This window comes from Pinus tabuliformis, chromosome 1_1 (assembly GCF_031772625.1).
Source record: "Pinus tabuliformis cultivar Carrire ecotype Pingquan chromosome 1_1, CPIR1, whole genome shotgun sequence".
Classification (NCBI taxonomy): domain Eukaryota; kingdom Viridiplantae; phylum Streptophyta; class Pinopsida; order Pinales; family Pinaceae; genus Pinus; species Pinus tabuliformis.
In genome coordinates this window covers 584,915,926-585,060,104 of record NC_142297.1, presented here as the reverse complement: position 1 = coordinate 585,060,104, position 144,179 = coordinate 584,915,926, and the positions used below count along the sequence as shown (strand labels likewise).

General features: G+C 36.9%; 1 protein-coding gene and 2 pseudogenes across 2 annotated transcripts; 2 read left to right on the top strand and 1 right to left on the bottom strand.

Moving 5' to 3' along the window:
* Positions 1-14,336: 14,336 nt before the first annotated feature.
* LOC149214599 (serine/threonine-protein kinase PEPKR2-like) lies at positions 14,337-16,531 on the top strand (annotated as a pseudogene). Its single transcript, XR_016250402.1, has 3 exons — positions 14,337-15,175; positions 15,335-15,632; positions 15,754-16,531. The product of XR_016250402.1 is annotated as a serine/threonine-protein kinase PEPKR2-like (transcript).
* Positions 16,532-26,850: 10,319 nt separating this feature from the next.
* Positions 26,851-123,134, bottom strand: LOC149214598 (serine/threonine-protein kinase PEPKR2-like; annotated as a pseudogene).
* Positions 123,135-125,911: 2,777 nt separating this feature from the next.
* Positions 125,912-130,421, top strand: LOC149214597 (beta-phenylalanine coenzyme A ligase-like). The gene is made up of 6 exons (XM_089392347.1): positions 125,912-127,237; positions 128,346-128,535; positions 128,944-129,089; positions 129,256-129,323; positions 129,893-129,995; positions 130,173-130,421. Exons 1-6 carry the CDS (start codon positions 126,203-126,205, stop codon positions 130,284-130,286), a joined length of 1,656 nt encoding a protein of 551 aa, XP_089248473.1. The 5' UTR covers positions 125,912-126,202; the 3' UTR covers positions 130,287-130,421.
* Positions 130,422-144,179: the final 13,758 nt, after the last annotated feature.

Here is a 144,179-nt window from a genome sequence, read left to right as displayed (position 1 = left end):
TAAAGCAATTTTTATAATTTTTGGTTTATTAAAAGTAATATTTTATTCTTCTTAATTACGAAAGGGTAATTATTGTTATGATTAAGTAGACAACAAAATATTTTATTTAAAATTATTTAATTATTTTAATTTTATAAAATAATTTATATATATATATTTAGAGGTAAATATTCAAAATCAATTAACACTGCAAAATAATAAAAAAAATTAATAAGAGAAAAACCTATAATAATGATTTTTTTTCATTTAAACATTTAACTTTTTATAACATGCAAAAATATATACAAATTATATTGAAGTTGAAACAATATTATATTGAAGATGATAACATCATTAATATTAAACATCTTAAAGTATTTGAATTCAAGCTTTTGTGATCTATATTATGAATGTTGAGAGATTTTTCCGTAAAAATCACATAAATAAACTTTTAATTGTTTATTAATTAATGATAACTCTTTAGCCAAAACTAATTTAATTAATAAACAATTTTTTTATTAAAAAAAAATATTTATTAATTAATGATAACTCTTTAGTAAAACTAGTTGTTATATTCTAACAGCTAGAAAACATATTTCTTCATCTATTTAATCTAATACCATGATTTGATTCTTCATCTTGTCCTAAAGATGGACCAGTACATAGATGGTTCGTTTATGTGATTTTTAGGAAAGATCTTTCAACATCTTAAAGTATGCTAATAAAAAAAATCTCTATTTACATAAATATTGATGACACAAATATTAAATTTTCTTTTCATAATTTATCTTCAAAATAAATTGATTTTTTATAATTTTCTTCTTTCTCATTGTTCTTAATTTTCATGCTCACACTCTCTTTTATATCCAATATCAATTCCTTGTTTAACTTTCTTTCAATTCCATAAATAATACAATATCAATGTGATTTTTATGATCATTGTCTTTTTTATTTTCTATATTTTTTCTTTCAGATGAAAAAAACTCTTGTTTATATAATGTACTAGTACATATTCCAAAATGTAAACCATAAAACATGCCATCTATATGCCTTTGTACATAGTGGATTCATACCATTTGGATCTACAAAGATGGTATACCATAGTAAATTTCAAAAAACATCCAAAAAAATATTTTATCACAACAAATATGCATCATCATGAAAGTTCTACCAACATTGAGAAAGCCAAAAAAAGCTAGATACTAAGGCAGTTTAATGTGACCTTCCTCTTTGATTTGATTATCTTCCATATATATGTAATACATGTTACCTGAAGCATCTGATAGTCCCTTCTTTGATAGAGCATTCACAACAGTATTGGCTTCCCTAAAAATGTGTTGGAAGGTGATTTGACGGAATGTCTGTCTGAGATCGTTGATATGAGAAATCTAGCCACTTAAAAAAGGAGGCATGAATGAGGTGTTGGCTACAATCCTATCAATAAGTGATTTTGAATCTCCATATATATGTATGTTAGCAATGGTCATTCTTCTTGAGAACCAAAGTAACCCCCAAAGAGCCAATACATATGTCTGCGTATTCATGCCAGCACCTGCATACCATGAAATTTTATAATGTAATATGTGACCCATCCTTAGCTATGCTCTGCAACTGCAATGTCCTTGTTGTGTCGGTCCATCAAAGTAGCCTGCAGGAAAAATAATCGGAGGAGGAGTGTTTTGGATTGAAAGATCCTTAACTCTCAATGTGCCAACTCCAAGTGTGTCTAGCCATGTACCAACCTTGTAAATAATTTTGAAGATATCAATCTCATAATTCTAAAAAATAAGACCATTCATGGCCTTCCATATTTCCCAGAAGATGAAAAGTGGTGTGGCTTGTAGTCAGCCACCTCGTTCCATCCACCAAATGAGGTGTTTTTCTATGGAGTTGAAGATTCCGAACGGCATATTTTGTTGTAACATAGTGAACCTCCAAACCTGCAAATAAATGGGGCATTCCAAAAGGAGGTGTGTGTTTGTCTCCAGTGAAGATTTACACAGTGCACATCTACCAGGATCGTGCATGCCTCATTTCCGAAGGTTTTGCCATGTCAAAGCTTTATTATGCCAAACCAACCAAGTGTACAAAATAATTTTGAAGGGAACATTATACTTCCAAGTTTTAAAAAACCAGCAAGTCTGTGTGAAAGAGTGTATGGAAGTCATGATGAACCTAATTTTTCATTTTCTATATATGCACTCGCTCTTTCTTTTCCTATTTTCTCTCTCCTTTATATCCAATATCTAAAGTAATTCTTTATTTTAAAATTGTTTTTATATTTTATTCAAATAATGAAATATAACTTTTCTATGATACTTTCCAAATAATGTAATAGAAAATTTCTACAAAGACTTTCTAAACAGGTTGATGCAATAACCAAATTTTAAATGTCATTCTTGATCTAAGGGATTAAAATATGCTCAAAAATCAAAATTCTCAAAATCTCCTAAAATCAGTGCCAAATCATAGATCTCGTCATTCTGATTCTAACGACGCTTGAATCGCGTCAATCTGACACCTTATGTGAAAGTTATCGCATTATGAAGTTTTTGGCAAACAAATAAAAAGTCAAGTTGCAGGGTTGACTGGGCTATTTAAGCAAGATGTACAAGTGACGTGGTGCTAATGTCAGCAGGTGACTATGTAGATACAGTGTGTAGCACAAGCCAATCCCATGATGCCACATGGCAATGACATATAGGTTGAGGTGTCAAGTTTTTATTGGTTGGTTTTGTTGATGTGGGCCAATGATGAGGCATCATGTGGCCCAATGGGAGGGCATCACGTGGCTCTCAATTTACGTGCCAAAAATTTGTTTGGTCACTTGATCAACCTAGCAAGGTTCGACCCCACGACCTTCATTTAATTTACTATCAGTCCTATTGTTATGCAATTCCATTGAAACTTAATTGTATGGGGTTGTTGGTCATATTATCGTGAGAGCGATTTGGGGGATGGGAAGGGAATGTGGCCCCAACCCGTGATCAAATGGTCGACGCATAACCAATGTCAACGGCAAAGTGGGGCAGGGCGGTTAATCCCTGGCCTCGGGTTTCATTATAGTCCACACAACCACAACGAAGGTGAAGTTAGTGGGGGCGGGTGGTTAGCCAAGCCCCCAGTCCCATGCAGCCATGTGACCAAGGATGGAGGCAAAGGTGGAGATGACCATATGGCCATAATGTGACCGAGAACAAGGTTGAAACTTCAACGCTTAAGGGTCATTAGTGCGTTTAAAGAGGCGGAAATTTTCACCTTTTTTGGCAGGATTTCCTCCATTCCTATGTCAATTTTTCGCTCGATGGTCTTCCAAAAGGCGCGATTCATTGCTTAGTTAGCCACTTTTTCCATTTTGTAGGATAGATAGTAGTGAAATATTCCAGTGTGCCTAACTTGGTCAATTTTCAGTCTTTTTGGGCCCAAGAAGAGCCTACACAAGAGTTTTTGGGTGTTCTAAACTCAATGAAAGTATTATTTTTGTGATTTGAGCATCGTATATTAGAAAATTTGTAGAGCTAAGTCTTTTTGTATTGTAGACAGTGACTATTTTAAGGTTATTTCGCGACCTTTTTTGGCATGAGAGAACCTAAACAAGGGTTTTCAAGTCTTCTGAATGCAACTGTAGCATCTGTTTCTTCATTAGAGTAGCCATTTTCAGTCTATTCTCAGTATGATTGTGGGAAAATACCATTTAAACACTTCATTATAAAGCAATTGAATTTGTGTTTTTTTTTATCTCAAAATGAGTACAAGGCCCTGTTTCCACATCTAGTGAGGGAGTTTTTGGGTGTTCTGAACTCAATGAAAGTATTATTTTTGTGATTTGAGCACTATATATTAGACAATTTACAGAGCCAAGTCTTCTTGTGTTGTACACAGTGATTGTTTTAAGGTCATTTGGAGACCTTTTTAGGCATGGAGAGAGCCTAAACAAGGGTTTTCAAGCATTTCGGACACAACTGCAGCATCTGTTTCTTCATTAGAGCATTAATTTTAAGTATATTCTCAATATGATTGTGGGAAAAGACCATTTGAACACTTCATTATAAAGTAGTTGAATTTGTGCCTTTTTATCTCAGAATTAGTACAGGGACATGTTGCCACATTCAATGAGAGTGCCCTTTTTCTTTTGACACCATCATTTTCTATGTTGTTGAGTCAACTTGAAGTGAGATTTATTTGAAGGAGAATGTTTTTTGGTAGGAGAAACAAGTGTCGCTCTAGAAGGAGGTTTACTCTATGAGATAAAGATTTGTAATGTACTCTTTTTGTTGTTGAGATCAATAAAGTGGCCTAACCATTGGAGCAGGGCCTCGGAGATGTAGCCCGGGAGGGGTGAACTTTGTTATCACGTGGTTGTCCTCTTCTTGATTTTTACCATTTTGGACTGCATATGCTTTTGTTTCATCATTAAGTTCGTTTGAAAAAAACCATTTGTGGTTAAACAAATTATGAACTAAGTTAAGTTTTGAAGACCCAAATTTATCAAAACTTGCAAAGTGTCAGAGGACGATCCATTTTTAGATTATTGGTATCAGAGTAGGTTCTAACCAGATTTCATTCATAGGCGAAAGTTTGCAGCATGCAAGACTTCTATAACTAGAAGAAATGAATTCTTCTCTCCAAGTGGAGAACATGGAATTAAGAAGATTTCTCGAAGCAACAGAGGATGAAAATAAGAAGTTGTGCCTGATGTTGTAAAATGTCATTGAAGAGAAAATTGGGGAATGTTCAGCTAACGAAGCTTTCCCCAAGACTCGACAAGTTTGTGGTCATCGGATGACTAATTTTTGTACCCTTCATCAAATGAAGAACACTTCTTATATATTACATCACAAGATTGGTTTTCTTGAATCTTCATCTACCACTTCATCTACAAAAGAGATGAAGGAGGAGATGGCTAAACTTTAGGAAGAGGACCAAGAGTCACAAGAATATGGCTATACTAATTACCTTACCTTGTTGTGCCAAGCAAATTGCCTTGTAACTAAAAATGTACATATATCATCTCTTAAGGGACTCCAATTCCCTTGACGAATCCAACTATAACTAGACACCAATTGTTATAAATTTCAAATACATGTCCATGAATATAGCACATATCCACCTAATCTCAAAAGAAATCAAGGTTAGGAAGACTTCCTGTATTCATGCAAAGCGCTCGTTCATTTGGAATTAAGATTTCCAAAAATAGCAAAAGGAATTCTCACCCAATTCCTTTCTACCTTTTACATTTTGCCTTTGTACAATTGAGCCTTACTATGTAATGTTACATCACCCATCTATTAGTTATATAAACAAATCAATTGTTAACTTGTCTACCACTTCATCTACAAAAGAGATGAAGGAGGAGATGGCTAAACTTTAGGAAGAGGACCAAGAGTCACAAGAAGATGGCTATAATAATTACCTTACCTTGTTGTGCCAAGCAAGTTGCCTTGTAACTAAAAATGTACATATATCATCTCTTAAGGGACTCCAATTCCCTTAACGAATCCAACTATAACTAGACACCAATTGCTATAAATGTCAAATACATGTCCATGAATATAGCACATATCCACATAATGTCAAAAGAAATCAAGGTTAGGAAGACTTCCTGTATTCATGCAAAGCGCTCGTTTATTTGGAATTAAGATTTCCAAAAATAGCCAAAGGAATTCTCACCCAATTCCTTTCTTTTACCTTTTACATTTTACCTTTGTACAATTGAGCCTTACTATGTAATGTCACATCACCCATCTATTAGTTATATAAACAAATCAATTGTTAACTTGTCACACGAGTACCAAACATGTTTCCCTGCAACTATTCAAACACGTAAGTCACACGTTCCTGAGATCAAGACATTATATTTATTAATTTTAAATCAACCTTTACCAAGACTAACAACCATTTCATAACGAACAGTCAGCTCACAGTCATTAATCACAATACTGCAACTAGCACCCACTTACACTCATTGAGTACATATCAATTATCTCAGCATATATTGTGTTAGTACAACCATCTTAAAACAAAATTATTCCTTCATGCAATATTACAGAAACATACTCATATCATGCAATTAATCAAACATTCAGACAACAGATAGATGACATAATAAACACCAAACACTCAGACACCTAATAGACGACATGATCAAACATTCAAGCATTAAGTAGACGACATAAGCATACTCATACCTTAATGTAACTTAGGGGGCTATCTTATCTGCACAATCAATCTAGATTAACACTATATACCTTCACAACATATCGATTCAAACATAAATAAGGTCACGGTATCCATAACAGTAACTAGCTACATGTTCACATCACAAACTCATAAACAATTGTCATTCATGAATAACAATCACATATGCACAGTCAGTCTAAATAATTATGACATAATATCACAATATATTAACTCATACATGAATGTCAAAACCATAATCATCTGCATATGTCAATTTAAATTAGCACAAAACATAATAACATCAAAACCTCGGCTGCAATGACCATATTTTATATTTATATTTATTTATATTCAATTTTTATTTTTATGTAACTTTATCAAGTGAAAATGTTTTAATTATTAATTATATTAAATTTTATTTTATTTTTATGTTATTCAACTGAGTCAAAATGTTTATAAAACAAAATAAGAGAACATTTCTTTTATATTAGATTGGGGAGAGCCTTTATACACCATAAAAATTAATATATTTTCAAGCAATTATATCATGTAATTACATAATTTTCTAAAAAATATTTTTTGTTTCATGGAAAAAAAATAATAATAATAATCATTAAGAAAGCACAATTTCAGGGGACTTTTTGCACCCTGAGATACTTAACTTAGCATTTTAAATTTGAATAAGTAATGTTTTAATTTTTTTAATTATGAAAGGATGATTAGTGTTATGATTAAGTACACAAAAACATTTTATTTAAAATTATTTAATTATCTAAATTTTATAAAATAATTATTATTTATATATTAATTATTATTTAAATATCTTAATTTTATAAAATAATTTTTATTTATATATTATTTTGTTTATAGGTAAATATTCAAAATAAATTAACAATGTAAAATAATTTTAAAAAATTAAAAAGGAAAACCTATAATATTGATTTTTTTTCATTTAAATATTTAAATTTTTATAACATGCAAAAACATATACATATTATAATGAAGTTGAAACAACATTATATTGAAGATGATAATATCATTAATATGGAACATCTTAAAGTATCTGAATTTAGATTTTTGTGATTCGTATTATGAATGTTGAAGAATATAAGAACTAGTTTTGACTAAAGAGTTACCATTAATTCATAAATAATTTTTTTTATTAATAAAAAAATTGTTTATTAATTAAGCTAGTTTTGACTAAAGAGTTCTCAATAATTAAGAAACAAATTTTTTTATTAATAAAAAATTGTTTATTAATTAATGATAACTCTTTAGTCAAAACTAGTTGTTATATTCTAATGGCTAGAAAATATGTCTCTTCATTTATTTAATCTAATTCCATGATCTGTTCTTCATCATCATGTCGTGAAGATGAACCACACTAGATTGTTCAAAACGCCTAGACCAAAAGTTTATTAATGTGATTTTTACCGAAAGATATTTCAACATCTTAAAGTATATTAACAAAAAAAACTCTATTTACATGAATATTGATGTAACAAATATTAAATTTTGTTTTCATAATTTATCGTCAAATAAATTGATTTTTATAATTTTCTTCTTTCTCATTGTTCTTACTTTCATGCTCACACTCTCTTTTATATCCAATGTCAAATCCTTTTTTAACTATCTTCCAATTCCTTGTTTAACTTTCTTTCAATTCCATAAATAATACAATATCAATGTGATTTTTATGATCATTGTCTTTTTCATTTTCTATATTTTATTTTAGATGAAAAAATTTGGTTTATATAATGTACCAATACATATTCCAAATTTTAAACCATAAAACATGTCATCTATATGCCTTTGTACATAATGGATTCATACCATTTGGATCTACAAAGACTGTATGCCCCAACAAAGTTCAAAAAACATCCAAAATAATAATTTATCGCAACAAATATGCATAATCATGAAAGTTCTACTAACGCTGAAAAAGCCAAAAAAAACCTATATAATAAGGCAATTTAATGTGACCTTCTTCTCTGATTTGGTTATCTTCTATATATACGTAAAACATGTTACCTGAAGCATTTGATAATCCCTTCTTCGATAAAGCATCCACAATAGTATTGACTTCCCTAAAAATGTGTTGAAAGGTGATATGACAGAAGGCTTGTCTGAAATCGTTGATATGAGCAATCCAACCACTTAGATAAGGAGGCGTGAATCAGGTGTTGGCTATTATCCCATCAATAAGTGATTTTGAATCTCCATATATATGTATGCTATCAATGGTTATTCTTCTAGAGAACCAAAGTAGCCCCCAAAGAGCCAATACCTTTGCCCGCATATTTGTGCGAGCACCAGCATACCATGAAATTTTATAATGTAATATGTTATCCATCCTTAGCCATGCTCTACGACCACAACATCCTCATTGTGTTGCTCCATCAAAGTAACCTACAGGAAAAATAATCAGAGGAGGAGGGTTTCAAATTAAAAGATCCTTAACTCTCAGTGTGTCAGCTCCAAGTGTGTCCAACCATGTACCAACCTTGTAAATAATTTTGAAGATTTTAGTCTCATAATTCTCAAAAATAAGACCATTCACGACCTTCCATATTTCCCAAAATATGAAAAGTGACGTGACTTGTAGCTGGCCACCCCTTCCATCCATAAAATGAGCAATTGTTTTATGGATTCGAAGAGTCTGAATGGCATATTTCGTTGTAGCATAGTGAATCTCCAAACCTGCAAAGAAATGGGGCATTCCAAAAGGAAGTGTGTGTTTGTCTTCAGTGAAGATTTACATAGTACACAACTAATAGGACCATGCATGCCTTTTTTTCGAAGGTTCTCCCATATCAAAGTTTTATTATGCCAAACCAACCAAGTGTACATGATAATTTTGAAAGGAACATTATACTTCCAAGTTTTAAAAAACCAACAAGTATGTGTGGAAGAGTGTATGGAAGTCACGATGAACCTAGTTTTTCATTTTCTATATATGCACTCACTCTTTGTTTTCCTATTTTACTCTCTCCTTTATATCCAATATCTAATGTAATTCTTTATTTTAAAATTGTTTTTAAATTTTATAGATAATGAAATATAACTTTTCTATGATACTTTCCAAATAAGGTAAAAACAAAATTCCTCGTAAGACTTTCTAAACACGCTGATGCACTAACCAAATTTCAATCCTCATTATTGATCCAAGGGATCAAGATATGCTAACAAATCAAAATACTCGGAATCACCTGAAACTAGTACCAAATTGTAGATATTGTTGTTCAGATTCCAGTGATGCTTGAATTGCCTCAATCTGACACTGTATGTGAAAGTTATTGCATTATAAATTTTTTGGCAAACAAATAAAAAGTCAACATGTAGGGTTGATTGGGCTACTGACTGGGTAGGCTATGCAAGTGACATGGTGCTAACGTCAGCAGGTGATTGTGTAGATATAGTGTGCATTATAAGCCAATCCTGTGATTCCACATGGCAACGCCATATAGGTTGAGGTGTCAGGTTTTTATTGGTTGGTTGTGTTTATGTGGGCCAATGATGAGGCACCATGTAGCCCAATGCGAGGGAACCACATGGCTCTCTATTTGCGTGCCAAAAAATTATTTGGTCAGTCGACTGACCCGGCAAGGTTTGACTTCATGACCTTCGTGTAATTAACTATCGATCATGCTGTTATGTAATGCCATTGAAACTTATCTGTATGGGGTGTCGGTCATATTTAACATTGGCCATTAGAGTGATTTGGGGGAGGGGAAGGGCACGTGGCCCCAACCCCTAATCACATGGCAGACGCATAACAAATGATGAAGGCAAAGTAGGGCGGGGAATTTAAACCCTAGCCTCAGGTTTCATTATAGTGCACACGACAACAGCGAAGGCAAAGCCTAACCGCTCACCCCTAGTCCCGTGTAGCCACGTGGCCAGGGACGAAGGCAAAGGCAAAGACGACCATATGGCCATAATATGATCAAGAACAGGGCTGAAAATTCAATGCTTAAGGGTCATTAACGCATTTAAGATGCGACAATTTGAACCTTTTTCAACAGGATTTCCTCCATTCCTTTGTCAATTTATTGCTCAATGGTCTGCTAAAAGGTGTGATTCATTGCTCAATTATCCAGTTTTTCCATTTTGCAGGACAGATAAAAGTGAAATGTTCCAGGATGCCTAACATTGTCATTTTTCAGTTTGTTTGAGCCCAAGAAGAGCCTATACAAGGGTTTTTGGGTGTTATGAACTCAATGGAAGTATTATTGTTTTGATTTTAGTATTGTATATTAGACAATTTGTAGGGCCAAGTCTTTTTGTGTTGTAGACAAAGATTGTTTTAAGGTCATTTGGAGACCTTTTTGGTCATGGAGAGAGCCTAAACAAGGGTTTTCAAGCCTTCTGGACGCAGCTACAACATCTGCTACTTCATTAGAGCAGCGATTTTTAGTCTATTCTTAGTATGATTGTGGGAAAAGGCCATTTCAACACTTCATTATAAAGCGTTTGAATTTGTGCTTTTTGATCTCAGAATGAGTACAAGGACATGTTGCCACACTCAGTGAGAGAGTCCTTTTTCTTTTGACACCATCAATTTCTTTTTTGTTAAGTCAACTTGTGAGTGAGACTTCTCTAAAAGAGAACATTTTTTTGTAGCAGAAACAAGTGTCACTTTAAAAGGAGGTTTACTCTATGAGTTAAAGATTTGTAATGTACTATTTTTGTTGTTGATACCAATAAAGCGGCCTAGCCATTGGAGCAGGGCCTAGAGACATAGCCCAAGAGGGGTGAACTTCATTATCATATGGTTGTTCTCTTCTTCATTTTTACCATGTTGGATTGCATATGCTTTTGTTTCATCTTTAAGTTCGTTTGAAAATAACCATTCGTGATTGAACAAGTTATGAACTAAGCTAACTTTTGAAGACCCAAATTTATCAAAACTTGTAATGTCAGAGGACGATCCATTTTCAGATCATTGGTATGAGAGAAGGTTCTGACCAGATCGCATGCATGGGCGAAATTTTACAGCATACAAGACTCCTATAACTGGAAGAAATGAATTCTTCTCTCCAGGTGGAGAACATGGATTTAAGAGGATTGCTTGAAGCAGCAGAGGATGAAAATAAGATGTTGCACCTAATGTTGTAGAATGGCATTGAAGAGAAAATTGGGGAATGTTCATCTAACGAAGCTTCCCCCAAGACTCGACAAGTTTGTGGTCATGGGATGACTAATGTTTGTACATGGGATGACCTTAGAATAGTCCCTCAAGGCGGAGGCGTAACAACATAAAATAAAATTTAGAAAACAACTGAAATCAACCAATTCTGCGATCACGCACTGTTATTCTTAAAAAAAATAAAAATGTATAAATAGCATAAAATTATAATTACTCCACAGATCTTGACTTCAAATACAACCTATTACCTTGATGAGAGATCTCGTTCTACCCTTATTAATCATACGAGTTACTATTAACAACATTGCTTATGAATTGCAAGGAAAAAGAAGTGGTGTTCATTAATAAGCTAATTGTAAAGATGCGGAAAGGAAATAACTCCATTTTCAATAACAAAAATTGCACATCTTTGGATATTTTCTCTAAGGTTGTATCGATTTATGAAAGCCTCCCTATGAAGGCGCCCAAGTCTAAAAGAGTCGATTTTCCTGTAAGTCCTCAAGTGAGTCCAACTTTCCCATGCGCTTTTTTCGATGGAGCTGAACAGAGAGGCATCTGTGGCTGTGGGGTTTATATTCTTATAAGTGAATCCAGTCATTTCAATATCCATTGGAATGGCGGAAAGGGATCAAACTCAAAAGCTGAAGTGATGGCCCTTGCTGGTCTGTTATATTTTTGCTCTTTTCTAAACATTCGGCCCGTATCGATTTTTGGAGACTCTAAGGTAATGGTGGACTTTGTGAAAAAGAAAATCAACATTTCAAAGCCTCACCTCGTTGGTTGGCTGAACAGGATCAGGTCTTTTTGGGATGATATGGATGATTCTTCTATAAATCACATTTGCAGGGCACAAAATCAGAAGGCAGACTCTTTATCAAAAAAGGGTCTCTTTTCATCTCCAGGTTTTTGGTTTGTGTAGGTTTTTGCTGAGGAGGAAATTTTCACTATACAGGAATTTTCTCCCCCAGTATTCTAATTTTGTTTAGCAGTTCCTCAGATATGTTTTGATCTTCTCTTCATATCAAGTTGTTCTCCAAGCGTCTTTATCTTTACTGTTGGTAGCGATTTTGTGGATCTTGTATCTATAGATAGGTGGCTTTATTAGTGCAATCTTTTCTATGCCAAGGACATGGACAACATAAATCTTGATGTTAGTTTATATGTGATGTTTTCTCTCTCTGGACAGACTTATATGGTCATATCTCAGAATCATATGAATATGTACTTTTTTGGGACCCATTATATTCCTTATATAATACAATATAGCGTTTTTTGCTCTGAAAAAAAAATGCAGAAAGGAAATAATGTCCTTAATAATGAAATAGACAATCTTAACTGCAGAAGAATTATGGATGCATATATAATGCCTACCTATAGAAGAAAATGGGTGGTCTGGAAACTCTGCTCCGTGACTTGGAGTATCAAGAAAACCCATTAAAAATTCATGTGACCAAGGCAGTCCTCAATCCATGGAAGATCAAAAAAAATATGGAAAATAACAGTGTTACCTTCCATGAGAAAGGACGGACCTTGCCATCCGAGAGACGACACGAAGGAAAACTCCAAATCAAAACCCTTTCCACAAGTCTGCAAAATCCTGGATAAAATATCCAGCACTGTAAGCTATGACTTAACCATAAAGAATAGGAAAATTGTGGCAAGATTGTAACTAAAAGTAAGAAGATAAATAAAGCTTATCATTTCCACCTTGAAGAAAAAGGCGAGTGGGTTCGGCCTAGTTTCTCTCCAAAATGGTTTCTAGACACCATGGTTTGCAAGGATCCAAACCCTAAGGTCTCAAACATTATTGTCAAATGTGACGACACCAAAACCAAAAGGGAAAAATGATGTCGGGATGTGAGGGGTTAAGCCAAGTTAAGAGTAGTCTACCCGGAGGAATGGCCCGGTTTCTGGCGCCCAGAAAATCGTCCAGCTCTGGCTGCCGGCAATCCCTCCGCCACCTTCCCCTAGCTCCGCCACCCTCCCCTGGCAATCCTAACATTCCCAGAAAATCCGATCGCCCCTGGAAATTCTGACATCCCCTGACAGATCGGATCTGATCTAGAATTACAGCCGTGGAAGTGTTATTGCCATTTTGAATTCGAATTGAGGAATGGCGACCAGAGTAATTCTCACTCACCTTCCTCCACAACTCGGCGCCTCCCGCTCTGCAATTCCTCTACTCTGCAGCGCGCCACCTAGGTACAATCCTCCGACTCTGTTAACGACTGATTGAGACATGCACCAGACTGTTTGCCTGTTGCTTCAACACGATGCATTTCCTTGGACTGAGAAACATATGCTACCTAAGTTTGTGATCCAATGTTTGCGTAAAACCCGCGAAATCGAAATTCCCTGTAATGTAAAATCGTCAAGTTCACGGAGCAACTAATACTAACAATATTTCAGATTTTTGCGGGGTGTTCGGCGACGGAATTGGCAATGCTATTTGGAGCCGAGCCGAATGAGTATTTCTATTGCGAATTTGGTGGTCTGAAAGTGGCTCGTCAAACATCAAGGGTTATCAAATTGTATCGGTCATTGTAGTTCTGCGACTCCGAATTATGCACTTGTCGGATGCGAAATTGAGGTTTTCTCACGGATATTCTAGCGGGAGTTGAGGTGATCAGCAAAGAATGCCAGAGGTATGTAACGATCCCTAAATTTTGGGGCTCAGGGTTTTCTTTTTCTCGCGTCTCTGTGTGGAAAGGAGGGTTGGGGCATATATGCGGTAGTAGGATGTATAATTTTGGGGATGGGATTTGAAAAGAGGGCGCTATAATTGTTTTGGATTAATTTTGGTGGAATATTGAGAAGGGTATTTGATGTATTTCGTGAATTAGAAAATAGGGTATTCGTTAGTGTAGAAATGACTACGCATTATGAAGAAAATGGAAGGGTATCATGAGCTTGTCATATATTAACACAGCTTAGGCAGTTTTGATTCTTTGTTTTGAAGGAGCATTTCAGATCATATGAGTGGTTGTTCTTGTTTTATTTATTGGTTTTTTCTTGTGTCCGCAGATCGATTTGTTTTCCCTAGCTCCTATTTGACAAATAGTCATTCTTCGCGTCCTCGTGTTCGAGAAACCCCAGAGACCTTGGCTATGGATTCATTAAGAAGGAAGCGAAAAGGAGCAGCAATAGATCTTGCCATTTTGGAACAAAGAGCTCGTCTATATTATGATGGTGCATCTTCCACATCATTGGCCACACACCTTTCTTTCCAACAGCAGAGGAAGGGGAGGAAAGAAAAGATGAGGGACGAAGAATTGGGTTCCCAGCATCTGCATCCTACAGCAGCTGTTATTGCTCCTCCTCCAAGAACGGGTTGTTTACCTAATTCACCAGGACGAGGGTTAAAGAGAAAGGTTGGTTGCATTGATCATGCTACTCGGACTGGCAGGAAGCGGAAGCTTGAAACTGATTATTCTTTAGCCCTAGAATTGGGACGAGGCAAATTTGGTCTGGTAAGAATATGCAAGAGCAAGGCTACTGGAGAAGAGCTGGCCTGCAAGACTCTGCCCAAAAAGACTGAAGAAAACGTTCATAAGGAAGTTGAGATTATGCAGCATCCTTCAGGCCATCCCAGTGTTGTCACACTCCAAGCCGTGTATGAAGATGTAGAATCTTTGCATCTTGTGATGGAATTATGCTTTGGTGGACGCCTGATCGATGAGATGTCTAGGAATGGATGCTACTCTGAGCACCAGGATGCTAAATTGATCAAAGAAGTAATAATGGTCATTAAGTACTGCCATGAGATGGATGTCATCCATCGAGATATAAAGCCTGAGAATATTCTTCGAACTAGTACAGGACAACTTAAGCTAGCTGATTTTGGCTTGTCCATGCGGGTTGCAAAAGGTATTTATTTCTAAGCTTCATTGTAATCAATCCTGTCTCTCATTTTAGTAAACAAATAATTTTATGACATCCAAACAAGAGCATTATTATCATTATTAAATAACCATGGATTTATGTTGACTTATAGTTCATTAACATCACTTGTATTTATTCTAACAGGACAAAACTTATCAGGTGTTGTGGGAAGCCCTGCGTATGTGGTTCTTGAAATTTTGGCAGGGACCTATTCAGAAAAGGTTGATGTGTGGGCTGCTGGTGTCCTCCTGCATGCACTGTTGATAGGTGTATTACCATTTCGTGGGGAATCTGTTGAAGCCATATTTGAGGCAATAAAACAAGTCCAATTGGATTTTCATTCTGAAAAATGGCAGTCTATCTCAGGACTAGCAAAGGATTTGTTATCAAGGATGCTTTCCAGGGGATGCTGGAAAGAGACTTTCTCCAGAAGAAGTTTTGAGTAAGCAAAACTATTGTACTACCAAGAATTACATATTTTGTATGCGATGTCTTGTATTTTTTGCTAAGATGAAATTATGCACATATGAATTTTATGATCATATCCTTTGTTGCTGCTACAGGCCACCCTTGGATCATGTTTTACACATAATCTAATATAAAGGTGCGATCAAGCAGTTCAAAAGGGAAAAAACACACCTATCCTGTCAAGGATGAATGGTCAGAATCCCTTCCTTCACTATCTCCACGTACAAGGGAGAGGAGAGCACAGTTCATAAATTCAATTCTGACAGAGCATGGAGAAGATGAATCTTTGTCTGGGGATTTTCTCTCGCGTCCAAAGCAACCAGAGTATGATATCCAGGCAGCAGGGAAATATGACCTTGTAGATGCTCTTGCATCTGCTATCTCTAGGATAAGATTATCAGAACCCAAAAGGAGCAGATTTTGTACCACCACATATCCTATTCCACAGCAGTGTTCATCTAATCTAAAAAGCAGCTTCTGTACAGCATTTTGAAAAACATGCTGACTGTTACTGACCGGCAGTGCTCATTAATTACTGATTTTACGGCCCAAAATACTTTGACATTTCAAGAGTAACTGATAACATGAGTCATGCCATACACTGACTGAAGTAAGCGTTGCGGCAGCTGCATTTTGAAGATTAAAATTGATCTGAACATGAAATGACTCCATTGTTTGTGCCAACCTAATTTGCAACTTCCTATGGTGATCAGCAATTCTAATATCATTTTATGTACAGCTTCTAAAAGATTAGTTTGACTATCTGTATATATTGGGCTTCCCAATGAAGATGGAAAATGCAAGATATTAGAATTGCATTTTGTATAAAGCATAACAATATCTTCTATAACAATTTTTGGTGAAATACTGTTATTTCAAACGAAATTTCTCTTGTTTGTGTTTTAAGTCCTCATTTGAGGTAAACGATAGTACACTCTATGATGTGCATTGAGAATTTTAGAAAATTTGGAGGAAAAAAGAATTGCTTAGGACCAGATAATTAATAGAATCAAATTCATTAATGAGACATCTATCAATTTTCATGATACATCTAAGCTTTTGACATTTCTGTGTTGCCTTGCAATTGGAAATCATTGCAAAGTTCAAACAGTTTAATATCTTATCCCTTGCATCTACAATTACTTGTTTACAATGAACAACCATGCTTTGGATTTAAATCCTTTGAACAAATGTTCCTTTTTTTTATAATAACTATAGTTTGCTAGGCCTCGTTGAAAATTTGAACTAGGGGCTCCATTTGTAAATGAGATAGCAACACTCATAATTAACGCTGAGTGAAACACCATCCCTGACCTAATTAACGCTGATTGAAACACCATCCCTGACCAAATTGTTTGTTTGAGTTCATGTCCAGTGAACAAGTGTTTGTCGCATTTGTTGTCAATTCATTGCTCACTAAGGGAATGTTTTTTTCACATCAAATGCCTACCTATGGAAAGAAAATTGTCCATGAGTAGCATTTCGGAATGTTCAACATTCATGCAAAAGGTGAGTGTTATCTGGGGATTTTCTCTCACGTCCAAAGCAACCAGAGTATGATATCCAAGCAGCAGGGAAATATGACCTTGTAGATGCTCTTGCATCTGCTATCTCCAGGATAAGATTATCGGAACCCAAAAGGAGCAGCGTTAGATGATCCAAAAATACTTTAGTATCATAGGTTATAAAATTGAAATAAAATAATTATTAATTTAAGAAATTAAATTAATAATTATTCTAGAATGATTAATTATTTTAGAGACAATTAGAATTATTATATTGTTGTAACAAGATATGACTCTCCAAATGTGTCGTATCTTAGGCTCTATTATAGGAGATTAGTTAGCTAGTTGGTTTGAATAGCATTTATTGTAAATGGACACTTGTTATTTAATAAGTGCTCCATAATTAGAGGTAGTTAGGACATGGAGCTTATAAATAGCTCATTGCAAGAGTGTTTGGTTGTTCGGGTGTAAGCTCTTGCAAATCAATTATGTAATTGTTTTTTCTGATTAATAAAATTACGTGTCTGAGGACACTTCTGCCATTATTGTGGTATCAGAGCTCCATTAATGCTGCAGTTGATTTGAGGAGGAGATTCCAACTCTATCAGATAGTGGGAAACTCAACTCTATTGAAGTGCTCAGCAAAAGATTGGTATGAAATTTGCAAATTTTTTTATTGATTTTAGATCTGCAAATTCTAAAATCATTTTTTTTAAAAGCAGCAAATGCAAATCTATGTGACTTTTTCAAATTGGTTGAGTGAATAAAAAAAAAAAAAAAAAAGGACAGCGCTGTATATTTGAATTGTTTTTAAAATCTTTTCCAAACATTCAATCGATTCTGCAAATCAATTCTGCATTTTTTATGAGAATGGTTGACATCTATTTATGCTCAAATACCCTGCGTTGAGCATTCCGGCATCAATTCAGCGTTGTGGTCTGGCATTTGAACCAGCGATGAGACTCGGCATTTTATTCCTGCGTTTTTATTGGTATTCACTTATGAATTTTGTTGAAGCATTTCTCCCGCATTAATTAATGGCCCAGCACTAGACCCAGAAATAGGATCCAGCGATAATTTTGTGAGACCCTGCATAGTCCAGTCGGTGGCAAACACCGCCCATGGGGCGTAATCAGAAATGTTCAAGTCTGAATAGAATGTGATGCCATTGAAAGAGACGTTGAAAATTCGAGGTCGTGTTGGCACGGCATGGTCGATGTCGTTAAAATACAGAGAAATGTAGTAAGTAGAATTCTCCAGACTTTGCGCCTGTGGCCACTGGATCTCCATTGACTCCACCCCTGAATTGCCAATCCGATCCAGATTACCAAAGTTCTGAGTATCAATTCAATTCGAAGCGAAATGATCAAAGGATTTCTGGCAGTAGATTCTTTTTGCAAGTGAAATAGACAGTAAATAAAGAAATGAAGTGCTGATGTTTGTTTCCAGATCAGAGACGCTTGATTTCTTACCTGGAGGCCGATCGCCGGATCGCAGGAAGACGTTGCTTAAATTGCCCGGAGGCTGCGGTAGTTGCTGCTGTTGCGTGCCTGAGAATTTGACTTAAAATTCAAGAACGTTACTCACTTCTGCCGTTATTGATCATAGTTGCAGGTAATGAAAATGCGAGTGTAGTGGCCGCATTTTTCAAACTGGTCGCAGGCACTACCATGAGAACATAAAAGTGTCACTTTTACATAAATACAAGTTTTAAAAATTGTTAACGCTGGTTAAATTACTTTTATAAAGTAATTTAATAAAAAAATATATATTTTGTTTTCATGGGGAGTATGTAAAAGTGATTATAAAGGTTTTTTAATGGAGCGATAAGGTGGGAAGAAATTGGGGAGTATGTAAGGTGTGGAGAAATAAGGGGAGCTTTATAAAAGTGTTTTTTAAAAGCTTTGTAATAGAGTGATAAGTGAGGTTTTTAAAAGTATTTTTTTAAAGTCATGTCATGGAGTAATAAGGATGGTGTTTTGAAATTTATGATTTTTGGAGTAATAAGGAGTTTTATTTGTAACTTGGAGAGATAAGGTGTGTTTGATAATTTGAAGCTATTTTTTAATTGGGATCATCATATTTGTAACTCAAAGTAATTTTCCTTTGAGGGGGGGTAAATCTTTTTTTACCAGATTGTGCAAAAGCACCCTTGTAAAAATCAAATTTTGAAAGTTGCCTTGTAAATATTTGAGAAATTGATTAGAGCCAAGTGCAAAGCTCGGTCAATATTCTCCTGTTTTGACGACTATTCGAGGGTCAAGGCCAAGCCCCGATAGATCGTGTTTTTTTTGCGTGGTGTATTGTGTTGACTATCTTGTCCTTTCTGTTTTGCTTCTTGGTGCGTCTCTTCATTGCTAAAAATGTCTAAGTTGATTAACTTATTTTTTGATTCCGACAAACTTGAGGGCACCAAATCTTATAAAACGTGGCATCGTCTTATTGAAATCACACTCATTTACAATGAATTATGGCAAGGAATATGTGATGGAGATATTAAGCCTAATAAACCCACAGATGCAGATCCACTGGCAAAATGGGAAATCAAGAATGCTAAACCCTTAGCTCTTATTAAATCGTCTGTGAATGATGAAATGTATGTACATATAGAGAATGCCACAGATTCATGGACTGCCTTGAAAACTTTTAAAGATCTCTTTGATACTCAGCCAGAATCAAAGAAGGTTGATCTACAGTTAAAATTGTTGCAACAAAAATTAACTGAAGATGGTGATATTCTTGAATATCTCTCCAGACTTAAGAATATTAAGCAGGAAATTATTAATGCTGGTTTTCCCGCAATTGATGATAGCTTTATGGGTCACAATTGTAATTGCTGGGCTTCCTTCTTCCTATACGCATTTTTTAGAAACTTTGCAAGTAACTGGGAAATTAGAAAAACTAAAGTTTGATGAAATTTGTGAAATGTTAAGTCAGCATGATAAAACTTTTGGGAAGAAGAAGAAAGTTGGTGAAGATGTTTTTCTCACAGAAGCCAGCACAAGTAAGTCTTCAGCAGATATTTCTCGAGGAAGAGGCCGATGCAATCAGAATCAAGCAACACATAATCGAGGTCGAAGCCAAAGTAGAGGCAACAATTTTAACAGAGGAGGAAGAAATAATTTTCAAGGTAGAGGAAACAACCAAGGAAGAGGCAATTTTCAAGGACAAGGATATAATAGTCAAGGTAGAGGACAATCTCCAAATAGAGGTCAAAGCAGAGGCAGAGGACAATCTTCAGGACGAGGAAGAGACTTTAGTCAAATTGTGTGTCGAAGATGCAACAAAGTTGGCCATTATGCTGAAGATTATCGAACTTCACTTAATAAAATTCCCAAGTTTCAGCAGCATTCAGCACAATTTGCAAATGATCAAGATGAAGATAGCTCAGAATATGTTTTTACTTCCTCACGAGCATCCAAAATTTCATCTCATCTTCGAAGTGACTATGAAGATGCCTGGATCTTGGATTCCGGGGCAACTCAGCACATGACTTGTCGACATGATTTTTTCTGGAAGTTTCAAGAATGCCAACTTAATTCAATTTTTCTTGCTGATGATACAAAACATACTCCTTATGGAAAAGGAGTAGTAAAAGTTTTTCTCCCTGACATTGGAGAAAAATTGATTTCCAATGTATGGTATGTACCTAGTTTCAAGAAAAATTTGCTCTCTTTAGTCACGATTCGACAAGCAAGACATCAGGTGATTATGGAAGATGGTTTAGTGAAGATTAATTCAGTGAAACAGAACTTGAAAACAGTTATGACAGGTTATGAAGATGGAAAACTGTTACGGATGAAAGGGACAGTTATTCCAAGGCATTCTGATTTTGCAGGGGCAGTGACTACAGGTATTTCACCTATCAGACTATGGCATGTAAGATATGGACATTTGAATTTTGAGAGTCTTTCACAATCGTAGAAACAAGGAATGGTTAAAGGACTTCCCACATTCAAAAGGGAAAATGCAAAATGTGAAGCTTGCATTTATGGAAAACAAAACCGAGAAAGTTTTCCAGCAAGGTCATGGCGAGCAAACAGGCGGCTACAACTAGTTCACAGTGATGTTTGTGGTCCACTACAAACCTCATTTGGTGGTTGCAAGTATTTCTTACTATTCGTTGATGATTTTAGCAGAATGACTTGGGTTTACTTCTTGAAGAACAAGTCAGAAGCATTTGATAAGTTTAAACTTTTTCGCCAACTTGTTGAAAATGAAGTCAAAGAAAAGATAGGTACTCTCAGGACGGATAATGGGGGAGAATTCACGTCAAATGAATTCAAAACTTATTGCAGTGAAAATGGCATAAGACGACATCTCACTAATGTTTACACTCCACAACAAAATGGAGTAGTCGAAAGAATGAACCGCACTTTGTTAGGAATGGCGAGATCCATGTTAACCTTCAAGAGGTTAAGTCCAACATATTGGGCAGAAGCAATACATACAGCTATCTACTTAAAAAATAGATCTCCAACTGCTTCTTTAGACGGAATCACACCTTATGAAGCATGGTTTGGTTTCAAACCTCGAGTTAAACATCTTAGAGTTTTTGGGTCAGTGTGTTATGCCTTAGTTCCGATAGAAAAATGAACTAAGCTTGACTCAAGAAGTTTAAAATGCACAATGATTGGCTATTCTGATGAGAAGAAAGGGTATCGTCTTTTGACCAATGGAAAATTCATTGTGAGTAGGGATGTCATTTTTGATGAAACAGAGAGTAAGAGTGCTGAAGAAATTGAAAATCTTCTTCACAAATTAGAAACTAAGGGAAGTAAAAGAAATGGAAAAATGCAAAGTCAACCAACTTCACCAAATTGGTATGAACTTGATTTTCCTTCCTCTGAAGATGAGTCATCCAATCCATCTACATCAACAACATCATCTGGGTCTTCTAGCAGTTCATCCGCATCTCCAAGCAGCAGCAGTTCTTCAGACAGTGAGTCTCCACATTCTTCACCTGAATGACGAACATCAGTTTATATTAATCCTCTTTACAATGATGGGGACTTTACAGAAGCCCAAACAAGTCAGCAACAACTTCCGAAATGGGCAGTTCAACTTTTGAAAGATGTAAAGCCTGATGAACAAAATAAAACTGGCACCAGAAGGACACATAGAAGTGAAGGCAATTTTGCCTTGATCGCAAATGAATTTACTGAACCTTCCACATACAAAGAGGCAGTAAAACATAAAGAATGGCAACAGGCTATGGTTGAAGAATATCAAGCAGTAACTGATAACAACACTTGGAAACTTGTTGATTGTCCAGCAAATGTTAAACCCATAGGATGCAAATGGGTTTATAGAATCAAGTATAATCAGAAGGGTGAACTTGATAAGTATAAAGCACGACTTGTCGCAAAGGGTTTTGCGCAGCAGGAAGGCATTGATTATGAAGAAACTTTTGCTCCAACAGCTAAATGGAACACCATCCGATTAACACTTGCATTGGTCGCTCAAAAAGGATGGAAAGTTCATCAAATGGATGTGAAAAGTGCTTTTCTCAACGGGGATTTACAGGAGGACGTGTATATGACCCAACCACCAGGTTTTGAAGTGGAAGGACAAGAATATAAAGTCTGCAAATTGATCAAGGCTTTATATGGGTTAAACCAAGCTCTCCAAGCCTGGTATGCCAAGATGGATGATTACCTTAAGAAAGTTGGTTTTCAACGACGTGAATCTGATGATACTTTGTATGTGCGCCAACAGGGCAAATATTTGGTCATTCTTGTTATGTATGTCGATGTTTTGATCATCACTGGCAATCATGATGATCATATTGCACAGGTCAAAAAGGAGTTACATGCAGGTTTTAAGATGACAGATTTGGGATTACTTCACTACTATCTTGGAGTTGAAGTCTTCCAACGTCCACATCATATTTTCATTTCTCAGAGTAAGTATGCCGCAGAGGTTCTTCAGCGATTTGGCATGCAAGATTGCAAGCCCGTTCTCACCCCCATGGAGCAAAACTTGAAACTTTCAAAATTTGAAGGGGGGGAAAAGGTGGACAGTACAACTTACAGACAGTTGATTGGCAGCTTGATTTATTTGACAAATACTCGTCCTGATCTATCTTATGCAGTCAGTATTCTTTCACGTTTTATGCAGGAACCACGAGACAGCCACTGGAATGCAGCCAAAAGAGTTCTTCGATATATCCAAGGAACAAAAGATTTTGGTCTTCTTTACACAAAGACTAAAAATTTTGTACTTGGTGGATATTCTGATGCCGACTTTGCTGGGAGTATTGATGATCGAGCATCAACATCAGGTTATTTAATGAATATGGGGTCAACAGCAGTATCTTGGAGTTGTAAAAAACAAGCTACAGTGGCCACTTCTTCAGCAGAAGCAGAGTACATTTCAGCATGGGAAGCAGCATGTGAAATTGTTTGGTTGCGCCGAATTTGGCAGGACTTGGGCATTTCTCAGGGAGAAGCTACATCATTGTTCATTGACAGCCAGTCAGCCATCAAATTTGCCAAGAACCCAGTTTTTCATTCAAAGACAAAGCATGTGGACACCAAGTATCATCATATCAGGTCGCTCATTGCCAAAGATGTCCTCAAACCAGTTTATTGTCCTTCCGAAGATTAGATCTCCGACATTTTCACAAAACCGCTTGGCAGAATAAAATTTACTAAGTTCAGGGATGAACTTGGTATCTGTTGTAATGTATCTTTGGATCATAGGGGGGAATGTTAGATGATCCAAAAATACTTTATTATCATAGGTTATAAAATTGAAATAAAATAATTATTAATTTAAGAAATTAAATTAATAATTATTCTAGAATGATTAATTATTTTAGAGACAATTAGAATTAGTATATTGTTGTAACAAGATATGACTCTCCAAATGTGTCGTATCTTAGGCTCTATTATAGGAGATTAGTTAGCTAGTTGGTTTGAATAGCATTTATTGTAAATGGACACTTGTTATTTAATAAGTGCTCCATAATTCGAGGTAGTTAGGACATGGAGCTTATAAATAGCTCATTGCAAGAGTGTTTGGTTGTTCGGGTGTAAGCTCTTGCAAATCAATTATGTAATTGTTTTTTCTGATTAATAAAATTACGTGTCTGGGGACACTTCTGCCATTAAGCAGATTGTGTACCACTACATATCCTGTTCCACAGCAGTGTTCATCTAATCTAAAAAGCAGCTTGTGTACAACATTTTGAAAAACATGCCGACTGTTACTGACCGGCAGTGCTCATTAATTACTGATTTTACGGCCCAAAATACTTTGACATTTCAAGAGTGACTGATAACATGAGTCATGCCATACACCGACTGAAGTAAGCGTTGTGGCAGCTGCATTTTGAAGATTAAAATTGATCTGAACATGAAATGACTCCATTGTTTGTGCCAGCCTAATTTGCAACTTCCTATGGTGATCAGCAATTCTAATATCATTTTATGTACAGCTTCTAAAAGATTAGTTTGACTATCTGTATATATTGGGCTTCCCAATGAAGATGGAAAATGCAAGATATTAGAATTGCATTTTGTATAAAGCATAACAATATCTTCTATAACAATTTTTGGTGAAACACTGTTGTTTCAAACTAAATTGCTCTTGTTTGTGTTTTAAGTCCTCGTTTGAGGCAGACGATAGTACACTCTATGACGTGCATTGAGCATCCTAGAAAATTTGGAGGAAAAAAGAATTGCTCAGGACCAGATAATTAATAGAATCAAAGTCATTAATGAGACATTTGTCAATTTTCATGATACATCTAAGCTTTTGACATTTCTGTGTTGCCTTGCAATTGGAAATCATTGCAAATTTCAAACAGTTTAATATCTTATCCCTTGCATCTACAATTACTTGTTTACAATGAACAACCATTCTTTGGATTTAAAACCTTTGAAAAAATGTTCCTTTTTTTTATATAATAACTACAGTTTGCTAGGCCTCGTTGAAAATTTGAACTAGGGGCTCCATTTGTAAATGAGATAGCAACACTCATAATTAACGCTGAGTGAAACACCATCCCTGACAAAATTGTTTCTTTGAGATTATGTCCAGTGAACAAGTGTTTGTCGCATTTGTTCTCAAATTGTTTTTTGTCATTGGTTTGTAGCATAAATTAGAAAGCCACTAATGCCCTAAACTCTACATATACAATGCTTGTATCCTGCAAGTCTACACCCCGAAATTGGTAATTAAGTGTATAGGATTTAAACCAATAAATTGACCAACATTTGTGTTCCTTGTTGTTTAACTTGGTTAATTCATGTCTTACATTATTACCAAATTTGTGATATCTCTACAAGAAAGTAAACTAGCGAGTCAATTTAATCAATGTCAATTCATTGCTCACTAAGGGAATGTTTTTTTCACATCAAATGCCTACCTATGGAAAGAAAATTGCCCATGAGTAGCATTTCAGAATGTTCAACATTCATGCAAAAGATGAGTGTTATCTTCCATTTAAGGTCTGGTCTTAATGCAATCCCTAAATAATCATGATTATAAAGTTTTTATGATATAAATCTACATATATGTGGGTCAAAATATTAGACACATTGGTAATTAATAACATGGAATGCTATCATCAATTTCAATGTTGAACAGGGGTTTGTCGAATCTTATAAATTTTTGCATTAAGATGAATCACATCAGTTCCTCATTTTCCAAAGAAGTTAGATAAAAATGTCATAGTGCGCAATGAAGCAGTGTCAAGTTAGTGGTTCAAGTCATTAATTGACAAGAGGATGGATCATCTACAGCACAAAACACAAGAGGAAGGCATCAAAAGCATGGACAGCACCATGATTTCTTATGTAAAGGAGACAGAATGTGTTGGTTGGTATGGATATATTTTTTATTTGTGTACTTTATAAAACTACAAACTTGTATTTATGTAAGCATTGAAGGTTATAGAGTATGGACAGGATGCATAATGTATTGGTTGGTATGGATGTAAGGGTTTATTTGTGTACAAGGAGAAAAAAGAAACTATAGCCTCTAGAAGTGATTCATTATGTCCATCTAAACAAAGATATGATATGCAGATCCATGATGGAAAGATAATAAATTCACACAAGCATCCAATGTATCAAACATTGACACTTGAATATGCAATACCAAGCTTTCAAGTGGTATCAGACCTGGGCATGGGCAAGTTTGTAATCTTCTTCAAAAATACCAAATCAGGCTTCAATTCCAAATAAGGGGTTCAATTTGTGTCTTGTTTGCTTCATGTTTTTAGAACTCATGGAAAAGTTGGTTGTGCAGTTGGTAACAGAGTTCATAATTGAAGCATTAGAATAACTAAGAATGCACGTTTCAGGTTGACTTGGTTCAAAAGCAACAGGTTCAGAAAACTGCACGTCAAGATGTTATGAACCCAAGAGCTTCTTTCTTAAATATGAACACCGTAAATAATATTAGATTTGTTTTTATCATATAACAGATCTAACATTTGAGAATATATTTGAAGAACAATTTAGATTGATGTCCAAAACACTAATTCATTCCCAAATTGTGGTGTGTATACAGCATTGTTACAGCTTAGTCTGCATTATTAGACCAATTACGTGAGAAAATACAGAAACATTGCAGTAAAAAGAACCAACAATTCAATTTGTTGAACAATTACAGAGCCATGTGAATTAACTCGACATTCCATGTCAAAGTTCATATCTGTATATCCCAGTAACTCTGTTTGCTTTGGACGTGAGAGCAAATCCCCAGACAAAGATTCATCTTCTCCATGCTGTGTCAGAATTGAATTTATGAACTATGCTCTCCTATCCCTTGTACGTCGAGATAGTGAAGGCAGGGATTCTGACCATTCATCCTTGACAGGATAGGTATGTTTTTTCCTTTTTTTAATTGCTTGATCGCACCTTTATATTAGATTGTGTGTAAAACATGATCCAAGGGTGGCCTGCAGCAGCAACAAAAGATATGATCATAAAATTCATATGTGCATAATTGCATCTTAGCAAAAAATACAAGACACCGCATACAAAATATGTAATTCTTGGTAGTACAATAGTTTTACTTACTCAAAACTTCTTCTGGAGAAAGACTCTTTCCAGCATCCCTGGAAAGCATCCTTGATAAAAATTCCTTTGCTAGTCCTGAGATAGACTGCCATTTTTCAGAATAAAAATCCAATTGGACTTGTTTTATTGCCTCAAATATGGCTTCAACAGATTCCCCACGAAATGGTAATACACCTATCAACAGTGCATGTAGGAGGACACCAGCAGCCCACACATCAACCTTTTCTGAATAGGTCCCTGCCAAAACTTCAGGAACCACATACGCAGGGCTTCCCACAACACCTGATAAGTTTTGTCCTGTTAGAATAAATACAAGTGATGTTAATGAACTATAAGTCAACATAAATCCATGGTTATTTAATAATGATAATAATGCCCTTGTCTGGATGTCATAAAATTATGTGTTTACTAAAATGAGAGACAGGGTTGATTATAATGAAGCTCAGAAATAAATACATTTTGCAACCCACATGGACAAGCCAAAATCAGCTAGCTTCAGTTGTCCTGTACTAGTTTGAAGAATATTCTCAGGCTTTATATCTTGATGGATAATGCCCATCTCATGGCAGTACTTAATGACCATTATTAATTCTTTGATCAATTTAGCAGCCTGGTGCTTAGAGTAGCATCCATTCCTAGACATCTCATCGATCAGGCATCCACCAGAGCATAATTCCATCACAAGATGCAAAGATTCTGCATCTTCATACGCGGCTTGGAGTGTGACAACACTGGGATGGCCTGAAAGATGCTGCATAATCTCAACTTCCTTATGCACGTTTTCTTAAGTCTTTTTGGGCAGAGTCTTGTAGGCCAGCTTTTCTCCAGTAGCCTTGCTCTTGCATATTCTTACCAGACCAAATTTGCCTCGTCCCAATTCTAGGCCTAAAGAATAATCAGTTTCAAGCTTCCGCTTCCTGCCAGACCGAGTAGCATGATCAATGCAGCCAACCTTTCTCTTTAACCCTCGTCCTCGTGAATTAGGTAAACAACCCCTTCTTGGAGGAGGAGCAGTAGCAACTGCTGTAGGATGCAGATCCCAAGAACCCAATTCTTCATCCCTCACCTTTTCTTTCCTCCGCTTCCTCTCCTATTGGAAAGAAAAGTGTGTGGCCAATGATGTGGAAGATGCACCATCATCACATAGACGAGCTCTCTGTTCCAAAATGGCAAGATCTATTGCTGCTCCTTTTCGCTTCCTTCTTAATGAATCCATAGCCAAGGTCTCTAGGGTTTCTCGACCACAGAGGACGCGAAGAATGACTATTTGTCAAATAGGAGCTAGGGAAAACAAATCGATCTGCGGACACAAGAAAAAACCAATAAATAAAACAAGAACTACCACTCATACGATCTGAAATGCTCCTTCAAAACAAAAAGCACGAGAAAACAGAGAATCAAAACTACCTACGCTGTGTCAATATATGACAAGGTCATGATACCCTCCCGTTTTCTTCATAATGCGTAGTCATTTCTACACTAACGAATACCCTATTTTCTAATTCACAAAATACATCAAATACCCTTCTCAATATTCCACCGAAATTAATCCCAATATTCCACCGAAATTAATCCAGAAGAATTATAGCGCCCTCTTTTCAAATCCCATCCCCAACATTATACATCCTACTACTGCAAATATGCCCCAACCCTCCTTTCCACACAGAGACGCGAGAAAAAGAAAACCCTGAGCCCCAAAATTTAGGATTCGTTACATACCTCTGGCATTCTCTGTTGATCGCCTCAACTCCCGCTAGAATATCTGTGAGAAAACCTCAATTTCGCATCCGGTAAGTGCATAATTTTGGGTTGCAGAACTACAATGACCGATACAATTTGATAACCCTCGATGTTTGATGAGCCACTTTCGGACCATCAAATTCGCAATAGAAATAGTCGTTCGGCTCGGCTCCAAATAGCATTGCCAATGCTGTCGCCGAACACCCTGCAAAAATCTGAAATATTGTTAACATTAGTTGCTCCGTGAACCTGACGATTTTACATTACAGGGAATTTCGATTTCGCGGGTTTTACGCAAGCATTGGATCACAAACTGAGCTAGCATATGTTTCTCAGTCCAAGGTGATGCATCGTGTTGAAGCAACAGGGAAACAGTCGGGTGCATGTCTCAATCAGTTGTTAACAAAGTCAGAGGATTGTACCTGGGTGGCGCGCTACAGAGCGGAAGAATTGCAGAGCGGGAGGCGCCGAGTTCTAGAGGAAGGTGAGTGAGCATTACTCCGATCGCCATTCCTCAATTCGAATTTGAAATGGAAATAACATTTCCACGGCTGTAATTCCAGATCGGATCAGATCTGTCATGGGATGTCAGAATTTCCAGCTGCGATCGGATTTTCTGTAGGGGAATGTCAGGTTTCCCAAGGGAGGGGAGGGGAGGGTGGCGGATGATTTTCGGGGCAGCCGCCTGAAACCGAACCATTCCTCCACTCAGGTAGACTACTCCGTTAGTTTTTCGTTAGACTACTCCGTTAGTTTTTCGTTCACCTGCGCTGCTAACTCCTAGCCATTCGATCAGATGATCAGTTGTGAGCTATTGAAGGAATGCAGATCCCAAGCTTTGGTTGTCAAGTGGACAGAGCTAGCGCGGCTTCCAAATGCCTCCAATGAGTTAGGGTTTACAATGACCTGCTGTGGTGGCGGTTAGAGGGGCGGATTCCCCTTTTCCATGGTTGGTTATGCTCTTGGTGTTATAGTGGCAGCTATGAGGTTTGATCCTGGGTCTCCCATAGATTAGGCCTGGCACTTACCGATTCACCATGTAGTTAAAAATAAATAAATGAGTCAAGGTGTAATCAACCAACACCCTGATGGTCAAAATACTAAGTTTTTGATTGTTAGTTGTATTAATAACCTAGATTTGTAATATGGAAATGTTGTAAGTTATGTATTCGGGAAAGAATATTAAATGAAATAGCATGGTTGAACTTGTATGAGAAAGATAATAACCATCCCTCCTGCCCAAAATAACCTCAAATGATAATAACACGTCTAGCTATATATGTGTGTGTGAGATTTTTAAATTTTAAACTCACAAAAAAATTAAACATAAACCTATGTGTAAAAGTTCTACTTCTAATAATATATCCCTATATTGAACAAATCCAACTTACATTCAATTTTACCTATAAACAAGTGCTACATAGTAGCTAATCCTTGCCGCCTAATTTAAATGTAGCTAAATTAAAGTAAAAATAAGAAGTAATATAGCTAAATTAAAGTAAAAATAAGAAGTAAATTGAGTTTGTTCGAGGTTAAAGAGCAATTTGTTGTAGACAATATGTATTTTTTAATAAATATATATTTGGTGAATTAATTTGATTGAATAAGTTTATGATTTACAAAGAGATTAAATTATTTTTTTAATTATTTTATAAAATTCACAATTTTTCTGCATTCCATCAAATATACTCTTGTATGCTACAATAAGAAACACATATTTTTATGCACTCCATCAACAATATTCTTGTCAAAAATAATGTTGTAAATCATTGCTCTTGTATTAAATTGAACTTGGTATAAGATTGATTATATATTTTTCGTAAAATTTTAATTTACATGAATGTTACTCATTTAATTTTAAATAAATATATATGAGATGGAACTAGTAACTTTAAATAAAATATAAAATAAATTATGATAAAATAAAAATTTAAAAAGAAAAAGTTTATGTATTAAAAAAAATTATAATATCAAAATTATTAAAAGAAAATAATTTCTAAAAAACAATTATCTACTTTATCATTATAAATATTTTAAAATATTTAATTCATATATATAAATAAATAAATAAATAAAAATCACAATAAATTTTCAAAATAACTATATTATATAATTTCAAAATTATATTTTTGTTGTTATTGCGATAGACCAATTTGGTCTCAGTGGACGTTAAACATCATCATTATATAATACATTAATAATTAAATTAATTCAAAGCCAACCATTCGGTGCTTCCCTTCACGATAATTAAGTAAATTCAAAGCCAACAACTTGGTGCTTCCCTTCACGCAAACATATAAACTATTCTTTAAATTGGTCTGATAGGAATTGTTTAAATGGAGGTAAGTATGAGAATTGATTATTGTACATATTAAAAGTAAACAAGTTAGATATATATGAGAGGATTCATCTACAAAGGTTGAGGCGGAAGAATTGTTTGTATGGTCAAAAGTGGCTAGAATTTGGGTAAAAAAAATTCAAAAAATTTGATAGAGACAGTGTTTGAGTCATGTTCTTTTATGGTGGAAATGGATTCAGCACCATCAAAAACATTTAAGACACCTAAAATTATGAAATTTGACAACTTTTACTTGGATTTACAAAAATCTCTGCCATATTTTTTCAAAATGTAGCTAGAATTTCCATAACTTTAGACTACAGCTATATGAGATGGTAGTATTGGGCGACATGGTAGTAGCATAATCGTTGGACTATGGCTATGTGAGATGGTAGTATTGGGCGACATGGTGATATGAACTCCTATGACTCTGTGATACTACAAAGGGTGTGTCAATCGAGATATGAACCTATGAGCTCTTATTGATGCACAAGGTGTGTCAAATGAGGCATTTGCCAATAAAATGAACAAACAATTGTATGATAAAAAATTCAAATAAAATAATTAGCAAAAAATAAAAATTTAATTGGTTAAAGTTATACTTTGATTCATTGAAAAATATTTGATAATTTGACTAAATTAATATACAATGAACCTCATACCAATTGCCTAATACCTATCTAACAAAAATAAATAAATAATAAATATTATAACAACTTCCATACCATTATATTATTATATATAATGATTCTAACTTTCATACTAAATTATCCTTTTATATATTTCTATACTCACCATTTAATACAATCATACTAACTTAATCATTTTAATTCAAGTATTGAACAAATCCAACTTACTAGTGAAAAATATATATTTTTTATTTTACTAGTTAGACAAGGACCTAATTCATTTTTTCCACATCTATATATATATATATATATATATATATATATCTACTTTACTTGCTATACAATGATACAATTTCATGCACATCAAAAGATTAAAAAAAAAACAAAAATAATTGTTTCTCAACAAATTATTATAATAATCTATATTTATTTTAATTTGGATCTATTATTCATACAAAGATTAAAAAAAAAAAGACATAAATAATTGTTTTCAACAAATTATTATAAAAAAGGACAAATAATTATTTTTAACAAATTATTATAATAATATACATCTATTTTAATTTTGGATTTATTAAGGGTGGAAAAATATCAAATTTGAGATGCATGAAAAATACATCTAAGTTTAATTATTAATTATAATTAATTATATTATAATTATAATTATTAAATTTATTAAATTTTATTTTATTTTTATCTTATTTAATTAAGTCAAAATGTTTATAGAACAAGATATGGCAACATCTCTCTCATATTAAATTGGAGAAAGCCTTTATACATAATGAAAATTAATATATGTGTAAACCATTATACCATATAATTTATATAATTTTCTACGAAATTATTTTTTGCATGGAAAAAATAAAAAAATATTGAGAATATATAAAATTAAAATTAAAATATTAAAAAGGCACAATTTCATGGGATTTTTTGCAACAGGAGATACTTATCTTAGCATTTTAAATGTGAAGGTCTTTAATAATTATGAGTTTGATGGCCAACAAGAATTTTTATATTTTTGGTTTATTCTAAGTAATTTTTTATTTTTCTTTAATTATGAAAAGATGATTAGTGTTATGATTAAGTAGAAAAAATATATTTTTTATTTAAAGTTATTAATTATTTTAATTTTATAAAATAATTTGTATTTAGATTTTTTTTATAAGTAAATATTCAAAATCAAATAACAATGCAAAAAAAAAAATACCTATAATATTGATTCTTTTCATTTAAATATTTAATTTTTTATAACATGTAAAAATATATATATATGATAATGAAGTTGAAACAATATTATATTGAAGATGATAATATCATGAATATCAAACATCTTAAAATATCTGAATTCAAGCTTTTGTGATCTATATATTATGAATGTTAAGAGATCTTTTGTAAAAATTACATAAATAAATTTTTAGTCTACGTGTTTGGAACCATCTAGTATGGTTCATCATTAGGATAAGATGAAGAACCAAATCATGGCATTATATTAAATAGATGAAAAGAGATGTTTTCTAGCCATTAGAATATAACAACTAGTTTTGCTAATATTGTAGTCTTGAAAGCTGACAAAGGTGGAGTGACTGTCATAATGAACACTGATGATTATAATGAGAAAATGTTGGATCACCTGACCTATAGTGGTTGTTACATTAAATTAAAAAAGAATCCCATAAGAAAGATCTCTAGGATTGTAAATAACTTGATAAAATCTAGCAAAGAGCACAACAATAAAACCTAATTGAAACCAACCCCTACACACCTAGATTTATGGAGCCCCTAAAATTCACAAAGAAGGCATCCCAATAAGACCCATTGTCAACACCATTGGCGGTCCTACTTACCATCTCGTGAAACATCTAACTAAAAAGGTCAAACCCGTGGCAGGGAACACTAGTTCCTTTGTCAAAGATTCCAATCACTTCATCAATGAGATCAAACAAATAAAGCTAGACCAGCATGACATCTTAGTTAGCTTTGATGTAAAATCTCTATATACTAACATTCCCATAGATGAAGCCATGGAAGTCGTCCATAAAATCATTGACCCTGACACAGCTAAATTTGTAAAAATCTGTCTGAAATCTATCTTTTTCAGTTTTAAAGATGACATATATCAACATACTTGTGCTGTAGCTATGGGATCACCTTTATCTCTCATCATTGTCAATTTGTTCATGGAAGACTTTGAAGCCAAAGCCATTGAATCCTGCCCATTAAAAACTAACTTTGGAAAAGATTTGTTGATGATACTTATATTATTTGGCCTCATGGAAAAGAAAATTTAGATAATTTCCTGAAGCACCTCAACAATCAAGGATAATTTTAGGGGCGAATGTTCGCCCTTTCGCGAAATTAAGGGGTTTTAAATTTTTAGTGGGCGAATATTTTATATCATAGTACATTTTTAGAAATCACCTCAAATAGCCCACCTTATTTTAAGGGAGAGGCTAAAAAAGGTAAATTTAGCCCTTGAAATTAGGACTTACAACCTTCCATTGGCCCATTTTCAAGAATAGGTTTTATTTAAGTGAATCCATTAGCCCATTTTCAAGAATAGGTTTTATTTAAGTGAATCCTATGGGCCAAATACCATATTTATAAAAGAGGTATGGTAAATTAATAAAAATATAAATAAATGAGTGGTATGGTAAATAAATAAAACATTTTTTATATTTACTCCATAAGTCACCTTATATACATGTAACGGTGTAAACAAATAAAAATATAAGTAAAGTGGAGGTATGGTAAATAAATAAAACATATTTTTATACTTACTCAAAAGGTATGGTAAATAAATAAAAATATAAGTAAACTAGACGTATCGTAAATAAATAAAACCTTTTTTTATATTTAGTCCATAACCCTCGTTCTATTTATGAAGCCTCAAGAAAGAGGTTTTATTTAAGTGAATCCTATGGGCCAAATACCATATTTGTAAAAGAGGTATGGTAAATTAATAAAAATATAAATAAACTAGAGGTATGGTAAACAAATAAAACATTTTTTTATATTTACTCCATAAGTCACCTTATATTTAAGAACACTCAAAAAATGGGTTATATTTAGGTGAAACCTATGGCCAAAATACTATGGGACAAATACCATGGACTAGAATCTAGATTGTTATTAATATCATGCAAAAAACCATTATTAACCCTAATATTAGAATTAATAAAAATAAAAATGGCACATGGTATTGACCCATGGTATTCACCAAAATGGCACATGGTATTGACCCATGGTATTCACCTGGAATGCAGCCTATTTAAATGGGGGAATTAAACCAGCATGTAGCCTATGCTAAGATTTACTAGGACTTTACAAAGTTTTATTATTTAGTGAAAGACTCGCGAAGATCTTACAAGATTTTATAATTGAGTAAAATATTCGCCATTCCTGGTGAGAGATTCGCCAAAAAATTATATATACATATTATATTATTGATAAAATGGCCTTCCATTTTTCCTATATACCATGGAGATTCGCCCATTTATTATATTTATAGATTTAGGGGGGGTTCTTAAAATTTTCCCTGTCAACAATCAATCACATTCTATCAAGTTTACAATGAAAGTGGAAGAGAATGGAAGCCTTCCCTTTCTTGACATCCTTATCAAGAGAAACCAAGATGGCTCCATATCAACCAGGTCTATCGTAAGAAGGCCCACACGGAACATCCTTCATGCCCGTTCTCACCATCATCCTTCAAAAACTTGGGGTTCTCAACACGCTAGCAACCAGGGTTGTTCGCATTTTAGATGATGATCATTTTGAACAAGAGAAGGAACATCTCATGAGTATTTTAAAAAATAATGGATATAGACAACATCAAAGGATCAAAGCTTTCAAGAAGGCAGAGAATCATAAAAACAAACAACCAAGGGATGATTATGCGGGTAAAGTCCACCTCCCCTACATATTGGGCACCACTGATAAAATTACGAACATTCTAAAGAAAAATAATAAAAAAGCCACCTTCAAGCGTATGAACACCATTAGTCGCTTCCTAAAATCAATAAAAGATCTTATTGATCCTAAATGCCATAAAGGGGTTTATTTGGTTCCCTATTCTTGTGGCAAAACCTACATTGGTAAGACAGGTCAATCAATCTTAACTAGGATTCAAGAGCATGTCGTTGACTTTAAATATAATCGGTCTAAGACCTCAGCTTTAGCTGAGCACTCCAGCAAAACCAACATCATATTTATATTGAGAACTCCTATGTGGTGGCCAAGATTGATCATTGTCACCATAGAAAATTTAGAGAAGTTATCAAAATAGGAAAACATCCTAACAACCTTAATCGTGATGAAGGTTGGAAAATTAGTGATAATTGGATTCCCTCTCTAACCTCGTGATTCCACCTTCTCCTAACTGCTACCTACCCTCTTATCGATGAATTTGACCTTTCTAGATTTTCCTCATAATTCACCATCCCTAAAAATTATTAAAAATATTTTTACTAAACAAAATCATTAATATTATTAAAAAACAAAAACAAATACCAAAAATTAAAATTAATTCATTTTAATTTTAAAATTGGAGCTATAACTTTAATTCAATTTAAATCTCAATTCTAAAATTAATAATATTAATAATGAAATAATTTAAAGTTTATAAACATTAATACTTTATAAACTTTAGAAAATTTTCAAATTAAAATTAATTTAATTTAATTTTAAATTGGAACTAAAAGCTTTAATCCAATTTAATCTCAATTCCAAAATTAATAATTAAATAATAATATTTAATAATGAATTAAATAAAGTCTATATAACATTAATAATTTGAGAAAGAAAGAGGAAAAAATCAAACATTAAATTTAGTTTCCATCTCATAATTAAATTAATTTATTTACAAATAGATTAGTTCAATTTATAATGATTAATAAATATTAGGTATTATTATCATTCATTAAATTAATAGATTCAAACATCCTACTAAATATAAGTGACATTAAATAAAATCAGTAACAATTAATTTATGAATTAACTATAAATAATTTTTAATTATTAACAATCCTATAAAAGAAGAAAAGACTAGATACAAATTAAAATTATAACTATAACCATTAATAAAAATTAAAACTAAAACTAAACCTGAATCAAGTATCACTTGTCGAATCATTTTCCTTAAAAAAATTGGTCGGTTGCCATTCATTTCCATCTGAACCTTCACCTTTATTTATTTACACTATTGAGTCCTGACTTCTTCACTCATGGATCTATCCTCATGATGAGCCACGGAGGATGGTTTGAAACGTCGATTCCAAAAAATTGTATGCAATGACTCCGGAAGAAGACAACACTGCACATAATATAGATCGCAGAAGCCTCAAATCAATAGTTATCATTAATTAAGAAATAATTTTTTAAAAATAAAAAGTGTTTATTAATTAAGCTAGTTTTGATTAAAGAGTTATCATTAATTAATAAACAATTTTTTTATTAAAAAAAAATGTTTATTAATTAATGATAACTCTTTACTGGATGAACAATTTTATACCCAAGGAGGTTTGGAGGAGCTCTGCAACGTGTGCGAGGTTTGACGTTGGCGATAGAGTTTTGTAGTAGGGTTCCATGGTGGGACGCGTAGGGGGGAGCATTGCTCCCTCCTACAGTGAAGCAATCACAGAGGGAGGCAAGGAAGCAGGAGGAAAGCATTTCAAAAAATTGTTGGAAAAAACTTCAAAAGCAAGAGGCAAGGAGACAGTTGGAAGAAACGAATTCCAGGATCAAGAATGGAATAAATAGAACACAAGTAAAGAAAAGGAGAAGGGAGGCGGTAGCAAGAAAACGACTCCTACGAAAACTACAGAAGTCTGCAAACCCAAATCGAGCATCATTCACTGGGTCATATTAAGTGATCCAGCAATTCAAGCACACAGGGACCATATGAAAGAACATGCAATCATTTGCAAGTTCATGGGGTTATTACCAACAGAGAGGGCATTACATATCTGGATTAGGAGCCATTGGAAGCCAAAGGGAGAAATACATTTACATCTGGGTTCCAAGGGCTTTTCCACGGTGGTGTTCGTGAGCCTAGAGGACAAAGATAGAGTGTTTGAAGGGGGGCCTTACTTCTATGCTACGGCAGGACTCTATATGTGGCCATGGATGATGAATTTTGTTCTGGAACGTGAAACATTTACATCCATACCAGTTTGTAATAGACTATACTCATTACCTCTAGATTATTGGCAACCAGAATCTTTGAAAACCATAGGCAACAAACTGGGGCATTTTTTGAAGATATCAGAGGCAAAGCTAAAAGGTAAATATACCTCCTTTGCCCGAATATGTGTGGAAATGAATCTATCTGGAGCTCTTCCGGAAGCAACAATTTTAGAGGTATATGATGAAGAATGGGTGCAAATGGTGGACTATGAGCACATACCATTTAGATGCCGCAAATGTCATGAACATGGCCATCTCTTCAGAGACTGCCCAACAAACAATATGGAAGGCAATGGGAAAACCTCTTTGGATAGAGATCACGAGGGTTTCACCAAGGTTGGGGGCAAAGGGAAAGGGGGCAAACGGTCACACAAAAAGAAGAGTGAAGACAAACAAACAAGACGCAATAGTTTCAATATCCTAGAGGAAGTAGAGGAGGGCGTGGAGACAATCCAGGACAGGGAGAATGCATTTAAGGAGTAGGATATGGAAGCTGAAATGGAGGACATCCTAGTAAACAACCAGCAAGAGGAGAAGCTACAAAGCTGCATGGAGATCAGCAAGGACCATGAGATGACTCCAAGTGAGGCAAGAACAGAGGACCATGAACTACAAGAGATTCTAGACAGGGAAATCTAGATCTAGAACTATTTCTGGAACAAAGAAAGAACAAAGGAGTGGACTCCTTGCCAAAACAAGATTATGATCAAGTTCAACAACTCTTCTTATGGAGGGCACAATCGAAAGGAACTGGTGTCAAAAGAAACCATGAAAGCCAAGAGCAAAGTGGGATCAAAATGGTGGAGAACTCACAGGCACAATCTCCAAAGAACTCAAGAAGGAAAAGAGGAAGGAAAAGACAGAATGAACTGCTAAATGAATGTTGAAAACTACTGATTAACTCAAGTAAGATGAAAGATCTTACCAACTATTCCTTTACTAACCTTTCTTAATGAAGCTCAAAACCTGGAATATTAAAGGTATAGATAGTAGAAGGAAACAAAGGAATCTAAGTAACAGAATAAAAGAAGAAAAACCAAACATGGTCTTTATTTAGGAAACCAAATATTCAATGGAGAAAATAAGAGAAATTCATAATAAATGGTTAATCAAGTATGAGTATTTAGAGGTTAAGGAAAATAACTCGGCAGGTGGGATTCTTACACTGTGGGATCCACAAAAATTTGGAATCATATATGCCTCAGCATCGAGGAACTATCTATCTTTGGTGTGTAGTCATGTAGGTGATAAGGAGACATACATGATAACAAATGTTTATGGCCCTCAAAAGCAAGCAGATAAATTCAAGCTTCTTAGCTCCCTAAAAGGTCTAAGAGCATGACAACCCAATTTGCATTGGATAGTTGCAAGTGATTTCAATATGATAAGATCTCTTTCAGAAAAAAAAAAAGAAAAAAGGAGGCACTAGACAGCTAGGTAGAGACTCCAAGGCCTTCCAAAATTTCATCATGAACATGGGACTAGTGGACACCGAGACAATAAATGGAACCTTAACTTGGAACAAAAAAAGGGGAGGGGCTTCTCAAGTCGCTTCAAAACTTGATAGATTTATCATGGATCTCCTCCTCACAGGACCAACCATTACAGCATCTATTCTGCCTTTTGGAGGTTCGGATCATTGGCCAGTTCAGCTAGAAGCTACCTTTATGGGCACTCCCAGAAATAGGTCATTCAAATTCGAAAATGCTTGGCTCACACACCCCAAATTCACCAGTAACATCGACAAATGGTGGAAAGAGGATTTGAATATTCAGGGTACTAAAATGTATGTGCTCCAACAGAGACTGAAACATATTAAATCCAAACTTAAAGCTTGGAACGAAAGGAATTTGGCGATATAATCAAGGCTAGAATTGATACTGAGCAAAAACTCCAGGAAATCAATCAGATTAATATCACAGAGGGCTTCAATGAAGAGTGGCAAAAAGTAACTAACTCTTTGCAGGGAGAATGGGAGGATCGATGCTTACAAGAGGAAACATTCTGGAGACAGAAATCCATAATTCAATGGATCAAAGAGGGAGAAAGAAACACTAAGTTCTTCCACAAATCCACTATGGCTCACAGGGCACATAATAGAATCACAAAGATTAAGGATTCTCAGGGTATTGAGCTTGTCTCTCACAAGGACATGGAATCGAATCTAGTACAACACTTCTTTAATATTGCAAAGGAGCCAATGGAGGATAGATCTAGGTTCATTAATCAATTCACCTAGTATATTCCCAAGTTGGTCACCAGAGAGGATAACCACAATCTCAACAGGCCAGTCTTGGAAGAGGAGGTCAGTGAGGTGATCAAGGAAATGCAAAGTGGAAAAGCACTAGGCCCAGATGGATTCAATGTTGATTTCTTCAAAGCCTGCTAGGATACAGTCAAACAGGACATCCTTGAGGTTTTGGAAGATTTAAGAAAATACAAAAAGGTTCTGAAAGCACTGAATGCTTCCTCATAGCTTTAATCCCCAAAAAGGAAAATGCTATGACTCTGGATGGATTTAGACCCATAGCCTTATGTAATGTGGTGTATAAAATCATCTCCAAAGTGATAGCCAATAGACTCAAGCCCCTGCTACCTTCCCTAATCTCGGAAGAGCAAACAGGCTATGTGGAAGGAAGACAAATTCTCAACAACATCATCCAAGCACATGAGGTGGTACACTCTCTCAAAAGAAACAAGCAAGCAGGTATGATCATTTAATTGGACCTTGTGAAAGCCTATGACAAACTCAGCTGGTCTTATATCATAGATATTCTAAAAGCCTATGGATTTGACCAAAACTGGATAAAATGGGTTATGGCACTAGTCACCACAACCAGTTTTTCCATTTTTCTCAATGGAGCACCTTCAAATACCTTCACACCTTCCAGAGGGCTCAGACAAGGCGATCCACTCTCACCTTTCCTCTTTGTACTCATGATGGAAGGGCTAGGCCGGGCAATCAAAATGGCAAATATTGAAGGTCGAATTCGTGGGATCAAGCTCACCCCAGATGGAGAGGCTAACACTCATCAACAATTTGTGGATGATATTATGCTATAGGGCATACCCACAGTTAGGGAAGCAAGGGCAATCAAAGATATCATAAACGACTTTGCTATGGTAGTAGGTACAAAGGTAAGTCAAAACAAGTCCAAAGTTTTTTTCTTTAACACTAATATTGCTATACAGAGAAAAATTACCAGGATTCTTGGTTTTCAAAGGGAACAGTTTCCTTCCAAATATATTGGCATTCCTCTTACTGATAAACCTCTAAGCAAGAAAATATGGGAACCAATTTTAAATAAACTTCAGGACAAAATCAAAAAATGGACTTGCAGATCTTTAAACTTAACAGGGCGACTCGGGCCCACACAGGCGGTCTTGCAGGCTATCCCCATTTTCATGTTTGCAACTATCCCTACTCCTCAAGGTATTAAGAAACAAATAAGGAGCATTCAAAGGGACTTTCTATAACATAGAGGGGAAGAGAAGAAAAAGTGGGCTTTAGTTGCCTGGGACAAGCTCTGTAAGCCCAAAAGCCGTGGTGGCTTGGGGCTGCATGATTCAGAGACTCTCAGTAAAGTTTCGGGAGCTAAGCTTTGGTGGAAATGGATCAAGGAGTCGAGGGCCAAGCTTTGGAAACAAACGTATGCCAAGCATTGGTAGGAAAAGGATCATATTAGAATGTCAGGACAAATCAAAGGCTCACACATTTGGAACCTTGCTTGGGAAAACAAAAACATTGTTCAACAACACTGTTTTTGGGAAATCTGACCAGGGGACCGTGCTTGATTCTAGGATGACAGATGGCAATAGGAACCCATCCTGAACAGGATTGACCTGGCATCTCTCAAGAGAGACACATATAGCAAAGGTCTATTGTTGGTTAAAGATTTTTGGGACCAAGGAAGGAATAATGAAAAATGGAGGAAATGGAAGGGTCTAAGTTATAGTGTTGAGAGTCCTTTGAAGGCCATGGTTGATGCTCTTACCATGGACTTAGAGCATAGACTGATTCTGGTTTCCTCCTCACCTGACCAATTAAGATGGGGGAAGAATAATGAAGGTAAATTTAACCTCAAAGAGGCAAAACAGGAAATCACAGGATTTAACTTTGTAAACACTAATAAAGTTTGGAAGGATCTTTGGCAAGCTCCTCATTGGATGGAAATAAAGTTAGTCATTTGGCTTATGCATCAAAGAAAGATCCTAACTTTGGAAAATCTCCTAAAGAAAGGCTTCATTGGCCCTTCCAAATGTCAACTCTGTGGCTCACATGAGGAAACGATTGAACACCTTCTCAACCTCTGCCATTTTTCTGCTACAGTGTGGAACTGGGTGGCCTCAAGCTTTGGACAAACAGACAAGGACAGTCTAAGCATATCCAACACTTTGAAAAACTAGAGGAAGAACTTCTCAGAGAATGAGATCATGAACAAAGTGTGGGTGCTAGTACCAGGCTTTGTCATTTGTAATGTTTGGAAAGAACGTAATAGGCAGATCTTCAAAAATAAAGCTAGCGAGCCTCAACACATAATCAATCAAATTCTAAAACGGCTTAAAGAAACAATTAAATGCCTTTTGAGGTCCATGCCCACGGATCCTCCTCTACCTACGAGGAGATTCTTATTCTTAATTTGGGTCTACAATCCATCAATCCTCAAGGAATAAGGAAGGAAGTGAGAACAATAAACACAGGGGCCAGTAGCTGGCAACCCCCTCCATAGGGCTTCTTCAAAGTAAACATTGATGGAGCTTCTAAGGGCAATCCGGGGGAAGCTGGCTTTGGGGGTGCCATAAGAGATCCTTAGGGGCATACAAAATACATCTTCCATGATCACTTGGAAAAGGGTACCAATAATATGGCTGAACTTCTCGCATTAGATCAATGCTTGGAGATTCTAGTGGAGGAAAATTTACAGAATGTTATCATTGAAGTAGATTCGAAATTGATTATTAGAGTAGCCAAGAAGATTCACAATGGAACTTCGCCAGATAAAGTGTCGAAGCACTGGAAGCTGCTGCAGGTTTTTCACCGTATCCACTCTCACTTGAAGACCCTTAAAATGATCATATTTGTTCATGTTAGTGTAGGTTTTAACCCTATACAAAAATTACCTGCATACGAATTCTTAAACAAAGAAAATAAACAATGCGAGAGCATAACACATAAAACACATATGCACAGAGATTTTCCCCTGGATCCCAAAACCGGGACTACCAGCTTGATTTTTCATTATGTTCCTTTCAATCTTACAATACATATTTATACATGCCGAAGCATCCAATACCATGGACCGAAATCCATCGCGTCCAATACCATGGACCGAAAACCATCACGTCCAATACCATGGACAGAAAACCATCGCGTCCAAAACATGTGTGAAAATCATGCACAAAACCATAGGTGGGTCCGCCCAACCTAACATAGGGTCCAAAACCAAAATTTTCTGAGCGCTGCCCCGGACCCCATAAAGTGGGGTTACGGGTGCCCTTCAAACCCCCTATTAACTATGTGGAAAGAATATAACACAACCCAACAATCTCCCACTTTTTGTTTTCTTTCCACAGGGGGCCACAGGAGAGCTTAGTCATTTTTCCAGCCCTAAGATGCCCATTGCTTCTCTACACCAAGAGAACTTCTCAAAGCTCATAGATTTTGTCAATGCATCTGCAGTATTCTTCAAAGTGTCCACCTTTACCAGCAACACCTTTCTGTCTTCTATCATATCCCTCACAAAGTGATATTGAACATCAATGTGCTTTGCCTTTGAATGATAAGTAGGGTTCTTTGCCAAGAAAATTGCACTTTGGTTGTCACAGTCTATTCTTATAGCTCCCTGTACTAACCCCATACTTGAACAAAATCTCTGCAACCAAACTGCTTCCTTGCTTGCATGAGTGGCTGCCATGTATTCTGCCTCTGTAGTTGATAGTGCCACTACAGATTGTTTCTTACTCATCCAACTGACTGCACCTCCAAATAGGTTAAACACATACCCACTTGTAGATCTTCTCTGATCTAGATCTCCAGCCCAGTCTGCATCAACAAAGCCATGAATATACAACACTCTGTCCAATCCTGGTCTTCCTTGATAGCACAAACCATAATCACTAGTGCCATGAAAATACCTGAAAACCCGCTTCACTGCTGTCCAGTGCTCCTTCCCAGGTTTTGACATAAACCTGCTCAATACTCCCACTGCATGTGCAATGTCTGGTCTAGTACAGACCATTGCATACATCAGGCTACCGACTACACTTGCATATGGAACACAGGACATGTCCTCTTCCTCTTCTCGTGTCTTGGCACACTGTTCAGCAGATAACCTCACACCTACAGGAATAGGAACCTTCACCGATTTACTATCCTGCATATTAAACCTCTGCAGTATTGTCTCGACATATTTCCTCTAGTTTAACCAGAGCTTCCTCTTTGCCCGGTCTCTTTTAATTTCCATGCCCAAAATATAGTTTACAGCACCAAGATCTTTCATGTCGAATTTGGAGGACAATTGGGTCTTCAAATCCTAGATAATTTCTTTGTCATTTCTAACCAGCAACATATCATCCACATACAAGACTAGATAAATAACACAGTCACCAATTAATTTAAAATACACACAATGATTTGCTTTGCTTTTAGTGAAGCCAAGTCCCCGTATAAATGTATCAAATTTCTGATACCACATCCTTGGTGACTGTTTTAACCCATACAGAGACTTCTTTAACTTGCATACCAGTTCTTTCTTACCTTTCACCACAAAGCCTTCAGGTTGCTTCATGTAGATTTCCTCTTCCAAATCCCCGTGAAGAAATGTTGTCTTCACATCCATCTGTTCTACCTCAAAATCAAAAGCAGCAGCAACAGATAAAAGTAATCTAATAGAAGTTACCTGGGAATAACCTTTTGCTACCAACCGAGCTTTGTATTTCTCCACCTTTCCTTCTGCATTTGTCTTCTTCTTGAACACCCATTTGCTACCAATGGGTTTCCTTCTAGCCGGCAACTCCACCACCAGATCCCAAGCCTAATTTTTGTGCAAAGATGTCATTTCATCAACCATGGCGTCTTTCCAGAGTTTTCCATCCTCTGAATCCACTGCTTCCTTCACAGTTCTGGGATCATCATCAGTAACAGACAAAGCAAAATTTGAATAGAAAGCAGATGGACTATACCTTTCTAGCTGCCTTCTTTCTCGAACTAATCTTCTCACAGCCGGATTTTGTGGCTCTTCATCTTCTGATTCCTCCTCTGCTACAGAGTCTGATTCTTCCTCCTTTAGTTCAAACTCTATCTTCACAAGTTCCTTTGGTTGGACTTCATGTTTAATAACATCTTTAACCTCTCTAAACACCACATCTCGACTGTACACAACCTTCCGTGTGACTGGGTTCCAAAGCTTATAACCATTTAAACCATCTTTATACCCAATAAAGATGCACTTTTCAGATTTACTATCCAACTTGGTTCGTTTCTCCTTTGGAACATGTACATATGCATCACATCCAAAGACCCTCAGAAGTGAAAGAGAGGGTTTCTTACCAGTCCATACTTCTTGTGGAGTCTTATCCTCCAACGCTGATGAAGGTGACCTGTTGACCAGGTAACATGCAGTATCCACCGCCTCTGCCCAGAATTCCTATCCTAACCTGGCACCACTGAGCATGCTTCTTGCCCTTTCCATCAACGTCTTGTTCATTCTTTCTGCGACTCCATTTTGCTGAGGTGTATATGGAGTAGTCTTCTACCATGCTATACCACACTTCTTACAGAATTCTTCAAATTCCTTGCTACAAAACTCTCCACCATTATCTGTCCTCGGCACCTTTATCTTCTTCTCTGTCTGATTTTCCACCAAAGCCTTAAATTCTTTAAACCTGTCAAAGACTTTAGATTTCTTCTTAAGGAAATATATCCATGTATTCCTTGAGAAGTCATCTATAAATGATACATAGTACACAGACTTACCCAGTGATGGAACCTTCACAGGTCCAAACACATCACTATGCACAAGCTCTAATATACGTCTCGTCCTCTTACCACCAGAGGGGAAACTCACCCGATTCTGCTTCCCATATACACAATTTTCACAGAAATCAAAATCCAGAGAGCTATTATTCATACCTTCTACCATACCTTTACCATGAAGTATTCGAAGACCCTTCTCTCCAACATGTCCAAGCCTTTGATGCCACAACATGGTCTTCTCTCCAGAGACCACTAGATTTTCTACTCCATTTTCAGGAACCATAGAACTATTGCACCCATCAACAACAGTGCTACCTTGCAGCTTGTATAGAGTTCCAATCCGAACTCCCCGCATCAATATCAGTGCTCCTCGAACCATCTTGCAGATATCTTTCTCGAACACTGTCTTTACACCTGCATCATCCAACCTGCTTACAGAAATCAGATTTCTGGCCAATGCAGGAATATGCAAAACACCCGGAAGTGTTCTAACCCTTCCACCTTGCAACTTCAACTTTACTTTTCCGCGACCAATGATTCTAGCCTTCCTATCATCTCCTAAGAAGACATCACCACCATCGTATTTCTCATACTCACAGAACCACTCTCTATGGGGAGTGAAGTGAAAGGATGCACCTGAGTCAATCAACCATGCCTCATGATCTACATGTGTACTTGAAGAAGCCAAGTACACATCCCCACCTCCATTTGAGGTGGTTTTCGCCTTTGCAGAAGGAGCATCATCAGATCCCTTTCCTTTATCAGGAGCTTTAGATTTACAATCCCTTCTGAAGTGCCCTTCTTTTCCACATTTCCATCACACCACCTTTGTAGGTTTTCCTGGAGATTTAGATCTCCCTCTAGATTTAGATCTCCCATTCGATGACTTATTTTTGTTTATGTTCAGGGACCGTCCTCGTACAGACAAGGCATCACCATTCTGGCTCTCCATATTTTTTCGTCTCATCTCCTTCGTCAGCAAGGTTGAGACTATTTCATCAAACTGCAAATTAGTTGCATTGCTACCTATTGCAATAACCAGAATATCCCACGAATCTGGTAGAGAACACAACAAACTGATGCACTTATCTTCATCTGAAATTTTGATCTCAACAGATGATAACTGACTTACCACAGTATTAAATGCATTCAGATGCTCTGTCACCGAGTCTCCATCTTACATCCTCAGGTTATACAGCTTTTTCCGCAGGAACAGTTTATTCACCAGAGACTTAGATTGGTACAAAGTCCCTAACTTGTCCCACAAAGCCTTCGTTGTAGCTTCCCCTGATACATTCAAAAATATTGAATCTGAGACACACAATCGTATTGTGCTCTTTGCCTCCCGATCCAACTTCTTCCATTCTTCATCGGTCACTCCCGTTGGTTTAGTACCCGGATCTACTGCGATCCACTGATCTTTATCCACCAACACATCCTCCATCTTGAGTTTCCACAACTCAAAACTCTGACCATTGAACTTCTCAATCTCTATCTTTCCACTACTCGCCATCTTCTTTCACCACCAGAATCGATCTCGCAGATCTCCCACTGAATAGGGTCTACCACAGGCTCGAGCAAAAAACCCCTCAGCAACAAAGGCGTCCCCTTGAAGCCAAAACAACTCTGATACCAAATGTAGGTTCTAACCCTGTACATAAATTACCTGCATATGAATTCTTAAACAAAGAAAATAAACAATGCGAGAGCATAACACATAAAACACATATGCATAGAGATTTTCCCTTGGATCCCAAAACCGGGACTACCAGCTTGATTTTTCATTATGTTCCTTTCAATGTTACAATACATATTTATACATGTCGAAGCATCCAATACCATGGACCGAAATCCATCGCGTCCAATACCATGGACCGAAAACCATCGCATCCAATACCATGGACCGAAAACCATCGCATCCAATACCATGGACATAAAACCATCGTGTCCAAAAAACATGTGCGAAAATCATGCACAGAACCATAGGTGGGTCTGCCCAACCTAACATAGGGTCCAAAACCAAAATTTTCCGGGGCGTTGCCCCGGACCCCATAAAGTGGGGTTACGGGTGCCCTTCAAACCCCCTATTAACTATGTGGAAAGAATATAACACAACCCAATAGTTAGAAGGAAGGAAAATATGCTTGCGAATCGGTTGGCCAACGAAGGAGTGGCCAATAAGGACAGGGATTCTCGAAATGCATGAGAGTTGTTACCTATCGGGAAACTGCGAGAGGACTGTTCCATCCTGCAACCAAAGATTTGGAATTGTGGATGAACAGAACTGATTGAAGGGATTCGGGAGACAGGAGTGAGGAGGACATCACCTAACTCATCTACTATTTTGAGATCTGGCTGCTCTCCACAACTTTGTTCACTTTTGGATGAATGATGAAGGTCACGAGTCGGGCAACGACACAGAACGGGTTGCCTGTGTTTAATTGGTTCAGTGGGTTTTTGTTGGCGACTCTTAGCGGAAGGCTCTAATAGGTCTGCGGGATTGGTCAGACGGTCTTCTCTTGGCGAAAGAGCGTTTTGGTTTTGCCGCGAAACCACGGACTCAAAACCACAAATGGTATATCGCGCGAGACTTGAATGGTATCTGGTATTTTGGAAATTGCATGCGATTCCACTCTGTGGGTAACACGTGGCAACGGGAGGTGAGAGAAAACCACCCTCATCGCGTGGTTAACCTCCACGCTTCTCGCCCGCGCAATATCCACGTTGGTTGTTGAATCAAGGTTGTGGATTCAATGGTGGGGATTGGTTCGAGCTTGTTGCTTGATGGCTCCGGACTCGAAGATGTTCAGTGGCCCCTTTCTTTTGTTGTGGTCAGATCCATTTGCTGGGGGTGGTGTTGTCCACTATGCGACCCTTTATGGACTCAAAACCATAAATGGTATATCACGTGGGCCTTTGGTGGTTTCTGGTTTTTAGCTAGTTACCTCCGATTCCACTCAATGTGTAACACATGGCATCATGAGGTGAGAGAAAACCGTCCTCGCGCGGTTAACCCCCGCACGATATCCACGCTAGCCATTGGATTGAGGTTGTGGAATCAACGACAGACATTGGATCATGCTCGTTTCCTGAGAACTCTGGACCCGGTTTTGTTTAGGCGTCCTTTTCTTTTGTTGCACAAGGTTCGTCTATTGGGCTCAGTGTGGCCCACTCTGGGTCCAGTTGTGGACCACTGGTGTGATGTATGTAAGGCTTCTGTGGGCCTCGGGCCCTAGTTTTCTTGACGTCCCCACTGTCTGGGACACTTTGTAAAATATGTAATTTAGTTTGATTAGTAGAAGGTTTGTCTCTTACTTATCAAAAAAAATAATGAGAACTCTTTACTCAAAACTAGTTGTTATATTGTAAGGATTACAAAACATCTCTCTTCATCTATTTAATCTAATGCCATGATTTGGTTCTTCATAAGCTTATCCTGAAGATGAAACACACTAGATGGTGCATCGACTAAAAGTTTGTTTATGTGATTTTTATCGAAAGATCTTTCAACATCTTAAAGTATATTAACCAAAAAAATTGTATTTACATGAATAGTGATGACACAAATATTAAATTTTCTTTTCATAATTTATCTTCCAAATAAATTTATTTTTTATAGTTTTCTTCTTTCTCATTGTTCTTACTTTTCGTGCTCACACTCTCTTCTATATCCAATGTCAATTCCTTTTTTAACTATCTTTCAATTCCTTGTTTAAGTTTCTTTTAATTCCATAAATAATACAATATCAATGAAACTTTTATGGTCATCGTCTTTTTCATTATATATATATATATATATATATATATATATATATATATATATATATATATATATATATATATATATATATATGGGAAAAACACTTGGTTATATAATGTACTATTACATATTCCAAAATGTAAACCATAAAACATGCCATCTATATGCCTTTGTATAGAGTGGATTCATACCATTTTGATCTACAAAGACCATATACCCAGCAAAGTTAAAAAAAAATCCAAAATAATACTTTATCACAATAAATATGAATCGTCATGAAAGTTCTGCAAACACTGAGAAAGCCAGAAAAAGCTAGATACTAAGACAATTTAATGTGACCTTCTTCTTTGATTTGATTACCTTCCATATATATCTAAAACATGTTACGTGAATCATCTGATAGTCCCTTCTTCGATATAGCATCTGCAACAGTATAGGCTTCCCTAAAAATGTGTTGGAAGGTGATTGACGGAAGGTCTTTCTGAGATCGTTGATATGAGAAAACAAGCCACTTAGATAAGGAGGAGTGAATGAGGTGTTGGCTATAATCCCATCAATAAGTGATTTTGAATTTCCATATATATGTATGTTATTAATGGCCATTCTTCCGGAGAACCAAATTATCCCCCAAAGATATAATACCTTTGCCTGCATATTCGTGTTAGCACCTGCATACCATGAAATTTTATAATGTAATATGTGATCCATCCTTAACCATGCTCCGCAACCACAACGCCTTCATTGTGTTGCTCCATCAAAGTAACCTACAGGAAAAATAATCAGAGGAGGATAGTTTCAGATTGAAAGATCCTTAACTCTTAGTGTGTCCAGCCATGTGCCAACCTTCTAAATAATTTTGAAGATGTCAATCTCATAATTCTAAAAAATAAGACCATTCCTGGCCTTCCATATTTCCTAGAAGATTAAAAATGGTGTGGCTTGTAATAGACCACCCCATTCCATCCACAAAATGAGGCATTGTTCTATGAAGTGGAAGAGTCTGAATGGTATATTTTGTTGTAGCATAGTGAATCTCCAGACCTACAAAGAAATGGGGCATTCCAAAATGAGGTGTGTGTTTCTCTCCAGTGAATGCCTCTTTTTCGAAGGTTCTCCCATGTCAAAGTTTTATTATGCCAAACGAACCAAGTGTACAAAATAATTTTGAAGAGAACATTATTCTTCCAAGTTTTAAAAAACTAGCATGTATGAGTGAAAGAGTGTATGGAAGTCACGATGAACCTAATTTTTCATTTTTTATATATGTACTCTCTTTCTTTTCCTATTTACTCTCTCCTTTATATCCAATATCCAGAGTAATTATTTATTTTAAAACTAATTTTAAATTTTATAGATAATGAAATATAACTTTTCTATGATACTTTCCAAATAATGTGATAGAAATTTTCCTCAGAAGACTTTCTAAACAGGTTGATGCACTAAACAAATTTCAATCTTCATTCTTGATCCAAGGGATAAAAATATGCTCAAAAATGAAAAATGATCAGAATCACCTGAAACTAGTACCAAATTGTAGATCTCATCGTTCTGATTCCAACGATGCTTGAATTGCCTCAATCTGACATTGTATGTGAAAGTTATCATATTATGAAGTTTTTGGCAAACAAATAAAAAGTCAACTTGCAGGGTTGACAGGGCTACTGACTGGGTAGGTTGTACAAGTTACGTGGTGCTAACATCAGTATGTGACCGTGTAGATACAGTGTGCAGTACAAGCCAATCCCGTGATGCCACGTGGCAATGACGTACAGGTTGAGGTGTCAGGTTTATATTAGTTGGTTGTGTTAATGAGGCGTCATGTGGCCTAATGGGAGGGAACCACGTTCCTCCCAATTTGCATGCCAAAAATTGGTTTGGTCATTTGAGTGACCTAGTGGGGTTCAACCCCACAACCTTCGTGTAATTAACTATTGGTCCTATCGTTATGTAATGCCATTGAAACTTAACTGTATCGGGTGTCAGCCATATTTAACATTGACCATTAGAGTGATTTGGTGGAGAGGAAGGGCACGTGGACCTAGCCCCTGATCACATGGTGGATACGTAACCAATGGCGAAGGCATAGTGGGGCGGGGCAGTTAAGCCCTAGCCTTGAGTTTCATTATAGCCCACATGACCACAGCAAAGGCGGAGCTAGTGGGGACGAGTAGTTAGCTAAGCCCCCAGTCCCATGCAACCACGTGAACAAGGACGAAGGCAAAGGCGGAGACGACCATATGGCCATAATGTGACCGAGAATAGGATTTAAAATTCAACGCTTAAGGGTCATTAATGCATTTAAAGAGGCAACAATTTGAACCTTTTTCGGCAGGATTTCCTCCATTCCTGCATTAATTTGTTGCTCGACGATCTGCCAAAAGGCGCGATTTGTTGCTCAATTACCCAGTTTTTCCATTTTGCAAACCAATAACAATCAAATGTTCCAAGGTGCCTAACGTGGTCAATTGTCAGTGTTTTTTAGCCCAAGAAGAGCCTACACGAGGGTTTTTGGGTGTTTTCAACTCAATGGGGTATTATTTTTGTGATTTCAGCACTATATATTAGACAATTTGCATAGCCAAGTCCTTTTGTGTTGTAGACAGAGACTATTTTAAGGTCATTTGGAGACTTCTTTGGGTGTGGCGAGAACCTAAATAGGGGTTTTCATGCCTTCTAAATGCAGCTACAACATTTTTTTCTTCATTAGAGCAGCCATTGTCAATCTATTCTGAGTGTGATTGTGGGAAAAGACCATTTCAACACTTCATTATAAAGTAGTTGAATTGGTGCTTTTTGATCTCAGAATGAGTACAAGGAAATGTTGCCACATTCAGTGAGAGAGTCCTCTTTCTTTTGACACCATCATTTTTTTTTTAGTCATCTTGTCAGTGAGATTTCTCTGAAGAAGAACATTTTTTTTTAGGAAAAACAAGTGTCATTCTAGAAGGAGGTTTACTCTATGAGTTAAATATTTGTATTGTACTCTTTTTGTTGTTGATATCAATAAAGTGTCCTAGCCATTGGAGCAAGGCCCAGAGACGTAGCCTAGGAGGGGTGAACTTCGTTATTACGTGGTTGTTCTCTTCTTCATTTCTACTATGTTGGATTGCATATGCTTTTGTTTCATATATAAGTTCGATTGAAAATAACCATTCGCAGTTGAACAAGTTATGAACTAAGTTAACTTTTGAAGACCCAAATTTATCAAAAATTCCAATGTTAGAGGACGATCCATTTTCATATCAATGGTATCAGAGCAGGTTCTGACCAAATTACATGCATGAGAGAAAGTTTGCATCATGAAAGACTCCTATAACTGGAAGAAATTAATTCTTCTCTCCAAGTGGAGAACAAGGAATTAAGAAGATTTCTCCAAGCAACAAAGGATGAAAAGAAAAAGTTGCACCTGATGTTGCAGAATTTCATTGAAGAGAAAATCGAGAAATGTTCATCTAACGAAGATTCCCCCAAGACTCGACAAGTTTGTGGCCATGGGATGACTAATTTTTATACCCTTTGTCAAATGAAGAACATTGCTTATATATTAAATCACCACAGTGGTTTTCCTGAATCTTCATTTACCACTTCATCTACAAAAGATAAGGAGGAGGAGATGGCTAAACTTCAAGAAGAGGACCAATAGTCACAAGCTATAAAATGAGGTAAAAGATACTTCTTGTTCAATTCACTCTCTTAACAATGATAATTCTTCTTTTGGATCGTTTGAGAAACATACCAAGGGTAGGGTACTGGTATGAAATTGTTGACCAAAATGGGGTACAACATTAAGGGTCTTGGAATTAATAGTCAAAAAATCATTAATCCTATTGAGGTGAGACCACAACCTCGGCATGAAGGTTTGGGCTATGTGTAGGAAGAAGTTGGAGAATGCTCCAAAATATAAAGTAAAGGAATTCTTGAAGTGTGAAATTCGTGAAGAACGAACTCTTGGAGTTTGAAGGAGTATCACATCATGATGATGACGTTGATGGAAAAACATCTCCAAATAGATATGGCACTTCAAAGGAATAACTAAGTCAATTTCTTCTCGTCAATTAAGTTTTCCTCACCAGACTCATAATCCAAAGGACAAACATAAGAGGTATAAATGTCCTGATTATTCAAAGAACTTCTATGACTATGAACAACATGATGAATTGAATAAAATGTTGTGGAATGTGTTTCCTTGTACTTTTTGTCATCCACCTAATCATTGTATAGCTAAGTGCCAAAAAAGGAAATCATTAGTGAAGAAAATGAATATTTCGATTGGAAGTGAGACTAGGAAGGAAAATCCTCTTCCAAGTTCAAAGATATTTTTGCCAATAAATGCTCACAAAAACTTTTGTACTCATTGCAACATAAGTGGGCACTGGATCGAGAAATGTTGGAACTTGCATCCACATATTCATCCAAAGAAGGAAAAATAGGGCATGGAATCACCTGAGAAAGATAAGGTAAAAGAACATGTGAGGCACACCATAACCATCCCCGAAGAAACTCCAGAAGAAAGCAAAATGCAGAAAGAAAACCCCCTAGCCTGGTTGGGTAAGAAATGGTTGGACCATTTTTCTAATTAAATGCTACATTTATTTCGTATTCCACATGTTGCATGTCCTCATAGTTGGGTATTTTGTAAAAGTGACGTTGTGAATAAATCACTTATATGCAACAATGTTTTATTTGGCATTTTATGTTATTCTAACTTGTTCATGAGTCAATTTGTATGGGAATTTGAGCGTCGAATTTATTAATATTGTAAATATATGTATCTCATTTGGGGATATTGTGGTAAGCATCCTAAACTTTGGGATGAGTAGTTGTGTCACTGATCAGTTGCTCAAAAAAATAGCTCAAAATTCAAAGTTGTCATATTAGTGTAGAACCTGGGCGACCGCATAATGCAGCTTATCATCCTGAATCTGGCACAACTCATTTTGCACAAAACGAACTCCATGTGGCTCTAGAAATGAGTTCTGTTTACTTTCCCAAACAGATGAATTTTCCAAAAAAAATGGGCAACCCTGTCAGCAGTTTGTATTGCTTACGTGGCACTGTCTAGGCAGGGTATGTGGACATTGACTTGGTCAACGAGCTCCTCAGCAAAATCACCAGGTGACAAGTGACATTCATCTATTGGTTGAAATTATGCGGTTTTGATTGGTTGGTGGGATGGCCAACCACAGGCTAACACGTGGCCCAATCGGAGGCTACCACATGGCAGCTCGGGAGGCCACTAAAAACTTGTGTATAGTTCAGGCGGAGGCAACAAGGGTCGAACCCGCGACCTCCCAACTCTAATCCAAATCTAATACTATTGCACCATAACCATTCTTGCTTTACCATATATGACTTCAAGTTTTATTTAAAGAGTGTTGGCATGTTGTTTGGGGGAGAGGGTCAGCCCGTGTGGGGCCAACCTACAGTTACATAATTTCTCATGTGACCACCGTGGCAGAGGGGGGGGGGACCAATCGGCGGGGGTGGGCCATTAGACTTACCTAGGGCACATGGCCCCCCACGTGGCCTCATTTTTCATACCTTAAGCATTAGCAGAAATTTTAACTGTCTGACAATTTCACCCAGTTTTCAGCAAAATTGTCGCCCCGTTAGCGTGCTTTGCAGACGAAATTGTAGGATGATGCCGAATTTTGAGGAATTTGCAGTGTAGTTAGCATAAGATTTGGAAAGGCCATAACTTCTTCAGTTTTTAACCAAATCAGGAGCAGAAAGAGGCTACGTAGGCATTTTTGGGCATTCTAGAGCCATTGGAACATGTTTTAAAACATTTTTAGCATTGTAAACTGATGTATTCACATTTTTTATCATAATAGAGAGGGTCAAGCCATTGGAAGCTGGACTAAGGAGACATAGCCCAGGAGGGGTGAACTCTTTCATCATATGTTGCTGCGATACTTTTATGGTGATGTTTATGTTTGTCATTTGTTGTTGTTTAGTCATTTGTTTATGTTAATTTGCACATAAAAATTACATAAATACACTAAAAGACCAATGTTTTAACTTTCATGCAATCTCACAAATCCTCAAGCATGTTTAATATAATCTGAAAAGAAATTTTAGCATAGAAAAACTAGTCTTCTTAATCAGATCAACTTTGGAATCAGATCTCTTGGTTTTATTTGTGCAAGAAGGATTTAACTATTTGCAAGTTTATGTCATGCTTACAAGGTTAAAACTCAAAAGATGAGAAGGAAAGCTGGTTGAAAGCCCTGAAGTTGGGTCAAGGGGAAGGAGGGAAAGGTTTCCACAATCTCTACCACCAGTTCTTCCTCAAGTTGCATTTGAGACTCCAGTGAGAATGTCTCATGAAGGAGAGCCTACAAACATGACAAAAGATGAGATGGTCTTCAAGAAGGCTCTCTTTGATATGAAAAAGATGGGTAAGGTCCTCTATGAAGAGAGGAATGCCAGGTTGTAGGATGAAAGCTCCAAACCTCCCAAAGGAGAAGGTTCTTCAGGAGGAGGAGGTGATGGAAATGGAGGTAAACCTCCACCCTCTCCACCATCTTCTTCATCTTCTTCTTCACAAGAATATTCACCCTCTTCCACTAACACAACCCTTACTCATACTCATCAACATACCTCAAAAGGAACTGGTAAATCACCCTTATTAAAAGTTGATTTTAAATTTGAGTTTCCCGAATGTATAATGGTGAAGTGAATACATAGAAGCTTGATAATTGGATTCGTCAATTGGAGATCTATTGCAGAATTCAAAACCTTCAAGAGGATGACATAAAGATTCAATTAGCTTCCTTGAGGATGGAGGGTGCAACATTAGTATGGTGGGAATCAGAGACACAAGAGGAGATAAAAAAACATGGTAAGATCTCAATTTCTTGGTCTGATTTTATTGCTGCAATTAAAAGACAATTCTACCCTCTAGCTTATATACAGAAAGCCATCATGAATTGGCATAACTTTAGACAACTTAAAGGTCAAAATGTGCAACATTACACCCAAGAAGTCAGAAAAAGGTCTTTAATGTTAGATGTAGATTTGCAATCACAAGACACGTTGCTAAAGTACATAGGGGGTTTACATAGTTACCTTGGGCATACTATCTTAATGTTTAATCCAAATAATCTAGATGATGTGTGTGTACAAGCCACTCATCCTGAGGCAAGAGGGAAAAACACTCCAGAAGAGGGTTGTAAAAATCTATTTAAGGGTAAAGAAAAAGAAAAGTGTTTCAAAGGAAAGAAAAATGCATCCATTAAAAAGGAAGGAGAGAAAACAATATGTAAACATTGTTCCAAATAGGGTCGCGATGAAGCTAATTGTTGGAAGCTTCATCCAGAGATGAGGCCTAAGAAATTCAACAATAAAGGAAAGAAAATATAGTTGTCATCATTTAAGAGGATTTGGGATCCAATTCGGGTGATGAAACTAAAATTACAACCCTGGGTATAAAAGGAAAAGAATTCATTGCTAGCACTAGTATATCAAATTGTCACACTAATACTCCAAATGAAGAAACAAGGATTGAATTATTTCATGTGAGGGTAATCTCAAGACATAAAAAAATCGACACACTTTTTTGTAGTGGGTTTGAAGAAAAATTGATATCTGATGACTTAGTCAAGAAACTTAATATTGAAACCATTTTACATCCAAAGCCATATCCATTGGGTTGGATATGTAAGGACACAAACTTACAGGTTACAAGAAAATGTATTCTTTGGTCTGCAACCACAACAAACTTCATTGACGAAGTTGAATTAGATTTTATATCACTTTATATATCGGGGATTGTTTTGGGTATTTTTTACCTCTATGATAGAAAAAAAATCTTCTATCGTCATGAAAACAAGTACCATTTGTTCGAGGATGGTGTGGAGTATATTGTGAGAGCTCATCTTAAGAAGCTAAATATTTCATTGGTTAATGCAGGGCAAATGAAAAGAATAGTTAATTCAAGCAAGAATTTAGTGCTTCTTATGATCAAACCTAATGTTGATGTTGATTATGTTAGAATATTATATATTACAGAGCAATGGAACACATAAAATATATTGCATAAATATAAACACAAAAAATGCATAAAATAAGAGAGACACAAATATACGTGGTTCACCAATTTAGGCTATGTCCATTGAGAAAAAGCCAAATCTTCCTTTTATATTATCCAGCAAACTAAAGAGATACAACCTACAACAGAGCCACTATAATTTCCTCTTTGCTCTCACACAGTCTCCTTTCCCTTTCTCACTCAGAATACAGATCTACACAGATGCAATATTCCCTCATATATAGCGAGGGGTTGCCTTCTAAGGAAAAAAACCATAAATTAAACATAACATCTACCACCATATCTCCGCCTAATGAACGGCCCAAATTGACTATGAAATTACAAAATTTTACAAGGAAATTTTACATCTATTTTTAGCTTCGGGGGCCCTGCCCCCGATCCCCTGCTAGGGGGGGCTCCAAATAATCATCGTCGCCCCCCTGACAGAAAACATTTTACAAGTGGTGTTGTCGCCACATTAGGAATTGGGGTCCAATCTAGCGATACCTCTGAATAAAGAAGATAATCAGGCTCCACACCCAACAGATTATGAAGCATTCGATGGTTGTAATTCAAAATTGAAAATTGGTTAGGTTGATGTTTTTAACCATGATGATGAGGTGTTTCATAAAGCAAAGGGATTTCCTTCCAAGAGGAGAATCCAACATGAAATGCCATTGCAGAAAAAGTGTCTTCTTCCTAACATTGACATGCACCAAATGTCAGGAAGGGAAAGTGCAGAAATAATAAAGCAAATCCATGGGTTGTTGAACAAAAGGATCATCCAACCATCTCCTTCACCATGTGGAGCACCTATTGTTTTGGTGTCCAAGAAGAATGGAGAGAATTTCATTAAATAGGATTCAAGAAGTGGTTATCATCAAAGTAGAGTTGTTGAAGGAGACATGGGGAAGTCGACATTCAAAACCAAGGAAGGATTGTTTGAATGGCTTGTTATTTTTTTTGGTATTTTCCATGCTCCTACTACTTTCATGCATGTGATGAATGATGAATTGAAGCCATTTCTAGACATGATAGTCTACTTGGATGACATTTTCATTTTTAGAAAATTTCATTATGAACATGTCATGTATGAGAAAAAAATACTTGATGTCATATGTCACAACATTTGTTATTAAAGATGTCAAAGTATATGTTGGATAAAACTTCTTTGATGTACTTGGGCCATAACATTGGAGAAGGTGAGCTGAAGTTAGACCTCTCCAAGGCTAATGCCATTACGTTTTGGTCAACAATCAAGATAGTCATTTGGATAAGAGGTTTTTTGGGATCAGCCCAATGTTGGAGGAAAGATTTTGATAATTTTTTTCTATTGTAGTTCATTTGCATTCTTTAGTAGTTGTACAAAAGGTCTTCTAGTGGGGAGGCAAACAACAAGAGCCATTTGATGCTTTGAAACAAAAGATCAGTTCATCCTTTATACATTTTCTTCTAAACTTGAAAAATTCATTTGAGTTTCAGGTTGATGTATGCGACTATGCCATGGGTGTGGTCTTTATGCAAAGTGGCAAGCCCATTTCATTTCATTTAGAAATTTTCAATGGTGCAGTGTTTAAGTTGCAGCGACAAAGACACTTTCATTAGATGGGTTTTCTTTTACTATTCCACTTGGCCAAAAGGAATAAGAAAGGTATAAGCGACAAGTTTGTTGATGTACTTTCTAGGCCTATAGTTTGTATAACTACTTTCCTCAAGCATCATTTTTTTTACATGAAATTTATGTTAAGAAAAATACATACTTTCAAAATGTACATTCAAGCTTGAGTCAATGGAATCAAGTAGAGGAATTTGTTTACCATTTGAATCATAATGTGTTGCATCATCTTGGTAAGAAGGATGTTGCTACTGATAGTAATATGGACAAATCCAAAGAGTTCATTGAATGACTCCAAATGGTACATCAAATAGTGCAAGATCAGCTTGAAAAGAGAAAAGACAAGTACAAAGAAAGGCACGACAAGCATCGTTTAGATCACAATTTCCAAGTCAATGATGAATGGATAAATATTCGAAAGGTGAGGGAATTGTACCCTCACCTATTGGACAGCTGAAATTGATCTTTTGGGGTCTAAAAGGCTTCCACTGGGGAGGAATGATTAGGTGCTAAAAAAAATAGCTCAAAATTAGAAGTTGTCAAATTGGTGGGGAACCTGTATGACTACATAGTGTTGATCATCCTTAATCGGTCACAAGTCGTTTCGCACAAAATGGACTCCATATGACTCCAGAAACGAGTTCTGTGCACTTTCCCAAACAAGCGAATTTTCAAAAAAATGGATAGCCCAATCAGTAGTCTGTGGCACTGACTGGGTAGGTTATGTGTACATTGACTTGGTCAATGGGCTCTTCGGTGAATCACCATGTGACAAGTGGCATTCATCTATTGGTTGAAATTATGCGGTTTTGATTGGTTGGTGGGATGGACAACCACAAGTTGACATGTGGCCTAGTAGAAGGCCGCCACATGGCAGCCCAGGAAGCCACAAAAACTTGTGTGTAGTCTAGGTGGAGGTAGTAAGGGTCAAACCCACAATCTCCCAACTCTAATCCAAATTCGATACCACTGCACCATAACCATTGTCACTTAACCATATATGACTTCAGTTTTTATTTAAAGAGTGTTGGCTCGTAGTTCGTGTGAGAGGGCCAACCTGTGTGGGACCATCTCGTGGTTACATAACCACCCATGTGACCACTGCAGCAGAGGAGTGGGGGCCCGGCCGGCAGGTGCAGGTCATTGGCCTCAGCCCCGGGCACGTGGCCCCCCACATGGCCTCAATTTTTGGACTTTAAGCGTTAGCGGGCATTTTAACTGTCTGACAATTTTGCCTGGTTTTCAGTGAAATTATTGCTCCGTTAGTGCTCTTTGTAGGCGAAATTCTAGGATGATGCCAAATTTTGGGGAATTGTGGTGTGATTAGCAGAAAATTGGAAAAGGCCATAACTTCTTCAGTTTTTTACCAAATCATGAGAAGAAAGAGGCTACACAGGCATTTTTGGGCATTCTAAAGTCATTGGAATAGGTTTCAGAGCATTCTAAGCATTTAAAACTGATGTATTCAATTTTTTGAGCATAATAGAGAGGGTCAAGCATTGGAAGTTGGACCAAGGAGACGTAGCCCAGGACGGGTGAACTCCTTCATCATGTGTTGTTGTGATAATGTTTATGGTGATGTTTATGTCTATCATTTGTTGTTGTTCAGTCATTTTTTTATGTTAATTTGCACATTAAAATTGCATAAAGACACTTAAAAACCCATGTTTTAACTTGCAAACAATCTCACAAATCATCAAGCATATTTAATATAATCTGTAAAGAAATTTTAACACAACAAAACTAATCTTCTTAATCAGATCAATTACATTCAGCATGCTACAATCGTTCCAACTATTCATCCACGCAATTATTTCCATTTGAATCTTCTTTGGATTATTTTGCAAAGTCTCCTTTGTATTCTATCTTTGCTAAATATTTTGCAGTAGATTGTAACACCCTCCTCCCACATTTACACAAGTTAACCAATCTGATGGGATAAACATGTGATAAGAGGCTACTATGATGTGATTCAACTCCCCATGTATGGTTAAGGAATTGGAACTGAAGGAAACAAACCAAACTGACCTTCCACACATGCTACAGAACCTTCAAGAGCTAACCAACCCTTCCAGGTGACCATCCCCTGAGAAAACTTGACAATTTGCTTATATGAACCCTCAATTGCTGCCATGACAAGCCATGCATGCGACTGAGACCTTCCAATCGCTCCCACAACAAGGCGTGCCAATGACTGTAGACTGGCAACTTGGTACCTGCCAGCAAAACCCACTGTAGCTATTGATCTTGATGACCTCTTGCACTTTCTTTCTTTTCCTTTTCCTTCTTGCTCCAAATCCCAAATATGTCATACTTCTCCAAGAGTGATCTAGGAAAACTCTGTGTCCAAGATTATGAGAGAATGATAGAATAAGAGAATAAGGGAGATCTCCAAAACTGAACTAACAAAAATGTTACACTGACAAAAGGTACCAACTAATCCTAAAAAGCCTTTTTATTAATGAGGCCTCTAATTTCTTAAATTTTATAACATTTTCCTTCATTTTCCTCCTCACATGCAACCTGTGACCTTTCACCTTCCTTTTCTTCTATTTTCCATAATTTCATAAATAAAAGCCAATAAATTCCTCTTTATATTTCCCATGCCTTTTCCATTGCATTTTCCAATTTCCTTAGCCATAATAAATCAAAATGAACATCCACTATGATGTTTTTCCCACCATTCATCTTGGAATACGTGTCTCATGACATTGATATTATATTCTTTTACCTGGATTTTTAACCAAGGTTGTTATAAAACCCTCCCCCTTAAGGGAACACTGTCCTCGGTGTTTAATGGCACCTACAACAAGCAAGACTATTGAAAAGAAAAACATAATTCCCATGGAGATTTATAACATAACCCATTGAAGTATTTACAATGACCACTACTGAAAAACATGACAGACATACCATTTGCTGGAGCTTTATAACACAACACGTTACATTATTTACAATAACAATCACATTTACACATGCACATTTTCTCCAATCAACAAATAACCATATTGTCTATGGAGCTTTATAAACTAGCTCGATACAATATCTATAATAATATACACATATGCACATTTTCTCAACCAACAAATCAAAGGATATGATGCTTTTATCAACAACAAGGGAATCCAGAGGCTCACACCTTCACCCTCAAATTAATACTAGGATTCACCTCCTTCCCAGGAAGTCCAGAATCCACTACCAAATTCAAACCTACATCCGTTGTCTAGTGCTACAATCATGCACTATTTGTTTCCTTGGTGAATAGTTACCAACTCATTGTTCCAGGGAACACTACCAATGTGCATCTGATTCCACATGGAAATGCTAATGACCAAAACAAATCCATCCCCGACATTCCCTTCTTTACTACACAGTCCCTCGGTAAATCTGGTCACCCCCCTTCTGTGTAGTCACAAACCTTCCAACTTCCATGGGCATCCCCTTCACTGCTACATAGTCCCTCGGATGACCCCTCCCTTGGCAAGGTTTCCTCACCTTGGAAGGTCTAAAAACCAAGGCATATCCCTGCCTCAAAACCATCATATAGTCATATCATGCTCATGGAAATCAATGGACACTATTGGGCACCAGTGTCCCATAATGGCCTTACTCCTGAAGTGTTTTACCAGCATATTGTTTTTTGTTCCAATTCCTTTCATTTCTGCTAATTATTGTAGTCAGTTTCAATCACCCAGTCGAGAATTTTCATGCTCTCCCATACCAAGCACATCACTTCCATTAGATTAAAATCAAATTGAAATAAACATAAACCATACCTCATCGGTTGCTCGTCAATAAGGAAAACTTGCAATTTTGTTTACTTCCTATCACAACAAGTCAAACTAACATCTTTGACCAAATCATCATGTATAAACATATCACATCCATTTAGCTCAAAACACAACCATCATAAATTGAAATCATAGATCACACTTAACCATCATAAATCAGATTCATAAATCACACGTAATCATCATGAGTCAGAATCTTAGATCACATGCATAATAAAACTGAGAGAAAATACTAATACTTATCCTTTAATCAATCCTTAGCTTCTCCATTTATCTTTTTTTCCTTTCCATACACACTGGATTGGTTGCCACACCCAACAAACACCCAGTGCCTTCTCTTCAGCCACATACAAATACACATAGTGTGCATCACACACATATAACCACACACAACATAAAACACCATACAATACATGCACCTACACCTGAAATAAAACACATACACCTACACTTGACATACAACACAACACATACACCTACATCCAGTGTATGCCACAACATATACACCTACACCCGAATTACAACACAACACAATACATACAACTAAATCTGGTGTACAACACAATCCATACACCTACACCCAGTGTACAACACAACCCATACACCTACACCCGATGTACAACACAATACATATACGTACATTGAGTACAACACAACAAATACACATGTCACGATACCATGACTACGCAATGCACATACACAATACCACACGTACACAAAACAACATGTACAACATGCACACAATACCACATGTGCACAACACAACATGTATGACATGCACACAATACCACATGTACACAGTACCACCTGTACAAAGCACCACCCGAACAATGTGTACACAACACCACATGTACACAACACCACCTGCACAATGTGTACACAACACCACATGCATGACATGTACACAACACCACCTGCACAATGTGTACACAACACCACATGCATGACATGTACACAACACCACCTGCACATAGCACACCATGTAAAACATGTATATGACACCACATGCACACGTCACCACAAGTACAATCATACAGACAACACAAAATGTACATAGCACCATATGTACAACATGCACACCACACCATATGTACACAACACCACATATGCAACATGCACAAAGCACCATATGTGCACAACACTGCACATCCAACATGTGCACAACACCATATGTACAGAACACAGCATATCCCACGTGCGCACAACACCATATCTACACAACACTTCATAACCAACATGTACACAACACCATCTATACAGAGCATTACATAAACAACATGTACACAACATCATTTGTACATAGCACTACATAAAAAACATGTACACAACACCGCATGCACATAACATCATAGACGCAACATGTACAAGATATATACAACAATAGTATGACACATCCAAAGACCACACACTGACTCTACCAAACAACCTTGCTTCTAGTGTCTTTCCGCTATTCACACATGTTACAACATGTCGTCGATCACCTTGCCTCCATTCCATTGATGTATCCCTCAACATTACCTATCCATAAAATAAACATAGACATAGTATAATCTCATAATATCAATTCACATCCACATGATACTAACCTCATAATTCTATCAGGGCTTCTCTTCCCACTTGATTCCTCATAAGACCAGGAACCTCTTCATTCCATCCACCTACATAAGTAATCATTCCTCCACAAGAATGATCCCTGGCATCCTTGTCAGACAATGGCATACATACATACATATATATAATCATTAGCATAAAAAAATCATGATGTCACTCAGACACACACACACATATGTAAGCATATATAGACATCACCATAATCATAATCATAACATAATTACAAGATATCGTAAGGTTTAGATTAAGAGAACTTCCTTTATCCATGCATAACATTGAGGACAACATTTCCCAACATAGCCAAGGCATCTAACACTTCAAATCCATTTACTCTACCTTTCCTGTTACCTTTCTCATGATTTCTCCACCATCGTCCATTTATCCCAATGGACCCAACCATCACAACCAGTTGTCATACTCTTGCCTTCAGCTTCCCTTTACTCATGCACTTAGATTCATCTGGGTCTTACAATACTTGTTGAGTTTTATCCAACTATTCTCGAACTCCATCAAATTTCTCTTTCCCAACTGATCCCCAAAACCCTCAAAACACAAAGAGAAAAGAACAAAAGAAAACAAGAAGAAAACCATGAAAAACAAATAACAATATGACACCACAAACAAAGTGGCATGATCATGCACTAGACAAAATCAAGACCACAAATCAAGCGCAACAAATCACAAAAGATCGAAAGAAAAAGACTAGCAACAAATATTACGACTCAATCCCCATGGGTTCCCAATGCCTCCAAGAGAAAGCTAACCCGAGACTTCTTCAAGATTTCGTGGCAGTCTCTTTCCTTGCAATCCCCTGTATCATACTTCCATAAACGCATAACTATCAGCGCATAAATAAATATACAATATATTGATTACCTTACCTTGTTGTTCCAAGCATGTTGCACACGTATATATATCATCTCTCAGGACTCCAATTCGCTTGACAGATCCAGCTAGAACTAGACACCAATAGTTATACATGTCAAATACATGTCCATGAGTATATCACATATCCACATAATGTCATAAGAAATCAAGGTTAAGAAGAATTCCTCTATTCATGCAAAGCACTCGTTCATTTGGAATTACACTTTCCAAACATAACTAAAGGAATTCTCACCCAATTCCTTTATTTTACCTTTTACCTTGCTACAGTTGAGTCTTACAATGTATTGTCACACCACCCATTTATTAGTTATATAAACAAATCAATTGTTACTTTGTCACGCTAGTACCAAACATGTTTCCCTGCAATTGTTCACACATGTAAGTCACACGTTCCAAAGATCAAGACATTATATTTAGTAATTTGAAATCAACCTTTACCAAGACTAATAGCCATGTCATAACCAAAAATCAACTCAAAGTCATTAATCACAATGCTACAACCAACACCCACTTACACTTAGGTACATATCAACTATTGCAACACATATTGTGTTAGTACAACCATCTTAAAACAAAATCATTCCTTCATGTAATATTATAGGCACATACTCATATCATGCAATTAACCAAACATTCAAACAATAGATAGAAGACATAATAAACACCAAACATGCAGACACTAGATAGACGACATAATGAGACATTCAAGCATTAAGTAGACGACATAAGAAAACTCATACCTTAATGTACCTTGGGGGGATATATTGTACGCACAATCAATCTAGATTAGCAATATATAACTTCAGAACATATCAATTGAAACGTAAATAAGGTAATGATATCCATAAAAATAACTAGCTACATGTTCACATCATAAACACATAAACAATTATCATTCACGCATAACAATCACATATGCACAGTCATTCTAGATTAGTATGACATAATTTCACAATATATTAACTCATTTTTGAATGTCATAACCATAATCATCTGAATAGGTCAATAGCACAAAACATAATAACATCAAGACCTCAGCTACAATGACCATAATCATCGAGCATATGACCATAATGCATATAGCAACAAGTTACTATCCTTCGTGAATAACAGACACATGTACATATGATCACACTAATTAACTAACATATATTATACATGTAAGCACAATGGCCAAAGACTGACAGACATGTACACAACCCTAATCCTTATAACAATCATTAACCAACATACCTACATGCTAAACATATAAACCTATATGGCGATCTTCTCTCACCTCAAAGTCTAGTGTCGCAACCTCAGTCTAATAGTCTACATCTCTTGCTCTATCTCAGCCAACATATCAACATCATAACATACTAGGAGCATCATGATGACATAACTACATACAATGACCTCATGGACAACAACCTTAACCATGATAATGCATGCCTAACAACATATAGACACTAACATGCATAACAAATGCATAAATAACCGACATGCATTCATGAGAAACACATCTCAACAACAACATCATCAACTCCTAAATGAAAACATAATTGTAATGATGACCACCACCATGCATACACAATAAGAACATAGACCTCAAGAATAAGTACACCTATGCAACTAATATGTATGCATGACAACACATTCATCCAGGGAGAATGGAAACCAGACGTCACTATAGGAGAACGTAACCATGCTCTGATACCACTCTATAACACCCTCCTCCCACATTTACCTAAGTTAACCAGTTTGATGGGGTAAACATGTGACGATAGGCTACTATGATGTGATTCAACTCCCCATGTACAGTTAAGGAAGTGGAACCGACGAAAACAAACCAAACTAACCTTCCACACATGTTTCAGAACCTTCAGGAGCCAACCAACCCTTCCAGGTGACCAACCCCTGAGACAACTTGAAATTTTTTTGATATGTATGCTCAGTCACTCCCATGACAAGCCATTCATGTGACTAAGGCCTTCAAGTCACTCCCACAACAAGGCATGCCAAAGGTTGTGAACTTTTTTCTTAGTAGGTTTGAGCCAGTGACACCAGATTCTGAGCCACTTTTTTAGGGCTAGGTCTCAAGCCACTACCTAAAAATTCATAAACCTTCAAAAATGATTAATAACATTCAAATAATGGTACTAATGTAAACATTGGTACAAGTAATTGATTTTGCCCTTGCTGTCCATGACATGAATTTCGTCAAACATGTCACAAATGTGAAATCTACAGGTCGTAACAGCATATCCGAGCATAGGGGTATCATATTTGTCTGAGAATCGTTAAGAAGCATTGATTCCTTATGAAAATAGTTTCAATATCATCGATTAGGTCATCTATTCATTGTTCGTTCATTTTCTAATCAAAGCATGACAAGAGCCATACATAGAGTCTGTCATAAAACATACTCATAACCAACGTATAACCAATAGAAATAAAAAAGGATATAACAAACATAAAAACCACATATTAACAAGTATATTTACCCATCAAATATAAGAGGAAAGGAGCTCTTATTAACATGTACAAAATGCAACTGGGTCTGGGACTTCCACATACCTCTCGACCATAGATTAGGATGAACCAAATATCTCTTTCATCCAATCACCCTTGCACCATATTCCAAGAATGAATGTGAGATCCCATGGAACAAATCAAACAAAACCAAACCAGGGCTTCCAGAGGCCAAACCTCCTGAACCCTCAACTAGTGATTCTACTTCACGGTTGAACATCACTAACCATCACCATATGGTCTCCACCCAAGCTCTCTAGGGCTCCAGAGCATTTGTTCCAACCAGGTCTTCCAGTACTAGTAACTCCACCCATAAATACCATCAGGCTTCCAGAGTGTTTGTCCAACCAAGGCTTCAAGGACTAGTAACTCAACCCACCAAGGGCTTCTAGAGCGCTTGTCCAACCAAGGCTTCCAAAACTAGTAACTGAACCCAAGTTGTTACAAGGCTTCTAGAGCATTTTTCCAACCAAGGCTTCCAAGAACTAATAACTCAACCTGTAGCTAAAGGAACACAAGAACCAACTAGAAAACAAAAGTAACCAACAACACCATGGCTATCTAGGAAATGGCAAGGCTAGGTAAAAAACCATTGCCAATCCAGGCAATCCTCCATGCCAATGACAGATCATAACTGAGAAACCATATGCATATGCCATGCATGCCAAAACTAGCAAGGAAATCATACATGCAACTCGGTACCTGCAAGTAAAACCCATTGTAGATGTTGACCTTGATGTCCTTTGCACTTTCTTGCTTTTCCTTTACCTTCTTGCCCCAAATCACAAGTATGTCACACTCCCTACAAGAGTGCTCCAAGAAAAATCTAAGTGTCCAAGAGTATAATATAATGAGAGAATAAGAGAGAGCTCCAAAACTAAACTAACAAAAAGGTTACATTAACAAAAGGTACCAACTAATCCTCAGAAGCCTTTTTATTAATGAGGCCTCTAATTTCTTTAATTTTCCAATATTTTCTTTCATTTTCCTCCTCACATGCAACCTGTGACCTTCACCTTATTTTCTCCTATTTTCCATTATTTCATAAGTAAAAGAAAATAAATACCTCTTTTCCTTTCCCATGCCTTTGTCATTTCCTTAGCCATAATAAACTGAAATGAAAACCCACTATGATGTTTTTCCCATGATTCATCTTGGAATACATGTCCCATGACCTTGGTCTTATATTTTTACATGGATTTTTAACCAAGGTTGTTACATAAGCCTCCCCCTTGGGGGAACACCGTCCTCGATGTTCAATAACACCTACAATCATTAAGACCGATGAAAAGAAAAACATACTTTCCATGGAGCCTTATAACATAGCTCGTTGCAATATTTACAATGATCACTGCTAAAAACATGACAAACATATCCATTACTAGAGCTTTATAACACATTTCATAACATTATTTACAATAACAACCACATATACACATTCACATTTGCTTCAACTAGAAAATAACCATATTGTCTATGGAGCTTTATAAACTAGCTCGATATAGTGTTTACAATAATATACACATATGCACATTTTTTCAACCAACAAATAAAAGGATGTGATGTTTGTATCAGCAACAAGGGAATCCATAGGCTCACACCTCCACCCTCAAAGTAGAACCACGATTCACCTCCTTCTCAGGAATTCTAGAATCCACTATCAAAGTCAAACCCGGATCCAATGTCCAACGCTACAATCATGTGCTACCTATTTCCTCAATGAAAATTTACTGACTCATTGTTCTAGGGCACACTCCCAATGTGCAGCTGATTCCATCTGGCAATGCTAATGACCAAAGCAAATCCAACCCCAACCTTCCCTTGTCTGGTACACAGTATCTTGGACAATCCAGTCACCCACCTTCCATGTAGTCACACACCATCAAAGTTTCGCGACCATCCCCTTCTCTGCTACATAGTCCCTCGAGTGACCCCTCCCTTGGAAATGTTTCCTCACATTGGAAGGTCTAAAACCCAAGGCATATACCTGCCTCAAAACCATCATATTGGTCATAGCATGCTCATGGATATCGATGGACACTTTTGGGTACCAATGTCCCACAATGGCCCTTCTCCTGAAGTGTTTTACCAACATACTGCTGCTTGTTCCAATTCCTTCCATTGCTGCTAATTCTTGTAGTCTGTTTCAATCACCCAACTAGTCATTTTCATGCTCTACTATACCAATCACATAACTTCCATTATATTATAAACAAATTGAAATAAACTCAAATCATACCTCATCGATTTCCCATTAATAAGGTACACTTGCAATTCTATTTACTTCATGTCACAACAAGTTAAACTAGCATCTTTGAGAAAATCATTACGTATAAACATATCACATTTAGTTAGCTCAAAACACAACTATCATAAATCGAAATCATAGATCCCATGTAACCATCATTAATCAGAGTCATAGATCACGCATAATCATCATGAGTTAGAATCTGAGATCAAATGCATAATAAAACTGAGATAAATTATTGATACTTATCCTTTAATCAATCCTTAGCTTCTCCCTTTCTCCTTTATTCTTTCCGTATGCACACCGCATCCATTGCCACACCCAACAAACACCTAGTGCCTTCTCTTTAGCCATATACAAATACACGTAGTGTTCACCACACACATACAACCACACACGACATACAACACCATAAAATACATGCACCTACACCTAACATAAAACACATACACCTACACCTGACATACAACACAACACATACCCCTACATCTAGTGTACGACACAACATATACACCTACACCTGGTGTACAATACAACACAATACATACACCTACATCCGATGTACAACACAACCCATACACCTACACCTAGTGTACAACACAATACATATATGTACACAAAGTACAACATAACGAATACACATGTCACAATACCATTGTTATGCAATGAACATACATAGTACCAAACATACACTAAACAATAATCAACAACATGCACACAATACCGTATGTGCAAAACACAACATGTACGACATGCACAGAATACCACATGTACAACATGTACACAGTACCACCTGTACACAACACCACCTGCACAATGTGTACACAACACCACATGCACGACATGTACACAACACCACATGAATAACATGTACACAACACCACTTACACACAACACCCCATGTGCAACATGTACACGACACCACATTCACACAAAACCACATGTTCAATTATACATACAACACCAAATGTACATAGCACCATATGTAAAACATCCACACCACACCATATGTACAAAACACCGCATATGCAACATGCACAAAGCACCATATGTGTTGTTGGGAAAAGTATCCAATACGGAATGACCCTATTCCACTCTAAGGGTGATAGTACCTCAGCAACAATCAAAGAAAAGCTATTCGAGATTACTTCTTTATGAGATGTAAGAGACAGGAGAAAGAGATCCACTAACCGTTGTCTTCCGCTAATGATTGACCCAATCTTCCCTCTTTGCAACTTGCTCCCAGCTCCTTGCTCTTTCACTGGCCCAGCTACACCAAGATCCTGCAAAATCACAAGAGAGGGAAACTACAAGAAGCATACATTCATAATTGATTCAAGGATTAGAATAAATCAAATATACAAGCATCAATACGCCATTGAGACACATGCATATAGAAGAACCTCAAATGCTTTATTAATGGAAGAAGTAAAGTTCTGAGAGTGTTACAACCATAAGAGGCCCAATCCAGCAACACCTCCCAGCAGAAAGAAATCTCCTCTTCACCTCCTTCAAGCAAATCACCCAATAGTCCTATACTCAAACCAACAGCACTTCCTTACAGTCACAAGATTCCAGCCCTTCTAGACCTCATGAGAGAGCTCTATATATAGGAGATTTGGAGAAAGGATGAGTCAGCTTGAGCTTGGCATGGAGCTGACTAGTGTCCTCTCCCACTTCAGTTATTCTTCAGTTCTTGAGTCCACTTGGAGGTTCTTGCTTCCACTTGGAGATCTAGACCCTCTTACTCATCAATAGGCGAATTCCCTGATCCAAGTGTCATTTTGGAAGCTTCCTGGGCATTGACACCTTGAAGAATGACTGTGCCACTTGGCCAATCTCGCCCAGCGCAGGTAGCCTTCATTGGAGTTGACATTCAGCGCAGGTACCGAGTGGAGCAGTTGACATTCAGCGCAGATGCTCAGTGGAGCAGCTGACATGATCCAGAAATAGCTTGTTTTTGAGTGTTTTCAGGTGGAGAACTGATTTTCAGTGCTGTGGTTTGCTGACCTTGTTCCTCTAGGGGTAGGAACAACATGTTTAGGGACTTTGGATCCCTTAGATTATTGACATTTCATGCTTCATGCTGTAAGGCACAAAAATGTCTATAACAGTTGCCCCCTAAAGTATGAGGTCGTTTATCGGGTGAAATGCTTTATCAGGAGGATCCGAAGTTCATTCAATCGCTGAGAGGTGACCTGTAATAAAATACAATACAATACATTATTTTTCATTCTGCTTTCATGATCTAGCTGAGGCGGGCATTCCCATGCTCAGCTTTATAAATTCATTTTGGTACATAGAACAGACGATCGTCTGATGATAGACAGATAATTCTCTGCTGAAATTATCATCCTTTGAGTAGGATGATCATCTGCTGCAATGATGTACATGTCAAATGTCTTTATGTTTCCTGAATATATATCGCAGCCCGGATGGATGAAACTAGATCCGGGGTCTTCAAACTCGTTCGATCTTCACTCTAAGTACAAGTCGATCCATGTGAGAATTGCGCTGAAGTCGAACATGGAAAGACATCGCTTGATTACCGGTCAATGATGTAAACCGTTAACAAGCGCGAGAGGAATCACCAATAATGATAATGACCCTCAAGGTACTGCAGTACAATTCACGTGGTGTGAATAAAGGACTTGGCGTCGAACACCACGCAAAATATTCTGGTCGAAGGTCATTGATGTATACCTGTCGCCGGAAGTGAGAAACTTGCCATTGAGGCATGCAAGCTTCAAAGTACTGAGGGGGGTGTTCCTAGATCAACTTCTTGGATAATGAGCTAAAGTCGACAAGAAGCGATCCGTCAAAGGAGGGCCTTAATGAATCCCACATCAGTGACACGGAACGAAGCTAATGATTTTAGTGGAGGTGAAAACAATCTGTGAGATATGATTCAGGGTGGCGATCATGGGTGGATGAAGGACAATGTATGGCAGTGGATGGGACACGGTTGACTCTTTCTGAACAACATCTCTTGAACATATAACGACACTGATGCGATGGATTGGTAGCATTACCCCAAATGTGGATGGTTTGGCGAGGACCATGGCGATGAGACCGGTGAATGAAACAACCCAACCCGATGTGATACGGAGGAAAAGTGTCATGTTCAAGAGCGACTTGCTACCATTAAAGCTTTGGGGTTCTCCCAATTTTTCCCCAGTCATTTCTGACCAGTACCTATTTATTTTTGTCAAGCTTGAGGAGGATAACATATGCTTGTTCTATAACCTGCCCTTCGGGCAAGCCCATCGCTATGTTTTAACGAGCCTAGCGATAGGGAAACTCGTTCTTGTCTAAAGACAAGTTTGTCGCTATTTAATCATTTTAACGAGTCTAACGACAAGGAAAACTCGGTCCTTTTCATTTTTAGAGAGTCTGAAAAGGTACAGAAAGTTAACTCCAAAATTTCCTTTTTCGTCATCTAATCCCTTAAGTCCGAAAAAGTATAAAACAATACAGAAGGGATGAGTTTTCGATAACTTTAACGAGCCGAATAAAACAAGCGCTCGACCTTTTTGTGTAATAATCCCTCAGGTCCAAAAAGATTAAAATCTAGAGGAGGGATAGCTCTTCCGGTCCTTTTAACGAGCTGGAAGGCCAAAACTCGGCAAACTTTTCATATTTTACGAGTCAGATGAAAAGAGCTCAAAGAAGACTCGTCTTCTGAGGAACGAGTGATAAACAGGGATAGCAGCAGATTCCAGGTACAGGTTGGAATTTTCCAATCACGGCAGTGTCACAAGGATGGCTAGGTGAAATCACTCTTCGCAGCTGTTCCTCAAAATGGGTAAACAATCATATGGGGGTGAACGATCGGCCAAATGGAATGGAGGTGACAGGTGAAAACACGACCAAGGCTTTTTATGGCTAATAAATTTACGATCACAATGGTTATTTACCGAAATAGGTTCATTTTTTAATGAGCTTAAACTCTGGAGGAAACTCTTGCTCACGCTTTTCTATTTTTTAACGAGCATAAATTCCACGGTAAAACTGCTCGATCTTATGTTTATTTTTTAACGAGCATGAACTATGTATAAAACTGCTCGGATCTCGCTTTTCTATTTTTTAACGAGCATAAATTCCGCGGTAAAACTGCTCGATATACCAGTCATAAGATAAGAAATGTCTCATGTAAGACTCCAATTTTTATAGAGCTTGCGCCTCACATAAGCTATGCTCCCTCTCTTCCTTTCTTTATGCAAGTTCGAAAATGGCTAATCCCAAAAACAGATAAATAACCGCTCCTAGCTTGCACTCCAAAAGGTTTGCATGCCCCCAGGTATAAAGTATAATTTCAAGGCTGCCCCTACTTATCCGATAAAACATTTGTTTTAAAGGGTGAGGCTTGCCTCTTCCTGGTTACCCAAAGATTGTTTTGTTAACACCATCAAACGAAAACATTTCCTCGGCACTGTCTACCGAAGTAGACAATGGTGAATGACCTTTGTCAAACAAGTAACCTTATCAAAAGAATCATGTTCTAGAACAACCCCTCTTCCATCCACGGACGGGGTACGGACTAGTCATATTCTTTCGCGGAAATTCTACCTTATACCCAAGGTTTCCTCTGCCCAAAGCAGACCAGGATGCATGCCCCCTGGGTTCCAGTCCCATCTTTCCAAATCACTCGCACTCATCGGGAAGGAGGACAAGGGGTGGAGACATTTCTTGAGTGAATAGACCATTGAGGGTTGGTATCTGACTATTTGCGATGCGTGATCCCGGAAATGAAAGTTGGTCTACGAGCTTGACCATTCTTCCTTCGTGTGGAAAACACATTACTCTAAAGAGTGAGGAGACTATAGCTCCCATGCAATATATATAGTCTCGTCCAAGTAGTAGGTTATAATCCAAGGGTCCTTGAACGACCATCACGTTCATTTGAACGGTCTTCCCTTTCAATGTAACAGGCACATTGGGGAGGATCCCTAATGGTCGACTGGTTCCTTTATCAAAACCCGAGAGATTTCTTATCTCAGGCAAAAGCGCCGGGGAACCCAGTGCTTTCCAAGCAACAGAGGAAAGGATACTCACAGATGCCCCTTCATCAATGATAGTTCCAGCCATCACCATTCTATAAATTTGGACTATGATTCTGAATGGTATACTGGCTGGCAACCGGGGTCTGCCTAGTTGGTTCCAATCAAAGGACACAACCAGTTTGCTTGGTGGTGGGACCGAATACACGGCCGGATATGACCCTGACGATGTTCCTTCCTGCGATAAAGGAATGGGCGCATTGCCCTAATGCTCATCAGAATCTGTGTTGATGAAAAGAATCTGGATGGTGTCATCCTTATTCTCTTCAGTGAGGGTGTCATTTGAAGATGAATCTTCAGTGACGGTGTCATTTGAGGATGAAACCTCTGAAGGAAGAACCGGGTCAACTGCCTTATCGACCTTTAGACTTTCGTTTGGTCTGGATTCAGTAGGTTCATTTTCAATGACTGACGCTTCAGCTGACCACTTGAGCGAGCCAGCTGTATTTTCAACCAACGAAGGACTTGGCACGAGTTTTTTGTATCCAGGAGGAAGTCTCAACGGTGAAACCGGGCAATCTTCCAAAACTCTCTTCGCTTCGTCTAAGAAGGGACAACGGTGGATGGCGTGATCGCCTTCACACAGTCTACAGGGGGATCTTGCTCCCCCTCTTTGTCTTGAACCTTCACTTTCGCTGGTTGACGGTAAGCATTCAACATGGCTATCAGAGGTTGATGCTCCCGAATTGTGCAACCGAGGGGACCAGTCCCTTAGTATCCAGGGAATACAGGGACAATCTCTATGGAAGTGGTCTCCTCTACATATGACACATGGCGATTTAGGCCCGGTCTGTGCTGTGTGTGGATTTTTGTCAGATGTCTTTTGCTTGCCCCCAGTCGCCTTAGGCTCCTTCTTCTTCTTCTCTCTCTTCTTCTCCTCCTTCTTCTCCATGGGAGCTTGGCTTTTGCCGGCTCTACCTTTCGAAGATGAAGGATTGGAGGAAGAGTTATAGGAAGTAGAAGGCTGGTGGGCAGCTCTAGACTCATCTAACTGTTGACTCGACTGTTCAGGAACCATGGTGTTCTGAACTACATTGGTTGAGAAAAGCCAAATAGGCAGGCCAATTGTCAGTCCTGGAAGCGACAATGTGGCCATGTGGGGAGCACCAACTTCTCCCCAAGAGGAGAAAGGACTAGGATTTCCATCATGTGGAATTCCTCGGTTGGGGCGTTCCATGTTCTCAACCTACAGATCAACGCAGGAATAGGAGGTGATTATGTTCCGTTTAAAATAAATTTTATAACGACGCTTTAGACACAACTTGCTTTTTCACTTTTTAAGAGTCGAGAAAAAGCTAAAGATGACTCTAGTCTCCTTCGATGTTTTAACGAGCCCGAAGTGACAAATGCTCAGATGGACTTTTTCAGTTATAGAGTTTGAAAAAGGCCAAAAGAAACTGCTCTGGAGTTCTAGGCAGAGGGTGTGCCAAACTTTTCGCAAAACCACAGAATACGTTTTACGGTACGAGTGGTCGATCTTCGTGAATGCTGTGTTCACTGCATTGCGATCAGTAGGGTAGCCGACACGGTTTCCTATGGATAAAGGCTTTGATCCTATAGGGGTCTCCCAATATATACGCGACGGTACGTGGGAGCACAAGTCTGTATTGATACTTATCGCTTCACCGTGGAGGAATCACCCAACCACTCAACGCTAAGATATCACGTTTAACGACGCCGGAACACGTCTCTAGCTTAGACCTCTATGTGTTTGCGTTATGTTTCAATGCGTTGTTATGTAAATTCAATTTATTTTAAGGTTGATCTTGTTTAGCAGTTTGCCTTTATGGATCACCACGAGATGTATAGTAACACTCCTAAATGCAGTCTAAGATGATAAGCAAGCTTTTCAATCTTTCAACTTTGAAAATCTTAACTACTGAGGGAAAAGAAAGACATCATCTTTTCACACAGATCATAGAGCACACACTAATGCACTTTTTCCTAAATCGACATGCAAACTGTCATAATGCACATGCACAATGCAAGTATTTCTTTTCTCTTTCTTAATGTTGGTGCAATACAAAAAGAAAGCTGTTGTATAATTTTGAATTCAATTTCAAGCGAAAGCAAACAAGCTTGTCCAAAATCAAAAGACACCTTAAGATTTACTTGTTTCGACACTAGAAATGTATGAATTCAAACCATATGACGAAACAAAAAGCTCAATCAGCTATGAACAACAAACAAACTAACTCTTAAGATCAAAACGACACTTTATCACAGGTCTAGATCTAAGAGGCCACAACAAGACTAGTTCACTTTCGTTATGGGAAACTGTAAATGATACAAGAAATACACAAAGAACAAACACAGTTTCTTTATACAACCGAGGCGGAATAGTGGCAAGGAAAGTTGGTTTCAGATAGCTTCATTGACTGGTAACATGCAGCAAAAACAAGAGTGAAAACAGGGCAATAAGCAGGAGGGAACCCCAGTAGCACTAGGCAAAACTGGTTCAGCGCAAGTAGAACACTGGCAGTTTGACCTTCAGCGCAGGTAGCCCCTTCGGGAACTGCGCTGAAATGCAGACTGCCTTCACAGTGCCTGCACTGAAGATTCAAACTTTCGTTTTTCTCAGTTTCCGGGTCACAGATTGCTCAAAAATTCACAGTTTTTGGCCAAATCAGAAGCTATCAGTCAAGTACACACTAAGGGATGAAAAGGAGGATGAAAAGCTATCACTAAGAGCTATTTAGAGTCCTTGTGAATCAGCTCTTCAAATCATAAACTTGCCCAGAAACTGAGCTAGAGTAGCTGCCCTCTACTTTGCATTTGAAAGATCCAAATGCAGTTCGATTCGGTACTCCCTGTGTTTATGAAATGAATAGCAAAAACACAAACAACCAACAAGATACGATCCCCAGTGGAGTCGCCAATTTGTTGTTTGGAAAAGTATCCAATACGGAATGACACTATCCCACTCTAAGGGTGATAGTACCTCAGCAACAATCAAAGCAAAGCTATTCGAGATTACTTCTTTATGAGATGTAAGAGAGAGGAGAAAGAGATCCACTAACCGTTGTCTTCCGCTAATGATTGACCCAATCTTCCCTCTTTGCTGCTTGCTCCCAGCTCCTTGCTCTTTCACTGGCCCAGCTACACCAAGATCCTGCAAAATCACAAGAGAGGGAAACTACAAGAAGCATACATTCATAATTGATTCAAGGATTAGAATGAATCAAATATACAAGCATCAATACGCCATTGAGACACATGCATATAGAAGAACCTCAAATGCTTTATTAATGGAAGAAGTAAAGTTCTGAGAGTGTTACAACCATAAGAGGCCCAATCCAGCAACACCTCCCAGCAGAAAGAAATCTCCTCTTCACCTCCTTCAAGCAAATCACCCAATAGTCCTATACTCAAACCAACAGCACTTCCTTACAGTCACAAGATTCCAGCCCTTCTAGACCTCATGAGAGAGCTCTATATATAGGAGATTTGGAGAAAGGATGAGTCAGCTTGAGCTTGGCATGGAGCTGACTAGTGTCCTCTCCCACTTCAGTTATTCTTCAGTTCTTGAGTCCACTTGGAGGTTCTTGCTTCCACTTGGAGATCTAGACCCTCTTACTCATCAATAGGCGAATTCCCTAATCCAAGTGTCATTTTGGAAGCTTCCTGGGAATTGACACCTTGAAGAATGATTGTGCCACTTGGCCAATCTCGCCCAGTGCAGGTAGCCTTCATTGGAGTTGACATTCAGCGCAGGTACCGAGTGGAGCAGTTGACATTCAGCGCAGATGCTCAGTGGAGCAGCTAACATGATCCAGAAATAGCTTGTTTTTGAGTGTTTTCAGGTGGAGAACTGATTTTCAGTGCTGTGGTTTGCTGACCTTGTTCCTCTAGGGGTAGGAACAACATGTTTAGGGACTTTGGATCCCTTAGATTATTGACATTTCATGCTTCATGCTGTAAGGCACAAAAATGTCTATAACAATATGTACACGGAAACACATATCCAACATGCACACAACACTGCATATCCCACATGCACACAACACCATCTATACACAACACTACATAAAAAACATCTAAACAACACCATCTATACATAACATTACATAAACAACATGTACGCAACACCATTTGTAAATAACTCTGCATAAAAATCATATACACAACACCGTATATGCACAACACTGCATGCACACAACATCATAGGTGCAACATGTACACTACATATACAACAATAGTACCACACATTCAAGGACCACACACTAATTCTACCAAGCAACCTTTCTTCTAGTGTCTTTCCAATATTCACGCATGTTCTAGCATGTCGCCAATCACCCAACTTCCATTATGTTGATATATCCCTCATCATTACCTGTCCATAACATAAACATAGACATATTATAATCTCATAATATCAATTCACATCCACATGATACTAACCCCGTAAGTCTATCAGGTATACTCTTCCCACTTGATTCCTCATAAGACCAAGAACCTCTTCATGCCCTTCACATGCATAATCAATCATTCCTCCACAAGAATGATCCCTAACAAGCCTGTCAAACAATGACATACATATATATAGTCATTAGCATAAATAAATCCTGATCCTGTCAGACAACGACATATATACATATATATACATGTAAACATATATAGACATAAACATAATCATGATCACAACATAATTACCAGATATCATATGGTCTAGGTTAAAATAACTTCCTTTATCCTTGCACAACATTGAGGACAACGATTCCCAACATAGACAAGGCTTCTAACACTTTTACGTGTCATTTTGTCACATTAGACAAATGACCATCGGTTTGGATCTCTCGCTATCCACACATGTGTTCCAAATCATTACCTTGCAGACTTTGATACTAAATTATCCCAAAGAAGGTGGAATTTGTAGATCCTATGGTATAAAACCATGAATTTGACTATGTTCACATTTTTTTAGTCATTTTCTGTGCATATGTAGAGAAGACCATTATTATCTGCGCATAAGTACGCATTGTCTTCCACTATGACTTGCGCACATGACATGAAGTACGTAAAAATAAAAAATAAAGTCTAGAAGCATTGTTGGTAGCATCTATCCTAACCAACAAGCTTCTAATGAGTTCCTATTCAATGTTGATCCCTCCCATCATGGAGTAACTCCCCTTCCTTTATGGAACCTCTATCCCACTAATAGTGGATCTCATCCATTGAAAAATGGATCCATAACTTCTAATCTTTCACCTATATAGCCATTACAAGCCTAGGGTTTGAGGGAGGATTGTTGGAAGTAGGTTCATGTTGTTGAGATTAGGTTGGAAGGCTTGTCTTGCAAGGGAGAGGGTTGTAGATTGTAGAAAGGGCTTACTACATCAAGGATACATGGTTGTAAGTATTTTCTCCAGTTTTATGAATATAAGAAATTATTAGTTCTTAGTTAAATCTCTATTGATTTGATTTGTAGGATTCCTTGATCACCTACATGAGTTTTGGTTGCATAAATGATCAATTTGCATTGTATAATTGGTTAATTAGTTCATTATCTCTTTGATTATACCTTGTATGCTTGGATCTCTTGTTTTGTTTCTGTTTTTGCAGATCTCTTTCAGAACATCGCAAAGAAGCTATTGGGAGTGATAAGAGAACATTTGGAGCATCAAAGAGCACATGATCGAAAGCTTTTATGGACTTCATCAATCAAACGATAAGAACTTAGAGAAAGGTAGCAATTACTGTGTGATTGTTACTAGGGTTTTCAGAAGCCTAGGGAAATACTCTTGTCCGTAAGAGGGATTTTTCCTCATAACAAATTGGCGACTCTGCTGGAGAGATTCGTTTCAATCTATGTCTTTTTCCTTGTTTGATCTTTTCAACCTGCTGCACAAGCCTTACTTGAGTGTTTTGGAAGTTTAAAAATTTGGATTTTGGGCTGGATTTGGTTTATTTTTATTTTTTCTTTAATATCCCTATTGTGTGTACTTTTACATTAGGAACAGTGTGCAAATTTGCGCACTTAACCTTTAGCAATAGAGCGCATTCGCATTGGTCTACTCCAGAGCATGCACACATGCTTGGAACTTTTGAAAAACTCACTTGTTTCCTCTTCAAATCCAATTTTTTTTATTTTTTCCTGTTGTTTTACACTTGTCTACGCCTCTAGTTAGTCTTTGTGTGTTTGATTGGATGTTGTGAAGGATTTTTCTTGAGATTTTTTTTGTTTTCAAGGATTGAAAGGCAAGGTTTCTCAAGAATTAGAGTTTTGATGAGATGTGCTTCTTGTGCTGCATTGAAAACTGAAGTCATTTTTATTCCAATACTAAAGTATAATCAGAATTACACTTTAAATGTTGACTTCATAACAATCATTCATGCATTTTTCATTTTAAGGATTTCATTGGGTGTTTTGAATTCGATTTCCTTTGGTCATTGCTCAAGGACTTGTCCCAATTTCTAAATAACTTTTGCATGTTTTTTTTTTTTTTTCATTTTTGCAAACCCCCCCCCCCAATCGTCGGGGGGAGGGTTGAATCGTGTCTAAGTGTTAATCACCTTTGAGTGTTACTATTTTTTATCTTTGGAATTTTCACCCAGTTTCTATTACTTACACTTGATTGGTTCTTCAGTTGTATTAGTGAAAATAAATAGTCTTGTTATTCTTTCATTAATTTGGAATCATCTTGTGTTTGTTTTAAACAATTATCTTGCATAGATTACATTTGCATGGTTAGAAATCTCATTTTATGAACGAAAATTGTGCATAGATTGCATTTGCATAGTTTTCAAGCAAATTGTGCATAGATTACATTGTGTGGTTTACAAATTAGAGCTTTGAATTACATTGAAAAATCAGAAGTGGTACGTTTTGGAGTTTATATTTTAAAAAGAACTTTTTTACTTACTCTAGCTAGAATTCGTCGAAATGAAGAAATTACAAATTTAATATTTGATGCATTAGAGTTTTGAGTCAAGTCACAATACCGTCAGTTTCACGTCCATTTACCCTTTGAGTAAATAACATCTTAATAACACAACGTTAATAAAATTCATCAAGAATTTTAATTATTTTTAGGGCTCTTTTCCACCGACACTAGATTAGGTTGTAAGACTTTGGAATAGGAAAGTGAGTAAACTTTCCAAAGCTACAAACAAACACTAGAATCTTGTGATAGGCAGAGAAATCTAGTTATTTCATTTTTTCTCTAGGAAGATCCCCTTACAAAGGAGTCAATCACGAGATCATATCAGACCTAGTGAAGTGATCATACCCACTTCATTGGCTATAGTAGAAGGATTTACACATATTACAACAGTTCCGAAAGGTACTTGGGGTCACTTGAAAGTAAACCTCCAATTAACCATGTTGACGATATTTCAAGGGGATTGAGCTTTATTACTTTGCCCTTGTGTGTACGTTTGATTTACGAATGTTCCCCCAAGTAGAATTGTTGTAGTTGGTAACCTTAGTGACCATAATCCAAGGGCTATTACCCGAGGTGATGATAGAGGGAAGGTCCTCCTGAACTTGGAACAGACATTTACTAGACTCATTTGGAATTTTTGGAGGGTAATGTTCGCTCGAGATGGCATAAGTGAAGTTACTTGCACCATATCATTTCATTAAGCAGGTTGTCAGGGTAATTGGTTCCACTCTCTCATATCTACAACCACTTTTTACTTTAATTTCTGTGACGTTGAATTTCATTACCAACTAGTGATTTTATTGTGAAAATATTGTTTGCATGGTTTGAATCCTTAGATTTTTTTAGCATGTGTTGATTGTTTGTTTTCAATTTTTTAGTGACTCTAGGTGTGGGTTGTGATTTTTCAACTATCAATATTGATAATAAATTTATCTAAGTTGAATCTAAATGCCAGAAGTTACCGATAAAGACCTTCCTTTTAACGGGAAACCTAACCATTCCCTAATTTTGCAAATGTCAGTCCTCTTTATATGGTTACATTGTCACTTCCCGAATTCACGATAGGATTACCTGTATGGTAGTTATCAACTTCTTTAATTCCACATACTCCAATTGTACCAACTCAACTGATTTTTTCATCTCAACCGAGTTCACCATCTCAACATCACCAACCTATTGTTGACCCTTTACGTTATTCACGCAACATGTCCTCCTCCCTTTCTTCTTCTTCGCTTGGTAAAAGCCTTGATGCTAGTAACCAGGTGACTAAGAAGAAGAAGAAGCCATATAAGAAGGAAGTCAACTAACCAATCAGGGTTGTAAGTATTGGTAATGCTGAGGAAACTTCTGCAATGCATCGTAAACCAAAATACCCTTGCAGGCATTGTAAGGGTAACCACTTCCTTATCAATTGTCCTAGTATTCCTAAGGTTTTGGAAGTATGGCCAAATAATTCTCATCAACTTACTATTGATCCGTCATCCAGTGATTCTCAAATTCTAGGGAAAAATATTAAGGTCAAGTTTCCTTGTAGGTTTTGCAAAGGGACTCATCATAGTCACATTTTCCTTCACATGGATGAAGCCTCAAAATTGTTTGAAAAACTTGTTGTTTCACAACAACAACTTCCAACTAATTACCATAAAATTTCTCCCCATCTACTGTTAGTTGATGAAGTGATTGATCTAAATCCAAGTACAGTCAATCCCACTCTTCCATTGGAGGGTGAAACATGTATCACTCAAATTGATGGACTTTTTATTGATTAAGTGGTTGAATCAATTCCATCTTCTGTCAATACCACTCTCCCTTTAGAGAGTGAACTTCATACTACTCAAGTTCTTCATGTTACCTCAAATTATTCTACACATGGGGGAATTTCATTTGTTGCTTTTGAACCCCATCCAAGTAATGAGGCTATTTCTTTTGATTGGACTACACTGACAGAACCTCATCTTCCTTCTTCCACCCCTTTCCAAATTATTATGAAGGCTTATGGTAAGAATGTGCGGCACATGAATGTAGAGGAAGGTGCTTCTGTTAGTCTTTTATCCTCAACTGCGTGGCAAGCTTTGGGTTCCCCTCATCTTGTGCCTGTTACACAAAATCTGTTAGATTTTAACAAAACCGTTTGTAAGCCTTTAGGGATCCTTCCTAAGTTACCTATTAGCTTGGAAGGTAATATTGTTTGTATCGATCTTATGGTAGTCCAAGGTCCCTGGGATTTCAATTTACTCCTTGGGCGAGACTATGTTTATGCCATCGAAGTTGTCATATCGATACTATTTCGTTTGATGTTTTTTTCTCACAATGGAAACATTGTGACTGTTGTCCATCTTTCATTTGTTGATCTCAATTCGACTATCAACCATCTGAAATCCCTGAATGTTCCTTATCTACAAGTGGTATTTACCCCACCATGGGTTAATTATGTGACAACCATTCCCATGTCTTCGATTACCAATGTAAGCAAGCCTCTCACTGTTTTCTTCACTGCCTATGACTTAGATCTCGTAATTGACATAGGGAGCCTTATGGGGGAACTTGAAATCGATTTTCTTACCCCTTCTGATTCTCTTCACATGCATTTCTTCCAGAGAGCTATTATTCCTTCTCATGAATATCCGTTGGAAGCCATGGTCGAGAAATACCCTTTGGCATGTGGTTCTTCCAAGCGGATGCCATGAACAATTCGCTATGAGGATGGTTCTTTTACTGTGTCAACATCGTTAAAAGAATGAAACATGTTCTCGTGAGCATAGTTATTTTCGTTTCAAGCTCGCATAAACATGAAAAAAACCCATGAGGATGCTTCTTTTACTATGTCAACCTCATTAAAAAATGAACCAATCCATGAGCATAATTATTTTGTTTCAAGCTTGCATAAAAGTAAAACCATTTGAGCATAATTTTATTTCAAACTCGTTAAAAAATGAAACAAGCCCCTTTTTAAACTGAGTCTTTTGTGTGGTTTTATAAAAAACCTTTATTTTATCTGCTAGATTACTTAAGCAGATCAAACAAAGATTGGGGGACATGTGCCTCTTCATGAGTACATTATAATCATGTTTTATGTGCAACAAATTTTTGAGCCTCTTTTTACGATTTTCTATTGCTTTTCCTATTTATATTGTGTTACATTTGATTACTGATACATTGATGTTGGTAAACATTTGTAAGAAAGTTAAAACAATATTCATCCATATATTGTACACGATAGACAAAAATAGAAGTAATAGCTTTCATTAGATAAAAGTATGTAAATAAGTACGCCTTTCACAAAAAATGTCATCTAATGGCATGAGGCCCTGTGGCCTTTATTGTCCGAACATGCCAATACATCATCAAAAATAAAATAAAAATGTAGCTCTCAGGCTAGTCACTACGCACGATGGTGATCATGGTAGCATACAATAGCATGTGCTGCTTTTTGCAGCAAATGGATAATAGGACCAGGAACTCCTGCATCATGCCTCTAGTAACAGAGAGGTAGATCATCTATGATGGCATCTGGAATGTCTAGATTCAACCTCTCAAGGTTGTGCTCTATCTCTATCATTGTCTTCACCACATCCAAATTCTGTACTATGGGGGCAACTGGCTGCTCATCATGCCGATCATATCTGCTAATCCAGTTGGTCTCACTAGAGCCACATCTACATGATTATTTCGGATAATTCGTTGGATGAAGAAAATAACAAAAAATGAAAATATTAAAATCAACCATAATGTGAAGTTTTACTTATAAAACCCCACTCCATCCCAGGAGGTAGTGGGATGTCTAGATCTCTTGTGTATTCCATCCTTGGATACAAAAATCCTTGATCATGATGATCTGCCTTTATAGGTACTCAAAGAAGTCAACAGTAAACCTGATAGTTGGTCCTTTGTCACCTCCATGGCGTGACATAAGTGTACCCCACTTCAGCATGTGAGGGTCACAAGGCCCTCCTCTCTCTATAGATACCTATAGAGCCAAAAGAGGAATCCACTCCATTATCACTCCTCCGAATCTCCAAGGCTAAGGAAGAGTCCAGTTGAGGTAACCACAAACCAACCTTTTGAATTCGTATCTAGCCCTACCAAGCCGGAGAGGGCTCTCTCCAAAGAATCATAGCCAAGAGGGCTGGATGGATTAGGGTTTTAGGCTAGGTATAAAGTACATATGGTTTTGTTTGTTTGAAATGATGGGGTTATTGTTGGATGAGGATATTAGGTCAACGAGGCTAGGTCAGGGAAAATAAGATTATGGTTACAACCCATTCAATGGGGAAATGTAGGTAGGTAGTACCACATTAGGGTTTCTTGGGATGAGATGACTCAGACAGGTGAGGAACTAGGGAAAGCATGAAAGATGTATTCTTCCTAAACTAGAGAAATATTAACAAACTATGAAAACTTCCCCAAAACAAAGCATATGAGATGATTCATGTTTATCAACTTGAAAGAGGTCATACAATAGATATGAAATGGAATATGGAGCAACAATACACTCATACAAATGAAACTAAAGGAAAAACAATGCTAGACAACCATACCACAGGTATCCCAAGGAAATAGTTGCAACTCATCTATTAAAACTAGCCAAATTCTGATACAATAGTGCTCTGATCAATACTACAACATCCAACTGAGTCCCACCTTTGAAAAGACTGAAAAATACAAGATATAGGCCTGAAAATAAAGTCCTCCCAACCTCAGGGGTCGAATCCATGAGAGGAGGTTTGGTTCCACCGAAATTTGAACTGATAGCTAGAGTGTAGGGTGGTCAAAGTGACTCATCCCTAATTACATTAAAACTAACTCATTTGACTTGATGATAACTTTTACTTGATGAATCCAACCCTAGGTAACTTATCCACTTCATTATTACATTTACCATCCTCAATTACATAGGTGAAAACATCATTTTTAGAGATGAAAGTAGAATTTTCAGTGAAAATTCAAAAATATCAGCAAATGGTCAAGTGCGCCATTTTTCTGCCATGTGTGCCCTCACAATGTCAAATGCGCCCTCCCTGTTGCAGGCTGATTTTGACTAAGTTGTAGGCGTCCAAATTAACCTCAATATGGCTTGTTGGAAAGACCTTCAAGTATACTTTCTAAATATGCCTCCTGTTTGCAAAATGAAGCTGACTTGTCCCCTCAAAACTTCATTTCTCCCAAGACTACTCAGTGCGCAGCACCTAAGCCAAAATTGAGGCAAAAACATGATTTTTTGCTTGTTTTTTACCCTTTTTACCTGCTAGTTTTGCAAACCAAGGCTAGAAAAGTGGTTTTCTTAGATATATTGGACATTTGGCATCCATTGGTGGTCTTCATTGGCTCAAAAAAGTACCATTTTTCTTATATAGCGTTGTCCAGGAAGTAAGAAAAAGGAAAATACATCTTTTTCTCATTCTTGTACCTTGGTTTTATGAAAGGCTCATAGTAATGTTCCTCCAATTCACTTTTCTTGAACCATTTATCTCCAACATTTCAAATCTCGGAGGCAGCTGATATAATGGCAATGGATATAGTAAAAGTGACACTAGCTAGAGTAACTTGGTTGTCATGGAGGTTAGATATGAAAAGTTTGGTCAACATGGCATGATGTTGGACCTTTTGAATTTGCTCACAGAATTCATAATAGCCAACATTTTTTAAACATGTCACAGCCATATGATATTCCAAGAGTTCCCTAATATGTGTTGGCTCAAATATAAGTATTCTCCCCCCTTTGTGTGGTCTCTTCACCTCTGTTTCTTCTCCCTCACTGTATGGTCTGTTTTCTTCTTCTGTCATGGTGTCTTAATGTCAAAACCTTAGGGAGGTATGATGTTGGTGGAATGTGGTTTTTAGGAATAAGGAATGGGAAAGGAAAATTGAAGAAATGGTGCTAGGGATTTATGAAATGGGTGAGGGGACAGGGAGTAATAATATGATGGAATTTAGGATGGGGAAATTGTTTACAAGTTGGGGGTTAGGAGCCTAGGTAGTTGTAGCACCTAGGGCTTAGGGTATTGGGATAAAGGGTTTAGGGAAAGGGAATTGTAATGAGGGAAGGGTATGAAATCATAAGGGAATGCAATTTGGGAATTGAGAGTGCAATGGTGATTTGAGGGAGATAATAGAGTTTGAAATGAGTAAAACAACAAATCTTTAATGAAACTTTCAAAACACCATAAGGAATGATTGTAGGAGGAAGAAGAATGATATATTTAACTATCGCTCACCTATTGGAGGTTGAAGACAATGTTGTTGAAGCTTTGGAGGCAATTTTGCGAAGCCTGGAAGTGTTTTTGGCTTTTTTGGGCAAGTGCGTAGCGCTACAAGAAAACACGCCCTCCCTTTGGAAAACGTGCAGCACTTGTGCTATTTTTTGCAATTTCACCTAGGAACATGGAAAATGCTCTCTTGGAGTTTTCTCAATGATGGTAGGAGACAAATGAAGTTGCATTTGATGCTATGAAGGATCTTTTTTTTTTTTTTCTTTTTTTTCTTTTTTGCATGTGGTTCACGAGCACCCTGGTCAGTGAGTGATCGCTACGTCCACGGAAAAATCTAGGCGATAGCTAGGCTAAATCGCCCCTCGGCCTACTACAAGACCTGACCCCAAGGGCTTCGGGTGGATTCGACCCTGTGACCTCCCGATGGCGAGGCACGGTTTTTGACCAACTGAGCTAACCCTTGGGGCTGATGCTATGAAGGATCTTATACTATAGTGAATTTTATTTTTCGATCTAAAAACCCACTTTCTAATGTTTCAGTTCACCTTTGAAAAATTTGCTAATTACCTTTTACACTTTGATTTTCTTCTTTGCAGATTGATGATGTTGGAGTTTGGCACTCTTTACATTTGACTTTGCTTTGATGAAGTTGGCATATAGAGTTTGAGTTGGTACCTCAGGAACAATACTTATTACATATAGATAGTGAACATAAAATTACATTAAAAAAAATATAAATATAAATAAAAAATAAAAATTACATCTCTTTTTTTAATGAAATTACACTTTGTTATGAAAATCATACTTTGAAACCAAAATTACAACTTTCGAAAACCATTTTTACACTAACAAATATTCTTCATATGATAAGGAAATATTATTTCAATCACTCTCATGCTTTTTCTGACTTTATGAGATGAAATGGAGTATTATTGAACCTTGGAAAATGAAACCTAGTGACCTAATGGGACTTTGAATGACTAGACTCCATTTTGACTTGACTGACATAAAGACACGATGAAATTATCTTCTAATTGATGTATGCTCAGTGAGAGATGAAGGTGGGCCACAAAGTATTGATTTTTGAGGGAGAGTGAGGCTTTTTACTAGGGTTACAATCAGTGACTAAATTTTTGAATGAGGACCTAGGTGGAATGACAAAAATTTATGAGTGAGACCCTAATATGAATATGAAAAGAGGAGTTTTGATCATTGATGGCAGTATGCAAATACTGACTCTAAAATCGGCCTTACTGGGGATGGGAGCTCCTTGGAGGTGTCAAGAACACCGTAGACCAAGTGCCTAACCATGTTGGCCAATATGGTCAAAAACTTAAACTGAAATGCATGACTAAACACTAATAACTCAAATAACACAAACTGAAAACTGAAAACTTCAATCCAAACTATCACATCATCAGAGCCTTAGGGCCTTCTCCTCAGGCTTCAAACATTGATGAATTATGTCGTCACTTGCTGAAAACTGAACTTGAAAGAAAGTTGTTGTTGAAACAAAATCTACACCCTATTCTATTCTAACTGTTGAAAATGACTACTAAATTAGGTAAAGGAAAAATGCTAATGAAGCCAATAAAGCAATTGGATACCTGATTGTCCTCTATTTGCATTATCTACAAAAAAACTTTAATATTGGCAACTCAACATACAACTGAAGCTGAAAACTATGATACAAAACAAGATAACCATCATGATCTGATGACTGCAACAAACTGGTAAAAGGATCTTGAAAAGCATGTGCAAAGGATAGATCTTGATGATCAGCAAAAAGATCATAACAACTGTAAAGTTGAATTTCTTTCTCTTCATGAGCCAGAGGCAACACATTGGCATGTTCCTCCACCTTTTTCCCTTCTTCCACCATTGTTGATTGGGTTAAATGATCCTTCCAGTGTAACCAATCCAGTAGATGGTTACTTACTAAAATTCTACTCTCATTTATCTCGAGCAGACAGAATGATGTATTTGTAGGCAACTCACAATGAAAACTGAAACCAAGATTTATGTTGATAAACAAAACAAAATTCTTCTCCAATGCTTGCAAAATATTGTCCAAGGGATCATGAAAATTATGAAGCATTAACTTTTGTGAATCAATAAAAGGAGAAGAATAAGCATTATTTTCATATGGCTGTAACAAATTATCAAAAGGATCCTCCATAATATTTTCAACAACATAAGTGTCCATATCTATTGGATCTGGGGCAAACTCCTTTTCATCAACAGACCTTTCATTTTCTGAACCTTAAGGAAGATTTATATCTGCCAAGGACTCTAAAAATACTTCTTCGTTATCACTATTCTCATCTTCATAATCACTTGGAAACTGGCAAGACTGTACAATAACATCATCATTCTTAATGGATGGAATATGGATTTTCAAATTAAGAATATGATTTATTTCTTCTTCAATCAAAGGAGGAAGTACTCTTTGTTTTCTTTGGACAAAACAATAATTGTCTTCTTTCCCTCCTAAAGTTTGACAAGGATGTTGGATATATTCATTATTTTCAAGCAAAGGAGTATATAAATTTTCATCAGACTGTTGATTCATTTCATGTGATTCCTTTTGACTATCAAGATGCAAAATTCTTCATCTTCAAGAAAAGAGGAAGCTACTGTATGCTGACTATGATCTTGTGTATCAAAGTGATTGGCTTCTTTAAATTGTTGTTGAAGGGAAAAATCAAAGAAGGCTTCAATGATTTCTTCATCATCCATACATTCGATATCATCAATAATTTCAAGATATGCAATGAAACCTTCACTATAATCAAAAAAACTTTGTAAAGAAAGATAATACATCACATAATGGTTGGAGAACACATTATGGAAATCTTTTAGAGAACATAAGCTTCCTTCTGGTAACCCTACATACCATACCCTAGATTTATCTTCAAGGGTAGCCATAAATAACTTCGTGAGACAATCCTCATGAAACTCAACTCTTAGATTATATATATGTACATGAAACCTTACTAAATGCAAAGTAGCTTCATCTTCTTGTTCATTTTTAAATATAGGAAGATTTGTAAACTAGTCAACATGAGGCATAGGATTTGGAAATCCATGGATCTGAGATCGATCCATAGGAGCATACCTGGGATTTCTTCTTGCTGTAGAACTCATATTGACAACAATGAAGTCACCAAGAAGGTTTTCAAACTACTAGTTTTTGAAAAGTGGAGTCACCATAAAGTGTTAATTTTCTGGATCTTTCAATCAATGGAGTCGCTAGGTGAATGGTACAGCCTTCCTATGTGTCAAACTATTATTCACCATCAACAATTAGATCTAAATCATTGTCGTTATTTCACGGGGAAGATAGAGCTTTTGCTCCCTGGCAACGGTGCCAGTATGTTATCACTCCTCTGGATCTCCAAGGCTGAGGAAGAGTCCAGTTGAGGTAACCACAGACCAACTTTTTGACTTGGTATTTAGCCCAACCAAGCTGGAGGGGGCTTTCTCCAAAGAATCATAGCCAAGAGGGCTATATGGATTAGGGTTTTATGCTAGATATAAAGTACATAGGGTTTTGTTTGTTTGAAATGATGGAGTTAATGTTAGATGAGGATATTAGGTCAAAGAGGCTATGTTAGGGCAAATAAGATTAGGGTTATAGTCCATTCAATGGGGCAAGGTAGGTAGGTAGGCTAGAAAATTAGGGTTTCTTGGGATGAGATGATTTAGACAGGTGAGGAGCTAGGAAGAGCATGAAAGATGTATTCTTCCTAAATTGAATAAAGAAGAACAAACTATGAAAACTTCCCCAAAACAAAGCATATGAGATGATTCCTATTTATCAACTTGAAAGAGATCATAAAATAGACATGAAATGGAATATGAAGCAACAACACATTCATACAAATGAAACTGAAGGAAAAACAATGCTAGACAACCATGCCACAGGTATCCCAAGGAAATAGCTGCAAGTCATCTATTAAAACTTGCCAAATTCTGATACAATAGTGTCTTTGATCAATACTACAACATCCAACTGAGTCCCACCTTTGAAAATACTGAAAAATACAAGATATAGGCCTCAAAACAAACTCCTCCCAACCTCAGGGGTCGAATCCTTGAGAGGAGGAGTAATTCCACCAAAATCTGAACTGGTAGCTAGAGTGTAGGGTGGTCAAATTGACTCATCCCTAATTACATTGAAACTGATTCATTTGACTTGATGATAACTTTTACCTGATGAATCTACCCTTAGGTAACTTATCCACATCATTATAACATTTACCATCCTCAATTACATAGGTGAAAACATTATTTTCTAAGATGAAAGTCAAAATTACATTGAAAAATAAAAAATATCAACAAATGGTCAAGTGTGCCATTTTTTTGCCAAGTGCGCCCTCCCAGTTGTAGGTTGATTTTGACTGAGTTGTAGGTGTCCAAGTTAGGCTCAAGGTGGCTTGTTGGAAATACCTTCAAGTCTAATTTCTAAATATGCCTCCGGTTTGCAAAATGAAGCTGCTTTGAACCCTCAAAATTTCATTTCTCCCAATATTGCTCAGTGTGCAGTGCCTAAGCCAAAATTGAGGCAGAAACATGATTTTTTGCTTTTTTTTTGCACTTTTTACCTGCTAGTTTTGCAAACTAAGGCCGGAAAAGTGGTTTTCATAAATATATTGGTCATTTGGCATCCACCGGTGGTCTTCATTGGCTCAAAAAAGTGCGCAACGCCAAGGGAACTGCACTTTTTGACCATTTTGTTGATATAGCACTGTCCAGGAAGTAAGAAAAAGGAAAAAACCTCTTTTTCTCATTCTTGTACCTTGGTTTTATGAAAGGCTCATAGTAATGTTCCTCCAATTCACTTTTCTTGAAACATTTCTCCCCAACATTTGGGATCCCAGTGGTAGCTGATATAATGGCACTGGATATAGTAAAAGTGAGAACAAATAGAGTAACTTGGTTGTCATGGAGATTAGATAGGAAAAGTTTGGTCAACATGGCATGGTGTTGGACTTTTTGAATTTTCTCATAGAATTCATAACAACCAACATTTTTGAAACATCTCATTGTCATAGGATATTCCAAGAGTTCCCTAATATTTGTTAGCTCAAATCTGAGTATTCTGCCCCCTTTGTGTGGTCTTTTCACCTCTATTTCTTCTCCCTCACTGTATGGTTTGTTTTCTTCTTCTGCCATGGTGTCTTAATGTCAAAACCCTAGGGAGGTATGATGTTGGTGGAATGTGGTTTTTAGGAATAAGGAATGGAAAAGGGAAATTGAGGGAGATGGTGCTAGGGATTTATGAAATGGGGGAGGGGACAGGGCATAATAATATGATGGAATTTAGGATGGGGAAACTATTTACAAGTTGGTGGTTGGGAGCCTAGGTAGTTGTAGCACCTAGGGCTTAGGGTATTGGGATAAAGGGTTTAGGGAAAGGGAATTGTAATGATGGAAGGGTATGAAAGTGTAGGGGAAAGAAATTTTGGAATTGAGAGTGCAATGGTGATTTGAGGATATACTAGGGTTTGAAATGAATAAAACACCAAATCTTTAATGAAACTTACAAAATACCATAAGGAATGACAGTAGGAGGAAGAATTATGATATACTTAATTGTCACTCACTTGTTGGAGGTTGAAGACAACGTTGCTAAAGCTTTGGAGGCAATTTGGCAAAGTCCGAAAGCGTTTCTGGCTTTTTTGGGCAAGTGTGTAGTGCCACAAGCAAACACGCCCTCCCTTTGGAAAACACGCAGCGCTTGCTCTATTTTTGCAATTTCGCCCAAGAACTTGAAAAATACTCTCTTGGAGTTTGCTCAATGATGGTAGGAGACAAATGAAGTTGCATTTGATGCTATGAAGGCTCTTATAATTGAGTGAATTTGATTTTTTGATTTAAAAACCCACTTTCTAATGTTTCAATTCACCTTTGAAAACTTTGCTAATTACCCTTTACACTTTGATTTTCTTCTTTGCAAATTGATGATGCTGGAGTTTGGCACTCTTTACAATTGAATTTTCTATGATGAAGTTGGCATATAGAGTTTGAGTTAGCAGCTTAGGAACAATACTTATTACATATAGTGAATATAAAATTACATTAAAAAAAAATTACATCTCTTTTTTGAATGAAATTACTCTTTGGTATGAAAATCATACTTTGAAACCAAAATTACAACTTTCGAAAACCATTTTTACATACTAAAAAATCTTCTTCAAATGATAAAGAAATATTATTTCAATCACTTTCATACTTTTGCTGACCTTATGAGATGAAATGGAGTATTATTGAAACTTGGAAAATGAAACCTAGTGACCTAATGGGACCTTGAATGACCAGACTCCATGTTGACTTGACTAACATAAAGACATGATGAAAACAACTTTTGATTGATGTATTCTCAATAAGACATGAAGGTGGGCCAACAAGTATTGATTTTTGAGGGAGAGTGAGGTTTTTTTACTAGGGCTACCATCAGTGAGTAAATTTTTGAATGAGGACCTAGGTGGAATGACAAAAATCCCTGAGTGAGACCCTAATATGAATATGAAAAGAGGAGGTTTGATCATTGATGGAAGTATGCAAATACTCACTCTAACACACTCCAAAGCAAACGAAATCACAAAGGCACCAAAGTTTTTGAGTTTTCCTATTATAACCGTGGTTAGTTTCCTCACACCAGTTAAATATGGTACCATTGTAGCAATCCACAGAAGTTTGCATTTGAGCCGTAGTGAGAAAATGTAATGTTACACTACCACACAACCATGTAACAGTAAATTTGATGGATTTCAAAGGAATCTCACGTATGGTCTTGATATCAATTCAACCATCTTTAAGAGAAGCCCTATTAGTACAATGTTGGATCAAAGAGGTAGCATTGGTCTCGCCACCACACCTATGGAAAAACAAGTTGATTTCCTCACCATGATGTGGAAGTCTATTTAGGAAATAGATGTCATCTACATCGATGACTAGTCTATGGTCCCGAATATAAAACACTCTTCCTGAATATTCCACTTGCCTACCATCCATTCAAGCAAGTCTAGTTAGGCCCTCCTCCCTAGAATGGTGAAAAACTTGTATAACCCACATTGTGTCATGGTTTGTATGGTTGTTATGTCATTAAGAGAAAGTATATATTGTTCATCATTCTCATGCTCTCTCCATTCCATGTTTATGGATCAAAATCATGCAATTAAACATTAAAAATCATTAGAACAAGAATGGAGAGATTTAGCAAAATTTTGGGACATTTTTCATTTATTTTTCTTTACCTTTAGTGTTGTCTGCATCAGAATTCAATGAACAGTGCGCATGTGCATAATTTATTTCCTTGAAACTGCGCACATCGTGTTAAAAATTATATTGGTGTGCGCGGGCCCGATGAAGGGCACCTGCGCACATCGAGGGTGAAAACCATTTTGTAAAACCCTCCCCGAAATCAAAAATCCACAGTGAAAAGATAAAAAAAATTGAGATGAAAATGAAGAGCTTGGATTGACCATTTACTTGGTGAAAGCAACTCGTGATTTCGTCCAACGGTTTGCCCGAAATCAACTTCAGAAGTTTCTAGTAAAAAATGGCTTCTATCTCTCTCAAAATGGTAAAAATCCAAATGGTGAATTACTTTTTATAAGTTTTTAGGGCTAATTAAATATTATTTTACACCTATTTAACTTTTTTAATTCCAATTTTATAAATGTTTTCATTTCATTAGTGAGCATATATAATTAATTTTAGTTTAAGTGTCCAGGATACGGGATAATTACGGAAACATATCATTTTGGTATTGAGTATTGTTTATCACTTTTTAAAACACATTAAAACTTGTGAAAAAAGCGAATTGATGGAGTTCCCTTTACGCCCTTTTCAAAATCATTAAAAACAAAAAGATCGTTGAGTACTTGATTGTTCAAACTTGTAAAAGTAAATGAATAATCGTCCTTTCAGTATAACTTTACCCATTTTATGGATTGAACTAGACTATTTACGAAAAAGGTATACGTTGACTAATCATGGTCAATAGAGTTCTCTCTTGCATTATTTTATCCTTTTTCGGGCTTGAGGGACTAAATGTATGAAAAAGAACATTGTGGAGTTTACTTACATTTTTCTTCTAACTCCCTAAAATTGAAAAACACCAAGCTTTACTTTCTTTCAGCTCGTTAAAATTTTACAGTAAAAGAACTAAATAAGTTTTCTTTTTGTGACTTTTCAAACTCTTTAAACATGAAAACGACATCGAGTTACCCCTTTACTGGACTCATAAAAATTAAACAATATAGGACTCTTTAAGCATGACAAGATAGAACTACTCCTTCTTAGGGTTTGTTAAAAATACTTTAAACGACCCATTCAAAGGACGAGCTTACAGGACAAGGATATGTTACCCTCCTCAATATTGTAAAAAATAAAGAGGTACTTGCCAGTAATGGTGGGGGAAAAGTGAGAAAGAATCTTTGTTTTGCATTTGTAAAAGGCAGTATGTCACTCTTGAACATGACACTCTGTCACTTTTCGTGTCTGGGTTGGGAAATCAATTTGTTACTTAGTTGACCATACCTCATTTGAAAGCCTTCAGTTGGTTTGGGCTTTAGTTTTGAGTCAAATGTTGCCAAGTCATTATGTTGTGTCCCTAATATGTTCAAGAGAAGTTCAACCTCCGTTAAAATTACTTTGTCAATCTTCACCTTTAGTTGCATAGACCGTCCCTGAGTCAGTCCTAGATCACTGTAAACTGTTTTTCTTCAAAACTTGACATGTGTTTTGTGTCGTAGGATCTCCTACGGCAGATCGCTTCCTATGGACTTCAACTCATTATCTAGGAAGTTGATCCAAAAACCTTTAGTACCTTGGGGCCTACATGCCTTAATGGCAAGTTTCTTGCCTTTGATTATAGGTTCTCATCATTGGCCTTCGATCGAATGATTCTATGAGTATTCGACATCAAATCATCTATTCGCACTCCATAGATTGTATTGGAAGTACCTTGAGAATCATTATCATTATTGGTGGTTTCTCTCGCGCTTGTTAATGGTTCACATTATTGACCGGTAATCATGTGGTTTCTACCATGTTCGACTTTGAGACATTCACTCGCATGGTTAGATTCATACTACGAATTGGGAGATTTAAGATCAAGACCCTAGATCTAGTTTCATCCATTTAGGCTGCGTGGAGTTATTAAATATTCATGATTGTAAACATAGATCCACTAATGGTTGCGTCCATACTATGTCATATTTTGACATGGATCTTTAGATGTATTTCCACACTTTTTTATGGATACATATATGTTCTGAGTATGGGAATGCTTGCCTCAGTGATGATATTATATATTGCATTGTAACATTTATCTGATTGTTTCAGGTCTTCGACTGCAGTCTCTAACCCAAACCTTCACATGATAAAGCACTTCAGCCATCAAAATATTTCTTCAGAATTTGTGCTTTAGGGGGCTATCTGTTATGCATCATTTTGTCACATTAGGCAAATGACCATTGATTTGGATCTCTCGCTATCCACACATGCGTTCCAGAGCATTACCCTGCAAAGTTTGAAACTAAATTATCCCAAAGAAGGTGTAATTTCTAGGTCCTATGGTAAAAACCCTGAATTTGGCTATGTTTGCAGTTTCCTGGTCATTTTCTACGCATACGTAGGGAAGACCATTATTATCAGCAGAGAAGTACACATTGTCTTCCACTATGACCCGTGCACATGCCTTGAAGTACGTAAAAATAAAAACTAAAGTCTAGAAGCATTGTTGGTAGCATTTATCCTAACGAACAAGATTTGAATGAGTGCCTATTCAGTGTTGATCCCTCATATCATGGAGTAAATCCCGTTCCTTTGTCGTACCCCTATCCCACTAATAGTGGATCTCATCCCTTGGAGAATGGATCCATAACTTCTCGTATATTTGGCCTATAAATCCATTACAAGCCCGAGGTTTAAGGAAGGATTGTTGGAAGTAGGTTTATGCTATTCAAGTTAGGTTGGAAGGCTTTTCCTACAAGGGAGAGGGTTGGAGATTGCAGAAAGGGCTTGCTACATCAAGGCTACATGGTTGTAAGGATTTTCTCTAGTTTTATGAATATAAGCAATTGTTTTTTCTCATTTAAATCTTTATTGATTTGATTTGTAGGATTCCTTGATCACCTACATGAGTTTTGGTTGCATAATTGATCAATTTTCATTGTATAATTGGTTAATTAGTTAATTATCTCTTTGATTATATCTTGTATTCTTTGATCCCTTGTTTTGTCTCTATTTTTGTAGATCTCTTATATAACATCATGGAGAAGTTGTTGGCAGCAACGAGAGAACATTTGGAGCATCAAAGAGCGCGTGATCAGAAGCTTTTAGGGACTTCATCAATCAATTCGCCAAACCATTAAGAGGTATCTTTCATTTTATTTCTTTCAAATGATAAGAACTTAGAGAAAGGTAGCAATTACTATGTGTTTGTTACTAGCGTTCTTAGAAGCCTAGGGAGATTGATCTTGTCTGCAAGAGTGATTTTTCCTCATAAAAAACACCTCAAATCCATTTACTCTACCTTTCTTGTTACCTTTCTCATGATTTCTCTGCCACCGTCCATTTATCTGATTGGACCCAACTAACTCAACCAGTTGTCATACTCTTGCCTTCTGTTTCCCTTTACTCATGCACCGAGATTCATCTGGGTCTTACATTACTTGTTCAATTTCATTCAACTCTTCCCGAACTCCATTAACATTCTCTTTCCCAAACAATTCCCAAGATTGTCAAAACACAAAGAGGCAAGAACAAAAGCCAACAAGAATAAAACCATGAAAAACCAATAATAATGTAACACCACAAACAAAGTGGCATGATCATGCACTTGAAGAAATCATGGCCGCAAATCAAGTGCAACAAATCACAAAAGGTTGAAAGAACGGGACTAGCAACAAACACCATGACTCAATCTCCATGGTTTCCTAATGTCTGCAAGGGAAGGCTCAACTCGGGTCTTCTTAAATATTTCATGGCAGTCTCTTGCCATGTAATCTCCTGCATCATAGTGCCATAAACACATAACTGACAGTGCATAATAAATATACAATATTTACCTTACATGTTTGTTCCAAGCACATTGCCTTGTAACTAAACATGTGCACTTATCATCTCTCAAGGGACTCCAAATCCCTTGACATATCCAACTATAACTAGACACTAGCTGTTATACCTATTAAAAACATGTCCATGAATATAACACATATCCACATAATGTTACAAGAAATCAAGGTTAAGAAGAATTCATGTATTCATGCAAAGCACTCATTCATTTGGAATGATGATTTCCAAACATAGCCAAAGGTATTGTCACCAAATTACTTTCTTTTACCTTTTACCTTGCTACAATTGAGTCTTACTATGTATTGTCATGTCACCCATCTATTAGTTATATAAACAAATCAACTGTTACCTTGCCATGCTAGTACCAAACATGTTTCCATGCAATTGTTCACATATGTAAGTCACACGTTCCAAATATCAAGACATTATATTTATTAATTTGAAACCAACATTTACCAAGACTAACAACCATGTTATAACCAACAGTCAACTCACAATCATTAATCACAATACTACAACTAACACCCACTTACACTCAAGTACATATCAATTGTCTCAACACATATTGTGTTAGTACAACCATCTTAAAACAAAATCATTCCTTCATGCAATCTTATAGACACATACTCATATCATGCAATTAATCAAACATTCAAACAATAGATAGACGACATAATAAACACATAACACTCAGACACCATGTAGACGACATAATCAAACATGCAAGAATTAAGTAGACAACATAAGCAAACTCATACCTTAATGTGGTCCTCACAAGGGCTATCTTGCCTACACAATCAATATATATTAGCACTATAACTTCACAACATATCGATTCAAACGTAAATAAGGTCATGATATCCATGCCAATAACTAGCTACATGCTCACATCATAAACTCATAAACAATTGTTATTCAAGCATAACAATCACATACGCATAGTCAATCTAGATTTGTATGACATAATATCACAATATATTAACTCATACCTGAATTTCATAACCATAATCAATTTCATAGGTCAATCCAAATTAGCACAAAACATAATAATATCAAGACCTCAACTACAATGACCACAATCATCGGGCATATGACCATAATGCATACAACATCAAGTTACTATCCTTCATGACTAATCGATGCATGTACATATGATCACACTAATTAACTAATATTTATCATACATCTAAGTGCAACAACCATAGACTGACATACATGTACATAACCCTAATTCTTATAACAACTATTAACCAACATACCTTCATGCAAAACATACAAATCTATATGCCAATATTCTCTCACCCCGAAGTCTAATGCCGCAACCTCACTCTGATGGTTTGCGTCTCCTGCTCTATCTAAGCCAACATATCAACATCATAACATACCAGCAACATCATGACGACATAACTACATACAATGACCTCATGGACAACAACCTTACCATGACAACTCATGCATAACAGATAGACACTGACATGCATAACAAATACATATACAACCGACATGCATTCATGACAAGCAATCCCAACAACAACATCATCAAATCTTACATCACAACACAACTGTAACAATGGCCAATATCATGCAATTACAACAAGCACATAGACCCCAAGCATAAGGACACATATGCAATTGACATGTATGCATGAAACAACATTCATCCAAGGCAAATAGAAGCTAGACATCACCCAAGGAGGACAAAACCATGTGCTGATACCTCTCTATAACACCCTCCTACCACATTTACCCAAGTTGACCGGTCCGCTGGGGTAAACATGTGATGAGAGGCCACTATGATGTGATTCAACTCCCCATGTACAGTTAAGGAAGTGGAACCGATGGAAACAAACCAAAATGACCTTCCACACATGCTACAAAACCTTTAGGAGCCAACAAACCCTTCTAGGTGACCAACCCCTGAGACAAATTGACAATTTTTTTAATCTGGACTGTCAGCCACTCCCATGACAAGACATGCATGTGACTGAGGCCTTTCAGTCACTCCCTTAACAAGGTATGCCAGCGACTATGGACTTTTCTCAGCAATTTTGAGCTAGCAACCCCATATTTTGAACCACTTTTTGAGGGCTAAGTCTGAGGCCAATGCCCAGAACTTCATGAAACCATTAGAAATGATAAATAACATTGAATCAAGGGTACTAATGCAAAAATTGGTACAATTATTTGATATGACCCCTATTAGCCATGATATGAATTTCGTCAACAATGTCACAAATGTGCAATCTATAGGCCATAAAAACAAATCTGAGTATAGGGGTCTCATACTTATCTTAGAATCATTAAGAAGCATTGATTCCTTATCAAAATAGCTATAATATCATCTAGTAGGCCATATATTCATTTTTCATTTATTTTCTAATCAAAACATGACAAGATCCATACATGAAGTATGTCACAAAACATACACATAACCAACAAAAATAATAAGGATATAACAACCATAAAAACCAAATATCAGCAAGTATATTTACCCATAAAATACAAGAGGAAAGGATCTCTTATTAACATATGAAAAATGTAACTAGATTTGGGACTTCCACGTACCACCCAACCATAGATTGGGTTGAACCAAATATTTCTTTCAGTTAATCACCCCTGCACAACATTCCAAGCATGAATGTGGGATCTCATGGAACAAATAAAACAAAACCAAACTATGGATTCTAGAGGCCAAACCTCCTCAACCCTCAACCCGTGATTCCACCTCACAGTCGAACATCACTAGCCATCACTAGAATGGTCTCCACCCAAGTTGTCCAGGGCTCCATAACATGTGTTCCAACCAGGGATTCCAGGACTAGTAACTCAACCCCCACCTACCACCAGGCTTCTAGAGTGTTTGTCCAACCATGGCTTCCAAGACTAGTAACTCAACCCACCAAGGGCTTCCAAAGAATTTGTCTAATCAAGGCTTCTAAGACTAGTAACTCAACCCAAGCTATTACAGGATTTCCAGAGTGTTTGCCCAACCAAGGCTTCGAGACACTAATAACTCAACCCATAATCAAAGGAACATGAGAACCAACCAAAAAACTGTTAGGTCCCTATAATACTAGTGATTCCCCCATTACTATTGTCACTGTAACCCTTATTTTTATTAATGTGCCCCTATTGTCCTCATATTGTTATTAGTGTGCCCCATAGAAACCCACTATTCTTATTGTTGTGCCCTTATGTTATTACTGTTATGTCAGCTTTGATTATATTGTGACCCCTTAGACTCCTATATATAGAAAGGAGGTTTATCATTTGTATCATCCAAGAATTGTTCATTTGTGTAACGTAAAGGAGGTTGCCCCCCTCGAAGAGGCTGATTTTGAAGGCATTCATCTATCTTTTCTTCTATATGATGAGCTGGTTGCATAACAAAAACAAAAGTAAACCCACAAAACCATGACTATCCAGGAAATTGCAAGGCTAGGCAAAACCATTATCAGTCCAAGCAATCCTTCATGCCAATGATAGATCATAACCGAGAAACCACATGCATATGCCATGTATGCGCAAACTAGCAAGGAAATCATACATGAAACTCAATACCTACAAGCAAAACCCACTATAATTGTTGATCTTGATGTCCACTTGTGCTTTCCTTCTTTTCCTTTTCCTTCTTGCTCCAAATCCCAAGTATGCCACACTCATCCAAGATTGGTCCAAGAAAACTCTAAGTGTCCAAGAGTATGAGAGAATGAGACAATAAGAGAGAGCTCCAAAATTGAACTGACAAAAATGTTACATTGACAAAAGGTAGCAACTGATCCTCATAAGCCTTTTATTAATGAGGCCTCTAATTTCTTCAATTTTCCAATATTTTCCTTGATTTTCCTCCTCACATGCAACTTTTTACCTTTCACCTTCCTTTTCTCCTATTTTCCATTATTTCATAAATAAAAGCCAATAAATGTTTCTTTTCCTTTCCCATGCATTTTCCATTTCCTTTGCCAATTTCCTTAGCCATAATAAACTGAAATGAACACCCACTAGGATGTTTTTCCCACCATTTAGTTTAGAATACATGTCCCATGATCTTGGTCTTATATTTTATTACATGGATTTTTAACTAGGGTTGTTATAGAATCATCCCCCTTGGGTGAACACCGTCCTCATTGTTCAATGACACTTACGACCAACAAGACCACTAGAAAGCAAAATATATTGCCCATGGAGCTTTATAACACAACTCGTTGCAGTACTTACAATGACCTCTACTGAAAACATGACAAACATACCGTTTACTCATTATGGTATTTAGAATAACAACCACATATACACATTCACATTTGCTTCAACCAGCAAATAACCATAATGTGTATGGATCTTTATAAACTAGATCAATACAATATTTACAATAATATACATATATGCACATTTTCTCAACCAACAAATAAAAGAATACAATGCTCATATCAGCAACAAGGGAATCCAAAGGCTCACACCTCCACCCTCAAAGTAGTACCTAGATTCACTTTCTTCCTGGGAACTTCATAATTCACTGCCAAAATAAAACTTGCATCCAATGTCCAACGCTACATTCCTGCCCTACCTGTTTCCTCAGTGAACAATTAAGGGCTCATTGTTCTAGGGAACACTCCCAATGTGCATCTGATTCTATTTGGTAATGTTAATGACCAAAACAAATCCATCCTCAGCCTTCCCTTCTCCGCTACACAGTCCCTCGGGAAATCTTGTCACCCTCCTTTCATGTAGTTAAACACCTTCCAAGTTCTGCAAGCACCCGCTTCTCTACTACACAGTCCCTCTGGCGACCCCTCCCTTGACAAGGTTTCCTCGCATTGGAAGGTCTAAAAACCAAGGCATGTACCTGCATCAAAACCATCATACTAGTCATAACATGCTCATGGAAATCAATGGACACTATTAGGTACCAATGTCCCACAATGGCCCTGCTCCTGGAGTGTTTTACCAACATATTGCTACATGTTCCAATTCATTTCACTGCTGCTAGTTCTTGTATTCAGTTTCAACCACCCAACCGGACAATTTCATGCTCTCCTATAGCAAGCACATAACTTCCATTAGATTCAAAACAAATTTAAATAGACTCAAATCATACCTCATCAGTTGCCCGTCAATTATGTATGCTTGCAATTATGTTACTTCCTGTCACAACAAATCAAACTAGCATCTTTGACCAAATCATCATGTATAAAAAACATCACATCCGGTTAGCTCAAAACACAACCATCATAAATCAAAATCATAGATCACATGTAAGTATCATAAATTAGAGTCATAGATAACATGTAATTATCATGAGTTAGAATCCTAGATCACACGCATAAATAAACTAAGATAAAATATTGGTAGTTATCCTTTAATCGATCCTTAGCTTATTCCTTTATCCTTTTTCCTTTCCGTACGCACACTACATTGGTTGCCACACCTGACAAACACCTAATGCCTTCTCTTCAGCCACATACACATAATGTGCATCACACACATACAACCACACAAAACATACAACACCATAAAATACATGCACCTACACTTGACATAAAACACATACACCTACACTCAGCATACAACAAAACACATACACCTACATCTAGTGTATGACACAACATATACACCTACACCCGATGTACAACACAACACAATACATACTCATACATCCAGTGTGCAACACAACCCATACACCTACACCTGATGTACAACACAACCCATACACCTACTGTTGGTGTACAACATAATACATATACGTACATTGAGTAAAACACAACAAATACACATGTCATGATACTAGGAATATGTACAACATGCACACAATACCACATGTGCAAAACACAACACCACACGTACACAAAACAATATGTACAACATGCACACAATACCACATGTGCACAACACAGCATGTGTGACATGCACACAATGCCACATGTGTAACATGTATATAGTACCACCTATACACAACGTGTACACAACACCACCTGCACAATGTGTACATAACACCACATGCACACAACACCAAATGTGCATAGCATCATATTTACAACACGCACACCACACCATATGTACAAAACTACATGTGAAAAATGCACAAAGCACCATATGTACACGACACCACATATCCAACATTTGCACAACACCATATGTACAAAACACCGCATATCCCACATTTGTACAACACCATCTATACAAAACACTGCATGAACAACATGTACACAACACCATCTATACATAGCATTTGCATAAATAACATGTGCACAACACCATCTATACATAACACTACTTAAACAACATGTACACAACACCACATATACAAAACATTGCATGCAGACAACACCACAGATGCAACATGTACAACATATATACAACAATAGTACCACACATCCAGGGACCACACACTGGTTCTACCAATCGACCTTGCTTCTAGTGTCTTTCCACTATTCATGCATGTTCTAGCATGTCGTCGATCACCCTGCCTCCATTCCATTGATGTATCCCTCAGCATTACCTGTCCATAACATAAACGTAGACATAATATAATCTCATAATATCAATTCACATCCACGTGATAATAACCTCATAAGTCTATCAGGGCTAATCTACCCACTTGATTCCTCATAAGACTGGGAACCTCTTCATGCATTCACTTGCATAAGAAATCATTCCTCCACAAGAATGATCCCTGACAACCCTGTCAAACAATGAATGACATACATACATATATATAATCATTAGAATAAAGCAATCATGATCATGTTAGACACACACACATACATATATATATATATATATAAACATATATAGACATCAATATAATCATGATCACAACATAATTACCAGATATCATAAGGTCTAGGTTAAGAGAACTTCCTTTATCCATGCACAACATTGAGAACAACAGTTCCCAACATATCCAACGCATCTGACTCCTCAAATCAATTTACTCTACCTTTCTTGTTACCTTACTCATGATTTCTCCGCCACCATCCATTTATCCCAATGGACCCATCAAACTCAACTGACTATCATGCTCTTTCCTTCAGTTTCCATTTACTCATGCACTAAGATTCATCTAGGTCTTACATTGCCTGTTGGGTTTCATTCAACTCTTCCCAAACTCCATTAACTTTCTCTTTCTCAACCGATTCCCAAGATTATCAAAACACAAAGAGGTAAGAAAAAAGTAAACAAGAACAAAAACATGAAAAAACAATAACAATATGACACCACAAATAAAGTGGCATATGATGCACTAGACAAAATCAAGAATACAAATCAAGCACAACAAATTGCAAAAGACCAAAAGCAAAAGACTAGCAACGAACACCATGAATCAATCCCCATGGGATCCCATTGCCTCCAAGTGAAAACTCAACCCGGGCCTTCTTCAATATTTCATGGTAGTCTCTTGCCATGCAATCCCCTACATCATACTACCATAAACACATAACTATCAGCGCATAAATAAATATACAATATATCGGTTACCTTACTTTTTTGTGCCAAGCATGTTGCCTTGTAACTAAACACGTACATATATCATCTCTTAAGGGAATCCAATTCCCTTGACGAATCCAACTATAGCTAGACAACAACTGTTATACATGTCCATGAATATAACACATATCCACATAATTTCGGAAGAAATCAAGGTTAAGAAGACTTCCTGTATTCATGCAAAGCACTCATTCATTGGGAATTACGCTTTCCAAACATAGCCAAAGGAATTCTCACCCAATTCCTTTATTTTACCTTTTACCTTGTTACAATCAAGTCTTACTATGTACTATCACATCACCCATCTATTAGTTATATAAACATATCAATTGTTACTTTGTCACGCTAGTACCAAACATGTTTCCCTGCAACTGTTCACACATGTAAGTCACACGTTCCAAAGATCAAGACATTATATTTATTAATTTGAAATCAACCTTTACCAAGACTAACAACCATATCATAACCAATAGTTAACTCACAGTCATAAATCACAATACTACAACTAGCACCCACTTACATTCAAGTAAATATCAACTGTCTCAACATATATTGTGTTAGTACAACCATCTTAAAACAAAATCATGTGCTCATGTGATCTTATAGACACATACTCATATCATGCATTTAATCAAACATTCAAACAATAGATAGACGACATAATAAACACCAAACACTCAGACACCATATAAATGACATAATCAAACATTCAAGCATTAAGTAGACGACATAAGAAAACTCATACCTTAATGTACCTCAAGGTGGCTATCTTGTTTGCACAATCAATCTTGATAAGCACTATATAACTTCACAACGTATCATTTCAAACATAAAAAAGGTCATGATATCCATAATAGTAACTAGCTACACGTTCACATCATAAACTCATAAACATTTGTCATTCATGCATAGCAATCACATATGCACAGTCATACTAGATTAGTATGACATAATATCACAATATATTAATTCATACCTGAATTTCATAACTATAATCATCTACATAGGTCAATCCAACTTAGCTCAAAACATAATAGCATCAAGACCTCAATTGCAATGACCATAATCATCAAGCATGTGACCATAATGCATACACCAAAGAGTTACTATCCTTCATGACTAACCGACGCATGTATATATGATCACACTAATTAAATAAAATCTATCATACATGTAAGCGCAATGACCATAGACTGGCAAACATGTACATAACCCTAATGCTTATAACAACCATTAACCAACATACCTAGATGCCAAACATAAAAATCTATATCGCGACTTGCTCTCACCCTGAAGTCGAGTGCCACAGCCTCACTTTGATGGTCTGCATCTCCTGCTCTATCTTAGCCAACATATCAACATCTTAACATACCAACAACATCATGATGACATAACTACATACAGTGACCTCATGGACAACAACCTTAACCATGACAAAGCATACATAACAACATATAGACACTGACATTCATAACAAATGCATATACAACTGACATGCATTCATGACAAACACATCCCAACAACAACATCATTAACTCCTACATGACAACAAAACTATAACGATGACCACCACCATGCATACACAACAAGCACATAGACCGCAAGAATAAGGAAACATATGCATCTGACATGTATGCATGACAACACATTCATCCAAGGAGAACAGAAACCATACATCACCCAAGGAGAATAAAACCATGTGCTAATACTACTTTATAACACCCTCCTCCCACATTTACCCAAGTTAGCTAGGCTGTTGGGGTAAACATGTGACATGAGGCTATTATGATGTGATTCAATTCCCCATGTATAGTTAAGGAAGTGGAACCAACAGAAATAATCCAAACTATTCTTCCACACATGCTACAGAACCTTCAGGAGCCAACCAACCCTTCCAAGTGACCAACCTCACTCTAATGGTCTGCATCTCCTTCTCTATCTTAGCCAACATATCAAAATCATAACATACCAACAACATCATGATGACATAACTACATACATTGACCTCATGGACAACAACCTTAACCATGAAAATGCATGCATAACAACATATAGACACTGGCATGCATAACAAATGCATATACAACCAACATCACCCATCATACATGTAAGTGCAACAACCATAGGCTGACAGACATGTACATAACCCTAATGCTTATAACAACCATTAACCAATATACCTGCATGCCAAACATAAAAACCTATATGGCGACCTGCTCTCACCCTGAAGTCTAGTGCCACAACCTCACTCTGATGGTCTGCATCTCCGACTCTATCTTAGCCAACATATCAACATCATAACATACCAACAACATCATGATGACATAACTAAATACAATAGCCTCATGGACAACAACCTTAACCATGGAAATTCATGCATAACAACATATATACATTGACATGCATAGCAAATGCATATACAACTGACACGCATTCATGACAAACACATCCCAACAACAACATCATAAACTCCATGACAACACAACTGTAACAATGACCACCACCATGCATACACAACAAGCACATAGAGTCCAAGCATAAAGACACATATGCAACTGCCAAGTATGCATGACAACACATTCATCCAAGGAGAATGGAAACCAAACATCACCCAAGGAGAACAGAACCATGCTCTAATACCACTCTATAACACCCTCCTCCCACATTTACCCAAGTTAGCTAGTCTGCTAGGGTAAACATGTGACAGGAGGCTACTATGATGTGATTCAACTCCCCATGTACAGTTAAGGAAGTGGAACTAAAAAAAAAATCCAAACTATCCTTCCAAACATGCTACAGAACGTTCAAGAACCAACCAACCCTTCTAGGTGACCAACCCTTGAGACAACTTGACAATTTGCTGATCTGGACCATCAACCGCTCCCATGACAAACCATGCATGTGACTATGGAATTTTATCAATAGTTCTAAGCTAGTGACCTCAGATTATGAGCCACTTTTGTGGGCTAGGTCTTAGGACACTACCCAGAACTTCATGAAACCTTCAGAAATGATAAGTAACATAGAAACAAGGGTGGTAATGCAAAAAAATTTACAAGTACTTGATATGAACCTACTAGCCATGAAAAGCATTTTTGTCAGACATGTCACAAATGTGCAATCTATAGGTCATAACAACATATTTGAGCATAGGGATCTCATACTTATTTGAGAATCATTAAGAAGCATTGATGCCTTGTCACAATAGTTGCAATATCATCTATTATATCATATATTAATTTTTCATTCATTTTCTAATCAAAACATGATAAGGCCATACGTGAAGTCTGTCATAAAACATACTCATAACCATCATATAACCATCATAAATAATATGGATATAACATCCATAAAAACCACATATGGAAGAGTACATTTACCTATCAAGTACAAGAGGAAATGATATCTTATTAACATATGAAAGATGCAACCTGGTTTGGGACTTCCACATACCACTCGACCATAGATTGGGCTGAACTAAATCTCTCTTTCAACCAATCACCCACGCGCCATATTCCAAGCATGAATGTGGGATCTCATGGAACAAATCAGACAAAACTGAACTAGGTATTCCAAAGGCCAAACCACCTCAACCCTCAACCAATGATTCCACCTCACAGTTCGAAATCACTAACCATCACCAGATTGGTCTCTACTCAAGTTGTCCAGGGCTCTAGAGAATTTGTTCCAACCAGGGCCTCTAGGACAAGTAACTCAACCCACAACTATCGGCAAGCTTCCAGAGAATTTGTCCAACCAGGGCTTCTAGGACTAGTAACTCAACCCACTAAGGGCTTTCGACCAAGGCTTCTAGGAATAGTAACTCAACCCAAGTTGTTACATCACTTCCAGAGTGTTTGTCCAACCAAGGCTTCCAGGACTAGTAACTCAACCCAAGTTGTTACAGGGCTTCCAGATCATTTGTCCAACCAAGGCTTCTAGGAACTAATAATTCAACCCACATCCAAAGGAACATGAGAACCAACCAAAGATTAAAAAAAAAAAAAAAACCATGGCTATCCAGGAAATTGCAAGGCTAGGCAAAACCATTGTCAATCCATGAAATCCTCCATGGCAATCACATATCATAACCAAGAAACCACATGCATATGCCATGCATGCCAAAACTAGCAAGGAAATCATACATGCAACTTGATACCTGCAAGAAAAACTCGTTGTAGCTGTTGATATTTATGTCCTCTTTCACTTTCCTTCTTTTCCTTTGCCTTCTTGCTCCAAATCCCAAGTATGACACACTCCTACAAGAGTGTTCCAAGAAAAATCTAAGTGTCCAAGAGTATGAGAGAATGAGATAATAAGGGAGAGCTCCAAAACTAAACTGACAAAAAGGTTGCACTGACAAATGGTACCAACAGATCCTTAGAAGCTTTTTTTATTAATGAGGCCTCTAATTTCTTCGATTTTCCAATATTTTCCCTCATTTTTCTCCTCACATGCAACCTATGACCTTTCACCTTCCTTTTCTCCTCTTTTCCATTATATCGTGAATAAAAGCCAATAAATGCCTCTTTTCGTTTCTCATATCTTTGCTATTTCCTTTGCCAATTTCCTTAGCCATAATAAACCGAAATAAACAGACAATAAGATCTTTTTACCACCATTCAGCTTGGAATACATGTCCTATGGCCTTGGTCTTATATTTTTTTACATGAATTTTTAACCAAGGATGTTACATAGATGGACCTAGTAATGTGGACAAATCCAAGCATATCATTGAACAAATGTAGCTAGGGCATCAAAGAGGACAAATGCAGCTTGAGAAAAGCGAATCAAAGTAAAAAGCAAGGGATGACAAGCATCGAGTTGATCATGGTTTATGAGTTGGAGATCAAGTTTGGTTGAATATCAACAAGGAAAGACTTCAAGATGAAGATTGTATGAGATGCTATGGAAAGATGATCATGAAGAGAATGTTCATATTCCATCTATTGAAGATTTTGCTCTTGAATATTTAAATGAGTTGTAGGAAGACTCAATTCTTGACAGAAGAATCAAGACTTCATGCAAAGGCAATGTGGAGTACCTTTGAGTGGGGCTCAAAGGTACCAATCCAAGAAAAGTAAGGTAGAATGAGATCGGGAAAGTGAGGGAGCTATATCCTCACTTAATTGTTGAGTAAAAACAGACTTTCGGTGTTCCAAAAGTTCCCAATGGGGAGGAATCATCCAGGGGTTCAAAATATGCTAAAAAATAAAAGTGCTTTTAATTTCCCAAACCTAGTGTCAAATCATAGATCTCTTCATTCTAATACCAACGACTCTTGAATTGCCTCAATCCGACACCGTATGTGAAAGTTATTTCCTTTTGAAGTTTTTGGCAAACAATTAAAAAGTCAACTTGCAGGGTTGTCTAGGAAATTCGTATAGGTGATGTGGCATTGACATTAGCAGGTGACTATGTAGATATAGTGTGCAATACGGGCCAATCCAATAATGCCACATGGCAGTGCCATACATGTTGAGGTGTCGATATTTGATTGGTTGGTTGCATTGATGTGGGGTAATGATGAGGCGCCATGTAGCCAATGGGAGGACACTACGTGGCCCTCAATTTGCATGCCAAAAATTTCTTTGGTCGGCCAACTAACCTAATGGGGTTCGACCCCGTGACCTCTGCCTAATTAACTATCAGTCCTACCATTATGCCATGCCACTGGAAATTAACCATATGGGGCGTTGGTCATATTTAACGTTGACAGTTAGAGCGATTTTGGGGAGGGGCGGGGCACGTGGCCCTAACCCCTGATCACATGGTAGATGCATAACCAATTACGAAGGCAGAGTGGGGCGAGGCAGGGCGGTTAAGCCCCGGGTTTCATTATAGCCCACACGACCACAACGAAGGCAGAGCCGACTGGGGTAGGCGATTAGCCTAGCCCACGGTCTCATGCGGTCACGTGACCAGGGACAGAACCAAAGGTGAAGGGGTTGACCCGTGGTGCCAAGCCATGACCACATGGAAATAACGTGACCAAGAATGGGGCTAAAAATTCAACGCTTAAGGGTCATTATCACATTTAAAGAGGTGACAGTTTGCACCTTTTTGGGTGGGATTTTCGTCGTTCCACACCAATTTGTCACTCAACAGTCTACCAAAAGGCGTGATTCGTTGCTCAGTTAGCCAATTTTGCCATTTCATAGGATATATAGCAATGAAATGTTTTAAGATGCCTAAATTGGTCATTTTTCAATATTTTTTAGCCCAAGAAGAGCCTATGTAGGTGTTTATGGTGTTCTAAACTCAATGGCAGTATTATTTTTGTGATTTGAGCATTGTATATTAGAAAATTTGCAGAGCCAATTCTTTTTGTGTTGCAGACAGACTATTTTGAGGCCATTTGGAGACCTTTTTGGGCATGGAGAGAGCCTAGGCAGGGTTTTTAACCCTTTTGGATGTAGCTGCAACATCTATTTCTTCATTAGAGGAGCCATTTTAAGTCTATTCTCACTATGATTGTGGGAAAATGCCATTTCAACGCTTCATTATTAAGTAGTTGAATTTGTGCTTTTTGATCTTAGAATGAGTACAAGGAACTATTGCCACATTCAGTGAGAGATTCCATTTTCTTTTGACACCAGCATTTTCTTTGTTGTTGAGTCAACTTGTGAGTGAGAGTTCTCTGAAGGAGAACATTTCTTTGTAGGAGAAACAAGTGTCACTCTAGAAGGAGGTTTACTCTATGAGGCAAATATTTGTAATTTACTCTTTTTGTTGTTGAGATCAATAAAGCAGCCTAGCCATTGGAGCAGGGCCCGAAGACGTAGCACAAGAGGGTAAACTCTGTTATCACGTGGTTGTTCTCTTCTTCATTTTTACCATGTTGGATTGCATATGCTTTTGTTTCATCTTTAAGTTCGTTTGAAAATAACTATTCATGGTTGAACAAGTTATGAACTAAGTTAATTTTTGAAAACCCAAATTTATCAAAACTTGTAAAGGGTGAGAGGACGATCCATTTTCAGACCAATTCTAGTAACAAAAAAGTTGTTTTAATATTAAATTTTTGAAAAAAATTATTAAAACTTTATAACATTTTTAATTTGAATAAAAATTAAAGTTGTTTTTTCAAAAAAAAAACAAAAACAATATAACCTTGTTTCTACATGTATAATAAAATATATTATAAAAAAAATTAAAAAAAATATATCATAAAAAACTAATATATCACAAAAACATAAAATGAAATATATCATTGAAAAATTATTTGAAAAAGGCTTTGGAGCACTATTTATAAAAGGAGTTGTTTTTAGTGTGACTTTTTGGACTCTCTGGTGCTCGAATTTGGCGGAAAAATTTGAGGTGAAATCTTGATTTGTGTTATTAAAACTCGCTTTTTGACTGTATATATGGATTCAACACCTTGGAAAACCTTTAGGGCACTTTGATTGTGCAAGGGTTACCCATCAAGCTTGTGATTTCAATAAATTTCTACCGGATTTTAGAGAAATTAGACCTGAAAAACCCACTATAAAAGCTTCCAAAAAGTCTCATTAAAGACAACTCATTTGTAAAAGGCTTTGAAACATATTTAAAAATTGTATCATTACAAAGCACCTAGAAAGGCTAGAAAGAAGTCAATTCATTATTAACACTTGAAAGTTGATATTCACACCCTAAAAAAGGTTAATAAACTAGGGGAGAGATTCCTAATGTTGTGCAGGGACCAGTAATTGACATAGTACTCGTCCCACCAAACCACCATAAATTGAGACTTTTGAAACCAATATTTAAACAAAAATAAATAACATTAAGTATAAATAAGTATTAATTTATGTCCAAAATCTCCCCATAAATTGACTGGGCCCACAACTCTCCATAAATAGTATCTTACTACTTAAGACTGAAAACCATATTGACCCAACTAGAAAACAACTAAAACCATAAAGGCATCCAAAATGGTCTATTCCAAAAGTACAAAGTAGCAGTCACTTCAACCCCCACTCATCAGAACTGCAGCTTTGCATCCCAAATAAATATGCCTACCTGCACATAACAAAAGGGACTGTATGTCAGCCATAACTGCTGTGTTGTTCAATAACTAAACACCCTATGTTCAATAAATGACACCCAACCCAATAACATTTAAACCCACTTTGTTCAATAAATGACACCCAGACCCAATAACTGCAATAAATGACACCCAACTCACTCTATTTCTCATTAAAACAAATCAAAGCACATGGATCAACAAATAACCAATTCCCAACCATTAGATCACATCAAATTAAATCCAGACCACACATTCAAAATGAAGCCATTGCAATCCATGTGCATCCATGTCCACCAATTAAATTCAAGTGCCAAAAACTATAAAATAAGTCCACCCACTGTTGAAGTTGCATCTTATGCTTTCAAACTATTCAACAAACTTGAAGACAACATCACAAAACAATTGCCAATATATCCAGGTTAGTTATATCAATTACAACTCATTCTTCTTACAGTTCTGTTTTCATTTATCAGATTTCTTACATGATCTGTCTGGCCATAACTGCTAGAAGGATACTTGGATGGTTTCACAAACAGCCATTGAAAGTCATTCTTCTTACAGTTCTGTTTTCATTGTTTTCATTTACCAGAGTTCTTACATGATCTGTTTGGCCATAACTGCTAAAATGATATCTGGATGGTTTCACAAACAACCATTGAATAAAAAGTAGGTTCTAAATACAACTATTTAGAAAAGTTAAAACAATTCCTTAAAATAAAAATAAAAAAAATGAATGCCTTCAACATACTTAATTTTTTCAGTTCAATTTTCTAAAACTTTTTATGACTGATAAGTCCATTCCAAGGCTGATCACAGCTGCAAGTTGTTCCCAACATAGAATTTATGCCCAGCCTTACTGTGATTATGACATGCATAGCACTCTTTTGGAGCATATGACCATATTTTGTTTGAGTTTCCAAACTAATTACTATGCCTGGAATGGTGGCCATGGACTGCAATGGAGAAGTTGCAGTACTGAGACATTTTTGGCAATGCCAAATAGCAAAAAAAATGAAAAATGATATTTGAAACAAAATATATGTGCACATTTCACTTGCTTATGCCTTAGCTAGTTCATATCCTTACATTAAGGAAGCAATCATGGAAATGCATCCTTATAAGCCCAGCTTGCTATAAGGGAATTCTGAGCAAAAGCCTTGGAAACTGATTACTGAATAATGCCTTCAACTGCACTGCAACTTCTATCATAGAATCCTACTTGAATCCATATAAAAGTTGCTAAACTGATGAATAGGCAGGAAATTAAGAGACTACGAATTAATTTGCAATGAGAGACTATGAAGTAATGCAATTTGATTTCCTGTAACATACATGTTGATAATTTTCTGTAATAAAGAAGAAGTATTTTTGCCTTGTATGAAAACGTAATTTACAAATATTCTAATGTCTAAATGCATGCAATAATTTTACAGGTTGTTGCATCTATGGCAAAAGGAAGTTACTCTGCTCGTACAAGGAGAAGTGGCAGGAGAGTGACAAGGGGGTGGACAGCTGTGATGCACATCATCTGATGAGGACAGGACAACTGATCTCAATGCCAACAATGCACAAGGGAACATTGTTGAGGATGACCATGTGACAGCAGCTGATGTTAACACACCATCAGCCACAAAACCACCATAAACAACAGTCCAAGGAGCAAGCTCAACTAAAAAGATCAATGCTATAAGAGGATGGACAAAAGAACAAATGTTAGTTGCAATTGACAACATAGAGTTTAATGGATACTCAGTTCGGGCATTTGCAAAAAAACATGGTATTCCTCCCTCGTCAATACATTATTGGATAAATGGACTGACTCATACAAAACGTAGAGGGCCTCTTACAGTTATGACTGAGGAGGAGGAGGCCGAGGTGGTTGAGTGGTGTAAAGAGATGGCCCAATTGGGACATGGGCTAGAGTTGATACAACTCAAATCAACAGTTGCTCAAATCTGTCAAGGGAGGCCAAACCCATTCAAAGATGGGTTTCCTGGTAAATCATGGTGGTTTGGGTTTAAAAAAAGGCATCCAAAACTTGTATTGCGTAATGTTGAGGGCCTTAACAGAGACAGAGCATTAAATTTGCGCCCTGCAGTTGTGCAAAAGTTCTATGACACACTTTCTAGTGCTTACGATAAACATTCTTATGGAGCAGACCATATATGGAACTATGATGAAACAGGTTTACAGGCAGGGAGGAACTGTGGCATGCGGGTAATTGCCAAGAGAGGGAGCCGAAATGTGCCAAAGATTTTGCCCAAGAGCAAGGAGTGGATAACTATTTTATGTTGTGTCAATGCAATTAGTACTTCAATCCTAGGATTTTATCTATTCAAAGGTAAAATCAACTGAAAAACCATATACAGAACTGTGAACCAGCTGCATGCATGGCTACACATCCCCATGCATGGATGACTAAAGAACTGTTTCTAAGCTGGCTTTTTCACTTTGCTACATCAGTACCAGGTGGCGTCTCGCCTAATAATAGACACCTTTTGATATTAGATGGCCATGGGAGCCACATGGTTGTACAAACAATTGAGGAAGCAAACAATTTAGGCATCGACCTGTTGACATTGCCCACTCATACCACTCACAGACTGCAACCCCTTGATGTTAGTGTGTTTGGCCCCTTCAAGAACTATTTCAGGTCGGAGTGCGCTGCATGAATGGCAAAGAATCCAGGGGTTGAGGTGAAAAGGTTCGAGCTAGCAGAGCTTGCAAGTAAAGCTTTTAAAAGGGCTTTGAAAACCATCAAATATCAAGGTTGGCTTTAGGAGGACAGGAAATCTGGCCACTAAACTATGATGCTCTTATGCATGATACTGGTTGTAGCCAAGTGTTTCATGTGGATGGTCAGAAAGAAGGGAATGCCCAAACAGGTGTTGAAGTGTAAGAAGTGGATGACCAAGATGATGTTGTTGCAGCTGGTAATATGATTTCCCTATCTCAAGGACACTTATATGTTGAAGATGATGAAATTGTATGTGAAACATAATATAACCATGAAAAAATTTGCAGTAACATGGAGATCGTTCCACCAACTCAAGAACATGAAATTCCTGTTGCTGATATTGTTAATGACATTGTTGAACATGCAGTTGAAAATGACCAATTGACATTGCCAAGCTAAGTAACCCCACATTCATGGCTAGCATAAGCAATGATCAATATGAATGCACATAGTGTCTCAACAACCAACGAAGAAAGCATGAACATGCCCTCACAACCAGCATAATTGAACAGTGAAATTGTTCATTTTTTTGTGGACAATAGATCAATGGAAGAAGATGAAGGACATAATGAGGCATCAAATGAAGATAATGATATAGTTCAATTAGTTCTAACAGATACTGAAAGGGAAGTACCAAGCAATGACATGCAGGTGGGAGGGGTGGAGAAGACACTTGGACGATTCCTAAAGCTACCAGTAGAGAGAGTATCAATGAAAAAAAGGCAAGGTGCACCGGGTAGTCTTCGTATGGGCCGAAGCTCACATTTACTCACCTCAAAGGACTATATAAACCTGTTAGTTGAGTCTAAAAAAAAGAAATATGAAATGCAAGAATTAAAACAAAAAAAGAAGGATCTAGTCAAGGAGAAGAAGGCAGCAAGGATTGTTGCAGCACAACGTCGAGCAGACGAAAGGATTAAAAGAGATAAAGCAAGGTAAGTTAAGGACCAACAAAAGCAAATGGCAAGACAGGAAAAGGAAAAACAAGAGGCACAACAAATGCTTGAAAAGGAATAAGGGATGATCAACGATACAAGAATAGCTGATGAAACCAGGATTATTTCAAACTCATTGGACTCCATTGCAGATAATACACCATTATTCCAAGATCTCATAAACATTCAAGTGCCTCACTATCAAACTGAGGGTTTACCCAATTGCCTTATTCCTACCAGAGTTGGTGTCAATTCTCTATATGCTCATTACACACCTCCACTTAATGCAGGGGTTAGTAGTGCAAATGTGAGGTATGGGTACTTAGTACCTCCATGGTTGGAAGCTGCAAATTGGAATCAATCATATGGCAACAATCAACCATTTCCTAATCAACCCTTGACTGGTAGGCCAACCTACCTAGCTCAAGAAGGTAACTCGGGGAGTTTTGGCACTCAAGATTCTCAGGGCCATAAAGAATAGGGGTGTCATATTTTTTTGGTTCTAACCACATTATGATGTGGATTTTGGATGGATTGTATCTTTTTCTTGGCACATAAACATTTTGGCTTACAACACTAGATTGTATCTTTTTCTTGTCACAGAAACATTTTGGTTTACAACACTAGATTGTATCTTTTTCTTGTCACAGAAAGATTTTGGATTACAACCTAGTAGTGATTTCTTGTGGCAACCTAACTGTGTATGTTGAAAAGAAATTTTCAATGGAATATGTCTTTCTGTAAAATATTAATTATGATAAAACTATTTCTATAAGTTATTCTGTGAACTTTGTGTGGCTAGCTTAGAGGAATAAAGGAAATCGATAAGTATTGAAAAATAGTTTCCTTCATTGCTGGTTAATTAGTTATACTCGAAGCGGCTGGGTTAAACTGTGTAACTGTGGTTGTGTTGAAATAAAGTTTCTAGAACTAAATTAAGTTGTTGCAGATTAGCAAAACTATTTATGGCTTCTATTAAACTCGAACTGAAAACTATTATTTCAGTGGTTGTAGCTAAAAGAGAAAAGGAAATTAATGAAAGAGGAATCCATGAGTAACTTTGTGAGATAACTGGGGTTAGTTTCCAGGCCAAGTCGACAGGGTCAACAAGTTAGAACCAATTCCTGTCTCCTTGAAGGATCATTCAAGAGGATGGAGCCTTCAAGAGGATAACTATTGTCTGGGTAAATCTTAGTCAAGCACTTCAAGATTATTGATAACTGATAGACCATGTTGCACTGAAATAGACCTTGGTAAAATCCCATCAGTCGCAGTAACCAAGATTCATAACAAAATAATCATTGGTCTATTGATATCATAAGGAATTCAATAATAACATTCCATTCCAACTCTGGACAAGAGATAATGGCCAAAGGCTTAGGAAAAAGGCTAAATACAAAAATCAAATGACCAAACAGTTTCAAATGAGGAGGAAATCTACCTCATAATAAATTTTATTAAATGTCAAAAATCCACTGATAATTTTATTCATTGGGGGACACTTGAGAAATTGAGAGCACTCATTATCAAGTTGCATATGAAAAAGGCTAAATACAGAAATCAAATGATCAGACAGTCTTATCTCATAATAAGTTTTTGAGAGCACTCATTATTAAGTAGAGTAAGAAAAAAAGCTAAATATGGCAATAAAAACCTAAATCAGAGTCCAATAATATAATGTTTGTAGGAGTTACTAGAGCCAAGCAGCAGATAAAGAAATGTGATGATATAATTTCTCAATGCCTGACGATGTTAAGTCTTCCACCTGAATGATTGTTACCACATGCCAGTCGAGGACATTAATATTTTCCTCAACCATAGGATGAGGATAGGACCATGCTAGAAGGGAAACAAAAGAAATAATCTCTCTATCTAGAATTTGAAGGAAAGGCCTAGATTGGTTCTAGACGTATAGACACTAGGCTTCTTCTTTACACCAACTAGGTTTTGAAATGCAAGTCCTAAAATCAAACAGCCAAATATAGATCTATGCTATTAAATTGAACAAAAGGGTGGAAAATTTTACCTCCATAGTCCACACAATTGACAAGGAGGAAGCATTACATGAAACTAGCCAACTCTGGACATTCCATTCCAACTCTGGACAAGAGATAATGGCCAAAGGTATAGGAAAAAGGCTAAATACAAAAATCAAATGACCAAACAGTCTCAAATGAGGAGGCAATCTACCTCATAATAAATTTTATTAAATGTCAAAAAGCCACTGATAATTTTATTCATTGAGGGGACACTTGAGAAATTGAGAGCACTCATTATCAAGTTGCATATGAAAAAGGCTAAATATAGAAATCAAATGACCAGACAGTCTTATCTCATAATAAGTTTTTGAGAGCACTCATTATTAAGTAGAGTAGGAAAAAAGCTAAATATGGCAATAAAAACCTAAACCAAAGTCCAATAATATAATGTTTGTAGGAGTTACTAGAGCCAAGCAACAGATAAAGAAATGTGATGATGTAATTTCTCAATGCTTGAAGATGTTGAGTCTTCCACCTGAATGATTGTTACCACATGCCAGTCGAGGACATTAATATTTTCCTCAACCATAGGATGAGGATAGGACCATGCTAGAAAGGAAACAAAAGAAATAATCTCTCTATCTAGAATTTGAAGGAAAGGCCTAGAATGGTTCTAAACATATAGACACTAGGCTTCTTCTTTACACCAACTAGGTTTTGAAATGCAAGTCCTAAAATCAAACAGCCAAATACAGATCTATGCTATTAAATTGAACAAAAGGGTGGAAAATTTTACCTCCATAGTCCACACAATTGACAAGGAGGAAGCATTACATGAAACTAGCCAATATAAACACGAGTTAGTAGAAGAAATACAAAGAGAAGAGGCTTAGGTGCAGGATAACAGAGAGCCTTGACTTCCATGAAAAATCCTAACAAACAAATATGAATCAGTGTCAACCCATATTTAACCACCAAATTTCAGTGCACCATTGAGGCACCTAGTACCCATCCTAAGATCTTTGTCGAGCAGGTAGCAATAAGAGAATTGGATATCCCCCCAACTATAAAAAACACACTAACCTAGCGTTCCACCAAAGAAACCTTCTAGGAATCTATCCAAGGGAAGAAAACACTAGTAGTGGAAGAACCAAAAAGAAATATCGTTGCAACAACTAAAACTGAGGACCCAAAAGGAGAAAAATTTAGTAGTCTATGAAAACAGGAAATTAAGTCATACCAAAAGTCAAGATAGATAAGTACAACCTAAAACAATCACCATGAAAGACTCTGGACGTAGGGTTTCGAGGGTTTGTTTGGGGTCATTGCTGCGATGTTCCATTTTCCCTTTGTCTTTCTGCTCGGGGCTGGTTGTTGGGCGAAGCCCTCCATCGAAGATGGCGCGGGATGGCCCCAGACAACAACAAATAAGCACGATAACAGCGAAAATTTCACAAATACCATCATGAAAAGCCACAAACAACATCAAAATATCCACAAAAAAAAGGGATGACATCCCTATAACCCTAAACCCTCAAAACCTGCCATAGAAAGTTTACAAAAAAATCCAAATAGAGTTGTTTGTGTTGAAAAACACAGAGAAATTACTGGTAGGATTAAAATCTTACCGGATAGAGGCCATGGATGATCGCCAACCTTCTGCGGAGCTCGCCAGACCTTCTCCACACCTGCAACGACCTTTTCCACACCTGCAATGAGAAGAAAAAGCCATTAGACAATAGAAAACAACCAAAAAAACCAGCACAGAACAACAAATTAAGCAATTACCTCTTAAAAAAGACCTTCGACCTCGAACTCGGTAAAACTGCAACCAGCTCCTCCCCAAACAACAAAAACTGCGAATAAGACCACCACCAAAGAAACCCTAAACAACTAGCGGTCCAGAACGACCAACAAATCCAGGCGGAAAACCACAAGAAAGCCAGAAGCGATGTTCCAACCACAAACCCTAAACCTCGAACAAACATTTGCATCAGCACCTGCATACCAGACGAAGCGCGCAGGTTCTGGGGCCGTCCTACGCCATCTTCGGCGGAGGGCTTCGCCCAACAACCGGCCCTGAGCAGAAAGACAAAGGGAAAATGGAACATCGCAGCAATGACCCCAAACAAACGTTGGAAATGGCGCAGAAACTCGTTTTTAGTTTATGACACGATGCCCAACACGTGGACCTCCACGGTGGAAAGGTGTCGTACCGCTTTCATGCGCGTTCACATGGCGTTTAGCGACGTGGCAGGGAGGGCACACAGGTAATGGCAGCCCTCCCCTAGCCAACCACGTTTATATTAATATAAATGTGGTTGATAAATGTTGATATACCTATATCAAAAATAATTATATAAATAATATTTGATCTCAATTTTGTGATCCATATTTATTTTTTAGTTATATTTCCAACAAATCACAAAATAATTTGTCAAAAAAATAATAACAATATTTAAATAATAATAATAATAATAAAAATAAATTATATATTAATTATAAAAATACAAAATAATTATATAAATAAATAGTAGCAATGTTTAAAGAATAATAATATATTATAATTTATCGCTATAATTAACAATAATAAATATTAAATTAATAAAAATCAATAATAACAATAATAAAATAAATTAGTAATATGAAATAATCATAAAATAATAATATAAATACAATTTAATTAATAATGAAAAATAAATAAAAAATATTTAAATATGATTAGAGTAAATTAAAAAAACTTATTAACATTGAAAGTTGATATTTACATGCTCAAATAAAATTAATAAATTAATCACCCCTCAAATTAAGAGATGAAGAAGCTTAAAAAATCCTCCTTTTAACAAAATTCTATACAAAAGTTCTAGGGCTAAGATGGTGAGAGGAACGAAAATTAGACATAACCATGAAATATGGTTGCTTTAAAAAAACCTCCTCTTAACAAAATTCTATACAGAAGTTTTAGGGCTAAGATGGCGAGAACAACGAAAATTAGATATAATGATGAAATATGGTTATTTTATTAAAAATTTAGCGGGAAAAAATTATTTACAATATATGTTTACAACTATAAAATTGGTTAATTAAACATTAATATTTATTAAATATATTTTATATGTAAATTCATTTTTAAATATTACAATTTTTTTTAATAAACCAATGTAATAGAGTTTGGAATATTAAAGTTGATAAGTAAGGAAAGAGAAGTAATGTCAATAATTATGAAAATCTTAAATAACAAATATGCTAATGGAGTATAATTGAAGTTATTTTTTTTTATACATTTCGGTAAGGAGAGGAGAAGAGAAGAGCTTTATGTCAAAGGGATACATTACACGTTAATATTTAATTATTTTCTCCAATATCAACTAAGGATTTTAAGATGTTTTGTATAATAAATATCTTAAGTTGATTTCATATATGATAACAAATTTTTTGAACAAATAATAAGTATTATTAATAAATCTTAAGCTATGGAAAAAAACCATTGCCTTGAAACATGATGATCAAGAGTGAAAACATAGGTGCATCAATCGTGCTATGAGGTAGTTGTGGGGTGAATATTATCTTGCAAACAAATTATGTTGAAACCCTAGGTGTAGAGTCCTTGTGTCCCCGAGGAAAGATGTTTGACCTCTCCATATATTTAATGCATCTAATTAATTCAACTAGATACTTGTATAATATTTCAAGAATCATCTAATATTATAACAACCTTCTCTATAATTCTCAAATCTAGATTCTCATAATTTAATGATGTACGAAGTTATTTTTTAAAATTTAAACACATTTAAAATTAAACAAAATATTTAAAAACAATATTTCATTACAACTATAATTTTGAATTACATGGAAATTCTATTGATGTTAAGAAATTCTATCAAATTTTTATAAACTTTATAACATATATAATTTATTTTTTATAATAATTATAAAAAAATTATAATTTTACTAATAATCAATCAATTTATATATGTATATATATGAATAAAGAAATCATTTTTTCTCACAATACAAATCTCAAAGTGGCTTTGTTGATACTAAGGCATGGCTATACTCACAAAGTTGAGAAACATCAACTATGCAGGTCTCAAACATTGTATTGGGAAGAAACACTTTATTTTTGGGTAATTGTAACGTAGTTTAGAGAGTTCGGCCTAACAATTATCATTTGGATTTTCATTTTGGATGTAATTTGATAATATAATGTCATTTAAAAGTTTCATAAGGTTTAGAATCAATATAACAATATTCTTAAGCATACAATATTACAATAATAATTATCAAAATATTATTGCTTATTATATCACTAATCATAATACAACAATATTCATAAATATACAAATGTTATAAAAATAGCTGTGAAAACATTATAGCTTATCATATCACTAATAATAATTTGAATTTAAATAAAAAATATAATAACTTTTTCACTCAAAATAACCTCAATAGATAATAACACATCTAACCATCTACTCTTAATATATACCATTTAAACTTTTTTTTTTAAATTTTAAATTATAATTTCAAAAATAAAAAATAAATGTGTAAAAATTTAGCTTATGCTGATATCCCACTCTTGAACCAATCCAACGTACACTCAGTACACTCAATTCTACATGTAAATAAATAATAAACATTATACCCACTTCCATGCCATTATAATATTAAAGATAATGATTCTAACTTTCATTCTTGATACCTAAAATTACCCTTTTATATATTTATATACTGACCATTTAATACAATGATACTAACTTTAATCATTCTAAACTTTCCTGCTAGATACCTAAGGGACCTTCTAACTTCCAAGTCAACGAGGAGACAACAACCCCACGTGATAATTGTGGTGAATCCCTAACCCTTAAAAAAAATGCACATCCCATTCCATAACGGTTCCAGATTTTCGATCCCTAACCATTAAAAAAAACCCACATTCCAGAAAAATTCCAGCTTTTCTAACTCCGATCGTCATAAAATCCAAATAGGACTACATATCCAGCTTTTCTAACTCCGGTCGTCATAAAATCCAAATAGGACTACATAACTCTTGAGCCTACAGTCAAATGTTGTGTCCGCAGTCTTCACCTCCCAAATTTTAAAGTCAGTCCGAAGCTGGCCAGACCATCATCCTTGTACTATGTTGTGTCGTATTAACAGAACCAGCATCTCTCAATACTGTGAAACCCCAGTTGCAAGCCCTTCTGTTCATCCCATCTGCTAATTCCCTTCCCTGAGCACAACAATTTTTGTTCTTTTTTCCTCGTATATTGTTCCAGAATTCAACAAACCAATGGATCCCCAGATCGATCCCCGCAGCGGATACTGCAGCTCCAACCAGACGTACTACAGCAAGCGAAAACCAGTTAATTTTCCCCAAGACGAATACCTGGATCTTCCCAGCTACGTTTCCTCGCTTCACCACAATGGCCAAATAGCCTTCATCGACTCTGCCACTGGGGAAACCATCACCTTCCCCCAACTATGGCAGAGCGTGAAGTCACTTGCCGCTGGTTTAGCCGGCCTTGGAATCAGAAAATCCGATGTTGTCCTCCTCCTCTCGCCAAATTCAATCCATTTCCCCATAATCTGCATGGCTATCTTGTCCATTGGAGCCATCGTTACGACCACCAATCCGCTAAATACCGCGGCTGAGATAGCGAAGCAATCCAGAGACTCAGCAGCCGTGTTGGCCTTCGTCACCCCATCTTTGGCGGTCAAATTGGCAGCCACCAAATTGCCCATTGTGCTCATCTCATCTTCTTCATCTGAATTAGCCCCCGATAATGGCCAAAATTACATCTCTACTCTACACAAGCTCCTGACTTCGAATCCTGCACATGCCCCTGTTGTGAAAATCCGGCAAGACGATACTGCCACGTTGCTCTATTCCTCTGGGACTACTGGAATGAGCAAAGGGGTTATTTCCACTCACAGAAATCTGATTGCTATGGTTTGCATTTTGCTGAATCGCTTGGGATTCAGTTCTGACAATAGTACCCGGAATCAAACTGATTCATTCCTGTGTACGGTGCCCATGTTTCATATATATGGGCTTGCGGCTTTTGCTTGTGGGTTGCTTGGATCCGGATCCACCATTGTTGTGATGTCTAAGTTTGATCTCGTAGAGATGCTTGGGTTGATTCAGAAGTACAGAGTCACCTATTTGCCTCTTGTGCCTCCCATCCTGTTGGCTATGAACAAAGTCGATATTGCAAGGAAATATAATTTGAGTTCTTTGCACACTGTCATATGTGGTGGAGCTCCCCTGAGCAAGGAGTCTACAGAGGAGTTTATTTCTCGCTTCCCTGGAGTCACAATAACACAAGTAAGTTGTTTTCTTGTATTCTGCCATGCTGGTCTACTTGCTATAGAAATACTAAAACACTAACTGTTCTTTTTTTACAAAATATAAGATTTTAAAAGGATGTGAACACTGACTAGATATTCACTCTCTCCAACCACTCAGGAGGGTATAACTAGTTACTATCCCTGTCCTTACTAGGTAGGTTCAGTGTGCCTCCTCCATTTTTAGCCTAGGGTAGTGGTCTTCCTTGAGGGCAAATGAGGGCTAACAGGGGCTTTCTCTCTTTACCTTTAAACACAGGGTTGACCTTTCAGTACCTATTCAACAGAGACTTCTACCAGTCAGATTTGGCATCTATTTTTCAAATGCACCTGGCCCTAGCTATGAATCAGGGAATGGTAGTTTGGAATTTGAACTAATAAGCAGTAACGTTTCCTTCTAGTTAGCTATAACAAGGTCAAGATTAAAACCCATGAAACCCTTTCAAGTTTTTACAGACAAGAATCTGCATTCAATAAAAACTTATCTCAAGGTAAAATAAAGTTCATTATACTATTTTCCGGGCTCGATGTTAGGCAGATTTCCTTCCTCTTAACAAACCAGGTTCTGTAGTCTGGCTATTTATGTATACAACAGTGGATTTTGTCTTTGGGACCAAAATTCCTGTAGCTTGGGTGGCTAGGAATTTGGGAGTAAAACATGGCTAGTCACAAACTTGAAGCCTTATGAGCAGATGATCGTATGGGTATGGTCAGCCTTTTCTTGGGCTGCACAGAGGTTTGACTGATAGCTTTTCCCACTCATATGATACTCTAGGGCCCAGGGGCACATGTACCAAACATAGAAAGCATTTAGAGGGTGATTTCAAGTGTATCCTGGATGATGGATCACAGATATTAGCAACATCACACCTATGGGGTCTTCTTAGCCACCGTGTATATGCCCAGCCATGCTTAGACACAAGCATCTAACAAGTACAGGGGCTTGCATTGAGCATTGAATATCTCTTAGTAATGATCAACAAATAACACAATTTCTGCCATTTTTTTACTTGGACCTTACAACTACCTCAGTAAGCTTACACCTAGGCTATGCTTTTTCTCAAGTAGGGTTACGTGAAATTTTGCAGGGCTACGGGCTAACAGAAACAATGGGAGTAGGAGCATCCACAGACAGTCAAGAAGAAAGTAGACACTATGGAACGGATGGCTTGTTGTCTCCAAATACTGAAGCAAAAATAGTTGATCCTGTTTCAGGAACTCCTCTGCCCCCAAACCAACAAGGAGAACTGTGGCTTCGTGGTCCATATGTCATGAAAGGTATGTTCTCTTTCTTAGACTTTCTTTTGTTCATAATGGTTATATCATGAAATGAATTATAAAGATATTGAACAAGAGACAACCTTAAATACAATGCAGAGTTCAAAACCTGCTCTAGACAGGAAATATTTCATCGAAGTTGTATACCAACAAACAGAACATTAAGTTGGTGGAATAGAGTTATGCAACGGGAAAGAATTCCAATCCAATTCTATGGAAGTTTTCAATAAGCTGTAGTGAAGCAAGCCCTTGAACTTGACCTTTTAGCTTAACCCTGAGAACAACATCTTTTGGACAAGGAAACTTCTGGAAGATGAGAATCATGGATATGTATCGTTGCCTTAAATAAACAGATCTTTTAAAGGTCAGATTTAAAGATTTAAAAATTCCAAGTTTACTCTATTGCAGGTTATTTCAGCAATCCGGAAGCTACTACTTCAACTCTGAATTCGGATGGTTGGCTACGAACAGGTGATCTCTGTTACGTTGATGATGAGGGCTACATCTTTGTAGTGGACAGATTGAAAGAGTTGATCAAATATAAGGGTTACCAGGTTTAACCTGCATCTCTCTGAGAAGTCTTAACTTTTTCTTTCCTGAGTTCAGGCTTCTGTGATTCATAATGTTTAGATGAGATTCTTCAGGATTACTCACAATGAGCAAATTATTCATTACTTAATCTCCACCATAACATAATTTTTCCTGTACATGGCATTGTAGGTTGCTCCTGCTGAATTAGAAGCACTTCTACATTCTCACCCTGAGATAATGGATGTTGCAGTAATACCGTAAGTACAATGTTTTTTATACTCAGTTTTTACTTTTTAGCATGCAGTTCTGAACTTCTAAGTTCTGAGTAATTCTTTCCTTTTTTAAATTGTCATTCGCCATGACCACTGTTCCAAAACTGATGTGGCAACCAATTCATAGGGGTTGCCTATTCTGGTATTTAACTCTGGGGTTTAAACTTTAAACTTTAACCTCAAATTCTCTTGACCTAACGGCCGAAAATGCCTATAGGTGTTGTATTTATAACCAGCTGATATGAACTTCCCAAGCCACAGTAAAGACACACATGCCTAATGATAACAGAGTTATACTTGGGCCCTGTGCTTCACCAAAACCAAATCAAAATTTTGCTGTATTGTATTAGGTTATTATGGTAGATGCAAGGTAGGTTATTAAAAAACCAACGATCATGATGTGACCGATCCCATATCAATCAAAGGTACAAAGTTTACAATTATAATCCTGAGTTGTATCGGCCACAAATAAATCCTCTATGCAAAATATAGTATACCTGGTCATTAATTTCAATGGTTTGAAGAGTCATGGAAAATATTATGCATGGTTGCAGGTTTCCAGACAAAGAAGCTGGCCAGGTTCCAATGGCATATATTGTGAGGAAACCCGGAGGCACACTATCTGAAAGCAGTGTAATCAACTTTGTAGCTCAACAGGTAATTTGCACCATAAATACTCTGTATTTATACTATCATTACAGTTTTTGAGAATTGCAAGCTAGCAGAGGGATACTTTTGATTTTTTTAAGTAGTACATCAAAATTCTCAAATACTGTCACTACTATCATTAGTAAACATGTCATAATTCTTCTTGGTTTGGATTTGTCTTCATAGGTGGCACCATACAAGAAGGTTCGTCATGTGGCTTTTGTGAGTGAGATTCCAAAAAATGCAGCAGGAAAGATATTGAGAAAGGACTTGATTAAATTGGCCACCTCCAAACTGTGATGCATTTGTGGTAGTATAGGTTTCATTTGTTTGTTAAAGAACAAAATGCATCACAGCCTATGGTTGAGAAGTCACACAGAATAGGAAACAACCATTATCCGCAACATCAGAGTTATCAAAGCTCTTACAAATGGATCAGAATTCCTGCAAGTAAAAGGCAGTTTTTAGGGTTTAGGAAATATGCTCTGGTTTTAAGTACAACAGTAGCAATTTTTTGGTGAGTCAGTACTTAAACACCACCATCATTTTTCTTTGAGATTAGTTGCTACTTTTAATTTTGTAAGGCTACTTTGTAGGCTGTCCTAGTATAAAGCATACTTATACTGATACACAATGTTACTGTTTCTCAGCCTTCTCCTTTTCAGAAAGAAAGAAATAAATGGTTGCTTTCTCTGTCACAATTCTTTGCAGGGACTTTAAGCATTCAAATTTAACATGTTCAATCACCCATCTCATCCAAAAATAAGTTTAAACATTATGACACAAGATAAATTTGAGCCCTGGGCTTGGCCAGCTCAAAATCAAAATAGACTACGATAAGTTGAAAATTTGTAAATATATGGTTTCTACCTCCCAAACTATGGCAAGAATGTAAATATTTGATGTAAACATAAATTCAGTTCAAGCCTTGAACCTAGTCAGCTCAAAACTAAAATAAATGTGTATGACACTGGAAAATCTATTTTAAAGTCTGTAAAACTGCCAAAAATCCCAGTTTGCAAAATCACAAATTTAGATATAAAATCACCTTAGGTTAAAACTTAAATAAATGTGTGACACTGGAAAATCTATTTCAAGGTCTGTAAAACTACCAAAAATCCCAGTTTGCAAAATCACAAATTTAGATATAAAATCACCTTAGGTTAAAAGTACAGGTAAAACTGAGCTAAACAACAATAAATATGACCAACTTAATTTTCTTATTTATTTTAAACTGCAAACTCTAAAGGATATTTCAATATCAATGAATGTGTACAGTTCCATGCATATGATGATGTTTTATGTCTTGACAAAAACCCTTCAACATGGATTTTGCCGGTTCAAATGCCAGGAGGCTCAGCTCATCAAACATGGGTTCTAAAAGAATGTGTGCTAAACTTTTTCCTTTACCAAATAGAGTTAACCTATATAGTTGAGGTAAAGGTGATTCATATGCAACAACTGATAATGGAGTCCTTTTCATTGCATGTCTCTGCAATTCAACTGGGCTTGTCCATGTGTCATCATCATTTTTTACGGTTATTTAATTGAACAAGTAAGCTGTCACATCTTTCAGTGTTTGTGTTTGATTCATACACCATTATTTGAAGGGACTGATACTATAAGTTTCCACCTGAAGTTCAAGCATGACCATCACCCTTCAGATTCCCTATTATAAGTGGAAAGGACCAGGGCCATTTAATAGATGCAATTCTAGCGTGACCACCATTCTCAGATTGAGTATTATAAGTGGAAAGGACATTTAACCATTTTGTTGTTGCAGTACAACCTCAAATTTAAACATGGTCATCACCTTCAGATTGACTATTATAGTATTATATGTAGAAAGGACCTTTTGACCAATTAGTTGCCACACTCAAATTAACTATCATAAATAGAAGGGACCATTTAACCACATTGTTCGTGCAGTACAACCTCAAGTTCAAGCATTTAACGACTTTGTTGTTGCAGTACAACCTCAAGTTCAAACATGGTTGCCATCCTCTTATTGACTATTATATAGGGTTACATTCCAACCTCATCTTTTATTGGTGGTATATTATTCGAAAATTCATTTGAGTGTTGTTTTATTGGTGGTATATTATTGGAAAATTCATCGATTGTTGTTTTATTGGTCCATGCCCAACACTCCCTATGATAAAGAATATTAACATAATTACATTTTAACAAATATGCTAATAAAATAATTCAAATCTACACTCCCTTATGTTAATAATGTCAAAAATAAATAAAATAAAAAAATAACTTTTATATATTATTTCATTCATTATAAAAAATATTATAATATTTTTAAATAACAATTTAAAATAAACTTTTACATTTCACACATTTCCACTATGATCAATTAATTGAAAACCAGAAGAATCAACTCTTACCATAAAGTAACTAGTAATTGCCACTAAAGCTGCAAAGATACATTGAAGGAATACAAGATTTCGGAAGATCTTGTTTAAAAACTAAATCACTAAACTCCTATTTCTAATAGAATAAATATTAGATAAAAAATATTTGGAAAAAAATTTGAGAAACATCTATTATGGAGAGCGACCTTCTATTTCGGTGGTTGCAACTATGGGTCCATGCAAAATAGATAATAGAGCTTGGGAAATGTAAATAAGATAACAAAGCATGGGAAATGCAAATGAGCCCTGAATTCTGATGTCCATTATAATCAATTAATTGAAAACCAACCCTTACCATAAATTAACTAGCAATTGTTGTTAAAGTTGCAATGATACATTGAAGGATTAAAAGATTTGGGAAGATGTAATATTCCTTTTTTTTAATATGGTCAAAGTAGACAGAATCTGCACATGGTATTTGCCTGTGGCATTGGCCCATAGTATTTGCCTTAGTTTTTGAGGGAAAACAATAAAATAAAGTCTCGAGAGAGTTCATCAAGACTATAAAAAGCAATAGGAGCCCAATAGTGATTTACCCTGACTTATTTATCTATTTTGCATTTGTTGAGAACTTGACAAAGCTAGTTCTAGTTGATCCCAGGGACGAAAACCCGTGGGAGTAATTTGCGTGGTGGATCCATCTAGGATTTACGATTATGCTTCAATGTTGTGATTTCTCATTTGATGAGTAGCTTTGCATGTCATTGGTGAGAGTTTCATATGTTAATTATTCTAGCATTGTATTATTTGCAGTAATTAATTAAATAAAGTGATTACAGTTCCAGATCCGTTATGTGTTCTAGGTCGGTTGAAAGCTTATGTTAATTAAAACATTATAGTGTGCTAGATCTGCTAAAAAATATAAGGTTTGGGTGTTCGCTGAATAACGATTCTATAATGCAAAATAAACACTTAAAAAAATCAAAAACTTAAATACTCAAGGAATCGTACATCTGGCGATTGGTACTTGTTCAAACTCTGTCACTGTTTCTTTCTTCCGTTTTAAAACTTGGCATCTCAACGCAGAATGTGCCAAGATATCAACGCTTTTGTTGCGTGCGTGCGCTTTGCTTTTCAAGTACAAATATTGGTGATCAATAGCCCAGGGGTCCAAAGTTATTTATCAGAAAACCAGGTTACGGCCTCGGAACCTATGGCTTATATGCCCACCACGATTCCCCTACGCCACTCTGAGATCTCCCGTTTGGCATTTCCAAACTCTACTCGCTCTCATTTGATGGTGTAAGATTGAAGGGAATTGAGCGGTGAGCTTGGGGACCAAAGAGAAGTATTTATAGCCAAGCTTCCATCAAGCTTTTGGTGACCACATGTCAAGTGTTCCACAGAACGTGGTAGAGAACTGCAGAAGAAGTAATGAACCACTCTGGAAGCTCCCAACAAGAAAAGGAATCCCGTGAGACGGTTTCCATGAGAACTAGCCATACAGGGAGCTAACATTCTCCCACTTGGTCCATACTTCTAATCTAATGTCTCATCTAATTAAGAATCTCATTAAAATAACATTGTCCATACAATGAAAAATTACATAATGGAACCAAGTCCCATATTCACTACATGATCCTTGAATTTCAACAGTGGCATGCCCTTAGTCAAAGGATCAACGATCATCAACTCAGTGCTGACGTGCTCAATGACCACTTTCTTTTCTTTAACACATTCCCTTATAGCTAAATACTTAATGTCGATGTGTTTACTTCGACTCCCACTTTTGTTGTTTTTACCCATAAAAACAGCCGCTGAATTGTCGCAATACATTCTTAATGGCTTAGAGATAAAATCCATAATTCTAAGCCCATAAATGAAACTCTTAAACCATACACCATGTAAAGTAGCCTCAAAACAGAAGACGAACTCGGCTTCCATAGTGGAAATGGCAATCAAGGTCTGCTTGGCACTCCTCCATGATACAACTCCACCGGCCATCATAAAAATGTATCTTGATGTTGATTTGCGTGAATCAACACATCCAACAAAGTCAGAATTTGAGTAGCCAATTACTTCCAAGTTGTCCGTCCGTCTATACATAAGCATGTAGCCTTTGGTTCCTTGAAGGTACCTCATTACTTCCTTTGCATCTCTCCAGTGATCTAAACCTAGATTACTCTGATATCGTCCCAACATTCCCACAACAAATGCAATGTCAGGTCTTGTGCAGACTTGAGCATACATTAGGCTTCCGACAACAGAAACATATGGAATGTTCTTCATTTGTTCCCTTTCAAAGTTGTTCTTCGGGCATTGGTTCAAATTGAACCTATCACCCTTCACAATGGGAGTTATACTTGGTGAACAATCCTTCATCCGAAATCTCTCTAAAATTTTATTAATATTTTATTAATATAGGTTTCCTGAGACAGACCCAAGATGCCTCGGAATCTGTCTCTATGGATCTTAATGCCAATGACATGAGATGCCTCACCCATATCCTTCATATCGAAATTTTTAAAGAGGAATTGTTTCACCTCATGCAGCAAACCCTTATCATTGGTTGCTAGCAAAATGTCATCCACATATAAAACAAGAAAACAAATTTTACTCCCACTAACTTTCTGGTATATACATTGATCCATAATGTTTTCTACAAAACCGAATAAAGAAATTACATTATGGAATTTCAAATACCATTGGCAGGATACTTGTTTTAAACCGTATAAGGATTTTTTGAACTTGCAAACCAATTGCTCACCATCACTAGAGGGGAATCCTTCAGGTTGTTTCATGTAAACCTCCTCCTCTAGATCTCCATTGAGAAATGTCATTTTCATATCCATTTGTTGCAACTCCAAGTCAAAATGGGCTACTAATGCCAAAATAATGCGCAAAGAATCTTTCTTAGATACAAGAGAGAAAGTCTCCGTGTAATCGATTCCTTTTTTTTTAGTGAATCCCTTAGCAACTAGTCTTACCTTGTATCTCTCAATGCTGCCCAATGAGTCTTTCTTTGTCTTAAAGACCCATTTACATCCAATGGCTTTTGCACCATTAGGCAACTCAACAAGATCTCACACTCCGTTGCTCTTTATAGAATTCATCTCTTCCTTCATGGCATCGTACCATAATTTTGATTCTTTGCAACTCATGGCTTGTGAAAGGGACTCGGGATCATTTTCGGCTCCAATGTTAGTAGTCAGATTCTTGCAAATACACAACATAATCATCAGGAATTGCTGATCTCTTTGGTTTAATAGATCTTCTTAATGTTGTACCATAATCTTCCTGAGAAGTATGTGGTTCAACTCGTTGTTCAAAAGTCTTGGCAACTCTTGAACTACCTGATCTACTGGAATGTCATCAACAACTTGTGGAACTTCAAAAATTGGTTGTTCAACACATGTTTGTACTTGAGGGGTGCTATGAACAATAACCAATCTATCACTTGAGGTGGAAGGTTGAGGTTCTGAATGATCATTCTCAGAAACTATGTTCTTGGTTTGATCGCTCTCACTGATCAAGTCATTTTCAAGAAACTATGCATTTTTTGATTCCACAATCCTAGTGCTGTGAGATGGACAATAAAATCTGTAACCTTTAGACCTTTCAGCATATCCAATGAAATACCCACTAATGGCCCTTGGGTCCAGCGTCTTCTCTTGTGGATTATAAATTCTTACTTCAGACGGGCATCCCCAAACGCGCATATGTCCCAAACTCGGTTTCCAACCTTTCCATAATTCAAATGGCATTTTAGGAACAGCCTTGGTTGGAACTCGGTTCAATATATACACTGTCGTCTTAAGTGCTTCATTCCACAAGGATTTAGGAAGATTGGAGCTGCTAAGCATACTCCGCACCATGTCCAATAATGTTCGGTTTCTTCTTTCTGCTACACCATTCTGGTCGGGTGAACCAAGCATGGTGTATTGGACAACAATCCCATCCTCTTGAAGAAATTTTGCGAATGGGCTAGGTGCTTGTCCATCCCTTATGTATCTACCATAATATTCTCCACCTCTATCTGATCTCACGATCTTAATTTGCTTGCCGCATTGTTTTTCTACTTCAACCTTAAAGATCTTAAAGGCATCTAATGCTTCGTTCTTTTTATGAAGTATGTAGAGATACATATATCATGAGTAATCATCTATAAAAGAGATGAAGTATCTCTAACCATGTGAGTCCATGTCTGGACTACATATATCAGTATGTATAATCTTTAATATGTCCGAACTCATATTTGCACTTTTTTTTGACTTGTTGGTTTACTTTCCCTTTATGCAGTGCACACAAATCTCAAAATCAGTAAAATCCAGAGTATTAAGTACCCCTTCATTTACTAATCTTTTAATTCTTTCTATGGAGATATGACCTAATCTCCGGTGCCATAATTTAGAGGAATCCTCATTAATAACACATATTTTAGTGCCAATGTGAACATGCATTGAATCATAAGTGACATTGTTTGTAAATTAATGCAATAAAGACCATCAGACAAAGTACCATTCCCAACACAATCAGATTTATAAAATAAACTGAAAGATGTTTCTGAAATGTTAAAAGGAATATCCAAAACGTACAAGCCTTGAAACTAAAATCAAGTTTCTAGAAAAACTTGGAACATAAAAGGTTTTTTCTAATTCTAAAACAAAGCCACTACTTAAAGTTAAATAGCATGTTCCTATAACTTCCACATGCAAGCCCATCTTGTTTCATGATAAGATGCTTTGCTCACTTCCCACTGGCTTCCTTAGGTTTTGTAAACCCCACAAGGAATTTGAAATGTGAATTGTTGATCCAGAATCAATCCACCAGGTGTTAATATTGACATTAACCATATTAGATTCATAACAAACAAACGAGATCGGATTACCTTTGTCTGCAAGCCATTTCTGAAATTTTGCGCATTCCTTCTTCATGTGTTCTTTCTTTTTACAGAGGAAACACTTGGAATCCTTCTTGATATCGGCTTGGGGAGGTACTTTACCTTTCCCTTTCTGATTGGCTTGAGATTTTCCCTTTCCACGCGTTGCCAGCATTGCACTTTCTCCCAGTTCCATCACCAGTCTCCCTTCCTCTTGAACACACATGGTCATGAGTTCATTAATTGACCATTTATCCTTATGTGTGTTGTATGAGATTTTGAAGGGTCCGTATTGGAGCAGAAGGGTGTTCAGGGTGCAGTGCACCAGGAAGGACTCCGATATTTCAACCTCGAGTTTCCTCAATTGAGCCACAGTGTCCCTTATTTGCATGATGTGCTCACGCACACCTTTCACACTGGTGAGCCTTAGGGATGAGAACTTCATGATTAGGGTGCTTGCTAGTGCCTTGTCTGAAGTGACAAATTGATCATCAATGGCTTTCAGCAAGTCTCGGACATTTTCATGCTGATCAACGAAACCACAAATACCAGCGAAAATTTTAGTCTTAATGAACATCAGGCTTAGGCGATTAGATCGCTCCTATCGTTCATAAAGCGTGATGTCCGCTGCAGTGCTGGTATCAGTGAGTGCCGGTGGTTCATCTTTCCTAATAGCATAGTCTATGTCCATCCACCCTAAATGAAGGAGAACTCTCTCCTTCCAAACCTTATAGTTATCTCCCTTAAGTTCAAGGATATCACACCGAATATCAGAGAAATTTGCAGGTTGTACAACTGCATAAAATTAAAGATTACATGCTTATGTTAAAATTGAGGCTTAAATAAAATTTCATGCTTTACCAATGTAAATTATGCTTAAAATTGAGTCTAATGACATAAAAATTGTCTTTAGGCTAAATTTTCAATTCAAGCAGATTCAATTATTCTTTATGATAGAATTTATCAAATTATTCACTTAATTCATAATTCTAAAGGGTATGTTATGATTATAATTTGATATACATTCTATCTTAGATTTGAACTTTATGATAAAACTATTAATTCATAATTCCTGTGGGTAAGTTATGAATAATTTTGATATTTTATCCTAATTAATTATATAAATATAATAAAAATTCCCGTGGGATAAAATTTATTATATTAAGTATAATTAATTACAATTAATGTTTAAATATTCTTTATGTGATCCTAATCATTCTCTAATCAATTAAAAATTATATGGATCACTGGACATTATTTCTTTTATGCATAAAAATTAACTTGATATGAGAATAATTCTAAATTGCATAAATAAAACTATAATATTCATGCATAACATTCAATGATGGGTCCAGTATATTCATCCAAAATAGCATGTATTAATTAGAGCAAAAATAATCAATTCATGCAAATTAAATGTGAACATAATTAGTAAATTTGCACAAAAATTGTCCAAATTGCATATAATTAAAACAAGTAAATATTGTAAGCATAAAATTGAGCAAAAATTAGACATATTTTCAAATAAACGCCTTAATTCAAAAAATTCTCAAAATATGGCATTGAGCCAAACCGATGGCTCAATGGCTCAATGCGTGCCTTCATAACCTGATCTAGAGCGCTGGTTCGATTCCTTACGAAATACCTCTTCAATTTTCATACAAGGAAAGAAAGAGGGTTGGGCCATCTGGACCTTACACATAATACCCATTATTATTTATTTGCAGAAATAGAAATTTCATCTTTTTCATTAAGTAAAAAAAAAAAATCCAGATTCAGTTGGAGGCTGGAGCTCTGCAAGTCAAGGACTGTAACTGAAACTCCAATATATGTTGTAAATGTCCAAAAGACTGATAAAGCCAAAAGATATCAATCTAATATACAACTAAACTATTGATCAGTGTGATAATAACAATAACTGACTAAGTTTATCAGGTGAAGGAAAAACAGAGATTAAAAGGTCAAGGCTTAATCTCATTTTTGTCACCGCATAATGTTTCAAAAGGACTGCCAATGATAAAGTAGTAATAACGCGGAGCCAAACACTTAAACACTTAAACAGACCAAACATAGCATGTCTATAAACACCAAGGCAGAGATAAAACTGCTCTGATACTAAATGTTAGCTGAATAAAGATTCTATAATGCAGAATAAACACTTAAAAGAATCAAAAACTTAAATACCCAAGGAATCGTACCTCCGGCCATTGGTACTTGTTCAAACTCTATCACTATATCTTTCTCCCATTTTAAAACTTGGCAGCTCAACATAGAATGTGCCAAGATATCAACGCTTTCGCTGCGTGCGTGCATGCGTGCGCCTTGCTTCTCAAGTACAGATATTGGTGATCAATAGCCCATGGGTCCAAAGTTACTTATCAGAAAACCAGGTTACGATCCTGGAACCCGTGGCTTATATGCCCACCACGATTCCCCTGCGCCACTCTGAGTTCTCCCGTTTGGCACTTCCAAACTCTATTCACTCTCATTTGATGGTGTAACACTGAAGGGAATTGAGCGATGAGCTTGGGGACCAAAGAAAAGTATTTATAACTAAGTTTCCATCAAACTTTTGGTGGCTACGTGTCAACTGTTCCACAGAATGTGGTAGAGAACTGCAGAAAAAGTAATGGACCACTCCGGGAGCTCCCAACAAGAAAAAGAATCCCGCGAGGCAGTTTTCGTGAGAACTCGCTGTACAGGGAGCTAACATTGGGATCTAACAGTAGTATCAAAGTAGTTTCATCTTGCCTAAGGGTTTTATGCAGGGAACACTTCGTTGGGATTTATTCTCACGGTAGCCCACATTTCCACCTTCGGTGTTATTTGATATCACCCTAGTTAGATTCCTGTTTTTCAGTTAATTGTTTTTGGAAGTGATTTAGCTGAGTTGAATGGTTTTAAGATTGTATCCAGGTCTGTTGATCTGTTATACCAAAGCCTGTTAAATGGGTAAGCAGCTTGAAGTCCTTGCCTCAACACTTTGGCTTGGGAGAGGGCCGAGCGACAGTATCTCTGCTACGTGAAGCCAACAGAACTTACTCCTCAGCGCGCCAAGGGACATATATAACACAGATCAAGCTGAGATCTAACCGATATCGCCGGGTTCTAATCTAAGAGCCACCATATTTGGTTGTCTGGAATGACTATCACCGTGCAACAGGGAAAATACCGGTCGCAGGAGAGCCGTCGTCCATACATTGGCAGTGTAAGGGTGTGTTTCTCGACGACGCACTTCCTCTGTAGATTTGTCCAGGGATACGCTAGGCCATACGGTGGGGACCAAGAAATGACTCAACGACAGTATGATTCGGGAGAACTTGGATTGAAAAGAGGGGCCAAGTGACCATGTCTCTGTCTCGCAGAGAGCCATACAGGGTAGACATCTAATCATATCTGCTAACTGGGCACATAGAAACGTTGTGAGGCCACGCAATCTTCTAACACTGTGGTGGGCATCGTCTCATTTGCAACGGAGAGGATCAACGGACAAGTGGTGACTATGCGCAACACAGGATTGTTGTAAGGAAGGAGAATTGCCACCATCGCAGTAGGGCGGAAGGTCGAGAGGCCACTTCGTCAGATCTGTCTGGCCGAGGGGCCATGATCATGGGTGACGAATATAAGCCATGCCGCCACTGATAGCCGTGAGATATTGTGGGGCCGTGATCCACCAACTTCAGGGCACGGGGGGGTCTGATCCACCGTTTGGAAAAAAAAAATCCAGAGAGGCCGAAAATTGCTCTCCTTACAAAATACAGACTAGATCGAGTAGCCAACACACAGATCAACTATGCATACCTGTAGCACGGATTTCTCAGCTGGTAGATCATGGATTCTCCAGAGCCATGTGGGATGAAATTCTTCAGGAATTTCAACTGTCAGGAGAGCGAGTTACATGTGCGTAGAAAGGACCATTCCTAGAGGCATTTGCAGTGGCTTATTAATCTAAATAATGTTTCCTGAAACCAAAACCATTGTGCGTTGGAAGTAGTTTTTGAGAACGAACCATTGAAATTGAGGAAGGCCGAATACTCGAGGATGCATCATTCATTGGGAAGCGATTTGTTGTTGGGTGGATTATTCATTTCAGACAAGGATCGAGCCATCCATTCCCATCTTGTCCACAGGGGAGGCTCAAATCACTGGTGCATTTATTTGTAATCTTTTTCAACACTCCAGTTCTCAGGGAGGTCAAAGATTACATTGGTTGTAGCTTATTGTCTCCATTTCAGAAGTGGTAGCTTAGTTTGATTTCCTTTCATAAGGAAGCCGCATGCAATTTCTTGATCCAACATTAGGATCGAGTTCATAATTATCCGAGGAAGGCATATACCAAGATCGATACCTGGCATCAAACCCTCAGGTCGCAATATTTTTGTAAGGGACGACGTGCCAATCCTGGGGTTTGGAGAATCACGACAGCACCGTGGGTTTGGTAGAAGGGTCGAGCGGCCATCTAACTGGTGCGTCTAACTGTATCAGTTGGCCGTTATCGTGGGTGGTAAGACCGACATGTCATTTCTTATTGTGCGCAGGATTGGGTAAACAAAGCCCTCCATCCAATCAAACTTCTTGGAGCCGGCAGAACAATTACGTAGCCAACGAGGACGTAGATACAAGCGATTGCTGCAGGGTTGCATTCCAAAGAGATAAAGTTCAACCACGATGCACCTCTATTAACTCATAAAACACAGCGCTGGGAGGAAGAAATTTTAAATAATATTTCAATCCTAATATCTACCTCGATATGAGCCATGGCGTAGACGATGAGATTCAAAGCTATGCCCTTTGTTAGTGTTATGACAACTTCGACCTTATATTGTGCCACACACTAGGTTGGGAACATGGGGTGGGCCAAAAGGAACGAAAATTAAATCCATTGAGATATTGTGGTGGCAAATGAGACTAGACAGTTTTGAGTTGTGGCTAATGAAATTGTTGTTTGGTGCAGTAGTGGGCCAGAGTGAGAGCATTATTTTTGTTGAGGCAGTGACACCAGGCACCTGGTGTGAAGTTTATCGTCTCTTATACAGGCGGAAGGGCCATAAGGAGCACAAAGTGCCATACGTACACCAAGATGATAAGTTATCTTCTTATGAAGTGACATCAAGAGGAGGAGGGAGTTGGAGTCAAATCACCGTATTTACATTTGCAAATTTGTCTTATTTGATTTGTTTGACCGGTTTAATTTAGCAGAGTTGGAAGGCTAAGCCATAATGTTATCATTTTATTTTTGGAAAATTTTAGGAATCAGCATGGTAATATATCAACGGGTCTTTTCGGCTACAATATTTATGCGGATAAATGACAACAACTTATAAATCAAAAATAAGAGCAGAACAACATGCTTTTTTCTGGTAAGGTCCATGCTATCCTTTAGCAATTAAAGGATATCTAGAAGGAAGATATAAAAAGTAAGTCTCTTCACACTTGGATATGAATTATAATGAACAAAGTCATACATATACCTTCATAAGTTGGTGGAATTACACACATATTTGTCCAGGTTGGGGTAGCCAAAATGGAAGAAACTCGGTTGGGCACTCAAACCATCCATGCTTGTGTTGATACAACCCAAACTCTGGGAGCATCCTTGCGAAGAGGTCAAGCTCACAATGGCTTCTTGTCTCAGCGAGATCATGGCTTTAACATCGCCATTACTGCCTTACAATAATGATATTATGAGATAGGTATTGCAACTAATAGTAGAAGCCCTTCAGGGGTTGAACAACATCAAGCTTCCTACCTTCCAGAAATGGTGCAGAATTTTAAAACTTATGGCAGATTTCAGCATTGGCACCTCTATGCTGAATTTGGAATGTGACGGCTAAATCTTAATTATTACAAAGCTTTTACACCAACATTACATCAACGCATCGAGACTGTGTCAAAACAAGCATGCAAAAGATTGTGTCTCTATTCTTAAAAGGAGATGCTCACATTTGCAAGATACTAAGATCCAAATTGTTGACCATTTGGGGGTAGGAAACAAAGGTATCATCAGCCGCCTATGATCTAGTCGAGAAGTTGGTCAAGCAAAACATAGAATTGCTCAGAAGGGTGCTAACTAAGAAGGAGTTGAAAAGGATTGATGGAGGAAGCAAGAACAAAATCTGCAACAAGAACAAACTAAGGAGGAGAGGACTATGCTTTATCTGCAAGGGACCTTGGGCCCTTAACCATTCATGTCCAGGTGATAGGGAAGCAACAAGGGAGAACAGTCAGGGACTCCTTCAAATCATAGGAATTCATGCATAGTTGGGTTCATCGATTTTTAGGAAAGAACCTATGAAGGATCCAAGAAGTTAAGTACAGATGGTGAGAAACAACACAATGTTTTTCAGAGAAACTTGCAGGACAAGTTGATGATAATCAGTCAGCTTGACAAAGTACATGGCGAAAGGAAGGGGTAATTCCTCCAATTGATGTGGTAGTAGAGTCCATAATACCCACGAGGACATCCATAAAGAGTATGGGTAATCAGGGGTAGATAACAATCCACCAGTATATCCATGTTTGACAACTAGAGGGGGTGGACAACAAATTGTCTCCACATGTGGAGAAGGTCAGGAAGAAGACATTCAAGGGGACTAAATGAGAAACCAGTGATGGAAAACCAATATGATGAGCATGATCATAAGGAGCAACATGAAAAATATAGTATGCAGGATGAGCCATTCTAGAGAGTCGGTCAAAGGTTCAAGCTAGAGATATGATAGTTGAGTATCCGGTGCAGACAGATACAAAAGAATTTAGCAAGGCACCAAAATTGCCAGTAGAGGAATTTCAGAAAAAGATCATGCATTTCAAGATAGATCTTATGATGTTGAGGCATAGACTCTGGATAGTCGGAGACACTGTCTTACATGAGAATAGAAAATTTGAGGATCTCATTGGGGTATGTGCCAAATCAACAACCAAATTGTCTAGTGTTGAGGAATGACTCAA

What these genes read in the sequence shown, in the direction of transcription:
- LOC149214597 (XM_089392347.1), top strand. Translation starts at nt 126,203, where the DNA reads ATGGATCCCCAGATCGATCCCCGCAGCGGATACTGCAGCTCCAACCAG. An exon ending in TCAAATATAAGGGTTACCAG is followed by an intron (nt 129,090 to 129,255) that starts GTTTAACCTGCA and finishes ATGGCATTGTAG; the next exon opens with GTTGCTCCTGCTGAATTAGA. An exon ending in ATGGATGTTGCAGTAATACC is followed by an intron (nt 129,324 to 129,892) that starts GTAAGTACAATG and finishes GCATGGTTGCAG; the next exon opens with GTTTCCAGACAAAGAAGCTG.